The sequence below is a fragment of the Scomber scombrus genome, chromosome 5, assembly GCF_963691925.1.
Source record: "Scomber scombrus chromosome 5, fScoSco1.1, whole genome shotgun sequence".
NCBI classification, from domain to species: domain Eukaryota; kingdom Metazoa; phylum Chordata; class Actinopteri; order Scombriformes; family Scombridae; genus Scomber; species Scomber scombrus.
The window spans coordinates 14,498,537-14,634,880 of NC_084974.1; the positions used below are offsets into that span (position 1 = coordinate 14,498,537).

Below are 136,344 nucleotides of genomic sequence, written 5' to 3' on the forward strand. Positions count from 1 at the left end.
TACATTTCTCCCTCTACTCTGCCACTGCCTGTCACTGTTTTTCTCCACTCTGGACAGTTTTCCTCTGCAGTCTTCTTGTATCTCCCTATCACTCTGTCTCACACTGTCATCTTTCTCCCCACTAATTTCTATTTTGCCCCTTTTCTCTTCACCTTTTTTTCTCATTCAGAACCGTGTGTGCCCCTCACTCCCCCCTAGAAATGATTTTTGTCACTATTGAGAAAACCCAACTGCTCAAACCAGGAGGACCGGTAGTGATTCATGAAGTGGTGTAGTGTATCATGATGCTGGCAGGTGTATGTGCTTAAAGCTTAGAAGTTTTTAAGCAGCAGATAATACAGGAATTAAATAGATATGCATACTTCCAAACATAAACATAAGCATTTTGTGCAGTTTATTTACTAATATCTCTTTTCACTTGTACAGACACTATACACTGGTGAAACATGCTTGCACTGACTCTGCTTAAGCATTTTGTTTTGTTATTAATCACTTGATTAAAATTTAATTCATTATAGAATGTGGGGATTTATGTGAATTTAAATTTAAATACTGTTGAGCCAGATGGGTGTAAACACAGCCGTTCAGGTCAGAGTCACGGGATGGCAAACTCCCTGTTTGTTGCCATGGTGATTTTAATAAACACAAGCCTTGACCATTCCATGCATGCAGATACATAAAAAGGCAATCCAGTATCATGTTCATTTTCAATTATTCGTTGAATGTATTAGATGTTATTTTTGCATGAATTATTCAATGTAATTCCTGCTGTAAATTAGAAGGAAAACGGATGAGTGCAGCAAAACCAAAACATTAAATTCCATCTCCTTCTCTTGGACCATACGATGGTCTGAGGAAAAAAAGTGCTGCTCATTTACTAAAATTGCTTAATTTCAAAAGATGACAGCAAGTGGACAAATGTAGGCCCACAGTGAAGTCTATAAGTAGAAGCACACTTGTTATGAAATCAGAGCTTGTAGCTTTCTAGCTTTTAGCAAGCTAAGAATATTCAATTTTATACTTTAGTAAACAGAGGTGAATGATCTTTTTTGTGGTGGGGTGGAATATTTTTAATTTGTCACGTCAGTCACTTGACTTTAATCCAACTATGTGCACTTGATTCCCTTGCTGAAGACCAGATTGACAGTAGTAAGCCCCCTGCAGTAGTCTATAGGCTAGGATGAGCATCATCAGAGAAGATAACAAGTGTCTGCTGATGTCTGTGGGATGTTGACTTGAGACAGTTATTGACCACTAAGGATTACACATCAGCTATAATGATATGATGATTTAATAATGTGAATATGATTATTTGATTTTCATTTATGTTAATCTGTGCCATAAATACACTTATGTTACACTGTTCATTGATATAAATGTAAACATTTGAATGAGAGCTGAAAGTAGTGGTTAGTAACTGATAGAAATTGTTTCATTTGCTAGATTTAAGTAACTTTAACAGCGCCTTTCAAATACAGACAATGTGCTATAAAAGACAGACGCAACAGACACAGAATTCCGATAACAATGAAGAAAATAAATAAAAAGTACAAAGTCAAAACAACAAAAATGTGTCAGAGTCTCACTACAGACTGCAGTGTTTGCACAGGTGTGTGCATCCATTTGACTTGAGTGCTTTTCAACTTGTCAAAATCCACTTGTCTGTCTTCTCTGCCATGAAAGAAGCAAACATTTACAGAATTCAGCTTTTGTCAGCATTTTCTGCTTGCATGCGCCAGAGTTGATGCCTTGTGAAATCCAGCACAGTTTACTGTCGTTCTCTTCATGACAACAATGCACATTTGGTTTACCATCAACTGCACACTGCCACAAAGCAAAACATGTGCAAAAACACCCAAAACACCTTAATGAAAACATTCAATCACGACAGAAACAAATCACCATATCAGTATGATGCCATAATACTTTCATGATTACTCTGCTTTATCAAATTTAATTAGATTATGAGGGCTTAGCTTGGAAATAGCTGTGGGTAAGTAAATCACATGCTGCTCAGGAGCTGAGCTAAAGCAGAGCCTTTTCTGTACTGTAGGCACAGAGACAAAATGCATTCAAACAAATTAATAGTCCATTAAATAAAAGCAAAACTCCGCCAGCTAATAGTGCCTTAAAAGCATATTAGCATTAGAACAGGATAGACACTCATTTGTCTCGTAAGAAAGGGTTTAGCACCGAGAAACTCAGGGATGAGTTAGCAGCCTAGTGTTTCTTTCTTACTTCCTTTACATACACGTGATGTCTGGTGGAGGTCTTTATCCCTGCACCGCTCTGAATGATGGTTCGACGAGACCCTGACATGATCAATTCTTTCTTTTTTTTCTCCGTTTCTTTCTTCTTTCTACATTGTCACTGAAACTCATCCTTCTCATTTAAAAGGTACTGTATCTCCCTTGTCTCAATTAATCTCACTCTCTCCCTCTGTTTGCCCTTCCGCTTTTCCTTTCTCCGCATCCCTGCATCCATCTTGTTCCTGCCCCACCTCCCCCACCCCCTTCCCTCAGGCCCAGCCACCACTCTGGTATTCCCAAAGTCATCTGCAATCAGACATCTTCAATGGATTAATTACACTGTCCTCACACAGCTTGATTGAGCATCTAACATCTACACCCCACCTCCTCAGACCCCGATGCTCCCTCCTCACCTCCACCCACTTGCAGACCTCGGATGTTTTCTTCTCGCCCTCTTTTCATCTCTCCTTCATGTATCCTCTCCTTCCTCCCTTCCTTCTTTTATACCCTCTACCTTCAACTCCGGACCCCACCCCAACCTCCTGTTCGTTAAAATGACCACAGCAACCGTCCCCCTTTCCTCTGGGCCAGGGAGCCTCGCTAATTGGACATCGATTGGCGGGGCCCTCACCATGATCTCTCCTGAATATCGGGATCATGCTAATTGAAGAATTTACTTGGGTGAGACTTGGACTTGGAAAAAAAAAAGAGAGAGAAAGACAAAGACGGACAAAATGCTTCAGCTTAAAGGGATACAATAACGTACACACAAGGGTGCATCCAGGCACGCTGCTCGATATTGCCATGCACGGGCGATAATGCACAAAATTTGGAGGAGATCAAGAAAAATTGCTATAGACATTTTGCAACGTAGTAGAATTCACAAAATGTTAAATTGATCTCTATTATCTCATTTAGAGCAAATTTAATCAGTGGAGCTCCTATTAACAACACAAAAAGAGCAGAGGGGAAATTAAACAAACTCCAGAGGAACCATCTAAGTACTGGCTTATCTTTACTTATCTTTACCACACACACACACACACACTCAAAATAGACTGTCTTTTTCACCCCTCCCTCCAACATGCACACATCCACTTCACATCAATCATAGATCCCAGACCATAACCCCAAAAGCAGAGTGCTGCTTTGAGTCATTCTAAAATCATGATGGATGATAACTTCCCAAAGCAATCCCTCTGTGTGCCAGCATCATTTAACTAAAGGCATCAACCTGCCGTAGCCAATACTACTATTCTCTTTCCCTGGCCTGAGAGTGCCGGACTGAGCCATTCAAACCCCTGACATGGGGTTCTGGAAAAAAATCCTCCTGAGGAGACATATGAAGCCTGCCAAGGAAGAATGAGCTTCATCCAAGTTTTTCTGATCAAGAATCTGTATTATTTGCCCCCCCCCCCTCTCGCGAGCGGTAAAGATGGAATTGCGAGGAGGTTAAGCTGACCTCAGGCTCATGCTTTGGAGCGGGCTTACCCTGGAGTGTGAGATGACAAAACATTTAGCCCGATCTTACTTGCAGCTCACTGACAGGCTGAAACAAAAGAACAGCCTCGGAGGAATATAAAATCATTGAATGAATGTCAATTAATTTCACAGGACGGAGTTGAATTGATTAGAATATAAAACAATCTTTCTTGAAAGCAAAAGGGAATTGACGTCCAAGGCCTTCAAACAGCAAGAGTGGGAAGACAGAAAAACGACAAAATGAAAGAAAGACGGCTGATTTTGTGTGTGCTAAGGTGCGTGTGAGTGTGTGTGTGTAAGCTCAGCAGTTGTGTTGCACGCTTGGCTGGCGGGGTGTGTGTAAAGTAATTAACATGATAGCCTCCCTCTCAGCCTGATAGCCTGTTCCCTGCAGCGAGGTCGTTCAACAGACACCAACAGACACCTGAGCTGCGTCTCAGACACAACCCCGGAACGCATCTCTAATGCAAACGCACACACATCAACACGTTCAACCCACATATGCCTGGTACCAACAAATACTGAGAACATACATTACAGCTATCAGCAGAAATGACATGGCACATGTATACCCGTCAGCAGTATGGCCGACCGCGTGATAGCTGACAAACAGTTTGTTTAAAATAAACTGACATTTATTAATTCACCTTGACAATCATACAGACAAAATGCAAAATATGTATTTAAGAGGCAGTGCGGAAGCAAGAAATATATTCGGCACAGCTGCATAATGCTCTAAATATTTCATTTTATTAACAGAAAATGTTAAGATGTTTTTAGTTTCTATGTGGATGTGCACACATGGATTTTTTTTAAATTATTGATTTGTGGGCATTACTTAAATGATGTATAGGAATATTAGGCCTTAATTGCACAAGGATGAATTATGCCATGTCTATCTCATGACCGGTGAGTTAAGGCCATGTAAATTTGGCATTTTCTGTAGCGCCACCTGTAGGTGATATGCCATCAATTGTCATGTTCATTTGTTATCTAAATGTGGTTGCAATTGCACAATGTTATGACAATTTAGGGAATGTGTAGGTAGGAGTGACAACCAAAAATATTGGATAAAATGTATTTTCAATTCAGGCAAAAGGCTTAAACTGAAATGTTTTTCTTCAATTCAGAAACCTATAGGCATTTTGCTTGTTCACCACATAGTTTTGTAGTTATGAGTAAAAAGTTAAAGTGTGAATATACAGTATAATCGTGGGAATATGGGAATATTTTTTGCTAAATCTGTGAGATTTTGATCATGCTAACTAAAAAGTAAAAAAAACATGAGGGCACCAAAAAATACGACCTCCTTGGCGGACGTAATGAGACATCCCATATGACCACTGTCAGCCAACACAATGCTGACAATATCCTTCCCTTTTCCTCCAGTATACTCTATTGTTTCCCTCCTCTTCATCCCTTATAACCCTGAGACCTTCACACTGGTCCTTTAATCCTAAAACTATGACTTGGTCCATACCCCCAAACACCCCTTTCAGCCCCACTCAGCCCTCATTTGCTAAAGGATTACAGTGGGGGCACCAGGGTCAAAGTGAGGCCATCACCAGAGACCCTAAAAAAGAAGAAACACACGCACACACTGGGGACCACAGAGCCAGCAATACACACACATTAGCATTGTGTGAACTATGCACACATGAGACTGCTTTAAAGTGCACAGTCTGAGGAGCATAACAGCATTATGTATTCACATACTGTAGGTGTGTAGGTAGGACCCTCATCCCCAGACACGCACTGAAACAGAGACTAATTTGCATGAGCATGTGCAGAACTAAACAAATTGACCTTAACTCTGTGACTCAAAAAATACTAATACATATCTGTGCAACTAAAAACCAGGGTCAAATAACAACTTCAGAGGGAGAGGGAGGCTGCTGATAAATCTTAGCAGCTCTAAAGTAGCAGGAAGCACACCTTCGAAAGAAGTCTAAGTGAGAGAGGAGGGAGAGTTAGCGAGAGAAGAAAAGTGATTGTCAGGGAAAGAAGAAACATCACTCTGAAAACTTCTAAAGAAGGCCCTGCTCTGGGTTTTAAATGCTCTCCTCCCTCTATCACTCCCTCTCTCTTCCTACTTTCCTCTCATCCCTTTCATGAATTAAAAGCACGGCCGGTCTGTGGGGAGAAGCATAGTTAATTCCGATCAGATCTCCTCCTCCCCCCTCTCCACCTCCCCCAACCCTCCTCCTCTCCTCCCTGGGCGACGGTTGCCGCGCAATCTGACAGACGGAGATGGGATCTGACAGTAAACAGGCGTGTGGATGCCCGGTGCGTGATTGACACGTAGGCAGGTCGGCGGGGGCCCGCCCCCCCTCCTAATCCTGCCCTGTCAGCTCTAATTGGGGAGGTGGGGCTCTATGTCACCAAGGTGACTGATTGACAGGACCTCAGCTTTGCATAGATATGAGGGAAAGGTGGGGAGGTTCACGCATGGCATAACACTGTTAACACTACTATACTGCTAATAGAGATATGTGTGTGTGTGTGTGTGTGTGTGTGTGTGTGTGTGTGTGTGTGTGTGTGTGTGTGTGTGTGTGTGTGTGTGTGTGTGTGTGTGGTTGCCGTGCACTCATGCACATTCACAGACACCCAGATGCAGGTGAACAGACTCATGAACATGGCTGAGCACACAAATAAACCCACAACAATAACCATGAACAAAAATCAACATGCATGCATGATGTCTGAGCGCAGTGTATCTACAAACACACACACACACACACACACACACACACACACACACACACACACACACACACACACACACACACACACACACACACACACATAGACAGACAGAGAGAGAGAGAGAGAAAGAGAGAGAGAGAGAGAGAGAGAGAGAGAGGAGAGAGAGAGAGAGAGAGAGAGAGAGAGAGAAGAGAGAGAGAGAGAGAGAGAGAGAGAGAGAGAGAGAGAGAGAGAGAGAGAGAGAGAGAGAGAGAGAGAGAGAGAGCAATCACTCCAATATCTTGATGTGCTGTGATGAAGAGCAGAGGTTGTAAATGCTACAAGTGTAGAGATAGAAGAGCAGGGAGGAGCATATCTCAGAGGTCTTCACCATGTACAGTAGAGGCCACTGAATGGTGGGGCAGGGGTGAAACACTTTGCCATAATACTCAGATATGCACATGCATGGGCTAATGTGCTAAATGAAGAAATGTCTGTGAGTATATCTGTATGCATATATGCTGCCCTTTGGATACATGAGACATACTAGGCAGCTTGGAAGTCAGGACCTTTAAATGTGTCGCAAGATGATTAAGAAGATAAAAAAGATTTTAAAAAAGAAGAAACAAGTCTTCAGGCGCACTAACAGCTCTGTGTGGCTGTACATGGGAACAACAGAGCTTTGAGCAAAATGCTAATGTCAGCATGCTAACATACTGACAATGACAATGCTCACCTGCTGATGTTCAGCAGGTATAATGTTTACCATGTTAGCCATCTTAGTTTAGCATGTTAGAATGCTAACACTTTATAATTAGCATTAAACAAAAAGTACAGCTGGGGCTGAAGGCATTTCCATTAGTAATGCATAAATCAAAGTATTGGACAAATCAAAAATTTGACCTGTTGGTAGACGGAATGTGCAGCTGATCATAGTTAATCAAAATTCATCCAGAGAGGGACTTCAACGTGTGAACTGATAGTTGTTGAGATATTTTGAGTGGCAGTTGAGCCAAAGTCAGAGGATCACCAAAGTCAGACCATGAATGTTTTCAACTGGTAGAGGCAGAGCTATTTCACTGGATAAGTGTAGAGCTGCAAAGATCAGTTGATTAATAGATTTTCTGATTGATGGAAAATCAATTGTCAATTATTTTGATGATTTTTATTCATTTTTAGTGTCCGAAATATGAATATTCAGGTTTCTTTAGTCTTCATTGATGGTAAATACCTTTGAGAATTTTATAGCCCAAACGACTAATTAGTTAATTGAGAAAATAATTAACAAAATAAACAATAATAAAATAATAATTTGTTGCAGCCATAGATAAGTGAAAATTGGATTGGACACTAGATTAAAAGTAATGCGATTACCAAAGCATTACGGTTAAAATCTACTGGGCACTATGGATATCTGTATCAAATTGACAATCCATCCAGCAGGTTCAATAAAACTCACGTATGTCAACCTAATGGTGGTGCTATTGGAAACTTCAGGGGACCACTGAAGTCAGCGGGATTCATCCTCTAAGGAACATGAATGTTGTACAAAATTTCATGGCAATCCATCCAATAGTTGATGAGATATTTCAGTCTGGACCAAAGTGGTGCCACGTAGCGCCATGCAGTGCCACGCTGCTGGCTAAAAACATACATTTGGTTGCCAATTTATTTGTTAGCACTAGTGCAGTCTAATACAATAGTCCTATTTTAGAGACATGTTGATTTAACAAAGGTTGATTTGTATTGTGTGTTTCAAATGTAAAACTAACAGTCTGTAGCAAGGTGTACTTAATAAATTGGCAACTGATTGTATCTACACAAAATTCTGTTTATTTTTCAGACTTTGCCTTTCTCTTGTGAAATGCTGGATAGTTTTACATCCTCGGGCCTCTAAAAATGATTAAAAAGAAACTATCAACTACAGTTGATCAGCTCATTGCTTTTTTTTTAAAGGGTCATAAACCAAAAAGGTAAGAAGCACTGAAAAGACTCAAATTATGTGCTCCAAAGCATCTGAATTTGTATGGTTAATTATAAATTGGTAATTGTCACAAAACGTGTCTGTTATCTTTGTGAATTAAATTATTTTAGTGGTGGTGTGTGTGCATGTGTGCATGTGCACGTGCACATGTGTATGTGAGTGTGTGTTTTGATTGACAGCTGCCACTGACCTGTGCCAGTCAGAGTGCCATGCTGCAGGGCGGTGGGGTCGATCGCTACGGAGACGACCTTCGCCCTCATCTGCATCCTGCCTTCATTAGCAGAGCCAGGCAAGGAGAATAACAACCCAATAAATTAATAAAGAGAAAGCGAGAGAGAGGAGAGAAGGAGGGGAAGGAGGGGAGGGAGCGGACAAGAGGAGAGAAGGGAGAGCAAGGGTAAAATGGGAAGAGAGTAAGGGAAGGAAGCGGGGGGAGAGAAAGGGCAGGGAAGGAAGGAAGGCGAGTGTGAGAGGTAAGAGTGACGCACTGAAGTATAGAGAGCTGGGAGAGAGGAGATGGAGGGAAAAGCTGCTAAAATAGAGGTTGTGTGTGTGTGTGTGTGTGTGTGTGTGTGTGTGTGTGTGTGTGTGTGTGTGTGTGTGTGTGTGTGTTTGTGTGTGTCTGTGTGTGTCTGTGTGTGTGTGTCTGTGTAAAGGCTGAGGGTGTGTGGTCAGCTCAGGTAGAAAAAAGCTAATAAATGAGAAGTACAAAGAGGTCGAGGATGACGGACAGAGGGAGTTAAGGATACAGGACTGAATTTATAATGCAGATAAAAGATGCATCTGCAGTATATTGTGTTGACGCAATGAACCACAAGCCAAAACCAAATTGGTAAATTTACCCAAGAATGACTGGAAACAGATTTCGCCAAAAATATCTCTGGGGCTGATTTATAAATGTGGCTCCAAGCCCTGTTTAAACGGAGTATTGATACATTACCATCTGTACTGGCTCTTAAATGCCAGTATAGACAGAGATGCTCTAACTGGTCCACAGAGCAATATTTTGACAGGGCCAAATGTTCCAGATTTCCCCCTCTCGTTCATGATCGGGGATGAACTCTGAAAGCAACTTAGCATGCCAACCACACAGCGAATGTGTTAATAAAGTATGAGGTTTAATCATACACTATTGTACTGAATGCATAGTCTTGCTGCTCTCATTCACGAGAAGAGATATAGAGGAAAATACCTCTCAAATACCTCCACACTTGCAGTAAAACATACAGCAGAGTCCAGGGGAAGCTTGCCTTGTAAATAAATTATGAACAAGTATGTTACGCAGGATAGACTGTTGGTTGGGAGCCTTCCCACGAGGACTCTAGTAATGATGATTTCTCATCTTTCCAGCAGAGTTGTATAGCTGTATAGCGTGTACCACCATCCATTACTCCATCTTCATCAGCATGATGGATGGAAATAGGGCCTATCCTTATGCCAAGAGATCTGTTCTTCAAATTTCTCAGAACAATGAATGTACAATGAACTGTATATTTACAAGTCACCTAGCCCACTACGTTCAGTAGGAATTTGGTCGCGAGCTCAGGCTGCAACTTTTGTTAAAAAAAACTGTATAGATAACACAGTTTGAAAAATTGAAAGGTGTTCATCGAACCAATCACAGCCAAGTCTAACTGAAGTGAAGAAACAACAACAACAGCACTCTCAGGAGCAGCCTGCTACTGTATGACCACCTAATAACACACATTGCTGAGAAGACACGGGTAATGTGCCTGGACTGAGAAGTGCTGGCGGTTCAGGGTCGAGGAGTGTGAGTGCCGGGGATCGGGGCCTGCTGTGCTGGGTAGGAAATTCTCAGGGCGATCGATGCGGAGGATTAGGGCCGGCTTTGGGGCTCAGAGGCCTGGATCTGAGCAGTATTCTCAGTGGGGCCCCTGGGAGAGCTGGAGAGGAAAGCTGGGGGGGGGGGGGGGGGCTAACCTGGAACTGTCAGGAGGCTGAGAGAGGGTAGGCCTGGCTGGGAATAGAAGAGCAGTCAGGGTCCCAGTTGACATCATGAATGGCACTGAAACTCTGCCACCCACTCAGATAAACACACACCGGCCGATCTGATTGGACAAACTGCGGACCAAGGAGGAGAGAAGAGGATAATTATTGTAAAACAGATCGACAAAAGCAAATGAAGATGGTTATTTTGTCTACTTACACTCCATCTTTTAATTTTCTTCCGGCCAAATCGGTAGTTGTCTTCTAACTTGATGAGTGCGGCGTATAACAAAAGGCTCCCTTCGTCTGTGTGTCTGTCTGTGATGCTCATGATTGGTCAGCCCGTTCGCCAGCTCGCTGCTTTCCCCCGGGTGCAGACGGTTGGATCCATGATTCATTTTGCAATGAGGAAAAAAAAGGAAGAGCGCATGTGAGAGAAGAAACAGCCAAGACCACTGGGAAATTATACGGTGGAGCGGCGTGGTGGATCTGGAATTAAACGGCATAATTAATCAAGCAAAAAAACAAGCACGTTGCTCATACATTTATTATTTGCATTTTTTCCACTTCAGGAGATGTAATCAGCAGATATATACATCCAGGCCCCTGATCCGTGTCACAGGGACCTGGAGGCCGGGCGCCCATTTCGACCACTGACCCTAAAAGCGTAAAGTGGGATCAGTTCTGCTCAACACTTTATTTTTTCTCTCACTGACTATCACACAATGCCCTCTGCCTCTAAAGTAATCTCCACAACAAGCAGAACAAGTCCCATAGAATCATGTTGTTGTCACCCTGTCCTTTAAATTAGGGTGTCTGCAAAATTGGGTTCACAACTCTAGGCTCTCTGCGGAGTTGTTCTGCATTATGCATTGTGTGCACTTGACCCTGTAAAGAAAAACTAGCCGCTTTTTGAAAGATACCATGGATACATTACAGCAATATGATCACATAGCAGTAAAGAGGCTGACAACACTACATAAACACCTCACCGAAAAACTCTGAAATAACTAAATCACCACGGCAAACACGGCAGCAAAAGTCACATACCAATTAGTAAGTCTTGTCAAACCCATATACACCACTGTGTGTCCATCATACTGTACTCTTGTGACAGCCGCTTTCTTTAACGATGCATCTGCAGTTTGGGCAGAGCTCTGTTAGCTTTCTCACATTACTTTAGAAACGTATTCATCACAGTGTTGATTGACAGGACTTTTTTGCTGACAAATGCTGCGTATTTGGATACAGCCTGACATGATACTTGCAGTAAGTCATTTTTCACAAGGTGATTCTGCTTTCTTTAGAGTCATTATACTGTGATATTTTATCTATGAAAAGTGGTTAGTTATTTTGAACAGTGCAACTCCATTAAGGAAACATAGTTGTGACCCCAGTTTTGCAACCTAAGGCACTGGTTCTAAAAATTCCAAACAGCCTCTCATCACAGGTCTCAGATATAAGCTATGAAACGTTCAACTAAAGGTGGTGAGGTTTCCTTTGCTGATTTGATTCTTTTTCATAGCTTTTGGAGTTGGGAAGATGTTAAACAAGTACCCAGCATATATTTTAAAAAAGCAACAATGTGAGAAAACACTAACCTAAAGAACATGGAAGCATTTTACATGAGTATTTCCAGTCTGTAGTTTTGTCCAATGCATATACAATACATGTATGCACACTGCTCTAGAGTAATAGTATATATTTTATACAAATCATACTTATCTATATCTTGTTTCTACCTTCCTCACTGATCTTTTTCATGGCACTGTTTTGAGGCTCTATTAAGCTGTATTCTATCTTGTAGTAATAATATATGAAATGTTGAAAGATGTCATGTAGCACACTAATATAAGAGGATTAATATCAATTTGCCAATTAGCACTGGTTCCCAACATTTTTGGCTTGTGACCCTTTAAAGTCAAGCAATGCCCACTGGCAACCTCTTATCGCAGGTTGCAGATGTCTGTCAACTGTGAGAAGTTCAATCAAAGTGAGGTTTCCTTTTCAAATTTGATTCCTTTTAAAGGTTTTTGACATTCTGAACATGTAAAACTCTCTTGCAAGAATAAAAAGCCTGTGTGTTATGTCTACTTCTATTTGGATAATCTCACAACCCCTCAAGTTTACACCTGGTGGGTGGTGGGGGCAACCAAACAGAAATTTTGGTGCAATGCATTTCCATTAGGTAATCTACATTGTACACTGCAAATATTTATACACAATGGTGTGTAGAGCTGCCATGCTTAGTCAATTAATTTATTAGCTGCTAACTATTGTGATAATCGCCAACTATTTTTTATAACCAATCAATAATTTTGAGTCATTTATTCCCAACTTCTATGATTCCCAACTTCTCAAATGTGAATATTTTCTGGTGTATATAGTCTTCTATGGTAGTAAACTGAATATCTTTGGGTTGAGGACTGTTGGACAAGACAAAATAAGACATTTGACGACATCAATTTTCACTATTTTCTGGACCAAACAGCTAATCAATTAATCCAGAAGTGACAGATGAATTAATAATGAAAACAAATGATAGTTGCAGCCTTAATGTTTAGTAATGTACTGTATATTATAACTTTGATTTGTTTTAAATATTTACTTTAATGTAAATAATACTTCTCTATAGCTGTTTTCAACCTCCTTGCCTCTATATATATATATATATATATATATATATATATATATATATATATCATGGCACTGTCTCCAGGATCAATTAAGGTTTATGGCAATAATGTAGGAAATAGCCTCATTTAAAATGCCATGCAGAACAGTAATATCTCATACAGTACGGTCACACTGTTTGTTGCCCAGGTTATATGTTATTAATAATATCCAAGTAGCAGATGTGGTTGTAATTAGTTGCTGCTATTGTAGCAACATTGTGATCATTTTCATCGCTAAACGTCTGATCAACTGCACATTCAATCAGATGTATCTAACTCCCCATTATGACCATCAAATACATCAACCAAACAGTTTGAAACGTATCCCTTTCCAGCTGGTCAATACGGCTTGTTGCTGGAGCGCCGTCATCAATCGAGGTATCAATATGGAAATACCAGTGTGACCCAGACATTAATCAATGGGCTCCTCCGGGAGGAGAGGGAGGGCAGGTGCACCTGAAATCATCAATGAGACTGATCGGCCGGCAGTCAGACTCGGACAGTCCGTATTGATAAGAGCATTTCCACCTGTAACGGCCGGAGAGGAGAGACAGGCCCGCATCTGAATTCAATACCCGCCGCTGCAGCTGCGAGCTCGAAGCCCAGAAAGACATGGTTGAGCGGAGATACGTGCCTCGACTCATCATAAGACCAGTTTCTTTCTCCATATATGACTCCCTCCTCCCCTGTGTCTACCTCCGAACTTTTTTTAGTCATGCTTCGACTAAAAAAGCACATCACGCCTCCAAAAACGGAGCAACAATGACTCCAAATTAACTTCTTTGTCTTTATTCTCTGGCTTACTTAGCCGAGCACCCTTTCCTCCTTCTCCTCGTCCTCCTCCTCCTCCCCACTCCCCACTATCTCTGGAGTTTAGTCAAACCTATTTCCTCTTCAACTTCAAACTGTAAGAGGGAGAAGTGGCAGCTCGACATCAATGAGAAAAAAGCCTTCAGATTCTCTCACTCAGCTCACTGTGAGCGCAGGATTAAAACGTCGTCTCACTCCTGACATCCAAATCTTGACCCAATCAATTAGGTCCATGCTCTACGTTTGCCTCCTTCACCTAGATACAGCATGCCAGGGTGTGACGGGTAGTGTGGGACAAGTGAGCCTCCTAGCGGCTAAAATGTGTACGTACCATGCAAAACAGCAACATGCCTTTATAGACAAAAGTATTATAATAAATCAGAAGAAAAACAAAAGAAAGTTTAGATAATTGTGTATTTAATTAAATTAATTATAGATAAACAAAGTCCCCAAATTAACCTCATAAATGCATTTCTGTAACTGGTTTCATCCCCACTGTGGCCAGTCAAGCAATGTTGACAATCCCCATATTTGACTTCCAATCAAATCCCACTGCCCTCTCCCTCATGACACTTCTTAAAGGTTCAAGTTCAAGGGTCGTGTGTCCTGTGTGCACACGGGTCTGCCCTTTTCATTCCCAATCAGCCACTCTTTTTTTTTTTTTTTTCCTGTGCCAGAATGAAGAGAGATGCACCACAAAGGTCATGGACATGGATTTCCTTTGGTTTGACTCTATGAAAAGGTCAGATGAGGGCATCATGAAATGGCAGTGAGGCCTTCACATCGCTCTCACAGGGACCAGAGTCCTTACATCACCCTGAAATGGCACAGACTGAGCCCTTCTCCCGGCCCGGTCTCCCAGGAACCAGGAGGGTCCCGTGGGCTGCCGTGACCTCGTCTGGTCTCCCCCCTCCACCTCCCCTGTGCGGCTTTACTGTCCCATAACAAACATAGTGCAGAACAGTGAAACAAACTGTGGTCCAATGAGAATAAACTATGACATATTGTATCAATCAATCAATCAATCAATCTTTATTTGTATAGCGCCAAATCACAACAAAGTTATCTCAAGGCACTTTACACATAGAGCAGGTTCTAAACCGTACTCTTCAAGTTTTAATTTATAAAGAGACCCAACATTCCCACATGAGCAAGCATTTAGCGACAATGGCAAGAAAAAACTCCCTTTTAACAGGAAGAAACCTCAGGCAGAACCAGGCTCAAAGTGGGCGGCCATCTGCCTCGACCGGTTGGGGTAGAGAGGAGAGAGAGAGAAGAATAGGAGAGAGAGAGAGTAGCACATTGAAAATAAACATTGAAGCTAGAAGGTCCGGGACTGGAATCTGTCATCCGGACGTCTACAGGCCCAGATTGCCTGTGAGATGAGAAAGCACAGACAACTCCGGGGAAGAAGTGTAGGTTACTGAATGCATTAATAGTACATGAATGTTATTGGATATAGATGGATGGATAGAGAGAGAGAGAGGAGGAGAGAGGAGCTCAGTGCATCATGGAGGTAGGAGTCCCCCGGCAGTCTAAGCCTATAGCAGCATAAACTAGGAGCTTGCTAACTATAAGCTCTATCAAAAAGGAAAGTTTTAAGCCTACTCTTAAAAGTAGAGAGGGTGTCTGCCCTCCGGACCGAATCTGGGAGATGGTTCCACAGGAGAGGAGCCTGATAGCTGAAGGCTCTGCCTCCCATTCTACTTTTAGAGATACTAGGTACCACAAGTAGGCCTGCGTTCTGGGAGCGCAGTGTTCTGGTAGGTACATAAGGTACTATGAGCTCTTTAAGGTATAATGGAGCCTGACCAGTAAGAGCTTTAAAAGTGAGGAGAAGGATTTTAAATTCTATGAAAGCAAACTTTTAAAATGGTACCACAGTGTGGAAAAAGTTAATTGAAGCACATCTTCCTATGACTGTTATTTAAAGCTGCAATAATCAATAGAAAGCTAATTGCTAACTAGCTAACTAATCGATCAATTGTTTTGAAACATTTTTATGGTTTCAGCTTCTTAAATGTTAATATTTTCTGGTTTCTTTAGTGCTTCTGGTTTCTCTGTAGTAGTAACTGAATATCTTTTATTTGTGGACTGTTACTCAGGACAAAACAAAACATTTTAGGTTGCATTTGGACTTTTTACTAATGTAATTACTTCCATTACAGTTTATACTTTACAAATAGTGTTATACACCCTGTATTGCAAAGCTCCACTGTCAGCGTAGTGATAGACTGAGACAACAGCAATAATGGGGGTTGCTCTTTTCATACTTTTCTTGTGTCAATATGTGTTGATGTCTTTGTCAGTAGGGCCTGTCTGTGTAGAGGTGGATCAGGGTTGCAGTATCTGGGGTGACTAGAGCTCTGTTGGCAGGACAAGTTGGCCATTAATAATAGGGTTTGTTTCCTCTAGTGGAGTGTTGAAGTTCAAATTTATTTTGAGTGATGTTTATGGTATTTCTTATGTACTTGTCTACTTCCAGTTGTTTCCTACTTTAATAACTATTAATAAAGTACTCTTTCTCATTGCACTTGTACCTGGTCAGTTACAGTACTTGACAACTTGTACCACAACTCTTCTTCTTGGGTCTTCTTACGCTTGGCTGTCTTGACTCACTTGTAAGTTGCTTTGGATAAAAGCATCTACAAAATGGCAACATGTAAATGTAAAATGTAGCATAGCTAGCTTGGACAAAACCATCTGCCAAATTACTGTAATGTATTGCAATAGATGACTCAGCAAGAAGTTTTGGTGAATATTTTATGGGTTTACAGTTGTTGATGTTCCTCTTATCAGACTGCATTGTTGCATATTGCAATATGAATAGCTGGTCTGCAGCCTCGTACTTGTCTGTTGTGTTCAGGGTCAGATTTCTGAGTTGAAACTAGTTCATGCTAGTTTGTGTAATTATGCTTTTCTGCAACTTTCAGTGCTCTTATAATGTGTCTATAAATAGCAAGTTAGAGGTTAATTCTTGACCTTATAGTTTGACCTCTTAACTCAAGGTCCACAAATTAGCTCTTTCCAAAGCTTTGATGAGGTTGAAAGTGTTTTTTTGATCCATATTAAAGGATTTTGTTCTCTCTAGTAACTGTAAAATACATCCTGGTACGTTTATCTTTCTCCTCAATGTTAATCAAGATTTCCTCATCTGCACCATTTGCCAACAGGTCGTTGTGTAACAAAGAGACAAGAAACAGGAGTTTTACAAGATTTGATTTATTAACTATGATACAGATCACATAAGGCCTTGCTGTATACACCATTCCCATTGAGACAAATTACCATACTCAGCAAATAATGACAGTTGTTTTTTTTTTGATGTTATCTTTTCAGTTTACAGTACTTCATTATTTTTTTATTATCCCCCCGCCCCATTATTTCTTTATTTTTATTGTTTTTTATCATCTCTTAAATAGTGAGAGTGGTGGAGCCCTCTTCCTTGGTCGGGAAGTAATCATGCACTATACTGGGCTGGTCTCTCAATCGTTCACAAAGAAATTGTTAAAAAAAAAAAAAAAAAGCTTTGTATTTTTTTTTTAATTATTAAAATAAAACATAAAAAGAAACTTTTTTTTTCTATCACCACTGACTAAAGGGCAAAGTGTTAGAACCCCTAACATACAAATAAACAACCATTTGAATATAGTTTTGCTTGTTTCTCATTTTAACTTAACAGACATCTGTCACCATTGTTGCAAAAAAAAAGAAAAAAAAGAAAAGCAATGCAGCCACATATTATCGCTGAACCAAAGTCACATTTTTAAATTCAATTGTTCTTCTAAACTGTCATCTTGCTTCCCATCTCTCCCTCGACCCTTTTTTCCACAGTCTTTGGCTGCCTCACAGTCAGTTCAGTATTAACACATTGATATACACAGGGAACGCCACTGGCCGGCGTTCACACACAAGTACCAGTGGTCACCCCCTCCTTCCTCCCTCCATCTCCCAAATAATGATCCCATTCACCCGCTCGCTGTCCACCCCCCACCCCCGTCCCTCTCTCCCCATCGTTCCCTCATCTCTCTCACACTTTCTCTGAGGATCAGTGTGTGTAATCTGGACGAGCTAACAGGGTTACACAGCGGGGTAATGACCGCGAGGAAAACTGCATTCCTCTTCTTCACGTTTGTTTGGATCACGCTGGTGTCTGGCCATCTGCCAAGCACAGCATGCTAGCATGTTAGCTCAAACCCATCCACCCAAACACACACTTAATTCCCCCTCATCTACCATCACACACACACACACACACACAAACACCCACGCACAAGGTAAATAGGTAGTGTAGACTGATAAAAGCTCCTTTAAGAGTTCAGTGATTGGTTAAAAGGTTTTTTTCCCTTTTGGGCAGAGAAGAAGACAGTCTGGGGAGACATGCAGAGATGCAATTCAGTGTCAAACAGAATAAGTGACCTTGGTGAGCATCTGCTTAACATTAAAACACATAAGTTCACATGCACTCTCCTTCTCAAGCTCACACAAACACAGAAATGCACTCACACACACGCATTTCAAAAGCTGCTTCGATCAGGGCTCAGCAATTCTCCTCGAGCCCCATCTCGCTCGTTTCTACGGTAACAGCAAGCTGGGCCCAGGAATTTTGTGATGCTCCATTCCAGTCATGCAGTCGGATGAATGGCCTGTCTGTTCTGTCTGCTGTCTCTCCCAGACCCAACTGTCTTTCTTGGACAGGGAATGACAAGGGGATGTGGTGGCATAACAATGCCAGCGGGGGCAGTCTGGTGTAGTGGTTACACTCTTGTGAATTATATTTCCAGTTCACCAAAAGCAGGTTTTGAGTCTTCCTTCCAGCGGCATAACGCTGTGTCCTACGAGGTCAACGTGCTGAGGCCAGGAGCAGTGGTTACCAATTATTTTGGTCGATGAAAAGCCTCCCACCTGTCAACGCTTGGGTCTCGCTTCAAGCTCTTACTTTCTGGCCTGTAATGCTACATTGTGCCAATCTATCCTAAGTCTTCATTTCCTTTACTCGAATATGGGAAGTGGTGTGCAATCCTTTAAAAACGGCTGAGTGCCTCAGTGTCTACAAGGGAGTGGAAACTCACAGTAGAAAACAGCAAACTATTTCATTCACTGCATGTCTATTCAACTGCAATCTGGCCACATGCTTTGAGGCTACATAGCCTGGATCTACAGTCCCAATCAAAAGTTTGGACACACTCTCTGATTCAACAGAATGAGAAGATGTGTCCAAAATTTTAACTGGTACTATATGAAATCTCAATTGATTTGTACCAAATTTAAAAACTGTTTTATTTGCTGTGTTTTGCTGTTTTATCTACAGTTCATAAGCTCTCAAGATATTTTTACCAGACATAGAATGAAGATAAATCTTGACAATTGCACCTATAAGCTAACGCTACAAAAACCACAGTAGGAAAATGGTGCTACGCCCATGCAGTGGTTGAAGCGAGGTTATGGCTGTCATGCCCATTACTTCCTCTAGATGTCAGTGGTGTGCTCCCAGAAAGAGAGCGAGAGAGAGAGTAGGGAGGACTGACAATAAAGTGAACGGTGGCTGTCATGTCATGGCAGCTCCAATTTAAAATGTGCCTTCAAAGTGCTCAGAAAAGTGCTTGATGAACAAGGTCCTTACTATGAAAACTGCAGTGCTGGGTTGCTTGTAAAACCACCACAGCGTGAAAGAAGCAACATGACAGGTGAAAGTCCAACACTGGAATTATTCCACTATCTGCCTAATACAGGGAAATGCAGGTAAAACAAAACGCCATGGATACATGCGCACACAGACAAGATAGCCAGCCACGCAGACACTTACACACAAGGTCACTCACTGACTGACAGGCCAGGTTTCTCTGTGTATAAGAGGATGACAGAATTTTTAAAAACACATTGGGAAAGTGAAACTGTGGATCTGAGTGTAGAATCATGATTTAAAAGTCCACTTTTTAAGCAGTTTCTTCATGTGTTTACAACGACAGGGCATGTGGTTGAAGTTCATACTGAGAGAGCGAGGGAGAGCCAACAGGAGACTGGGAGGTGCCTTCCCAGAATGCCAAGGGTGTGAGAGCACCCATAATCCTTTGCCCCAATCTGCTGCCCAGCAGATCCAGTTGGTTGGGTTTTTTTTCATCCTGTGCTAGGCATACTGCTTCGACTGAAACTGTTTTTGTTTGCATGTATGTGTGTAGCTGCGTGAGGGGTTGATAGACAGGAATGTGTGAGTCGCAGAGGACAGAACATCCTGTCAGGTGAGTAGTAACACCTGTTTCTTGCTTAACTCCTCTGGCATGGTGGTGAAATAAACAAACACGTGTTCAGGATTCTGCCCCACTTTACTCCAGCCGTAGTCTCCAGGTAGGTACAGTTAGGTAGGTCAGTTTGTGAAGAACGTGTGCCACCCCACCAAAATTCCCAGCAGTTAGAGAGGCTGAGGGATTGAGGAGAATGGTTGTTGGAGGCACACTGGCCACTGGGTGTTTGTGTCAAGTGTGTGTCTGTTTGCGTAAATCCCCCTGCACTTCACTTCTGAGTCCCTCCCTGAGTCCCTTTAACAGTTACTGGCAACATTTCACTCTTCATTTGTGTGTGTGTGTGTGTGTGTAGGTTCTCTATAAGGCAAGGAGGACAGGTCTAGATTAAGTGAGACAATGGGATAAAGTGGCGAGGAGGGAGAAAGATCATACTGACAGTTCAAAGGCTCTTCAATGTTCCCCTTTTCTGCCTTGTGTGTGTCCGTTTTTTGACATGCCCCCCTTCTCCCAAACATGTAGATTTCTCCCTGTACATACTGCATCTCACTCAATATCTCCCAACTTCTCTTCCTACCTCCTGTTCTTGTTTCAATTTATCTGCTTCAGTTCCTTCCAAAACTTCAAAATCTCTTTTTCTGAACTACTTAAGTCTTCTTTGTTTTTTTTTGTTGTTTTTTTTTTTCCTTCTCTTTCCCTTGATCCCTGCTTCACAGCGTGTGTTGTTCCGTGGGAGGGTGATGGGGGTGCAGGGAGGGCGGCAACAGGGCAGGGATTGGTGACTGGGGAGTAGGAGGTGGGGAGTGGGGTGGGGACTGATGTTGATGTTGGTGTTGGTGTTGATGGTGATGGTGGTGATGGTGGTGGTGGATAGGAGGGCCATAGTGCGGAATGACAGGGGGGGTGGCAGGGAGAACATAGGGAGTGGGGGACGGAGTCGGTGAGGATGAGTAGCCTCCAGCCATGCAGGAGTAGGCTGAAGTTCCTCCGCCAGAGGACAGCGAGGAGGTGGGGGAACCGGGGAGGCCGTCAGCCAGTGGCTGATTGTAGAAGAAGTATGCGCACTGGTGGATGAAGCTCTCGATGATTGTCTGGTAGGTGCGGGTAGCAGTTAGGGCATCCATCGTGGTGAAGTCTGGTCTCATCAATGTGGGCCAGAAACAGATGGACAGATTCTCGCTGGTCATCAGGTTGAGCTTGTTGTTCTGACTCACCCTGTGCAAGTAGGGAAACACAAAGACACCAAAATGAGACATACAGCAATGACAGAAAACTCCAGCTAATACATTAGCAAACTTTTTTTGCTCTTAACATAGTTGATCAAAACACAGGTTTCTTTTCTTAAATAAGCCAGTGATTTTCATTCCTTGTTTCTCAGTTTACTACTAAAAACACACAATTGAGCTGCACCATCATTGAGATGAATTCTGGAACAGTAGTTTATTTTGAATCATTCCCACATACCCCATCCAGCTGCTGTAAATACGCACTAGGACCAAAAGAGTATTAATTTGTGGCTGAAACTACTCCTCTATGAGTAATGTTTGAAAAACATTACAGTGGCCTACAGTTTGAGAAAACAACTTTGAATTTGATTTCTGTAAGAGTGAAACGATATATTTGTAACCAGTTTTTAGGAAAAAAATTAGAATGAACGAATGGGATTGAGTGCCACTTACAAGGTAGGTACGAAGGGTAGGAATGTATTGAGAGACAGACTAACACATTGTTGGTTTCAGTCAATTAACAGGATTTCTTGACAATAAGAAAAATATCAAATTAAATATATAATCAACGATTATAGAATGATCCTTTCAGACAAGAGACACCTTTAGAAGTGGTTGGCAAGTTTGAATCAGAATCTGAACACCCTTTGATGTACTTGATATCTACCTTCTAGAGAATGTCTGTTTCAATTTTGGTACCATGTGAATGAAGACTTGAGGAGATACAGATGGTAATTGATTTTTAGTGATGGACTTCTGAATTGACCGCAGGTTGCAGTGAGGCAAACTTTAGTCACAATTCAGTGGATGTACTGAAAAAATTCTCTAGAATCAACAGTAAACATTTTTTTGCATTTGTGGCATCCCCTAGTGGCAAAACATACCAGGACTGTGCAGCGAAGCTCAGACCTAGCATCTGGACACGTGCACAAAGTTTGGTTTTAAGTTAGGGTTTATGTAAAACTTGACTTAAAGATACAGGTTTTTTAAAAAGTATCATTTCAAAATGGTATGGAATATCAAAAATCTAAAAAATTACTTTTTTCCAGCTTGGTCCAGATATTCTGTGTACTAAATTTGATAACGATTGCTGAACATTTGCAGGAGTAGCAATAAACTGATTTTGACTTTGCGAAAAATCACTTAAGGTGCAAATGGACATGGCTTATATTGATAGATTCACAAGACCCAGGAAAAAACGGGGAAAAAAAGTTTCTCAAACTTAATGGTCAAAAGTCATAGGCCAAAACGTAATGTTCATTGTTATATCGCCACCATCAGGCCAATCTGGATGGAGATTTCCAGCCTATCTACCAGCTTTGGGAACTGTAGCTGTTACGATTTTTGAGATCCAGACATTTTTAGAGCACAAGAATAATAATCCTAACAAATACAATATGGTTGCAGTAGTTTTGCTGCTTGGATGCCTAACTATGCAATAGTTTGAACATGGACTATTAAGTTTTCCTGCTTTTTTGTAGCACAGTTGTCAATTTGTCAAGTGTCCCTTAATTCTTATATTTTTAGCTGTCACAGTACCAACTAACAGCACAGCAAATACCTTAATACCCAGTAACACCTGATGATGTAGAGCTAATAATAAACAAATCTATTATCTGTCATTCACATACAAATAGAGATTAAAATGGCCACTGCGTTAACACAGATCATGACTCAACCCGAGTTAAACCCCTATTCTGTCAGTGAGCTGGTTTTGGTAATGTCACCGCTGGGTCACTTGACTGGGTGACCAGCAATGTAGTCAGCACGGCTGTCACAGGCCGTTTCTGAAACCGTCACTCACTCACTTGTTCAAGTGGCTGATGACATATTTGAAGACCTCATAATTCTCCTTGGGAAAGCGGCGCAGAATGTCCTTCATCGTCTGGAAGCGCTGCTCCCTATCGTTGATTTCTGTACAGAGGCAGAGAGAGACGAGAGATTAGAAGAAAGTGGCTGAAAGAAAATATGCCAGGAGAGTGAGAGCAGCAAGTAAAAGGAGAATAGGAAGGGATTGTGGGAGTGCAATGGAGCAAAAGAGAGTTTGAAAAGCATAGTGAAAACAATTGGATACAGCTCTCAAAAAAACTCCCATCTGTGCAGGACACAGTGATTTCATCCTATAACAGCACAAGTTTCATACGATTCACAAGGATGCCAAACTAGTTCTCAGAAGAAAAAAAAAATAAGACAAAGACCACACACATTCCAGAGGAGAAACATACCACGCATACACCCATCACAGTGTCCCGCACATTACAGCAACTCACAGTTACACACACACATACATACACACACAGGGTGTGTTAAGCCTGATGGCAGCGAGGAGTGAGTCAGAAAACCTGACGTCACCAGCTAACACAGTCCGTCCAGTGTGTATGTGAACGAGGCAGAGAGCAGCAGATGTTCTCCTCCACATCGCAAACATGATTTACAATCAGAGAATTTGAGCATGTATTCCCACAATGAGGTCAGTGTGGATCAAAAACAGATTTGAGGCGGAATCACTTTACACAGTCCCAGTTCCTCCTGCTGCACATCCATCATCAATGATCAAAACTTCACTTCCTACATCTTATTTAAAGTAATGTCACTAAAATCCATCCACCCAGCTTTTTCTAAATCTCCCTCTTTCAAACTGCATGCCCTTGTCTCTAACTCAACCTCAATTTTCTCTCTCACTCTCTCTTCTTTTCCTCAATTGTGGCACAGACTGCAGGAGCTTTATCAGGTCTCTTTCACAGCTGAAGGGTCTCGCTGGGGTCGTTAAGACACACACACACACACACACACACACACACACACACACACACACACACACACACACACACACACACAGCTTGGTGAGTGACAGCAGCCTTGCGGCCTGTGGGTAAATCTCTCTGGCACGATGCAAGACTAAGCTATGCCTTAAATCTCTATTTCGTAAGTTTACAGAACACAACGAGAAAAAGGGAGGCAGTAGAGAGCAGGGGAGCTCCCTCGTTTATCTAACATATGACTGTTTTCTCATGACTTCATCCATATCCTGCTGTCCACAGTGCTCCTGCACCCCTCCATCATCTGCAATCACCACCACATTCCCTCTCCTCCATCCCTTTCTCTTCAGTACCCTCACCGAGTGACAAATCCAATTCTCCCCATGGATGGATTTGGATTGCACGAATTTTGCTTGTTAGTTGAAGAAAAGTTACAATGAAGGAGGAAAAGGATTTCAAGCTAAATCCAATACACCTCAGGTTTTAGTGAACCCTCCCCACATCCTCTCACAACGGAGCCCCAGGACTTACTGAAGGCCTCCACCAGGTCTCCCTGCATGCTGTAGGGTACCAGAGGCTCAGGTAGCTCAGAGAAGAAGGCCTTCATAGCTCCTGCTACTGTGTTAATGGTGAAGTCTTTCTCCACCAGGTCCAGGTTGTAATCTGGTGAAAGGATAGAGAGGGAAAAATACATTAGCCTTAGTTCATGAAGTACAAAGACCACATATATACAACAGAAATATCTTACAATCTTGTGCACTCCAAAACAATGACACACACTAACTTTGTGAAGCTCATAATGTTGATTCAATCAGAGATTTTGCTAAAACTTTTTCTACCAAGGTACTGTAGCTAAGCCTTTAATATCTCAGGTTATATCGGATAATTGTGGGCAATGTTACAAATTAAAAGGCAATTTTGGATATTTATTACAATATTGGACTTTTCCAAGATTTTTTCAGCAATGTGATTAAGTACCTCAATTTGTTAACTATTCAATTTGCGGGATTAGATAAAAGACACAAATTCTGGTTTGGTTATTTTATCATTATTATAATCATTTAATAATACAAACTATATATAGACTATTACTCTCGTTATTTCTGTCTGTAAATACTGCATGTCTCTCCTGGAAGAGGGATCTCTTCTTTGTTGCCCTTCCTGATGTGTATGGACAGAGGGAATCATATGCTCTGCAGAGTTTGTAAAGCCTTGTCTGATTTTTGATTTCAAGGAATATAAATAAATCTGACTTGACTCCACTCACAAATACAAAATGAATATCAATCTTTGATGATTCACCGCCTGAGCATTTTGGATAACATATTATACTTAATACATAAAAGCACTATGAACAATAGAGTATTGATTTGATTTGAGCAGAGAGACTGTCCAGAGAGACAGTCCAGAAAGCAGAGTCACTAGACCACCATCCTAGCAGAGAGAGCAAGAAACTTAATTTAAAAAGCCATTTTCTTTTTTCTTTATAACTTTACAGAGGTAGTATGTGTAGGAAGAAAAGAGTCAAAAAGAGGATCACAGATACTTCTCAGACTGTTCAGAGTTCTTGAACAGTCTGGGATGTGCTCTTGTTTTGAGAGTGCAGTGCTCCTGAATTTGCTTTCTCCTGTAATGAGTTATCGGGATCCTGTGAGAGCCAATGAAGTGCCATCTTCATTGTGGCTATGAAACACGTGTGCTGTAGTTTCACCTGTAACGGTCTTGTCCCATTGTGTCGAGGCTCAGAATGATTCAATGCAAGGCTTCGACTCTGATTACCTGAGTAGGATTTAACCTCAACCAAGCGTGGACACATGCTTATACACGCATGCATTCGAAGGCCATCTTGCTCTGCGATCTATCTCACCAGTGACATGCTTCATTAACCAAACCAATCTGGAGGTAATTAACTGCCCACAGCTGACAGACATACGCATGGGCACACACAGTGAGAGCACTTGTACATGCACATGTGTGAACATGCGCACGCACACAATAGCAGGTAGAAGATTGAGGGGGCAGCTCTACAGTCTAAAAGGAAGCGAAGGCCAATTCCCTCAGCAGAATTAGTGCTTCCTGGTTAATTAAGGGAATCCATGCTTGTTATAGAGTCAGACATACACACACCCACACACATCTTCATGGCCTTTTTCTTAATGCAAAGCAAGTAAGCGTACAGCTGGAACAAGAATGTGAGTACTGCATATGAGAGGTAACACACCTTGGTCAAATTGCCGCTGCATGCTCTCCATCTCTGCCTTGTTCCCGCTGACCCTGTAGATGCCCTCTGTGCTCAAACCTGGTGGGGAGAGAAAATAATGTTATTAGCACAGTGTTCCTTTTCATGCATTTCATTTGCAACAAGTATCATGTATTTATAATAGCTGGTCATTCACCTGCAAGAACCCTTTGATATATCATTATGTGGTGTGTAGATGCACTCTGAAGGGCTGAAAAAGTAGAGTTACTCCAGGCTGCTCTAATAGCCTCTCCCCATGTTCTCTTCCATCTAAACACACTATTAGCACTATTTATTAAACCCATAAAGCACTCCTGCAGGCCTGCTAAGAGCCTGCTGGTGCACAGTGACAAGCTGAGGCCGTGTTACTGCCACCATGTGCCTTTCCCCTCTCAAAATCATTCTCAAGGGGCTGTTTACAAAGGATTAAAAAAAAAAAAATCATATTTATTAAAGAGCTGCACAGAGGTGTTCTGCTGGAAAATGAAGGAAAAGCAGCATGGCTAAAAGGTGAATGTTTGTGCTCTTAAAAGAAATATTTTAAGGCATTCCAGGTGCTCACTGACCAGTAGGAATACCAGGTGTAATACCAGAGATGAATGACAACTTTGGTCAATATTCAGTAATAGATGAGACAGAAATCATTACATTGACAACAGTTCAGCTCCACAAAAACACAAGACTAAACACCAGCAAAGCAACAGACTTATTTTCCACTTAATTTTACCTCTGTTACCCTTGCCTTCTGCTTGAATATGTTTGTTTCCTGACTTTTAATGGCTCACAGCAGGTGCAGTCTAGTGTGGTGTGTTTGAAGCACCCAATCAAATACTTACTAAGGAGGTCTGCTGGATTTTATTACCTCTTTACAGCAATAATCTACTCTATAATAGTGTAATAATCTTATGCACTCTAAAGTTTTAAAGTATAAGAACAAATCTCCCACATTGAACTTTTATAACTCCAAGAAGCCTTTAATTAAATAGATTATACCTTTTCTGAGCTGACAAATACTAACTAAACTATAACATTTCCTCACATGCTGTATAACTTTTCTCTGGTGGGGAAAAAGTTGTTGTGTTGCAATATTTCAAGTTCAGCAGCAGGAAACTTTTTCAGTTCCACAGCTTTCCAGATATGTACACAAAATGTCTTTGACAGCCTAGCATCGGTACTTATGTATTGTAGCGTATAAGATGAACTGCTGTTTGGCCCCCATTTTGAAAAAGTGGGGTGATGCAAAACTTAACACCATAAATATATACTAAGCAGCAGGCTTAGTAAATATCCTCTGTATCCTCCTTGTATTTTAGAAATACAGCCATGTACTCAGAAAACACAAGCAGCTGAGTCAAAGCTGCATACAGACAGTATAAAAAAGGCACGTAGATTGCCGGTGTGAGTAAAGGGTCACTTCATTTTGAATCATTCATTATTTTTACAATTTAAAAAACAGATAAGGTCCAACCATCCAACCCTGAAATTCGCTCTACGTCCACACCTTAGTGGTGATTCAGGGAGACAAAGAGCAGTCCAGAGGGAATGAGAGAGATAGGGAGTGGCAGAAAAAGAGGGCGAGATAGAGAGAGGCAGGGAGGAAATGAGAGAGCTCTCAGTCAAGGCATACAGCATCGATCTCCTCCTTCTACCAATCAATTATCCACAAAAGCTTTTCTAGCCAGACACTAGGAAAACAGGGATGGGAGGAGAGATAGGGAAAGGGGAGTAATGCAGCAGTGGTGGTGGTGGTGGTGGCAGGGGGGATATAGGGGGAAAATGGGACAAGCATCCAAGGATGAGATAAATAGTGGGAGAGTGTGAGGATGAATAGTGACTGAGGGTCAAACTGATGAAAGATAGAATGAGAAAAAAATAAAAGGATTAAGAAAATGAGGGATACATAGAAGGATAGGAAACATGCTTTAAACAGCAAGACACATAAAAAAATGGAGATTACAGGAGAATAAATAGAATAGAAGAAAGCGATGTAGCAATGGGAGAGAAAGAAAAGTCTGTGGATAAAGAATACGAATAAAAGAGTTTTTACAGTAAAGAGCTCTCCAAAACAGATAGCCACACTCCTTTTCCTTTGAGGTCAAACAAAACACGAGCACTTCCTGGGGTCAACGTAAATATGAGCACTTCCTGCGACAAACATGTTTTATCTGTATCCTCTAACTATGTTTCCTTTAACTTTTACAAATAACTCTTGATTCTCTTAGGTAATCATTCATCCTTACTAGAGTGCATATTAAGAAAAATAAATACCTTTTTTTTAGCTGATGAGCCGCTACACACACGACCAGAGTATAGACAGAAAAATACACCCATCTATGGTGACTTCACAGCTTCCAGCAGCACTCAAGTGACCGAAAACACACTTGTTAACTCGAAATCAAACAAACTCTGAGAGTGTGCGATAAATGCTCCTGCAGTTAGCTGCTGCGGACCTGCAGCATGTTTCTGTCTGACAACACGCCAGCGTCTCTCTGGGTTCAGCAGCTCAGAGGCTGATTTCATGGTTCACCATGGAGACAGCCAGTCGCTGGGTGCTGCCCTTTACGTCGCTATGGAGGCTCCTACGGCCAGCAGATATGCCCGCACACGCTAACACACATTCATCACCTCGGCACCCAAGAGCAAAACACACTGCGGCTACTGCGCTGAGGGAAAGCTAGAGCTGAATAGAGATAACAGACTCATTTTATATAGCTGCTTTTCTATGAGCTCAGTGTGCATGAAAATAATACAAAATGCCAAATCCACTCCCATTATTGTCAAGGACAAAGGGAGTGAGCTATGAAGTACGAATAAGAGAGACTTCTGAATCTAAAATATGAAACCAGAAAATATTACTATCATGCATACTGCCAAACATAGGCTTCTGACATGTATAAAATAACTCAATTTGTTAGTTGTAGTCATACCTTCAAAATGTAATGACAGGTATTTACGCAGGGGTGCAAAAATATTTAACATCACATTGACAAATGTCATCCTTCTTAAAGCTATAATATGTAACTTTTCTTCATTAAAATGTCATTTCAGTTGTGTATTTACGTTACCCAAAATGTTTTTCAACAATTTTCAAACCTACAGAAATGTTTAATTGTAATCAAGGAAGCAGTCTGTTTTATTTGGTCACCTGTCAATGGCAGTTTACACGTTCAAGATAATACATTGGTGTTGTGGTTGTCCACCATAAAAAGACTTTTATTCAGTTTTAAGCCACATTTGTATAATAACTATTAGTTAATTAAGTATATATTTCAACTGGATGAAGGATCTTAAGTTAAAAGAGAAACACGCCAACATTAAAAGCAGATTGGCACATATACACACGGATTTCCTCTGTTGGAAAAAAGATAGTTTTACCATGAAACTGCTTTATTGAGTGTTTTACTGGTTGTAATCCCATGTTTGTTTATTCTAGGGAGAAGGAGACCTATGTGAATAATTCTGTAGATAATTCAGCTACTGGTAAAAATCTGCTGAATGATGAACAAAGAAGTGACCCTTCAATAAAGATGACTGTAATGATGGCATTGGTGGTTGTTTAACAATGAGGACAAAAACTCCCATAATCCCATGCTACTTGATGATGTCATCCATCTCCGTCTTGCGCTATTGTTCTGACTAAAAGATCCATAGCAACAGAAATGTCATATTGTGCGTTTCAGAAAGTCAAGGTTTTTTTTTTTTAAATATATGAACACAAGCCTGTGAGAAGATTATCAGTGGCATTTAAAAAGATATGAATGAAAGCAGTGATGCTGCATTTTAATTAGCTGTAGGTAGATTTGAGTAAAAGGGAGAAGGAATGGACGTGGGTCAAAGCTGCAGGTTCAGGGCCAGCTTCACAACATCACTCATTATCAGCAACACTACAGTGACAAACATAGTATCAGCGCTATACGGTAATTTCCTGTAAGTGCCATTATACGCACAGATTGTAGACGTAGATACAGGAGAAGTAAAGTCTGATTTAGAGCAACTACAATTGAAATTTCATAACACATTGTTATTCATTTCCCCTTCCAGTCGTCCCAGTGTGTGGGAGTACCATTCAGCGCAGCATGTGTTAGTATGTAAATAAAGTATTCAGTGCACATACTGTTATTGGATTTGACTGTCAGATATGTGTGAGGCAGTATTCCTCACACTCATGCAAATAACACAGGAGTAATATATACACATAGAAAAGAGCTGAGACTAAACAATCATCCAATTTTCTAGCTCATGATAGTATTGATCGAACAGAGGGAGCTATGGGGTAGAACATTACCAGGCAACCTTCTGGCTATGAAATACCGGACACACACACACACACACAAAAGAAAAAGAGATGGAGGTATACAAGGAGGAAAAAATTGTGAATTGAGAGAGGTGATGATAGGATGGGGGGAGTCGGCAGAAATATGGGTTAGGAAGAAGATGAAAGAAATCAAATCTGACAGGTAAAGGTACACAAAGAGACATAGGGAGAAGGATGAATGAATCAGGAGCAAGAGGAAGAGAAACAAGGACACAGGAGGATACAAAGGGTAGGGGTAGTGAAGGAGTGAGTGAGGCTAAAAGGTGGAAAACACCTATGCAGGAGGAGCAATCATCCTCATGTGCACAAGTTTGTGCACGTACGTGAACACATATTGAACCAGTTTATCTCTCTCATCCAGAACTAAATACTGTAACTGCTCCAGTTAACATCTGAGCAGGGTGAGGTAAAATCTAACGTGATGCCTTGTTATCTAGAGCCATGCCCCCGCACTCCAACACGTAGGAAGACGGTCAATGTTTTGTAAGGCCCCAGTAATCCACAAATACAGAGTCTTTAATCAGGACAGAGATTACAGTGGAATGCACTGGCATGTCAGTAAGCAACAGCAATGTTTTGACAAACTCACTTGCTCAAATGTAACTCACTTCATGGAGCGTAACGAATAGAGAATTTTATATGTTTAAGCATTTTTTAAGCATTACTAAAATGTATAATGACGTTTTCTAAACCACATTTTAGTGAATACAGAATTGTATTTAGGTATGTTAAGACGTGAGGAAATGTCTAGAAATCGCATCAACCCTTGACTAAGACGCCTCTAGTTTAGTGTAACAGCTGGTGGCTGAGTGCAAGGCAAGCTGGCAGTCCTAGGGCAGCGGGGCACCAGAGCAGCCTGGCAGGGGGTTTTAGCATCTGGGAAATGGGATAGCAAGGTTAAGAGAGGCTATCCAACCACATCTGTACTCCCATTACTCTCTACAGAGGAGAGAAAAGGAAAGGGAGAGGAGAGGAGGTGTGGATTGTTGGGGGCAACAGACTGAAATCTGTTATCTAAACACAATTATGCACACATACACACTGATCCACACCAATGTTTATCTAAGCAGATGAGAGAATTTTAGTTAAAATACACAGAAACTATTTTAACATTAGATTCCGTAATAAACTTTCTTACTTTAAAAGTTCCTACTTGGCTTCTTTGCATCATCACACTGTTGTGAATGTGGCTCTGATGACTGATTCTAAAGTTAGCACCTAAAATAGGGCTGTAACCACTAGAAATAGAGGCCACCATGATCATAGTTTGGGAGTTGCCACAAAATCCCTTCAACAAAAACCGCAGGGAATTTAAATATCACTGCAGTATGCATTTGTAAATAAGGAACCTACTGGGTTTATGAAAAAGTAAGTTGACACGCCAACGTGGTTCATATCCCTGGAGGTACCCACCTACAAAAACCCACCACTCAGCCAAGCACTAAATTTATCAAACCTGCACAAAGCACAGATGCATATGCACATAGATACAAAGGCTGTGTGTGATTTAAAGGGGACTACAAAATTACTCTCTCAGCGGTGAACACCAGAGTAGGTAACAATCCCACCAGGGAGGAGGATTAAGATAAGACAAATATGCAGAGAAAAGAAAAAGGATAAATCAAGAGAAGCAGGTATAGAACATGCAGAGGCAGAATGGATCCTTTGCAATACAATTAATATTGAAATGACTGAAAACAAATCCTTGCACTGTATCGTGCTGGGTAATAACCATCTGTGGTTACGAGGTCAACATTACCTTCATTCTTACCTGTCGTCTCAATGAAACGGATGCACTTCTCAATAAAGACAGGGATTGGCCTGTCAGGAGTGACCACGTTGACCAGCGGCATACCAAAGTAGTTGCTTTCAATGGGTTTAGAGATGGAATGTCTGGGTTTGGGTCGTGGTTTCTGAAAAGAAAAAAGAAAACAGAAGACAGGCAAGATTGGTGGGAGGAATCAGAGCAAACAGACTGTTTTCATGACTTCATATTACATCATCCTGATTAACACAGACACACATTTCCAAAATGACATCAGAGCCATTTTACTTAAAATGACTTGATTTAGATGGAAAAGGCTGTGACCTTATTTAAAAGTGTCTTTATGTTAGCATCTTCTTGTGCAAATGCACGCACGCACACATCCCGCACATTCCTTCAAACCTTAACTGATAAGTGATCACACATTCCTGTCTTGAGCCCTGTTCTGTGCATCCATAAGATATACATCAGTTCTTTCATCGCTCTGATCTCTTCAGCTCTTCTTGCCCTCTTTCCATTGGCATTGACTGTTTTTCTTTCTCTCTCTCTATTGCACCACAACTCTCAGATAATCATTCGCTTTTTGATTGTGTAATTACTTTCCACCTCCTGATAAGAGACCTCTGGTACACTCCTTCAAAATGCTCTGCCTGCCTCCGTATGGCTGAGGCATCAGCCGTAATTGTACTGCACAATAATGGTGTTCATAGGGAATGTTTTGAAGGCCCCTGAGGCCTGGATCTGTAGTAAGTCTGTCAGCCCCCCGAGGCACTGCCCTGGCAGGCTGGGTGGTGAGGCAGGGATGCATGGTTGGGTGGGCAGATAGACTGTGGGAGCAGTGCAAGCCTGACAGACAGACACAGAAAAAGGAGCAGAGGAGTGCTCATTAGAGAGAAGGAGCCCAGAGTGTCCTCTGCTTCAGATACTGACCTCACTTCACTTCAACAAACATTTTCAATGCTGCATATATACACAAGAAAACAAGCAAGGAAACAGTAATTAAGACTGAGGAGATCAACAAAGGTTCATCTAGGTATTTTCCTGCACTGCCTGTAGTCTAAACATTTAGTGAATTTATTTGTCTGTTTATCTATGTGTTCCTTCAACTAGCTTAATAGTGCCAAGTTATTGTCTTTTATTGGGCTTCTACCTAAAACTTCCAGATTGTTACATCTCCAGGCCAACATAATTGGCCGATACGAAGTTCATTATCCGAGCACATGTTGGCCGACACCAAAAAGAGACGTCAGGTGCCTAACAGAAATGTGTGTTTCATGGGCAGCAATAACCATTTTTTTCTCAAGGCAAGTTTAACAGTTTTCTTTTATGTGTTTTTGTTCGTAGTGATTACTCAAAGTTATTCCAGTTTTTATACTGTTTACTGTTCTCAAAGTACTTTAAATATGTACAGTAACTGTCATCTTTCACTGTAAAGTAGCACAAAGCTGTTGTAGAATATCAGACCTTGTTGTTGTTTTCTTTAATATTCCAGTAAAAGTTTCAAAAAGGCAACTGTCAGTCATGATCTTCTAGCTCAGGTGGCTATAATAATCTAAGTAAGTCTCTGCTTCAGGTGCTCAAGTGACAAAAAAGCAAAATGTCAACGATAACTCTGCATCAGTGACTGACTGACTGGAAGAGGCCCTATGTTGAAACATGAGAGTTAAAGAATTGCAGACTTTCCCAGCATGTTAGCCACTATTGCACAGTTATCTTCCTGCTACAACTGCACATGAGTATATCCTCTTAAAACTCAAACTGTCCTGACTGGAATTCCTTCATTTATCATTCCCAGTTACCTCCCCCACTGCCTTGTTACAAAACTCCTTACACGTGTGGCCATTAGCTGCACATTTGTACACATGTAAAGTGTGTGTTTATGCATTCACATGCGCACAAAAAACACCTTGTTTAATTGAACTGAATTAAAAGGGAAGTGATAATAGACGTGACGCTACAAGACAACAGCTTTTGTGGTAGCACAGAGCTTTGTTGTCATTGCTCACTGGCAGCTTGGTTTGTAGCTCCAAATAGCAGCTCATAATTTATTTGTGTCCTATCACAGTAACTGTTGTATATCTGTGCCCTATCTCAGTTTAGCAGACTGTCTCTATACTCCCCCCTACCCCCACCTTCTCTCCCCTCCCTTCTCCTCTCCCACTGTGTTCTCCCCCTACAGTTCTGCCTTCTGGCCACTCCTTTTAGTTGCTGACTGAGACAGGATATGTTGCCAGCACTGAGAAGACAAAACAGACCTCTACCACAAAAGACAAACAAAACACATCCTTAATAATAACATACAGACACCATGCTGAGCGTTTACATACACCGCACGCCTTAGGACACTGAAACACAAAGCCGCAATGCAAAAAAAGAATCAGCTCTATCATAACTCTTATTTCTGTCTGGCTCCATTCTCTTTCCGTGGTTTGTGTTTTTCTCCTTTTCTTTGATTGTCTGCCTCCCTCCTGTTTCTTGCATGAGGACACTAGACTGGAACTAGGTGACTGAGGAATTTGAAACATTCCACTTGCTGGCTGAGGAGGTTTGAAAAAAGCTGCAGGAGAGAGAGGAAACGTTTCCGGCCTCTTGCTGAGGGAGGGCGGGCAGGACGGAGACACAGTTGGTCATTGCCCGAAGTAAAGGGTTGTTTTTTGTTTTTTCTATTAAATGATTCTAGTTTCAATTATTTCTTCCTACCCGTCATGACTCAAGAGTAGACAGTACCCTAAGGCTAAAACCAGGAAAAGTGTTTACACTGCATAAACCCAACCTTCACCCTAAAACAAACTGAAAATCAGACTTTGTGTTAACCCTGACAAGCCACGAACAGGAAAGGCATTTTAATCCAACCCTGGGTCACTGCTACGATACATCACCCTGAGATGACCAAATAACTCAATAACATATCCTGATGAGATTTCAGGCTGTAGCAGATTGAAAATGGACTTTTATACTTGAGACAGCTGCTTAGGAAACAGGTGATGGAACCTGATCACTTTGTTAGAGCCACAGTTAAGCCATAATGGCCAGTAATATGGATACCCAGACCCCCAGACCTGCTGTAGGGCTCAAATCAGAGACACTAATTAGAATAATGATGATCTAAATTCTGCTGGCTTCAATTTTCTTGGGAATTTGTTTTGAAACATGTGGGTATAAAATGTGTCATGTGATACTTTATTGATCCATCTTCCCACTTGCCCCACCCCAAATGATAGGGTTAGGTAAAAGCCAGAGCCACTGGAGCTTGTTGCTTACTAGTGTGGGGCTTGAACTGGACTGTCCACTTCATTGATAGTGTATTTAACCAATAAACTACCCCACTGTCCTTGCACGCTTTTTACAGAAGATACCACAGAGGTGAAAATGGCATTGTGTACACTTGGAGCTCTATCAGTTTGTGTAAGTAGTGAGCATAGTTTAAAGTTATGCAAGAAGAGAGCCTTCAGGACAGGTACCTGACATCTCAGCTGAATGTGTGAAAACATTAATCATCTGCCTTCTGTTCCACCCTACTGACAGCCATGGTAATTATCACAGACGCACAAGCACAGCATACACAGTTATACCTCTTATTCAGCTGGCACTTCTGTGCCACGCCATGTGTGTGAATGAACAGCATACTGGGCTGATAAGCCAAACAGTGTAAGGTCAAAAGTATCATTGCAACACGTGTGAGAGACAAGCATTCAAATGAAAAGGAGATGACTAGACAGAGAGCAAGGGAACAAGAAGAAGGGGAAATACCTGTGTGCACAAGAGAAAAAAACTCCAGCAGAAAATAGAGGAAGGAGAGATATGAGGTGAACATAATGGGGAGAGAGAGACAAGGAGTGTGACGGGAATGTGAGAAGCAGAAAGTATGAATCAGCAAGAAGAGCAGACAAACACTGAAAATGAGAGAATGAAAGGAAGGAAGCAAAGAAAGTCAAGCTGACAGGAAAGAATTGGAGTCTTGGGAACAAGTTTTCTGAATTATGTTTGTTAGAGACAGTTACAATAGAAACATAATTGTAAATAATTTAGATCTTGCAGTATTTAAATTGCTATGGATAATAAGCAGTGCCATATTTTCATGGCAGTATGCTTAATTAAGACCAATAATAACTGCAGTCAGCTCTGGTTTCTGATTGGTTAAAATGTATAACATGCTGTATGTGCATGTTAGATAGTTCAGTTGAAGCTATGGAGCCTTGAGAAACGGAAATGCTTATTGTTCTTGCTGTGTTAACTACACTTATCACTTTCTTGTACTTAAAGAATAAATTGTTCAGTAAAGGATTGAAATGAAAAACATGTGACAAGGAAGAGCCAGAAACAATGTGACAGCACAATCAGGTTTTGTAAATTACAATTATTTTTAGACAAAAGAACACTGCTGAGATTCTCCCTATTTTTTTTAGCTTGTTAGTATGATAATTTCCTGGACAGCAGGGATGATCAGAGTTAATATCCTGAAAGTTACAATTAGTTTTACTTCATTGTCATGCCCCAATATAGTAAGTGTAAAATGGATGTTGCTGCTTTTAAAATCTGCTTGAAATAGATATCAAACATTATTATTCCAGTTTTCATATAATGGGAAACTTGATGCAACCAAGCAGACATACACATGTGCACACAAAATAAAATAGTTTAGTGTATACTGTGGCTCTGTCCCTATTCATTACGAGTTTCTGCCTTCTAGTATAGATGTTCAGTGACTAGAGTTTGTCTCTTTCATCTGATGATCAGGCTTGTTTGGAAGGCTCCTGCAGAGTGGTCAGGGAAAATGTGGCAGACATGCTTTTAGAGGAACTCCTAAAGTGTGAGATGTTTTCACTCAGCTAAGCTTCAGAAAGCAGAGAGATTATACTGAACTCAGTTATTTTTCTGTGATGATAAACATAGTTATCAACTAAGACAAACAGGTGTTGAATCTCAGCCAAGAACTAACCATAATTTGTTGATTCTACTCTTAAATAAATATACAGTATGTGCACATATACAAATGCACAACATCCTGCATTGCTGAATTAGTCATTAGATACTGTTTTCAGTCAGTGTTTTGCTGAAAATTTTGATTTCCACAATGGAAACAAGTGACACTTAAAGTGCCAAAACACTTACTAGGAAACTATACTTTTCAGTTTGGAGGTTATTTTAAGTTTTGGTTGAGACTCAGTATTCAATACTCAATATTTTAAAAGCACTTAGTACTTGGGCAATAGATGTTTTTCTTATAAATATACAACATTTTGGACTAACATTTGTTAAGTGAACATCTTAAACAACCAATTAAATTTAAATGCTCTCAATTCAAGATTTAACCCTTTTTGAGTCACTTTACATAGCTATTTTCCATATTTAGCCCATATGTCACTCATATTAAACTCATACAGATTAATGCACAAACACTAACCTTTGCATTTCTGCGCAGGCTCTTGAGGATGTTTCTCCTTTTGGGGTCTTCACTCTCCTCAATGGAGTTGTCCTTTTGGGCTCCTCCCTCCTCCTGGATAACCTTGGGTGGACCTCCCATCTCATCATCACTGCCTATTGAGAAGCTCGTCCTAAAACTGCTGAACTTGCCGAGACGTTTGGATCTGTCTCTGTAAAGCTTCGGCTTTACCCCAATGGCTGACAGCTTTCTCCTGCGCTCCAGTGAGCTGCTATCAGCCTCACTGTCGGACCCATTCCCCCCAGCACTCCCATTGGAGTGACCTTTGTTAGCGTTGCGGATGGTGATGATCTTGCCCTGTGTGCTGTCATGAGGGACCGAGTAAATATTCTCCTCTTCTGTAGGTCGAGGTTTGCTCACAGCATCCATGGGCTCCGCATAGTCTGAGGGGTCATAGCCACCATCGCTACCTGGAGCCCAGGTGACAGCTTGGGGCAAGGAGCGGCGGTTGGTGCCACCCTGCTGGTCCATGTAGGGACCAAGGTTGACCTTACGGACAGGCTTGGGCTTCACTTGTGGAGGAACCTTGTTGTTCAGTTTGCTCTCAAAAGTGCTGAGTTCAGAAATGACAGAGAAGGTATCACTTGAATCCAGATCTGTCAGCTTTATGCTTCCCAGGTGGGAGCTGAGACTACCATCCTCTCTCATGGTTGGATAAGGTGGTGATGGGTCAATATCATCTTCTGAGTCCATAAGAATGTTAACTGGACTGGGAGAGCCACAGCGAGGGCTGATGCTCTCATTGGTACATGCTTCAGCCGCATTGTCATACATGTGTGTAGCCTCAACAATAGTACGCTTCTCTACAACCTCTTTGAGAAAGTTTTGGAAAAGATCTATCTTATGAAGCCCCCCTACTACCCCACCATGTCCACATATTACTGTGTTAAATCTGGCCTCTATTTCATGGGCCAGTTCCTCTCCCTGACTAATCTGCTCCTTAGATGACTCAGAGTCTGACAGCTCCATCTGGCTCTCCCCTACTGCTAGCAACTGGACAGGGATGATGTCTTGGACCTCACACAGGAAAGCACACAATGTCTCCATAGAGGCCTTGCGGCGAGCAGAGTAAACTGCCATATAGCCATGAACCAGCCTGGTCTTGCGAAGGGAGAATGTGGAATGGAAGGAGAGCAAGGACAACTCAATATTCTGCTTCTGACCTCCTATATTGAGATCCAGCAGAACGGAGGTGCCACTGCTGAGGCTTGAAGCTGGACGACAATGCTGAGGAAACAGGAAGGGAGCAAGAAGCTGATCTAGGTCGTACGTGTCTCCACACATCAGGCACATTACTATCCTCAGGTCTGCCTCAAGCATTGGCTGTGACTGAGAGTCTCTGAAGGTAGAGGATGGAGGGGGTAAGGGAGGGGAGCTGCTCCCTATGCTTCTCCTTGATTCTAAGAGGCCCTTCAACATCTGGTTGATCTGCTTCTCATTGACATTGCGTCCATAGCCCATACCCGGTGAAGCAGGGTCTAGGTAGGCACACTGCAGCTTTCCAGCCACCTGCTGCCCTTGTTGGATAAGAGTCTGAGCAGTCTCTCCCCCAATATCCCCTATGGATCCCACCCCCCTCTTGGTGACCAGAAGGAGGGACAGTGGGAGTTGGGCTAAGCTGTTTTCCCTTTCCCTTCTACTTATGGTTGACTCCCTAAGCTTCTCTAGGCTCTCAACAACATAGGAGAGGGATTCCTTTGAGTTGTACAAACACAGGCAACCATGAGGTGTAAAGGTTGGCGTGTGGAAGGAATTTACTGGCAGGCGTACGTTGCCCTCGATGGGACGCAGGGCTAACTCATACATCTTGCCATCTAACACGTACCGGTCATCACTGCTGCACAGGGCCCTTATCTCATTTGCCATCTCTCTTGCGAGCCCATCTTTCCCCAAAATGACAAGATTTATCCGTTCAGCCCTCCCCCCATCCAGTCTTGAACTGTCTGATGACGGGTAGCGGGTAGGGAATCTGGAGGCCAGTATCTGCTCTATCTTACTGTCCACACAGTGGGGGCTGTTGGGACAGGTGTCCTTCGTAGGGTGGTAGACAAAGTGGATATGTTTCAATACCAGAGCATCCCTTTCTGCCTGCAGCTTCTGCAGAGCTTTAAACCTTTGCTCCTCACCTAACACCTCCTGAATGGCTCCCATTTTCTCTTTACTTGGCTTTGCATCCACTTCCAGCTCATAAAAGAGCTCAGAGTATTCAAGAAGCAGTTCCTGAAAGTCCTCTTTGGCTCGGTCAATGATTTCCTTCTGATGTTTGTTGTAGATATCTAGATATTCAGATTCATCCAGCCACTGGTAGAAGTCTTCATTCATGATGAAGCTTCGGGCCTCCTCCCAGGGTTTCCCTGGTGTGATGAATGGAGAGACACTTAGCTTCTCCTTGAACTCCCATCTCATCTCAGCCCGTTTACGCTCAGTCCTTAGCTGCTCCAAGTGGGTCTCATAGATATTTTCAGCTGCTGGGGTCTCCAGGAGGTCCTGGGGGATTCGATCATCCTCCATGTTATCAATGTGTGGTGTGGTCTCCCAAGGGGTGTCATCTAACACTACAAACCACTGGATGAAATCTCTCTTTGTCTCCAGGACTTTCTGAACTCCAGACCAGCTAAGGTGGTCTATCTCATCCAACTCTGGTATCAGCACAGACAGGGCCTGTGGCAGAGTACCTAGATAAGCCTTTCTACGTTTCTCTATATGATCTTGCTTGAGTCTATGCACATGTTGCTGGAAGAGCTTCTTGGCTTTAGCAGTCCCCTCAAGGAAAACATAGTCCCTGTACTCAGGGGCCGACTGCATGCGGCGATTGACAGTGGGCCATGTCTCATTGTGGCTCTTCACAATTCGGTTGACCAACCACTCGTAGCGGTCTTTGGCTGAGGCAATCTGTTGACTCTGCTGTTTCAGTGCCTCAAAGTAAGGAATGATTTTGGGCTTTCCCCTACCCTTATCTATTAGCTGAACCAGTGTAAGAAAGGCTAGGTCAACATTGACATTTGAGCGTGCTGATGTTTCAACCACCTGTAGGTTCTTCTTGGCTAGGGCAAAGGTGTGTGAGTCTTTAATATAGCGCTCAACTCCTTCATCACATTTGGTGAGAACCAGTACCACAGGTTTCTTCGTTTTGGCAAGCTGGTTGTACAGATTGGTGACAAACTTCATCTGGTCCTCAAAGCTACGGTTCATACCCCTGCTAACATCCACACAGAGTAAGAAGCCATCCACCAGAAGCTTGCCCTCAGGCATCTGTTTCTGCTCAAAGTCCTGCTCCAGCCCCAACTGATCTGTGCAAAAGTACATTAGCTTCTCAGCCGACGCTAACTTGTTGGAAGCTGCCCTCTTGATGTAAGGCTGTAGTGCCGTGCTTCGGTGTGGCTGGAACGTCTGGTCATCAATGAATTCTGTCTGCTCCACCACATTCATACGGCTCTCGGGCCCCTCCTCCATCGTCCGCCCAGCCTCTCCCCAGAACAGGAAGTGGTCATTGTTCACCACACGGCCTCCAAAGTCACTGGTGCTGAGAACAGAGGTGTGGTCTAGGTAGAAGTCATCTGCACTTGGCCGGACAAAGCGGTTACACAGGCAGGACTTTCCCACACCACACTGACCCTTCTCCTTCTCCGTGCCGGACAGCCCAACCACGACCAGGTTGTAGGTGGGTGCCCGGACATCTTGCTTTTTGGCCATCATGATCGCTGGCAGAGGCTCATCCTGCCATGCTGGCCACAAGCTCTAGGGAGAGGAGAAGGCTGCCAAAGAAGGAGGCTTTCCATGCAAGGGGGGCTCACTGGACTGGGGTCTGGTCCTGCATGATATAGAAAGAGAGAAAGAGAGAAAATGGGGAGACATAATTAATCTAGAGAAATACAGACAAAAAAACATTCCAATGACAGGCTTTATTATTAGAGAGCTATTGTGTCTCTCATCTCAATTCCTACTGTGTGCCAATGTGCTCTTAATAATGTTTAATCTGTGATCCTATTTCTTCACTGAATGTTTTCTGAAAAGATTGAGGTCAGTGGCAAAGCTGTTGGAATGCTGCACATTACTTAACCTAGCTGTAGCTCAGTAAAAGGCAATTTTCCCCCATTTAACTCATTTAGGTTTCATACTGCCAGAACGGTACCGCTCAATAGTGGTGCCTTCCACATTTCATCCCTATGTTCGTTGAGACTAGATATGTGTTTTGGCTTATTATATGACATCTTACAGCATGGTTGGTAGTCTCCCTGCCAGCAGCAGTCGAATAAAGTTATGTGGGGTTTTCAATATCGCAGAAAACAGACACATATATGTGCACACAAACACATACACACATAGACAACACCACACACTTGTGAAAACCGGCACACTAAGCTTCTTGCACCCCAAATGAAAGACACACACAAGAAGATGAAAGCAGATAAGTGTTCCAGAGCTAAAGTTACTAATTGGCCAACTAGGGAAAGCCATCTGCATTTTAAAAGCCTGCATTGCCTGTTGGCTGACTCATCTCCATCAAAAACATGTTTTCCTATTTTTCTCACCAAACAGCACTCTGCAAACAGATCAGAGTTGGCTGATGTGCCATCACTGTTGTCTCAACATATTTTTCTACAGTAAATACAACAAATTGGTGTTATGCTGTCAAGATATATAGCACATACACCTAGGCACATACAGAGGCTTTGTTAACTGGCCAGTCTCAATATAAATTACTCTATTATCAGTAGATCAGATCTAAAAATAAATTAACGCAAGAGAGAGCGAGTACCAGGGATTGGGGATGCTCTTTATGAAATGGCCCTCTTTGGCAGCACAATTTGTAAGGAACAAAAATCTTCTAAAGCTGTAAGACAGCCAACACAGACACTAGCAGTATGAGACCACCCTCTCCATGTCATAACTGAACAGCTAATGTAGTAAAACAGACGTTAAAACCACTATTAATCATGAATAGCTCTTTTGACAAAGAGCACAAAAGCAGACAAAGCCTTCATTGCTTCTGAATTGAGTTTGTCAGACAACAGAGAACTGTGGATGCGCAAAGATGAACTTCAAAGTCCAGCACTGCTATACCAGAGGGGTAGGCAATGAAAAGGAAAAGGTGGGAGGAGTAAGAAACTCACTATAGTGGAACATACTGCAGATAAAATACAACCTCATACACCTGCCATGTATCGACTACTGCATGTACTGCCATATTTCTGAGTTTCATTTGAAAAGCTGAGTGCCACTAATCGAAGTTGAAAACTAACATTTATGGCAAACCCTTGAAAGCCAGAGTTTCTATAAAGTGAATTCCAGGCTGTGAATTACCATTACAGAGGCAAGACCTCCCCAGTGCTTTACCAGATGTATAACCAAGTTCCAGAAGAAAAAGGAGTCAATATCAAAAAGAATGTCTTGTGTTTTGATATTTGTAGAGGAAACATGCATGAAAAATGTATCAAGGCATCCTGAGATAGACCCGGTCGATATAATAATAATAATAAGGTGTGGCGTGTGTTGTGATCAATCTGACCTGCTCGTGGATACATATGAAATTGGTATAGAACCTGGGAATCATGGTCAATTCATGGTCTTTTTCTTTCCAGACCTTCTTTGTAAGTATGTATGCGGCACATGTATGTATTTGCTTGTCTGTCATCCGCATTTGTGTGTGTCTGTCTGTATATAGTTTATGTGTGTTATGTGTGTTTGTGTTGTGTGCACTTTCATGTCTGTGTTAAGTCTGTGATATGGGAACATGTTGGAATAAAACAGTACAGTGTACACAGCCTTGGCTAGATGAGAAGAACTGCAGGTGTGGTATCTATGGAGGTAGAGTCAGCAGGTTAAAGGTGTCCTGAACTAATCATGTTCACATTACAGAGTAGACAACCTTGACTACAATCAGCCACAAAAAACATGACCTACTGCCCTGTGGTCTACTGGCTAAACAGAACATGTAACTAGCCTGCTAATCATCATATTTCATATACTGTATCTTATCCCCTACTGTTGGGGTTCACAGACATAAAAATGAAAGGCTGCATGTGGCATCAATAAATAGCTGACATGGGGAAGACCAACTCTGTACATTTATGTCAGCCAAGAATTTACTGTATTTTAAATTGTGGGTGTCTATTTGAAGCCTAACCAAAAGGGACTTCAGGTAGGTTTGTGCACGTGTAGACAATGCTTTGAACTGTGTCTCTACACAGACTGAACCGTTATGACATGCTTGACATAGCCGCCTACTGAGCTGACAGAGGGTGTTACATTAACAGATAGCCTTAGTGCAGACCCACTTTAGCACAAGTGACCTATATGAGTTTACACACACACACACACACACACACACACACACACACACACACACACACAAACACACAAACACACACACACACACACACACACACACACACACACACACACACACACACACACACACACACACACACACACCTCAGATCTCATCTCATATAACATGCTGGTGGTGAATATCGTGTCATGTGTGAAATAGGTTATGTCTGTGACCAGTTGTGAGAGTGTCTGGATTAAATTAAGTCAAGCACTCCTAAAGTTCCTGTGGACCTGGAGGCTAGTCAAGGCTCAACATTCTAACAGATGCATAGCTAACATCTGCTTCACTGACCCCACCTATCTTTTTCTAAGAATGTTCACATGTGTGCTTTGTGTATGTGAATCTGCAAGTTCATACACATTTTGTGACAACTACTACTGCAGTGAGGTGATTTGAATGCAAGTAAGATGTATGCATGTGACAAAGCCCTGTGGTACTTTTTTAATAACCCTAAAAGGAGTACCAAACAAAGAAAACCTACTGCAGTGTTTTTTGTTGTCTGGTCTGTCCGAGTGACAAGTCCCTGAGAGAAGCAGACAGTTTACAATTCAGTTTTAAGTCATGTGAGGATGCAATGGTTTACAACACAGCAGCAGCAGATAATGGAAGGAAATAAAATGCCTCACGAGACTGACAGAAACAGCGAATATATATATGACATTACAACTACACAATTCAGTTTGTTTCAACAGCCCGTCTGGCAGACTAAGTGCAACATTTCATACACAATAGATCGAGTATTGTATTTAGGGATTACACTTCCTCTTTCTGTAGACCTATAAAAACACCACTGCCTGAGCTCAACTAGCTTTAGTGTAGCAGTCCAGTTGTAGAGCAGTCAGGCAGCCAGTCACCCAGTTCACCCTGAGGCCTGGTGTATGGTGCGCATGTCCGGCCACATACCACTGTCTCGAGGCCCAGGGCTGTTTAAGGCTGAGGCAGAGATAGGTTAGGGCCTGTGTTGCATCTGCCTCTGCCCCTGCAACAGGAGCAGAAAAAGGAGAGAGAACAACAGTAGAAGGAGGTGGAGGTGGAAGAGGTGCAGGAAGGAGTGGAGAGCATTGGGGGAGGGGACAGAGGGTGGGAAGTTAGCGCACATGGGGAGAGAGGTCAGTGGCCTGGGTCATGTGAGCTGCACACTGGAATCCCCTCAGGGAAGAGGGGCAGGGTGTGGTGAGGCCTGGATGAGTTAGGGGTCAGGGTCTGACCCGTCACATCACTCTCTCTAGCCTAATCACAAACAGCGTTACAACTAGAGCTTACCCAAATACCAAATCTCCATCTCCCTGTTCCTTTTTCCTCTTACCTTTCTCTAACAAGCGTTTACTAACCTATTGGTTTAAAATGGGCGAAATGCACACATGACAGCAATCTCGCTTCGACTGAACCAAGCCTTTCTAGGTCACAGACTGTCTCAAGGACGAGAAGAGCCAGTAAAGATAGGATGCATCTGTAGGGTACTGGAGTGCAGCCTGAGCTAATGCCCGGGCGGCAGGGCGTGAAGTTCATGAAAACACGTGCTACAAGGGGCAGCAGGGAAGAGGCTGTGTTCACTGCCCATGAGGAAGGACCGTGCAGCCTTCACAGGGTGGCTGCATTCCTCTCATTGCAGAGCTAAGAAGACTTAGTGAGGAAGCATTTGCGTTTGAAGGGAGTCTTGATCAGTCAGGTCTGTTTTGATATAACAAACTCATTATCACTATGACATGTTGAGAGAGCACATGAACTGGATGAATACATTTGAGAAAAATCAAGAAATGTAAATGTTGTAAAACTGTGTGTTGTGCATGAAAGTAAAGTATTCAATAGATGATATGAATATTATGTGCTGTCAATATTAAGGAACATTTTTCTAATCTTTATACAAATGAGGAAACTAATATAATTTTAATATTGGTGAGTGCAACTCAGAGATATCTTAGAGTGTTCCTAATGGTATCCTGCACCACAACAACAAAACTATCAGATATTACCTGCTGACTACAACAGTTTATACTGAGAACTGCTAAACGAGGAATCTTGCTTGCATGGTCTCCCAGCCAGCCCTCTGGTTGTAGAGTATTATACACTCAGGAAGGCTGGGAGTTGACAGAAACAAAGGTCATGAAATAGTCATGAAGCAGTGTGATGGTGATGATGATGACAGAGAGGCAGCAGGGAAAAACTCCTACACTCCCTTATTCTCTGAGATACCCGGCTGGCCAGCTCTCCCAGCCAAAAAAATGTTTTCCCTCTCTTTTCCACTCCTTCTTCATGATGCAAGTCTGCATCCAGTTGTACTTCCGCTCTCCTCTCCCTTATTATTATCTGCCTCTCACCCACATTATCTTCATCATATGGATTTCCCATTCCCAACTGTCAAGATTTTTTTCTTCCTGACTCTTCTCTCTCTCGCTGTCTAATTCACTCCCACACTCCCCCCCACCCCCTCCCCCCTTTGGAGACTTGTTGTCCATTAGTAGAAGCTGGGGTTGAGGGCAGGGGTTCAGGGCTGTGAGTGGGTGGGAGCAGCCCTCCTTACACTGATACCACTTCCTGTTCATGTTTTGCTCTAACTTGACATGACTTTAGACTCACAGATGAATGTACACAATGTTGTGGAGGATTAAAAATATGATACGAATGCTGATGACAACAGGTTCAACATTCATATTAAATTACAGCACCTAAGCAATGCTGCACACACATATTAACAATTACTCAACAAACTGTGCCTCAGAACTACACCTTCACTGCACTTAGCATGAGGTGCTCTGTGACACAGAGTACTCAGTGTATCCATCACTAAAACTTAAGTCATTTGTCTATTCAACAAATGCAGCATATCCATCTCTCACCAAACAGGAAATACAATTTTCGTCACTCTTTCCATCTACTCTATCAATACACACACACTGGCAAAAACATAAACACCGCAATTGTACTGCTGCTAATGCATTTCACATGTGGGCAGACACACAAACCAAACCACACAAGCATATCAAGCAATAATAAATTACTCGGATAAGAATGAAACACTTGCACTGAATCAACCTATATTTCTAGTGCAGAAAAATGTTGAAAATATAATCTCTATAACATACAAAATGCATTCACAGAAAAATGAATGCAGCAATCCAAACAACCATCACATCCTAATCCAGCAGAGCTGGTCAGTTGTGACTGGGATTATGGACACTCTGTGGATTAGCTACGGCTATTTGCATCTTTCCATTTGCAGGGTGCTGTCTGTGCATTAGCATGATCCGATGGCATGGTGATATAACCACATGAAAAAAGGGCCTGAGACACAGTTAACAAATTCCCCCTTCGTCTGCACTATCACACTGCACATTTGCATGGCAAACACACAGGCAAACAGGCCAGTTACTGATAGACCCCCCTGAGGAGAGAGGTAGACGGACAGACAGAAGGAGGAAGGATGCAGGCTAAGGGCAGAAAAAAGGATAAGAGGAACAAAGACTACAAACAAACACACTTAACAATTGATAATGAAAGGATACTAGGAATAAGAAGGGAGGAAGAGGGCATAGAAGACCATTTCTCCACCCTAATCTGAAATTCAACACTGTAACTGAACAGTTCAAGGAGGGAAGACATAGGAAAGAGCAAGGTTTAAGTCAGATAAAAAAAAAGGATCTTGAAAAAAAGACAGCCTATTTAGAGAGTGGAAGGATGAGAACGAGAAGTGAGTGTGTCGCTGTGGTTTAACCTCTTCAACTGCACCAGAAGGCCTCACTGATAGCACGGCTAAATATAATGTGCCAGAAACATGGACAGTGATAGCTATAAATTCAATCTACCACCGCATAAATCCACCCTTAGAAAAATACACATACACACACACGTGGAAATACATGCACAAGTACACACTGTACTTTTGTCAATGATAAGGTCATTTCTCTCCATGCTGACGGCAAGCAAGTGAAAAGTGAGAGGCGGCAGTGTTTCTCAGCCACGATTTCAACACCAAGTTTAATTTTAATCTCTAAAATTTAGAAGTAATTTACCATTTATTGCACTTCATTAATTCAAGAGATAATAATGCTGTAAGAGCTGAACATTTTTTTTTAATTTTTCTCTGTCAATCAACAGAATATTAATCAACAACAGAAAATTCATTTACTAACTTAAAATTCAACAAAATACTCTCCATCTTCTCAAAATGTGAAAAAGTTCTTCCTTTTTTTGTTTCATATGATTGTAAACTGAATATATTTGGATTTTGGATTGCTAGTCAGAGAAAACAAGTCACTTATATGTGTCACTCTGGGCTCTAGGAACTTATGATTGACATTTTCACTATTATTTTCACAGTTAATAGAAAAGGTATTATTGAAGATAACATGCAGATCTGCAACTAAAACCGATGAAAAAAAGATTAAGGGACTGGAATTGCGAGCTGTGTACTGCGATACATGGAAATATTAGCTCCTGAAATTCTGTGTTCAACAGGTTATACAAGATAAACAACAACAACAACTGTTGCTTTACATGCAAGGTCAGAAGGACAGACAAGCCTGTGTTTTCCTTTGGCACAAAGACTCATCTATGGGGCCTCTCTCCTCCCTCCCTCTTACTTCCCTCTGCCAGGCATGAACTGACTTACTCCCCTTGGCTGTTGTCTCATTCTCTCTACCCCCCCATCTCTCTCTCTCTCTCTCTCTGCTGTGTTCTTACCCTCACTACCTCAGCTATGTCTTCCTCTGCAGCAGTAACCTGGCGGCCCAGCCCCTGTCAGACCAGCAGACTGTCTGCTGGTAATATTAGCATACATCTGATCCCTGCTTCCCTGCTAGAAGGCTTGTCAGCATCAGCACAACTGTGTACACACACATCCAGACACCCAATACAGCTGTCCTGTCCTCCCAGCCACACTCGATGCAACAGCACAAACAAACAGCTACAACCCAGACAAATATAGACCGTACACAACTATGTTAAACAGACTCAATAGGAGGGGGTGTTAAACACAGACATGGGCCAATGCTTGCATCCTACACACACCAGTCTTGTGGTCTAATATGACAGCACTACTTTGTAAAGGGTCATTAGGAAGTGGGTCTTTAAAGCCAGCTGCTAATCTTCAACCTGAACGAGCCTCCAATTCTACCTACTAGTGTAACTTGTCTGACAGCAATGTTCTGTGTATTGTATATGTGTGTTTGTCTCTTTGTAGAATTGGGGATGCCTTTCATATTTCAATACCTGGGGCTGGATATCATTTCGAGATTTTCATACCTAAACACAGCATGGAGAAAAATTGACATCTCTCCATGTTAATATATACGTCTTGGTGCATTAGTGTGAATTGAAAATTGCTTCCAGCACATACAGCCTCTCTGTTTACAAATAAAATTAGACCGTGCATAATAGATTTCCTCAATAAAAAGAGCCCATAAACCAGAAAAAAGAGTTCTCATACTGTTAAAAGAATGACTGAACAGTAGCTGAACAGAACTTCATCCCCTTTATCCCTTAAATAACTACAGAAACCGACTCTGCACTCTGACCTGGAGTGCAAGGCCATCATGTAGTAAGAGGATGTCTTGATAAAACAAATATGATTTTCAATAACTGGACTCAGTGACCCCCACTTATTCAAAACCACAATTCCACTCTCGGGAAGAGAAAACCATCCTCATAAAATACTATGATTTGTGAGTGACAGATCAGCTACTGACATTACCTTCAATTTAATTGTCATTATTAACCCATTTTCAGTGGAGCGCTCATCCTTAGCTGGAGCGGGAGCCTAATAGATGTGCTGGGTGTGTTTTCCAGATGGTGAACGACATGGGAAAGCTGTGCACACTTGCAGAGCGATGCTGCTGCCACCGGAGTTTAATTTGTATCACTTTATCTACTGCAGAGACAATTGTGACGGCCAGACTAAACTCACAGCGCAGTCTTGATTGCAAAAATTACTTGATTGCAGCCACGCAGCTTCCATTGTTTTGCCTTACTATGCTAGTATTGTAGTTTCCTTAGGGCAGCATATGGGCTGCATTCACCTGTGTCTCCTGCATCACCTGCATCCTGCTATGGACGGGCTGTGGAGGGATAGAGAGAGCAAAATGGCTGCTGCTGGGAGATCTCACTTCAAAAATCCCTTGCGAAAACGATACAGAATCATATTTCATTTACATTAATTTAGATGTGATGATATACCATTAGCTAGATAAGTCTAAAGTCATTGAATTTCAATATTTAGCCTTTTAACTCTCCATTCAAGCAAAATAAAAAGAAATGAAATCCCAATTAAGCACAATTAGCTGTAGCCTTTATCATAGGCGTATATTACTTTCAAAAAGTCATGAATTAACTGCTGCACCAGCTGAAAATCAGAAACTAAAATGACCCTCAAACCCAGAAATATAATACTAAAAACAGATACAGGATTCATTGGGAACACCGGTGCCAAGTTTCACATATGAACATTTCTCACAACACGATAAATATCCTTTTGATCAGCTCTCAGAATATAAGTATAATGCTTCTAAAGTCATTCCATCTGGACATGTAACCTGCAGGCTTTGTATATAATCAGGTGTTATGATCCCTACAGGGGGATCTTACATCAACCAGAGATCACCCAAACTGTTACTAGGTGACAGATGGTCTTCACACACACACAAACACTAACACGCACACACACACACACAAAAACAGCCGCCCTACACCTACACCATATGCTCCAATGTAGATTGCACACATTCACATTTCGCACATACACATGCCCTTCAACTTGCCTGATCTCTGCTTAAATAGCAAGAGTTTAAATAAATTAGTGTTTTGTTTTGTTTGTTTGTTTGTTTGTTTGTTTTTTTTGGGGGGGGGGGGTTCTTCTCTTTTCTCCACCAAGGGGAATGTTCACGCGCTGCTGAATCTTGAGGCCAATTAAAGCTGAAAATGACAGACATGAAAGAAACCAGGATGGGCCAAAAGGGAAATGAAAGATAATATAAACCAATTTCTACAGAACGCAGTAAAAGTATATGCTCAGAAACGTAAAGTGTCGTCTGTGAATACGGCGTATGCCAGCAGCTATGGTGCATAACTACGAGGCTGTGAATGCAACACTGCATGTGGCCTGTTCTTGCCATGTTCTCATGTGTGAAGCCTAGGTGCTAATGGGCTGGCCCGAGCAGCAGTATCCTTATAGCATCACCGCACCCTGCCAGTAGCACAAGGAGACAAACTAGTCAATAGGTGCCACTTCCACTCACATCTCCAGTCAATCCTCACAATCCTTCCCTACTCTGCGGAAGGCTAATAAAGCAGCCAGCAGTAATAAAAAGGTACGCCTGGACACTGCAATGCCAACTGGTTTTGACAGCCTCTGCGACAGTTGAAGGCGCAGCCCAGATTCAAACAATAGTTGTAGACAGAGCATCCAAATACTGCTTTGTTTGTGTAATTATTTTTTCATTTAATTGGACACATTTTGTACCCACAAACTGATCGACCGAGCTAGTGGCGGCGGCGAGAAATGGCTCATTATACCAAAATTAATTTGAAAACTACAGATAGTTTTTGAATGCTTGTATTGTTTGTCGACATCATAGCAAAATTGTATTTCTCATTCTGAGTGACTCAAAGTTGCAAGAAAAAATAATTATTTTCACTCTTTTGAGAGCCTGGGTGTGTCACACTATACAAGAGAAGAGATGAAATGAACCAAAGAAAAATAAGGGGAGATTGTTAGATGTGGATGTATTGCAAAGGGCAGAGGAGGGTCTGAGATCATAAAAGAGGCAATGAAAAATATTATGGGAGCAAGAAGAGTTTTCGAGCAAATTGAGGTGAGATGGGGAGTAAAAGAGAGTTGGCCATGTAATGTGGTGTAGGGCTAGGGGAGGAGAGGAGGAGGTTAACACAGGCAGCTTCTGGTAAGTGCTTAGCACTTGCGGTTGGCTAATGGTACACAGACTGGGCTACTTTATGATCGTTCATCTGCACTTCTCGCTGCTGCCGGCCTGACAAGCCTCAACGTGAAAGAAAGAAGATCCTGCTAAAAACAGATAGACGACTACTTTCTCCACTTCTTTGCCATCCACCTACTGGACTGTCATCTCTGCTGCCACTCAATTTTTATGTTCCTGTCTTTTTTTTCCAGTTCATTTTTTAAATTGTTCTCTCATCACTTTTTGCTCTCTGTCATTGTGTCATCCATCTATACTTCTCACCATCTGAAATAGCACAGTAGCACCATACTGCATGACCGGGGAACAGGATAACCTTACAGAGGAGACAAGTGCTTGAGACACACACACCTTAAATCACCCACTGAAGCGGCTAAAAGAAAGGTACACATCCCACTAAAAGAAAGGATGACACGGGGGGAAAAAAATAAAGCCCCATAATGAAGTGGAGGACGCTGCCAAAGACGGGTGAGTCACCGCAGGGAGAAAAAAAAGCTAATGATACAATTGAAAACACCTGAACCTGCCACAGTGTCAATTAAAGATAATGACTTTTTACTGGTTGCCACAGTAACCAACTGTTGGCACAAAGGCAGATGGCTGCAGAGGCTTTTTCCCCCTTAGCATTGCCTGCCCCCCCTCCTTCCCCTCTTCCTCTATCACTTTCTTTTTTTCCAATAGCTTCACTCTCTCTTTCTGCCCTCCTGCAAGCTCCACCAAAGTGTAATTCATGCAGGGGCAACAGAAAGCCAAACAAATAAAGCATTTCCATGCTTTAATAACCCCTAACTAAAGTAGCCTCTGTCTTGTCTCTTAAGTGACAAGAAATGAACCAAATTCAGCATGATGATGAATGAATGGGAATAAAAAGTGGTGAATAGACCTTACTACAGCATATCTACTGCAGTGTAATGAAGCTTGCAAGCTCCAACAGACTATGCAAATGTAACCACGTCACCTTTTAACACTTAAAGCAGCGCATGTGTGCGTACATGTGGGACTGTCACCTCTGAGGTCCTTCTGCAGTCTGAGTGGAGGAAGCTGACAGGCTCTGGGGCAGATACTCCAGAGGTTACAGGGGTTATTGCTTGGTCATCCATTTTAAATGAGTCTCTAGACAGACACTGGAGCGCCATTACAGCTCAAGACTGCTCTGATCTGCCTGCAGCTGCAGCAGTATTAGGGCCCAAGGCCGAGCTCTGCCTGCCGAAGCTCACTTAGCTGTGTCCACTGCCCAGTTGGTCCTGTCTACATCACAGTCTGAAGAATGCAGCCTTTCAGGGTTAGCTTTTACAACATGAAAATAAAACTATGCAGTGTGCCGGATATTTTGTAAGTTTGTCCATGTGCATGTACAACCATAATTATTTAATATCCTCATACTGAGGATACTAGGAGGAGTACTGCAGCTATTAGTTACTCATTGCTTCTAGTTTTGGTGCTATGGGAAATAGAAGTGGGGAAATACAACTCAATAAAACTTTGGTCATAACCACCAGCATTTGATTTATGTTATTGCAACAACTGTCTTTTATTGCACCAACATGTGGCCATGAAGGGAGTGGAAGGCGGCAATACTGAGGAAATAGAGAGACTGGACATTGTATTGAGACATCAGTACACCACCTTTTATCATTTGTGTTGACTTTTATTCTTTTTTTAATAAAAAAAAATCTTGATTTCTGAAAGTACATGTTCCTTATATGATCTTTTTTGTTTTAAAGCCAGACAAATTTGAATAAAGAACAACACATGCAATATATATTTACAATATACACAGCACATCAAGTCTTCGTACAGTAACTTGCTAACAAATTACTGGAATCCAGAAGCTCATTTATAACATAATATATGGGTTAGAGGGGGTCTGCCCCCTCCAAAACCCTTTCCCTGTGGCAGCTGGAGGCCACCAGCGGTCACCACAGTAATCTGAACCAGAAGCCTGCATCTGTCAAGACAGGCTGTGGATCAGATTAGTGCTACAGAGGCTGCAGACTACAAGAGAAGTCAAAGCTATTCTCTTACTATATGTTATACATACCTACAATATGTTTGACATGGTAAACATAATAGCAGAAACCAGCACAGATGCAGCCATACAGGGGGAAAAAATCAATACGGACCTCAGTCTATTGACCTCATCCTCCCCCTCACTTCTGAAAGTTACATGTGCACTATATTATTTATTCTTCACACTAGTTTCTATGCCTGCCCTGTTCCCTCTCCAGACCCAGAGGAGGAAAGTCTCAGGAAAAAGGCAGGGGGTGAAAATTAGACCATTCTCTCTGCTGAAACAGGAAAGGAACCAGGTTGGATTTTACAGCAGCTCTCCTGCCCGTACAGTACCTCCCACTCCATGAAAACACACACAATTACATTCCTGTACTTGGTGATGATGCCAAGACTTCCTTCCACCATTCCCTTTCTCTCTCTCCACCCATCCCTTCTTTTCCCTCCGATTGGCACTGTTGTGCCCCACTACCTCATGTGCCAGGGTTCTCGTATGAGCAAACTGGCCAATCACGCTGGTAGCTATAACAGTTCCTAATTCTCACTGACGTCACAGGGCTGAAGAAGGAAAAACAAGGTTCTCTGTCTTAGGCCAAATTCACAGCAAATCCTGCAATGCAGGGGTATGCAGAGGTGTGGACATGTTTATTTGTGCTTTATAACGTAACCGTCATGAAACATTCAGGAAAATAATGTTTTGAGCTTTATTTCTCTGATTCTCTGGTTTGTTCTCACTAATGCCGCTCCTCTCTTCATTCACTCTCTAGTTCTATTGCTCTCAGCTTACTCATGCTCTCTTTCTCTCTCTCTTCTTCTCTCATCTCTTTAAAAATGAGTCAGGAAGCTGACAACAAAATCTAATATTACTTTTAACATTATCAAACGAAGAGAAATGTCCTCTGGTTGTCTTAGTAAGGTCTTCATACTCCCTCATGGCTTTCCAGAGCTGTATATATATTCATCATATCTAAATATAATTATTAAGGATGCAACTAACGATTTGTTGATTATGTCCTTCTTTAATAGATCAGTTGTTATATAAAATGTCAGAAAATTATGAAAATTGTTGATTACTGTTGAAGAAGCAACTTCATATCAGATGTCTTGTTTTATCCCAAAAAAACTGTCAATAACCAAAGATACTGTTTTCTATCACAGAGGACATAAAACACCAGAAAAATATTCAAATTTAAAGAAGCTGCAACCAGAGAATTTGACGTTTTCTTTTTAAACCAAGACAGTTGCCATTTTAAAATCTGTGTGTGGGGAATTTATCTGGAATACATGTTGTATAAGGATTTCTTCTCATGTATAATTATATCATTAATTGATTGATTAAATTAAAGCCCTGTTATTTTGTGCTATCAAACAATCACTAACTGTTGATGCACCAGTACAAATGCATTGTAGGGGAAGTTGTAATTGTTGACAAATACTAGATACTATTATTTTAATAAGCAGTTAAAAATGTCCTTATAAGTGATGTGCTTGGTCGTTCTCAATTTGGTAGATTTCATTGAGAATAGGGACACAAATTACAGTTAAAAGTTACAATGACATCACAATCTATCATGACTTGCAAAAATTAAACCAAAGGAATATCCATGCCTTTGCAACATCCCATTCACAACATTAGTGGGGCAGTTATTCCTGCAGCCTCGGCACTCGAGTGTTTCAAATGCAACACCATTCCTTTTCAGTGCTGACGTCATCTTAGATAACGCTCACCTCACAAAGACACAGAAATGCACACACCCGGCTAGGCGTACCATCCTTAAGCCTCTCTAATCCTTGATCTCAGACAAAGGAGGGGGCCACTCACACTCACACACACACACACACACACACACACACACACACACACACACACACACACACACACACACACACACTGCACCTGTCCCTCCCTGAAGATGCAAGTCTGTCTACTGATGAGTCCTAAGGCTAAGGTCATTATCGTGATTGTCGTGTGAAAGTACAATGGGCTTATTTTGCCAGCATTCACTCAACACGCATCAGGGTTTCTCTCTATCGCTCTCTTTCTCAATCTCTCCAGCCCACTTTACTTCTTTTTCTTTCCTACTGTCTCCATGGGGATTTGCGCAGAGAGAGAGGAAGGGGAGGAGGGGAGGAGGTGGGAGCTAGTCAACAAGTTTCAGGGTTTTTTGTGGGTTTTTTTTAAATATGAAAAGATAAAGGAAATATGTGTGAGCTGTGTGTGCATAGCGTCAACAGGCACAGTGACCAAATGACCTTGAGTGGGCTCATTCATAAAGTCAACCTACATAAGCAAATAGGGGAACAACCAAACATTCAAATGAGATAAAATCTGCTGGAAAGGGAGGAGGGAAGGGGGGGACCGGAAAGAAAGGAATAAACGAATTAAGCCAGATAAAGCCTTGTTCCTATTGCACTCTGGAGACTTTCTACCATGGCAGTAGAGAGGAGAAGTAGGAAAAGTGTGCAAAAGAGGGCCCTTGGAAAGTGAAAGAAAGGGAAAGTGGTAAGCCGAGTCACAAACTGAAACCAACAGCTACAACAGCTACTCACAACTTAATCACAGGTGAACAATTCATTTACTGAATTCACTTAAGTCCGTTCAGTAGCTAGAAGCTTCTTCAGTTTATCAGCTACACAGATTTGAAAGAATGTACCAACAGTGAGGATCTAAAATTACTACGCAAGCGCCAAATGCGGGTAGAGTTTCGGTTTGGCAAGTACATCTCAAGGGGCTACCTGCCACACCGGTGGGTAAATGTTTGTTCCAAAATAGCTATGTAATAAAATATATGTCATGATGACTCAGAGAAAATTACTGATGTCTGACTCCATACGGTGTAGAAACGCTGTTTTTTTTATATATGTGTCTAAATACTGCCACAAAACTGTAGGAGCAGAGGCAAAGGAGATGAGAAGATGAGGCAAAGAAGAACCAGCCACAGACACAGAATGTCTATGTGACCCAAAAAGGCCATTTATTATTTTGGCCAGTAAAAAATATGCTTGACCGGGGGATTTTTTCATCTAATGGTCCCCTTGGCAGGTGAGTCAAAAAGTTAATTTCGGACACTGCCTACAATATTAGTTCCCAGTGTCAAATAACTTTTAATATCCTTCAGTGTCACAGGGAGGTAGCAGCAGACTGCTCCTGGCTCCCATCCCCTAACCCACTCTGATGTTTAGGTTTTTAAGTGAGGCTCTTGCCTCAGTAGAAACAACCTATGATAGAAGCTAAATCAAACTCTTGGCACAATCAGGGGGGAGTATAATAATGAATAGGCAGGATTAAATAATACGAATTTAAAGACAAACGACACCGTGAAGAACAGCGAGGCCAATTTAAACACAATCTGACACTGTCCAGACTGGTAAATATTGCTCTGTTTAAATAAATCTACTATTCTTTCTCTGCTGCCTATTAAACCCTATCCCTTCATCTTCCCATTAACTGGCCTGTCAGGCTGTCTGTTTGCCAGGCTGCTCTACACAATGACATGTTTACTTCCAGTCAGATTCCCATTTAGATTCCTCTAGAAGCAGAGGTAGGTGAGAGCATACGCATGTCCAAAAATAACATGAAGTCCTGCCGTAATTTTGTATTATCACCTGTGTCGCTAAATGCTTTCGAATATAAACATTGGAATCAGTTAGTTTAGTCTGACTCCTGTCTTGCTCCTGTCCTCATAAATAAAAGAAGCTTAAATTAACAAGGTAACACAAATGACAGACGTTTAGCTGATTAAGATGACAACTTTGTATTTTAAACTGTTGGGAAGGTGTGGACCATAAATGAGGGCTACATTCAAACCAAAGGCAAAACCTCTGGATAACTAGGCTGCACCTGTATCAAGCAATCCTCCACCTGTCCCAGTTACACAAATAAATTTAATTCCAAAGGCATTACCGTTGACGGTGAGGTTGGTGAAGATGTTACAGCATTATGAGTGCACCAAATGTTGGGATTTGGTTGCGTAAGATGGCAGTGGTGCTCTGCAAAGCCAGCACGTCCTCTCTATTCCCTCTTTAGTCATGCTTGATAGGCTTGCAGTATGTTTGCTCTACAACATCAGCAAGGTAAATCTGAAGTAAAAAAAACTGACATACAAGTGTAACACCAGCTAGATATCAAGAAAACAGATCAGACTCAGAACAGGCACTGAAGACTTTGTGCACTCATATTTCCATCACAAGAGATGAATTGGATGTTTTACAGGATGTGGCTTGTAAATTCTGTAAGGCCTCTTTATATATGGCATGAATCTACAGTTATGAGCTGGGAGTCTGACTGAACTGGATGACACTGTTCACAATTGCTCCTAGACAGTCAAAATGAGGCTTCCAATCATAAACTTGCCTATTTATGCAAAGTCAGGCTATAATCTCATTGACTCCTCTAGGAAGGACCTAGGACCAAAGCACATTATCCGACAAGTTTTACAAATTAAACAACAACATATAATTGTTTGTCCACGCCCCTCAGGGCGACACACAGAAGTGCTATCTGATCTGGGTTGTTGTCATGGTTACAATAATAGCTAAGTGTTTAGGGGATGATTGTGGTCATGTTTGGTTTTTTTAAATGAATGAAACAGATCACAACACCTTATTGCTGAGACAAAGAAAGCATGATGCAGATGACATTGGTGACATTTATCTGGTCCAAACTGAATCCCTTGTAAAAACCCGACCACTCCCACTGCCGCCAAGTTATATATCTGTAAGCCATGGGTTTTATGTCTCACTATTGCAGCTACGAATGCCTCATTAATTACTAGCAATAGATGGAGGTTGTTGTGCAGTTTTGGGATCCACAGGTTTAAAATACAAATACAACATTACTTTTTCTTGAGTTCAAACATCACATATTGGCATATCGCATAGTCAAGGACTAAAATTTACATCTGGCTTGTATTAAGTATCCTTGTTTTTGTAAAAGCACTTGTAGTATGTGTAAAACTGACTTAAATGTTAGATGAATACATCTAAAATGTGAAAAAATGAGAGCAAATCTCTACATTATTGATCTCCAGTACACTCAGAACAGAAAACTCTTCATGTAAAAGTGTCTAATGTGGTATCTGTAGTGCACTTACTGTCCTTCTCTTCTCAGAGAGATCCCAGTGGGATCAATATTCACATACAGTGCAAAACCACAGGAAGCAATACCACAACACAGAACTATGAGTTTTCTGATATCACACCATACGGCAGGTCTATTGGAAGACAAATTTATGCACACACGTCACCGTATCATGAATGTGTCTGTAGGCAAATTATTCAGCTTCTGCTTTGACAGCATTTTCTTCTAGAGCCCACTGCTCACACACTGACATCTAGATGCTGGCACAAGAGACACACACACACACACACACACACACACACACACACACACACACACACACACACACACACACACACACACACACACACACACACACACACACACACACACACACACACACACACACACACACACACACACACACACACACACACATCACACAGACACACCAAATGTGCAACACTCGTGGTATAATAGGAGAACATGCAGCATAAAGACAGCACAAAGGCAGCTGGACCTGACTAGTGACAACACTCCCATTCATCACCATGCCCCTGGAGTCTCCACGTCCCTACACAGTGACAGCAGTCAGCAGAGCACACACACACGTACGCACTTGCCTTACAAAAAGCGCTCGAGTACAACGGCCCATGTCAGCATCAACACCAATCGAATAGGGTTACTAGTGTGTTCTGTGTGTGTGCGCACTTGTGTCCACATATATTATTCATCTGCATGCGAGCACATGAACGAAGTGTCTCTGGTAGGAGAGATAAGGGCTTCTTTATTTATCCATTCACACACTTCTTTCGCTTGTGTGTGAATGGATGTGTGTTGTATGTGTGTGTTCTTCCAAATCGCCTATTAAACAGTTGATTTGTAAAAAGGGAGGACTGGAAACATACAGAGATACCAAAAAGGAAGCAAAGAGGGTTTATAGGACGAGAAAAAAAAATAGGCAGAAAAGAGGAATCACTTATTGGACAGAGGAATAAGAGAGAGTGAGAACAGAAAAGCAATGAACGGAAAGAGGAAGTAAGTCTCAGAGATAGCAATGAAGGAACTCGAGGGGGCTTATCATTGCCATATTTTCATTTTAGTGTACAACCTTGACTTTATCATGAGAGATTTGCAGAACTCAGACACATGCAGCGTACAAGAAAACACTGTAGATCTGCCTTTCCATTCTAGCCCACAGTGCTCAGCGTTCATCCACCCCATCAACGCTAACAAGCCAATGCTGTCAACACTCACAGTGGGCTTTATTCCATCTACAACACAGTCTGCTTCCACAAAACCAAACATACACGCTGGCACTGGCATAGAGAATTCACACACAAAAAATTTCAGGAAGAAAGGCTTGGGTAGCACAAAAATCATTATTTTTCATGCTGAAATGAAAACATAACCCAAATTATCTGGGCTCTTTCGTCATCCTCCATCTGTCTACGCCCAGATAAACAGTCATCAGAGTAGCAGCAGACAGAGGATTGGATGAGCTAGGATAAAAGAGCAGGTGAGGATTTGAGGGCTGACGGTGCTGAAGAGCGTTCAGGGTCCACTACTAATGAGAAACTGTATGTATCTACATGAGGTGATGTCTAAAGCCTGTCATCTGAGGTTTAATCTAGAGACATAGCCTACAGTGACATTATGGTAGAGCTGAATGATTAATAGTTTTTAGATAGAACAACAAGCAACTGGAGAGAAAGTGCAATTTCCAAATCGCTAGTACTGCCATTTTAATTACAACTAATTAACAGTGTCTTAATAAGATGTAGTAAGTTTAATGACAATTACCACCACGAAATTTACTCAGCTGTAGCTAATAAAGTTAGCTGTGTGAGTTGGTGAAATACAGGGTACAATAAAGTATATTTTATCTTATAAAAAGTCAATATTAGGCTGTTGTCTATTGTTCATACAAAGAACAAACATCTCTCTGTATAATTAAGATGTTGGGGCACTTTTTTGTGGTGATTGATAAGATTATCATCGCAAAAGCTCTCCAGGACTCAAAGCTGTGAACCAGCTCGTCCCACCAGTCTATGAAGCCAACCCCAACTTGCGCAGCTGCAATGCAGAGCTATTAACGGTAATGTGAAGTGTCCTCTGTCCAACACCAGTCCCTGTCTGTCACTACCGTAACATAATTATAATACCACTTTTTATTTGATTTGATTCCATTCATGTACAAAACATGAATGTTTGTGATAATGAAAGGTATAACTAAACTTGTTCTGTAATATGTAGGCCACAAATTCAGACCTGTAGTTTAGTTTATAAATAGCTGTGTTGGTTTTGGTTAGAAAAATTAGATATTTAGAGAGATATTTCTCTCAAATTATTCTGCCCCAAAATATGGTCACTGTTCTCAATTATTCTGCCTTGTCAGTGACCACACCCTCGAACAACTGTACCTGCAGTGTGACTATAAGAGCAGTCAATCTGACTTCTAAAAGAACTGCTGGCCCCACAGGTTCACTGAAAAGCTGTATCTTATATACAATTGTGATATTGTATGTAAGACACTAAGGAAGAAACAAATTACTCAACAGACCTCCTCCCATATTTTACAAGAAAATCTATTAAAGCCCATCATGCCTGTATTAAAGTGGTGCAGTGCAGGGACTCTCGGATTTGTCGCTTCTGTGATTGTATTAACATGTTTTGAGCACAAAATCACATGCTGCTATCTTATAGACTGAAACAAAAATATATACCCAGCGTATGCATAATAATGTGTATCCACATATACACACCGAAAGACACACAGGCGCACAAACATCCACAATAGAAAGTCGGTCAATGAATGGGAGGGGGCAGGCAAGACTAGCAGGTGCTGTGTTGGTAGAAGATACAGCTTCTGTCCACCTCAGCATTTCTAAACACTCACAGTTATCTTCCCTCTCCACAGGGGGAGAGGTAATTTCTTTTTTTCCTTTCTCCCCACCATCACCGTACTCTCCTCTCTTCGTTTCTGCTTTCCCCCTTCTGCTCCAGCCTTTTCTCCAGTCTCATTTTATCTACTCCCCACCTCTCCTTTTATATCCTTCCCCCGTTCGCTTTTATCTTTTTCCCCCAGCTTTCTCCTGCTTTTCCTTTTCCCACTCCACCCTTCTCTTCTCCATCCCCTCCTCGTCGTCTCCTATGCTCTCAGTGGAACAGCCCATTCAGCAACAAAACAAAGCTGCCTACAGCATCACACGCTGGCTAATCAAGCAAGACCAGAATGCAGCAGCCCTCAGATCCACTCAACAGCACCATGATACCAGGCAGCACTGGGACCCAGGCAGCGGGGAAGGGGGAGAGGTTTGTCAAATAAGGAGTAGAGGCCACAGGAGAGAGAGAAGGTAGAATTTAATGAGGCTGAGGAGAATAAATATGCTCAGGAAAATATTACCTGTAAAATTCTTGCAGCCGATATGAGCTAAAGGTTATTTTAACTCCAAAGGTTCAGCCAGTGTTTACATTTGCCTCATCTGAATGAGGACTTAGCGAAGAGAATGAGTCTGGCAGTACAAAAGGCCATAACCACTACAGGAGACAAGAAGGATGGCTTAAGGAGGGCATGAAGGAGAAGCAAAAAGATAATGGGGTGAAGAAAATTCTCTGACAGGCCATCACCAGCGAGGCACTGCAATTACAGTGATGATGAAACTCAACAATGGTCAGCTGCAATCTCCTCCTGGTCAGACGATGAGCATTTACAGCTAGCGTGTCAGCCGCTCCTGTATGAGGAAAATAACTGTTTTTTCTGCTTCAGGGAAAACTCAAAGCACAACAAAGAAGCTGGTCCGGCAAGATGCAGAGATAGGGAAGATATGTAAACATGTCACAGCAACAACATGAGGGCTCATCAAGAGCTGGTGTATGAACACAGTGTATTGTAAGCTCACCGACAGATAAATATTCTTACGTTTTGCCAGGACACCGATTTGCCTCATGGTGAGATTAGGGAAAGGGAAGTATGTTAGTGGCATCCTTTTCGTACTGCAGGAGGGACAGGGGAAAGCTTAAGAACAAGGGCAGAGACGAGTGTGGAAGCAGAACTGCAGCAGAGATGGAAATGTGCTAAAAGACGGCCAAATCTGCCACTTCCCCCCGATTTCTCAGCCTGGCTTCAACTTTTGGAATTTTGATCATTGCAACCATTAGTGCCTAACCTCAGAAAGCCCTCATTATATTGTTTTCTTTGTTTTGTGTGTGCAGGACTCCTTTTCTGTCAAGATAACACTGGATATCCAGCATTGACCTAAATAATAATTGTATAAGCCCTGAACAAAACTACCTTCAACATCCAGCCTCTCTCATTATTTGCATGATGACCATATCATATACCCATATCATGGGTACTGTACTAAGGTCTTTAACTTTCAAGCTCCAGTTCAAATAAACTCACAAACTGCATTTTTCTCATCTTGAGTTCTCTTTTCCAACAGGAGCTTGTACTACACAGGTAAATCGAAGGCGGGCCAACAGTTACATAAAGAGAAACAGATCAGGCCAGAGTGCTGATGCAGACGTCCAAAGTTCGAGGGCAGGATCAATCCATTCTCTAAAGACGACAAGCAGTGGTTAGATTCAGTGTGGTTTGTCAAATGTTGGTCATTGTCCTTATGATTATGTCTACTTCTAGAGGTCAACCTATATATTTTCCCATACTGGTAATAATCTGAAAATGTTTCACTAGTCCAAAAGATCAAACATATCAGAAGTGTAGAAATTGTCAGCTGAGGATAATATATATTTTTGGGCAGGACAGAAGGTCTGGGTGTGAGGGAAGTCATTAATAGTGTTGAAAGGAAGGATGTAGGGAGGAAGAAGAGCGGGCAGAGCGTGCAGCGAGCAGGAGAGTGTGTGATGGTAGACAGCAGACAGGAGGAGTGCAGTTATGAGACAGAGAGGCACGAGTGATGGTGTGGCGGAGAGGAGAGTGTGATGGTAGGATGGGATTTGAGTCTTTTAACTTCATTAGTTCCGCCTCAGTCTGGGGTCTGTAGATTATGTCTAATTAAGCAGCTTAACATGGCTTAAAAAGCACCACACAGAAAGCACAAGAGCCTTATCTGTCAACCTGCTCAAACGATTCTCCGCTTCTCCCTTTCTTCCCGTGGCAGGCTAACATAAATTCCCTTTGCATGGCCTTTATGCTAGAGAGATTAGAGGCTCTGACATCGCGAGCTGGATAGCTAGAAGCCGCGGCGATAGCAGTGTGGGCTGTGGAGAGAGAGGGAGAGAGCATGTGTGGCGAGCGGTGGGGAGGCAGAGGGGCAGGCAGATGCTTCCTTTCAGACTGCAGGGAAAGGGAGTCGATAAAGAAGGGTGAGGCTCACCAAACACAAACACCCCTGTTATTCTAATGAGTGGTGGTACACCAGCCAGAATTAGGCCATACAGCTTGATCACGATGAGAATCTGTATCAACAGATTCAGTGCACTTATATGCACCTAAGTAATCAGGTTACAGTTGGCTTTCTCCACTAAGCTGATTTCTTAAAACAGCATGTAAACAAGAAACCTGGTTTCTATAAATTGTGGTAGGGGCTTAAAGAAACCGGATTTCCACAGCTAGATTTTTCTACCATGTACAAGAATAACTGTAACTGGGTTTGTAACTGCAGAAAGAGAAAGTAGCAGCAGGTCAGCTGGATGAAAGGAGAAGTTTTTTTAATGGAGTAAAAAGTCAGACTAAAACTAAAATTAAAGAAGTGGGTAGAAGTCTAAGTAAGTGTTCCCGCCACTGACTATCAGACTATTTGTTAAATCAGGTTCTGTACAGTGATTAAATGGGTTTAACATGTGTAACGTTTTACATGTTAACGTCATATCATGGTTTCAGAAACAGGCTCTTGTCCTGGTTTTGAAAAATCCTGATTACTAGCTGACATACTCCAATAGAAACCAGGATACTGTGGCATGTATGTGGTCATGTGTGCAGGCGTGTCCTCAACTCCAATTATACTTGTAATTAAATATAACGAAAAAATAATGATGATCTACACGCTGAAATGAAAGTCAGGCATCTGTAATGTGGAGGGTAATCTGTTTTGGTGCTCTCATCTTCCATGTAACTGGTGATCCAGTAGAGCGGTAAATGTAGCAGCAGTCTCATGACAGTTTTAAACCACACTGGGTTCATCCTCAACTGCTGAGATGACCCTGTTGGTATAGAAATGTCTCACATAAAATGGAGTCGATGACAAACCTGCACTGAAGCACATGAGTAGATACCTTGATAGTGTTAAAGTCACATACAGGCTTATAAGGTTTCTCGTGGTCCTTGTAAACTCAATGTCCCAAAATGGATCAAAAACAGGATAAAGCTAAAACTCAATATTGTAAAAGTCCTCATAAAACTGTGACAACAGCAGCAACCAACTTAACCAGATATTTCTGTTGGGTTGGGTTACAATAAATCATGTTTGATGAAACACCCTGCCACAAACAGCTCACCAATAAAACACACTTTAAATGAAAAGTGTGTGTGTGCATGTGTGGCCTCTCCACCTCTTTCTATACACCAGCTGTTAACTTTCCTGAAGTTAGGACCTGGAGTTTCATGCGGCATCAGTGTTGTTGTGCCGTATGTCAGCACAACACTGACTGATATTGACCATTTTAATGTGATTATCTCTTGTGTGGTTTCAAACTGGGCAAGGCAAGATGGACGCCCTCAAAACTGGTCCATCTTGTTAACATGCACCAGGGGATAAGGGGAACTGTTCACACACAGCTTGTTAAGCAGCAATGTCAATGAGTAGCCTTAGAGCAAAATCCACAGAAGGCCTCGTTCTGACACTCATCTCATTCACTAAACTAAACTAAAGACACACAAATAGGTGTGCAGCAAATCTGGGCATTTAAATAACAAAAAAAGACAGAACAAAAGAAAAAGAAAGAGAAGTAGAGGCCAACAGCTACAGAGAAGAGAAAAGCAGAGCAAGGTAGCGATAAAGAGATAAAGTCAAAGCCTGACTGATGTAGTGAAGAGAAAGAGAGTGTGGGACTTGGAAAGGAGGGAGAGATGAAGAAAGCGCTGCTATCTGATAGAAGGGATTTGCCCTTCCCTGGAACAGTAATTTACCAAAGCCATTCTACAGAGACCCATCAGTGGCGATCTGCTGGCAGATTAGACGACAAAACCTCATCCCTCGCTTTTCCCCCAGCCAATCAGCGCAAGGCAGCGAGCACACGGGCAGAGGATGAAGGGAGGACAGCGGGGCAACATTTCCTGTCTCTGTCTGTCTGAATTTCGGGAGGCCGAATACACAAATGCAGTCACACACATGCGCAGAATACATACACAAGATTGGATTGGAGTCTGAGCTATTACTGTTGCATTTTCCCACCCTCAGGATACAGCAGCTAACACTGTTTGGTTGTGAGAGCTGGGGCTTTGTCATTTATAATCAGTTTTCTGCTCTTGTTTCTCCTGCATTCGCTTGTGCTTTTTGCAGTTTGCATCCCGCCCAGAAGGCCCTCGCAGCATTCCTGTGTTTTATCGGTCCAGTCACTTTCCCCGTCTCCTTCCTATCTCTCTTTCTATGTGTGTCTCCCCCCTCCCCATCCGTCTCTCCATCTTCCTCTGTACACTGCAGAGGTCCATCAAGTGTGCCCCAGCTGTGCAAGCGGTGGGAGCTGTTTACCATGGTACATCATCAGGGAGCCCCGGGAGCACCGCCCAACACGCTCACAGAGCTCTCACAACCGTTGCACAAGTGTTTAGCACAAGATGTTGAACATTATAGATCCTCTGAACAAGTCAACGATCCAATGTGGATGAAAGACAACCTATGCTTGACAAGTGGCAAACACAAATTTTAACTGGTCTGGAAGATGCAGCAAAAACAAATAATTATTAGAGAAAGATGAGACAAATTTAAAGCTGAATCATAATTTAAATTCAAATCTGGCAACCTTATGGTTTACCAAATGCCTTCTCTAGCAGATTTATCATGAATGAGCTGTTCTTTGCTATGAAGCCCTAACCATCAGCATCCTGTGTCTCTCTCTCACTGACATGTGAAAAAACAAACAAAGTAGAAAAACCGCAGGCTGTTCCTTTCCCCTCTCTGCCATCACTGCTTCCCATCCTCCCTTTGGCGCTGGTGGCTAACCTCAAAGGACCACCCCCGATCCCTAAGGAGAGGCCTGACATCACCCACCCATGTCTCCTGTCAACTATGACCTCTGGAGGAACAGGCGGATGAAAGGAGGAGAGGAAAATGCACAGCCCTTGATGTAAGCTCTGCTCCGTAGTCTAAAAGCTGCACGTGAATACTCTGAGAGTTGCACAATTTTCTAGAATCTGATCCGCTATGGCCAAACAAAAAGAGACTGTGGGACATAGAGGGGGTATATTTACATAGTTGTGAAGCAGAAACTGAAATATTGTGGATGGGAGTCTGTGTAATATATCAGTATGTTGAAACTAAGTTTGCTTAAAGGTCACATATTATGCAAATTTCACTTTTTCACATCTTTTCAACAAAAATAATTGTCCCTGGTGTGTCTACATAAAAGAAAAGACCATATTCTCTTTTTGTCCTGGTCCATCTTTCAGTAAATGTGTCAGCAAAAACACTGTTTAATTTTGGGTTCCTTTATGACATCATTGAACATAGGCCTCAGTCTTTATGTCCTCCCATGGTCTGAGGAAGTGAGGACCCACTGGAGTCACTATATTATGCCCCTCAGTGGGAAACTGTTTTGTGTGTGTGGAGGATCAATACCAGCTGTCTGTGACCTGACCTGAAACTTGGAAGCTGGAAGTTTTGTCATGTTTTACTGTTTGTTTTGCAGGTTAGTCTGATAAACTTTGCATTAGCATGTCGCACAGTTGATTTGGTTAGCCATGTTGGACTAATGTTATAATGCTGAGATCAGTCAAGAGAAACTGTGTGAATGTTAAGCCTCATTTGAATTAAATTACATAACAACAGCAGTAGGTTGTTCGGTGGTAACTGTTTATAAACTTTTTGTTGAACTTTGAACTGCAGTGCTAACTCAGCTAGCTTTGTTGTTACACGTTAGCCCCTTCTGGGTGTGTTGCTGCTGTAACATTATGTAAATGTACTTGATTAACATTCCATGAAGGTAACAGTACATGTGAAAAAGAAACTGTCAAAATGCAGGAATTCCTTTGCTTAGCAGCGTTGTGTAACTTTGATTAGCACCCAGCAGCTAACTTGCTCAGACCATAAAGCTGAAATGGCCCGCTGGGCAGTGTGTGTAGAGTCAAGCTGAGGCTAATACATCCATTCTGGTCCACAGATACTCTTAGCATTACTGTAATATTAGTATCAGTGGAGCTACTGCAGCTCCGTTGTGGTTCCAGTGTGAATACTGTCAACAGCCCTCAGTCTCTCCTGTTGTGGTCATATAATCTCACATTATATCACAGCCAGAAAGCCACAACCAGTTTTAGAGTGAGGTGTGGGGAGCAGCAACTCATTTGCATAGACACAGAAACAGCCCATCAAGAAAAAGACTGAAACAGAGGAGCATAAGAGGCATGCCAGAATATATTATCTCAGTGGTATTTTTTTTTAGCAAGACCTTCCAAAACGTGGTTTGGGGAACTCAGAGAACTATATTAGCTTGTTGAAAAGGAGTATAAGTCACCTTTGAGGTCTGACAGTAAGTGCGCTCATGTGTAATACCTTGAGCTGTGGTTCAAGGACAGGTTGAACTAGTCTCAGGCAGTTGTTTGGTTCGTTCAACCAAATAGAACAAACAAGAAGCGCCCTGCAATCAAGACAGCATGACTCAAATGATGTGACATGTTTGTGTCAGTGCCGGAGCTGATGGCTCTGATATACTTTCAGATCTTTTTTCTCTTCGAATTCTTCTTTTTTGTGAGGTCTTGCTATTCTAAATCACTTTTTTTCTTACTCTTGATCTCACTCTAACCCTCTCTCTCTCTCTCACACACACACACACACATACATAGCAGGTGGAAATAATGGAAACGTCAACATCCCTATGACGATAGTTTTTTGTGTCATTTCTGGCAGAGGTTTGACAGGAAACTCATAAAGGCAATGTAATTGCCAATTACTGTGATCACAGTCATTCTGAGTTCATTCTGGGTCTTGCAAGATTACAATGACACATAATTCCAAAAACGTGCCCAGTCATGACCAGAAATCATGCCTGAGTTTGTTTAAAATCATCATTTAAAAAAGGAACTGTTTGTTAAATTGTGTTTTTTACTAAATTAAGATATTTCACATAAATTCTGTTGCTTTCTGTCAAAGATGTTTTCTCCTCTTAATCACTGTCTGTATTTGTTGTGTATTGCAGCATGAGGAATGATCCCTTGATATCAATCAATATGCATTCAGAAAATGTAAGCTCAAACTATGCGGTTAGAGCTGAGCAGGACTGGAGCTGTGCATCTTTTAGAGAGAGAAAAAACATCCCATTTAGTGCTGCAAATACATTTTTCTTTTTGTCATTTATCAATCATATATAAGATATGAAAAAGCTGTTTAGCACAGAATATAAATGGCTTTGAGGAATCTGTTAGATGCCGGTAACCTCTTGATGATGGTTGTGTTTGTTTACAATAATCATAGTAATGTCTCAAAAGTGATGTTCTACTGATGCTACAATGCTACGAGCAGCAAATCCAATACTTACGGATAAAATAAATACCACCAGTACCCCCAAACTGCACTTAAGTAGAGGAGCAGAATGGATTTCTACTTACCAGCACTTAATCTTCTAATCATTTTGTATTTGGCTGTGTTTTAGATACTTCAAATGGATATTCTTTGAGGCAGTAGTTTAACTCAGAACACAATAGTCTCTAATTGAAGCAAAAATTGAAGTTGTTTTTCAAATTTTGAATAAATTCTTCTTTTGTTCAGTCTGTGACTATAGCTGGTGTTGCAGAAGACTTATTCAGGCCGACGATTCATGTATTACTTGTGTAAAAGCACACCCGATCCCTAATAAATTCCTTTTAAATAATATGCTTTAAATTTGATGTCAGGAATGGCAAACATTTCATTACCAGACCAAATGTATGATACTGTACGCACAGTCAGAGTGAAAATGACCCATTAGAAATATGGTTCAAATCAGCTCGATCTAGGTGGGAACAAATTGCAATCACAATAACACAATGTCTCTGGGGTTGTTTAATGTCTTTCTTGATTGGCGAAAGATATTAATGATTTCATTTCTTCTCAATGAACAGATATGATCAACAACAGAGAACAAAAGAAATTCTCAAACCACCTTTACCACAATCACTGTGGCATGAATACCCCATTAGTCATTTAGAGTCATTAGTGATTAACTACTTGCCGTTTTTAAGTAACTGCATGATTGAAAACATCACAGCCTACCATGAAAGCAGACTAGTTTTATTTAAGATTATTCCTTGTTGCTGAGAATCAAAAGGTCAAGTGTAATGCCAACAAACCAGATATTAATAAACATTTCAGAACAATTATCTCTGTCCCTCACAAGATTAGCTGATGCTACATGTTTTTTTTAATGGATAGTTTCAAACTCAGCTGAAATCAGTACATTTTAAGTGTTAATGTTTAGCAATAATCATTAAAATAATAAAAAATATATTTGAAGAGGTGTTGAATACACCCACAAGAGTAATAATAGATATGTATCACTTTCTAATGAGTAGAAAACGTAAATCATTTCACATTTAATTTCAAACCTTATAAATAGCAAAATTCAAATGTTAATCCAATTGTAAAGAGTGAAATGCCGCCTACCAATTTTGCAATTTAGACCTCGTCCTCCTCACTATGCTCACCAAAGAAAACCTCTCTCTAGAATAATGATAGGATCTCTGTGGGAATGTAAAACCGCTTTGACACTTAATAAACTGTAACCAAAACCATGTACCTGCAAATACATTTCTTGCACAGCACCAATATCTAGGATGATAATCAATAAACTGCACACTCAAGTGATCTGCCAATGCATTTTTCGCCCAAAATGAGCCCAGCTGTGGTTCATTTCTTGAGATGCACCAATAACAGTTTGATACTGACTCAAATAGCTAGATCAGGTATCAGTGACAATGGGCCGATCTGGTATCAGATACCATTATTTTAATAAAGAACAATTAAGTAAATATATCTTTATATTACTTGTTACAATTTGTTTTACAAAATTAGGCAAGCAATGTTAAGTGAAGCTTGATTTGTTCTTAGACTTAAAAGAATGATGCCAGTCTCTTCAACACAGTGATTAATTAAACACCGGTAACAGATCAGTACCTGATATTTGCTGATACCCAAAGCCCTGTGCACCTCTATTCACCTCTCTCCCTGTCTCTTCTTCTTTCTAGTAGTCACATAGACTTAAGCTGCAACAGGCCCGGCTCGTCCTGACCTGACAAACTGCATTCTCAGCGACCTTTTCCCTCATTGGGCAAAAAGGTCTGCATTCTCTTCTCTCCGACGACTGTGACTAATACGAGTTGTGGTGTGGCGAGGCTGTCCTCTCCTTGAACAATCCTTGAACCGAAAACAACTCCTAGAAACGTTTACATTCTTCACCCATGTTTCCCTTACTTTTATCTCCACAACTTATGACATACATGGAAGTCAGCATAGCAACAAAGGAAAAGGCAGAGCAAGTGCAGACTCAAGTTTGTGGCAGATTTAAAACCAAAGATGATGCATTAGCAGTATTATTACAAAGAGAAAAATAAGCAAAAACTGTTGTGAGACTGTCTTAATGATGTCACATTTAACTTTCCAACTTGAATATGCCAATTTGATTGTGGATACACAGCTTCATACTTCTATATTAGGCTTAGTGTGACCTCAGCTCCACTTACAGTTTATTCACAGTAAAGCTGACTGTAACATGATGACTTTTCAAATCTTTAGATTATTTGTGAGAAATTCTCTCAAGCTTTGGTGAAATGGCAACACATCAGTAATTAGTCAATAGTCAATGTAAACTATGAAATACATTTTTAGAGGGAAAGATCCACACTTGCAAGCACATTTCTCCAGTCCTCATCAGGAAAGTTACAAAATGGTGGATCTTCAGGAGCTGCTGAAGCACTGCAACAGGAAATGAACTTTGACATAAGAGCTGTGGACCTCGGGGCCCCTACTGCATCCTGGGAAATTATGGCACTGAGAAGAGAAATGACCCGACTTGAAGCAAAATCCATTTACAATCCTCTAAAATGGCACAGTGGATATATATCTTTACAGCATTCATGGCAGCCTTTGCTAATTGCCTCTAGATTCTAGCCATTCAAGGTGATTCATCACTGCGAGTATTTATTTGGCTCAAACAAATGTGCTGTTTGCCCAACAACAGTTACATTCACAGTTAACAAGGTCAAAACCAGGCCAATGCAGAGACTGGCAGACTGTCAGAAACTGTAGTCTGTCTTTTTCTAACATGCAGATGGACCAACCAGCATCAAATGAAGGCAGCCAACAACAGAAAGAAAAGAGGGGGGCAGAGATGAAGAGAGCACAAGCAATACTAAGAATGACAGTGTTACTATCCTAAGATAGTATGACCACTTGGCTCAGGCTTGCTTTGGTTGCGGCTCCTCTATCAGTGAAATCCATCTCTCCCTTAGACATTAGTTGCCGCTCTCTGTTTTATGGCCGTTTTCCCAACCGTGAGACAATAGTATGGACATCATTAGCTAAGTGGTGGCTGGATGACAGGCGGTGGCGCTGCGATCGATAATGGCAGGCCCAGCCATCCACAGGCTGAGCAGTGCTTACTCATCAGCCCAGGGCTTGCATGATCCTCAGCTTGGCCAGAAACTGGGACTGGGCCAGATAAGGGATGTGGAGGTGTCAGGGGCTCGCAGCCTGTGATAACAAATAGCTATGAACAGCCACCTTATCTTCTCACCTTAAAGAGGATATGATGTCCGCTGTCACACAGCTGCCTAACGGCCAGAAACACTCTAGCAGTTATGTTATGAGGGTGGGAAGGGGTCAGCCCCTGCTGGTCACGTTGTGTCTATGTGTATAAACCATTGGACATATTTTGCAGGACGTTTTTGAGCCCTTTTGACTGAAAACAACAGATTTCCATTTACTTTTCCAAAGTTTCAGAGTTGAGTTGCATCAACCATGAATATTAAAAAAATAAAATAAAACAGCCAGGTAATGATTTCCAAATGTTAAAATGCCTGGAGTATGCTCCAAGTTAAGAATACCTAATCACGGCACAGTAAAAAATTTGTTTTTCTCCCAAACATCAAGTTTTTTGTGTGCCCTTGTATGTGTGGGAGAGAGACAGTGTCAGCACATGTTCACTAGGGAGTTGCCAAAGGCCACCACAGTGGTGACCAGATCCCCCTGAAGTGGCATCTGAAACAAACATCTAGTGACAAGGTGCTACCCTTCCTGCGTCCTTAATACTATGCAGAATTTGTCAGTTGGTGTTTGTAAACACACACTGTTCAAAGTTGGCCCCTCCTCCTGGCGCCAAAGTAACAAGAGAGAGAGACGGCGGTGGTGGAGCGAGCTAGAGAGTGAATGGAGAGAGCATGCAGCACTGGCGAGAACAAAGCCATGATTCAGATAAATAAAATGTTATCATTTCTGATTGTTTCACGGCAGTTACGTTCTAAAGCATAAATAAACACGCCCGCACCTCCGCTAAACCCTGTGGGAAGGTGCTGCATTGCCAGATTTTGTGTGAATGCAGAGCTTCATCCTGTCCACTGTGGCCTCTCTGCTCTGCCTGTGTGTAGCTCAGCCCTGCCCTCGGTCAAGCAGACACACAGACCTGCAGCGCTTTATAAATCCATGACACAGAGACAGAGCAGAACGGAGCAAAGGAGGGAGACAGAGACAGAGATGTAACCTGATCACTATGCTACGAGTCCTGACCTCTCACCCTGCGTGCTGTTATTGACTGGGGGCTACACACACACACACTGCCCAATGGTTGATGCTTAGATGTTTCCTAAACACAGCAAAATAATAAGAAAATACAGGCAGAGGGCAGGGTCTATGCAGATAAATAGACTGCCACACACTTCTAGTGATGATTGAGACAGATTATTTTTGTGATTCTATACATTGTTGGGTTTTGGTTTTTTTTGGAACATTGGGAACAGAAATAAACAATGTGGGAAAGTGAAGAAAGAGAAAAAGAAGCAGAGTGCAATCAATAGAGCTTAGGAGCTTGAGAAAAGTGAGAAAAACCTCGGGTCAAGTGAGGTACTTTCAAAAGGCCTCTGCTTGTCCATGTCTGCTGGCCCCTTTTCCCCTTCTGTCCCTCTCTTTCTACTGTGATGCTTATCAGTCTGTGATTAAACCTGCCAGCTTTAACTAGAATATATTAGAGGTAGAACCACCTCTCAGCATTCTTCTCTCCATTTCTCTTCTCTGCCTGAGCGAAGCAGGTGTATGAAGACACTTATAATAAAGTTGTCAGAACATTGGACAGGAGCAGCATGTAACAGACATCGTGATAAACAGACGGGTTTACACACCACTAAACATCTTGTTCCAGCAGTGTCAATATGCATTAACCACAAGCATCCACATACATATACCTAAAGCAGTTATATTTTGACAAGGTACAAATCCAATCACAAAGAGAAAGATAACTTACTACTTACTAAAAATCAGGCCTGTACCAAGTTTAACTATTCTGTACCATATATGACTATACTAACCTAACCTCATTATGACTAATGTTTAAAAATGCAATGAAAGAAGAAAATAGCTTTCAAGTTACAATGTTTGCAGAACATGTTGAGTAGAGACGAGGAGCTGGGGTGAGAAAGTTGTATATTATACAGCTTTTTAGTAAACATTGACATTTGACATTTAAAAGCAGCGCCTTCTTTAGCGCTGCTTTTAAATGTCATCGACTCAAAAAAATCGCATCATCAGCTGAAGACACATCTTCAAGCAGGTAGCCCTGTTGTAATGGAGATGCGCCGAGTCAAACCAAGTCAAGCCAAGCCAACACGTATATGAAAAATGACAATTTATGTTACAGGAGCCTTTCCTTTTTTTCCTCTTTCTGAATAAAATTAATCCCACTGATGCTACCAGAGGAAGTATAACTCCTGCACTAAATAAGATGGCTGCACAAGGTGCTCTGACATGTTGACATGCTCCAGAGTAGGTAATCAGAGAGGTGTTCTCACCTACAATGTGCTACATCATGCACTCCACTGCTCTTTACTTTTGAAAGGATAGGAAATGATGAACATGCATTGAGTGCTTGGCACTATTATTTCCTGACTGCTCTCCTGAACCAACAAGTTATATCAGAATAAGCAGAACTATTCCTGCAGCTTATAAATGGAAGTAGAAGAAGCAGTGCCAACCACAGCACCTACCATGATTCAAAGCGGTACGCATGAGCAGAAAGTATCTGAAAATAGCAAATAATTAGAAACAACATTTACATGACAAACTATGAAAGAAAATGTTTCAATCAGAACTGGCTGGTTATGTTAGGCATTTTAGTAAAGTTAAACTCTCTGACCCTCTGACTCATTTATTCACCACTGACCCTCAGTTCTCTTCTCCTCCTCCACCCTGTCCACTTCTCCTGGACTCCCCCCCGACACACACACACAAAACCAGGCATCATAGGTGGACATCCTACAGGAAACCGTGGGGCGCCGCGAGGGAGAATCTCTAGTTAAACAATGACACACAGGGACTTCTCCTGACTCCAGCCCAATTTAGGCAATGAAGTCTGACGGCTTTACAAATGTAATGAAGGGTAGGTCAGCATGACAGGTTAACACAAAAATGAAAACTAAGTGTTGGGTTAGTGTGGGGGATGTGTGAGCGTGTGTCCGCAGACATGCCCAAAGTTATCCTTTAATACTTGTGTAGGTGGATTTCAGTGCAGTCGCTTTGTTTCTGAGGGTGAGAGCTTTCCAGTGTCTACAGCCTTACAAAATCACCCAAGTACACTCAGTATAAACACTGACTCACTGAAAAACAATCACAGGCAATTACCCTCTTAGCGTATTAATATACACGTAACAAATGTCTCTTTTAAAGGCCAAAAACTTGAAGGGTTAAGAACAGCGTTGGCACTTTCTGTAGGTGGAACAAACTTTTGTGCGATTGCAGCGGCAGAAGTCCAACCTATTGAACTCTGGGCAGTGGCCTCATTTCATTGGCAACAACTCAATCATAACATCTTATCTGCGGACATGCTGAGTCATGGAATTCAGCTGTGGCCAATAGCCAAGCAGCAGGGTTACTTATGGCTGTCATTGATTGGTTGATCCCTGAGCACAAAGCTGAAAGGGCACATACCAGGAACACAGCCTGAAGCAGAAACTGGCAGCACAGTTTGCTCGCGCTTTTACTCTCTCATTCCTGCAGCTCTTTTCCTCCAACTGACTACCTACTTTGTTGTGTCACTCTTTCTCTCTCTCTCACTCTTCCTAGTTTCTCCCCTCATGTTCCTTCTCTGCAGCTCTTCCAAATTACCATAGCCCATTACCCTTGTCCCTTTGTTGTGTAATTGTATCTAGAATAGCAAAGCAGAGTCGCTCACATCCAGAGGTCACCATTCCTCTGTGGCTTACATCCTGGTCCTTCATCTCCATGGTCACCGTGCTTCCAAACACTGTCGCTGTCTTTTTTTCTTTTTTTTCACAAAGAAATATGGAAGCTAGTTAAAAGTAATTCAGCAGAACCCTATAGCCACCATTTAGACCATTAATCTATCTTAAGAGATTAATTTCCAGGAGAATTATCCATTAATAATGCATTTGTATTGGAAAAGCAATACAATATTAAGGTGGGCTTGGAATATAAGAGAGAGAGCAATCTTTGTTAATGATTGATTCCATGGAGAATTATTTTTCAAAGTTCTTGGGTGAGCTATTTGGTATAAAAGGCGTATGTACAGTATGTGTGGAAAAATACTGCTGATCTCTCTAATTATTTTGTTCCCTTGAAAGATAAACTAAGCAATGTCAGCATAGCTGATTTGGGGTCAGTTCCCTTGTACATAATTCAGCCATTCAGGATACAGAGTTAAACTGGCTCTGAAACAGAACAGGGGCACACTACAGAGGCCTTTATCAAACTGCCCCCATCTGCAAATCTGTAATGAGCAAGGGAGCTGAAACAGTGGGGAGAGAAGAGAACCTCAGTTCAGCCAAGGCAGGCACACTTTCTAATGGAAATTCAGATACAATCATCCCAGAATGCACTTCTCCCTGCCTAATAATCGGCCACCAGAACAAGGCAGCCATTGAGGAGAGTGACTGTAATCTGGTCCACCAAACTCCAAAGCTGCCCGCTATAATTAGCTCCTTTCTCCATCAAACACAGGCTCACACTGACTCGCAAGCAAACCTCTCCTGTAATACAAGAGAGAGTGAGTGAAAGAGAGATGTTAGTGAAAAGGCATGATTTTAGATGAGTAGGGAGAATTTTTCCATCCTTGGCATATACAGAGTCACCCTGCGTTGACAGGTATGCTAACGGCAAAATCTGAAAATGAGCAGGTGAGAGGCCGCCGTTTTATTCAACATCACAGTGGTTTTGTGGAAATAAATGCCTGGGTTGACATGAAAATAATATGGTATGGGGCACATTTTCAAATTGAGTGGTACAGCAAGCCAGAAACACATCGTTCCTTATTAAAATAACCTGCACACATCTGGTCCAACTGATTTGGGGCATGTTTGGCGCTAAAAGGCTCAAGTACTTTCCAATTACCCTTCTTATTTGATTACTGGTCCAACGTTGAGAAGTCAAGTGAAGGCGTAGAATTAGATGTGGAGATGCAGAGTAGATATCCCTTCACTTTCTCTGTCACCAAGCATGCCAAACCCTGTGTTTATCTGTGCCTGCAATATGGGACAGAATCTCACTCCCAGTGTCCTAATCAAAGGATGTATCCACATCTCTGGCCTACATCCTGACGAGCAAAGTCTGCCCTCCTCTAATCCCAGGAACATGTTCTAGTCCAGGGACTCACAACACGATCTGCAGCCCAGAGGCAGAGACAGACAGGGGTGAGTGGGTACGCCGGTAGCTAGCCTGCTGCCTGGGCAAATGGCACGGCTATTAGAGGAAGAAGAGGCTTCCTGGAGAGGTGTGACTGCACTGCAAAGGGCCCAATCAAGCAGAGAACAGAAGTGCTGACAGCTGCTAATGCATTCACCTGAGAGAAAGATACTGTCTTTTACAGAGGAACCTGTGTGTGTACGTAAGTGTGTATGTGTTTACTTCCTTCTTGGCGCTGCCCTCCCAATTTGGTTGATTATGATCAAAGAGAGAGAAAGTCACCAAAAAGCACTCACTCAAAGTGCTGCCGAGCAATACGAGGTTATGAGTCTTGGTATATGCTTGAAAAGGATGTAAAAAGCACAACGTAATACCAAATATCCATTATCAGATGACAAAGTTCCTGTTTTGAAAATGCCCGTTCTATCTGACAGTGACACAGCACTACAGAGCCCATGAGGCCATATCTCAATGACATTCACTCACTTATCTCACTCTTTAAAATCCTTAACCTTAAAACAATATTCCACACGCAGTACACACCATAGTACTGAAGTCCAATGGAACACTCTGACAGCAAGGGAGTGGCTAGCAGGGCAATGACCACTTTGCAGTGGCAAGAGAGATTAAGCTATGACACATTAGTGACTAATTCCTGCATAAAACGAGACCAATGGCTGAGTTAACATAAACGTTATCATCAGGTAACGCCAATCAATCTGCACATGATCTTCAAACCTATAAGGGAAGACAACACGTGCAGCATCCAGTAAGTCAACTGCGATATTTAACTGGTGGAATAATAAGTAGAACTACGTCCTGTCTAAACAGATCTGAGTCATTTGTGTGACAGGTACAGCTAAATGAAACAGGGAACTTGGCAGGGCGTACACACATTGGAGCCCAGTCGGTAGAGGCAGGTTTTGATGTTTGCATAGTTATTGGAACTTAATAAGGGAGAAAATGATTACTCATAAAAGAAATATCCTATGTGCCTGGCCTCCCTGATCACATAAAAACCCTCAAGATCAAGATTTGTGGCTACAAAAAAAGGCAAAACAGGCCCGATAATTCCCCCTTTTAGACAATTTAAGGCTAAACCAGACCTCATTAAGAATTCGGCTCATTTAATCTTAAAACAAGTATCAAGTAGTTGCTCAACAGTCCAATTCAAACATCCTAATTTCCCCTTCTCCCAATTTAAAGTCCTTATTGCTCCTTAGATCTAAGGTATACTGGGGAGTTTCTCCAGGCCTGACAAGACCAATGCATTCCAGGTGTTGTTGTACAAACAATGTTAATGTTTGGACAAGATCCATGTTTTTATGACCCCCCCCCTTTCTCCTCTGTAAACTTCACATTTAATCATGCACTAGGGCAACTGTAACCTACTACATTTTATCCACAAGCATCATCATCATCATTATAATAATAGTAATTACTATTAGTGGCTTCATATCACACTAGGTTGACTCCCAGTTTTTTGTTATTCACTTCCAAAAAAAAAGACCCAAGCTACAATGTAGGGAGAAGAGATGGAGGGAAAAACGCCTCTAAATAGATTTTAAACATTGTTTAGCTCAGTAAAATGGCCAGTTGTCATGTATAATTTGGTGCAAAGGAAGAGTATAGTCTACATACCATAGCATTCATCCCTCTCCAAACCTCGTCCACTCCTTTCTGTCTCTGGTGCTCTGCGACTCTGCCGGTGAGACTTTTTAAAAAAACAGACACAAAAAAAAAGAAAGAAAACACTCCCTGCGAGCACTCACATTGACTATTTTCCGCTTCTTTCTTTTTTATTTCTAAGCAAACAGCCTATCTGTATTGCTTCCCATGTTAACTGCTGATTTTTATCAGTCTGAAGTTTTCAGAAACGAGATCCATATCTCTCTCGCTCACTGTGTCTGAAAAGGGTAAAACAAACCCAAAAAAAACAACTCAAATCTCCTCAGGAAAACAGAAAATGCTGTTCAAACTCTCTTCTCTCTTCTTCTCACCACGACTGGAAACGTCTTGCGAGGAGAAAAAAAGGGGGAGGCGTTGGGAAAGCTCTGTTTCGGTGTGTTTTTCCTTTCTTGGTTCACCACCACGTTGTTTTTGACCAATTATTATTTCCTTTGTTGTGTCAAGAAATTAAAAAAAAAAAAAAAAAAAAAAAAAAGGAGTCCGCAGCAAACGCCACCGCAAAGCTCTGCCTTCATTCACCAAAGAGATGTTTTCAGTGTACAAACAGCTCGACCGAAAGCGTTGTATTTTCCTTTCTAATGTTAAGCCCCATGCAGGCTAAATGTGTGACGGTGTGTTTAAGTCTATTTTTTTTTCAGCTTCCCAATAATGGCGGACCTTCTCCTGAATCCCGCATCTCCCCTCCTATTCACAGAGAACAGGGAGAGAGAGAGAGATAGAGAGAGAGTCTCGCCCAGCGGTTCATACACACAATTACAACACACACGCACTGTTTATATGACTGCTTAGTCTTGTATTTAAATGGTCATACACTCTTAAATTATAACTTTAAAAAAAATCTGCTATCCAGTATACTTTATGTTCAACACCCTATCCTGAACATTACAAAGTAAGAGAAGATATTCCTTTTATTAGTCCCACAATGGGGACATTTGCATTGTTACAGCAAATTAGAATATAAGAGCAGCAATAAGAAAAGAATAAAGAACAATAAATAATAAGTACAAAAACAATAAGAACACTAATAGTAAAAATATGTAATAGAAAATAATCGTGACATTATTTACAAAGAGTAATATTGGTATTGAGTGGTAATATACTAGAGGTGATATTCTTATTGCACAGATTAAAGTAAAATCATCATAAAATGTAACACTATAGCCTTAAAATGGTAAAGTAATTTTACTATGTTTAGTTAGTTAGTGAGTAGTAGCATGTATACGTTTATAGTTATACAGTCTTTTAATTGTAGATATAGAAGCTTTTTTTTAATGCATATTAACAATAAAAAGATTGAAAAAATGTAGCCGGATCGAGTGGATCAAATTCTGATAGTGAAACAAGTCATTTCACTGGGGTTGCATGACGCTCAAATCAATTTATCCACCGTTTTACAGTTGCAACAGTAGTGATGGAGTAGACTACAGCTGAGTCTATGACGTAAGCCCATCAACAGTATTAAGAATAAATGTAAAGCATATGAAAAACTATTTCAATTTGTAAATTGAGTAAATGTCTTCAGGCACTCACTAAAAATCACTGGGTTCAAATTTGAACTAGTTTGGGTCAATATCAGTAAGAAAACATAGGGTTAACTTGACCCAGTAGCACTCTGCTAGTATGACCCAGTGTAACACACAACAAGCTTTAGCTATAAACTTTATTTTCAGAATCAGAAACAGTTTTATTGCCAAGTAGGTTTGCACTAAGAAGGAATTGACCTTGATGTTGTGGTGCATAACAATCAAAAATTAGAAGGTAAGAGAACCACACACAATGCAACATTCACACACACACAGGAGAAGAGACAAGAAAACGAATTATTAATTATTCACACAGGAGAGAGAGAAGGATAAGACATCATTCAGAGAGAGAGACATGAGATCAGGACTCTTGTAGGACCGGGAACTAAATCCAAACCCTGATGTCCTGCAAGAGTTTCCTGAGAGACAAGGAGAGGACAGTAGGAGAAAATGTGGAGAGAGAAGGAGAAAAGAGAGAGGCACACAGCTCAGTACCTTGTGCTCATGAAGCAAACAAACAGAAGTTTAGAGAGATGCTATGGCTATCAGAACAGTTATACAGTTATAATAATCAATATTCTTGTTGGCAGCACTATCCATTGAGACAAAAACCAACCCACCATGCAGTACAAGATAATGAAGTAATTAATTAAAGGCAACTAATTGTATTTCACTTTTCATTATTGTTTTGTGTTTTTTTTAAATGTTTTATTATAATTTGAAAACATTAGTCACTTTTAAAACACCATTTTACACACAAAGCACCTGATCAGCTCATAAAACATGATTCATTTTCACACATTTACATTTCATTAAGTATCCTCATAAATAATCAACACAAACAACATTGTTCATCACAATAATTGAAAAGTAGGAACTGTTTTTTAAATTTTATTTATGTGATCATTGATGTCAGATTACTGCACTGTATTCCAGTCTGCTCTATTGCAACACTGTTTCTGGGCTACAGAAAAGGAATGTGTTCATGTCATGGTGGTTGTAATTAATTGACTTTATTTTTGTCTATTTGCCCTCTTGACCCCATGTATTACACACCACTTCCTTTCACAACCGATCCCTACTTCCCTATACAAACTCATGTCATACCGTAACAGATTTTTATGTTCCACGGTTTTATGATGTGTAATAGATTTGTTGGGTTTTCACCAGAGAACTCCTATCTAAAACCTTATCAAGTAGAACTGAGTGAAAATATTTCCTGAGAAAATTAATCTTCTTAAAAGTTGCTCCCAATTATATGTGTTGTGTACTGAGTCGTTCCACTTGGTAAAACAGTTCTATTTCAAAAACTTAACATACCACAGACAGAGAGGCCATGTTTTGACATTTTTGTCAGATAAACACATATGACATACTAAATGATAAAAATAAGATTCTAAGGAAGATTTCAGGCGTTCAGCCGGAGATGTGTCAGCAATGGTGCGCCTGTGCTCACAGCTCAAACAGATGTTTAGTGTCTTGCATTGGGACTTTCTCCTGGAATTCTTGTTTCTCTGCCTCTGTTAGTCCTTCCTTGAACTTCCTAAACATGCAATTCCAATCTGGTAATGTAAACTCTGTGTGATATGAAAACAAATACTCCATAGGGTTGTAAAACTGACTTTACTGATTTTTAAATAGAATTTGACACTTGAGGAAATATTTAAAACTGAGACGTTGCACTCTGAAAATGCTAATTTACAGTCAAGGTTTTGGGTTTTTTTTAAAGTTATTGCATGAGAAACATATTAGAAATATTAATTTGTGTGTTCTATTTTCCCCACAAGATTTGTAAAACTAAAGTATAAAGTGATACACTATATGTGGTCTGAAAGTTTGAACAGTGACCCTCCATTAAAAACACAGCCAGGCAGAGTTCAAGGTGCACTGCCCTCCGTTTGAATAAGTCCACAAGCTTCTGTCCAATCACATTAGTTACTGTGTTCCCAGCAATATTTGCACGACATCAATCACACAGAGCAAGATTAGCACGGGTCAAAGTTTCTGTTGAATAATCTGCCTCTGTTTTACATCCCTTTCTCTTAGCTCAGTTTTTTCAATGTGTGCAGGGCCTATCATAGAAATCTTGTTCATTTAACTATTAAATTATGACACACAAGTCTATTTGCGCTATTTAATTCTTATCTAAACATTAGCACATTTGCAGTCCTTTTATTACCCTGGACAAACTTTTAGATTCTAGTTAGTGTGTGTGTGTGTGTGTGTGTGTGTGTGTGTGTGTGTGTGTGTGTGTGTGTGTGTGTGTGTGTGTGTGTGTGTGTGTGTGTGTGTGTGTGTGTGTGTGTGTTTCATTATTTAATGCTTTATCCTCTTATACATGCTTTGATCTAGTCTTCTTTTGGCATGTTTCTTTCAATGTATAACATCAACATTCCCAGGGACTGGAGATGAAAATGAGCCTTTTGGCTAAATCTAAAACATTTACATCACATTGGTATTCATTAATGTATATTGTCCTTGATAAATAAATGAATAAAGTCAAGCAAAGCTGCAAATGTTACATGGGAGAAAAACTCTATGGTTTTCATTTACCCACTGGTTAGTTTTCGCCTTCATTTTATTTTTTTCCCAATCCTACCTCAACCCTCTCTGTATTTGCAGCTGAAATATTTCTGGGTCCCAAGGGCAAGCACATTCCTTCACTCACAGTTGTGCAATCCCTGACAATCATGGTTCCCCCATCCCCCTCTGACTCCCTAAATGCCCAGAACACACAAGCTGTCCAAGCTGTCTGGGCAATGTTCTGCGGTGAAAAGGCTGCCCAACCAGACCAGTAAACAAACTCAGAACCCTGACTTTGCAGAAAACAGCCACAATTTTCATGTAACCGCAAGAGGGTGGAACTATATATTGCTATCTTTTGGCACAAATGTGGTAGGTTACACATAAACACACACTTAAACACAGTTAGGCCTATTAAGAAGGCTAAAATACGACTTTTGAATTTTCTAAATGAAGATGGCTCTTTTTTTTTGTTTGTTGTTGAAAATACTCCAGCTTGTTTCATATAATAAGTATTGATGACCCAGAGCAAGACAATCATGTAGGATACTCAATTCAATTTCAGTAAAAGATTTTTCTTTTCATTAAAAAGTCTGATTGAGTGACAGAAAATGTTTTTAGTATTTGTCATCTGCATCTATCTTCACAGTTTGTTTTAATTACTAGGCTATTTAGTAACTATACATCAAAATAGTAGTAGCGACCCCCTTTTTCAAACTAAAACTTTATATATCATAACACATTTCATCGCAGTTCAAATGTTTACCATTGTGAATTGAAATTATTATTAAGTCCTCTGATAGGAAATACAAAATAGACAATTACAATAAAATAAAATAATAATAATAATAATAATAAAAGTACAGTAAATAAGAAAAAGATAAAATAAGATGTATCTTTAATAATCCCTCTTCGGAGACACACAAACAAACATAAAAATCTGCAATATATAAATGTGCAATAGGCAGAAATTCCTGAGATTGAATAGATGTGTGCAATATTCCTGGGATTAACATAGTAAGGACAGTATCAGTCCTTTTTAGTGGGAGGTACTGGGAGCTGTGGTGTAAAATTAATAATGGCTATTCTGTCTGTTTTCGAAAATGTAATTATAATTATAGATTATACATATTCTGTATATATATAATGGTTGAGGCCCTTTTCCTTCTCATGTGATCCAAAACGTGACACAATCGCAGATGCATGCTGGTACTTGTAGTAACGCAGTAAAATCCATTGGTTTTAAACAGAGCCAAAGACACTACATTTCCCATCATGCATCACCAATCAGCGTAACTTGTACTTCCTGTTAGCCGGGTGAAGATAGCGGACAAGCGGTCGAAAAAAAATACTGATGCATTTATGTAAAAAAGTGTAGCATAATTATTTAGGAACGTGTTATCCTGGAGTATATAAGGTCCATATTTAGGAGTCGAAAATGGTAAATATGAATACAGCATTATTTTTTCTTCTCATAGTATCATTTAAAGGCTTAGCTTGCTACCATTTAGCCAGATAACCTCTTCATTCGTTAGCATGCTAAGACCATAGATTTGATCTCACGATGTTTTTAACCACAGAAACCAAAAAAATATTTCTAGCAAATAAATAGCAAGACAATAACAAGTTAATGCTTACTTTTGCCACGAGGCTTGTGCTAGCATAGTGCCGAAATTAAAGGGTGTGGTTCAGCTAATGCTAACCTTGCTAGTATCTAATCAGCTTCTTAGACGCCCATCTATTAGTTTGCTGCATATTAAAACACATTTCATGTTAAATTATAAAACAAGTGATAGTAAGGAACCACTAATGTAATGTTAGATAATCTTGTCATGCCTTATGAATCGTCTGTATACCAAAATGACTTAACCTAAACTGTTAGGATGATCATTGTATTTACACTATCCCTGATGTAATCTAATTTTTTCTTTCTTTCTTGTTATTTCTTAATTTAATTTTTTAACTGGTCCCAGCCTTCACTCTTTTTTTTAAATCTAGATTGTATTGTATTAACTGTTTCTGCTTTAAGTATCCTACTATCATGATTGTATTTATTTAATTTTGTTCTGCTTTTATTACTTATTGTTAAATTATATGCACTACTTTTATTATTTATTTGGTCAACATATATATATTTCCTTATATTGGCACTTTAGCACTTTTCTGTTGAACTCTTCTTCTTTTGGTGAAAAGGATGACAAATTGCCCTTTAGCTGAGTGTGCAATACATGGGACAAGTGCAATACTGTGTAGATCAGGAGTGACTGCGTACACTTTCCTTTGTTGTTGTATTTTCTGTTCACGTTCTTTGTTGGTGTTTTATGTGTCTGTATTTGCAGCCCTGTAGTGCTGCTGTCTACAACAAATGTCCTGCAAGGCATTATAAAGTTTAACCTTATCCTCATCCTTATCACTTTAGATCCGTTTCATCCTGATCCAGAACCGAGCTGGAAAGACGCGACTGGCCAAATGGTATATGCAGTTTGATGATGATGAGAAACAGAAGTTGATAGAGGAAGTGCATGCTGTGGTAACTGTCAGGGATGCCAAGCACACCAACTTTGTGGAGGTATGTCATTTTGTCAGTGGCATGTAGTGCGTATGTTTGTTTGGTTTTTGACATGCCTCAATTCGTTACTTTGATCAGTTGGACCAGATTTCTTTTGGTGCTAAATCGTATAAAGGACTGCAGTAAACCATGTAAACTGATGTGGCAATTTTTTAGGGAAATCATTGGTTGACTCATGTGTGTCCGACAAGTATTGGTTCACCAGCTACTTAAAAAATGATAAGTCAGCATTCACATTTCAAAAACATTTTTTTTTAAAAGTCCATGAAGCCAGTGTGTAGCATTTTATCAGTGTAGTATCTATAGAAACCAAATCCTGGTGTATCAATTAGTATTGTAATGAAATTTGTTTCAAGGTTATTAGAAATATTTTGGGTGTGTTTCACATCAAAGCTGGGAAACTCAAACACAAGCAAAGCCACTGTTACTGTCATAACATGAGAGACAAAGTTGTTAAAGCAGCTTTATTTGTTTTGTTCTCACAGTTCAGGAACTTCAAGATAATTTACCGGCGTTACGCTGGTCTCTACTTCTGCATTTGTGTGGATGTGACTGATAACAACCTGGCATACCTCGAGGGGATCCACAACTTTGTAGAGGTAACTAACACAACACGTGATGCATAGAGCTACTCAGTAAGCTGAGTATGATGATTTGGTTTTCATGGTCTGATTGTTTTCAGGAATGTCTGTTAATGATTTCCTTCAAAATGTCCCCTCCTCTACTGTCTTGCAGCTCCTTAATATCAGACCTGCATTCTTGTGAGAATTATACTGTAAACTAGTAAACTAAACACATTACTTATAGCTGAGGAAATTAATTGTAGTTTATTGAATAGTCAAGTTTATGGGTGATATGCCTCACATTAAGCATCATACAAGGTGTCTCTACACTAACTACACAATGGTATCGAAATCACTATGATACATATCCAACGTTTCGTCTTCAACGGAATATAAATGATAAGATCATTGTAAGGACAATCAAATTGCCTTTATGTTTTGGGTGTGTCATTGGAATCACTGTTAGATAACGCAAGGTCAAGTGATGCTGGAAATAAGCCTTCAGCAATGAAGTCGCAAATTGATCACCAATCACAAACAGCAACTGACTGCACAGACACTGAAATGCCCAATACCATCACACCCACAAGGCAGATAATTATAAAAAAAAAAATATAAACTGGAAGCATTGTAGTAGTTCATTTCAGATGTTTCTTGATAGCAGATAAACCATATATATTTATACATAATATAATCTGATTCGGGGTGTTTCTTTTTATTCAGTTTTATAACTGGAAGATATTACATTGTAATTTCAGTTTTCCAAAACTCTGTTCATCAGTGCATGTGGATAGAGTTCAGTTAAGTGAATCGATCAAGCAATTCATATGAGGAGAAAATGATTTAGTAATTTGTTTTCTTGAATTTCACCTTTATTACAAGGGAATACATAAATGTTATATGACATCTGACAAATGTTTTGGCCCATAAGTTGAACCCATGACATTTTCCCCCCATGATTTTCTAAGTGAACTCAGTCACAAGACCTTAATATGTTTGATGAAGATCAGTAGAGACAATGTCATTTTACTGGAAAAACAAGACTCCATTCAGGAACTGTGTGACCTGGAAGGTTTGAGAACAACAACCTGCATTGATCTTTGCTCTTTTCATGAATTGTTCCTCATCTAACTGTTGTGTAATATTACCTTACACCATGGTACATACATGATGTTGTCATTTTAGCAATTGTGTCTGAGCTATAGTTACAGCCTAACAGCCTAATCCCCATAGAAACTTACACAACAGGTTTCCCTTATCTATGATGATTTGACAAATGTGTACCGCTCAGGTGTTGCTTGAAGAAATATATTTGGTGACACAGAAACATTTGAAGGAATTCATTATAAAAATGCAGAGTCTACATTTCAGATTTATTATTTTTGTTAGCCAGTATATCATAATTATAGCATTATCATTCTGATACCCAATATTCTTCTTGTTTATTCTTTTTTTTAATTTTTTATTCCCATTTGTCTCCTATTGTTGATATTGCTCTTTTGCATACTTATTATTTATTGTTCTTTTATTTTCTCTTTCTATTTTTGCTATCCACCTTGCTGCTATAATGCTGTAAATTTCCCCACCATGGGACTAAAAATGATGATGATAATGGTCCATATGGGATAGTTGGTGTCATTTTTTTTGGAATGATGGATATCTCATACATTTGGAATAAACCTTTAATTTCATAATAGATGTATCATTTGGTTTAACTGATGACTTAGTCAGTATAACTGGCTTTGTTTATTATAAGTCTTGGTGATTATAAGGCAGCATTAGGCAGCTCGCTTGCACTTGGTAAGCTATATTTTTATTTAAACAGCGCTAACTAAAATTGTGTGCTCGAAGTACAATCTGCTGTTTGTTTTTGGTTAAAACAAACAGACTATTTTCTATCCAGAGTCCAGGAGTGAAGGTCATTTGATGTAATGTTTGACTATGAAGGAATGCATATTAAGTTCATTTTACAGTCTTATGTAGTACTTTTACAGCTAGCCAAAGATTTAGAGACAAATCATCACTTGAAAATCAATAAAGTGACCTGAAAATTGTTAAAATATCCGGTTGAGATAAACTGAGTTTAACTACACAGTTCACAGTAGGACGTCATGGTACTTCAATACTACTCACATTAGCAAATTCTTAACAAGGGGTCAGTAATTGTGAATGACACTATTATCAATTTAAAAATCATCATGAGACGAGAACCGCATTAATTTTAATTTGACATATTTTAGATGGATGTCCTCGTAGTTAAAATCAGCCTATTACATGGTTGTTAAGTGGATTCTGCTGCTACTAAAGTCTCATTGTATTTCTGCACTAATGCATCACATTAAACCAATTACCATATATATTTATGCCTCTCTCTCATAGAATGTTTGGTTATCTGCTGGCTGTTATCTGGTTAGATTAAAACTGTTCCTGTCTTTCCTGCCAGGTGCTGAATGAGTATTTTCACAACGTGTGTGAATTGGACCTTGTGTTCAACTTCTACAAGGTAAGGACATTGAGAGATTATTTTTGCTATGCGAGATATTCATGTTACTTTATGAACACATTGATCAGACAAGAGGTGCACAGTAGGACAAAAAAAAAAGAGAGATACGAAAATCTTCTTTTCTTATAATGCCATGGCAACTGATGTGTGCTGTAATTCACAACTGCAGTAGTCATTCAGTGAAATTAAACTTAATCAGTTTGGCAGGGACTGGACTAAATACATATATAAAAATGCTAAGCAACAAACACATCTGAGCATCCCCCACCTGCTGCTAGTGTTCTTGCTAATTACCCAACGTGTCTGTACATCCGCCTACAAGCTTAACTTAAGCAAAGCACCACCCACGTTTGTCACAGTGCTGTGTGACGTGTTGGAACCAGACAAAAAAAAAGAGAGACATCAACATTTCTGGACAATGTATCTGAACTACCATTGCTCCTAGGCCAAAACTATTTGGCAGTCTCAGTCACCCACTCCTTTCAGATGTGGGATTTCATGTTCTCCATGTTTATTTGTCTGTGCTAATGTTAGCCACTCAGAGTGATTAGTCATTCACTTGTTATTTTCAGGCTTTGATGACATAAAGTTGAGCAATTATGACAACAGGCTAGATGATGACTGGACATTGTATTGGGCAATTTCACAGGAAACACAACCCTTTCAAATTTAGGGGAAAAGATGTCACTTTGCTTTCAGTCAAAGCTATGTTATATGTGGTATGTCATATTTAGACTTTTTTTCTTTCTGTTCCTCTCATCACAATGTTGAAGCACTTCTGCCCTCTAATGCACCGCCTGTCTTTGCCTCCAGGTGTACACGGTGGTGGATGAGATGTTCCTAGCGGGAGAAATCAGGGAGACCAGTCAGACCAAGGTCCTCAAGCAGCTGCTCATGCTCCAGTCGCTTGAGTAGGAAACAGACAACCATGCTTCTTACCTGCCCATTAATCTGCTGCCCTGGCACCTAAACTAACCCAACCATTTATTCTTGTCACTCTGGAAAGGATTCCCCTCTTACCATTTCCTGCTTCTACAGAGCAGACACCACCCCTTACAGAACTTCAGGAGGGGAACGATTAGAAATAGAAATGCATAGTATTGTTTACAAATGGATATATGTAATATGGAAGTTAAAGTAACCAGTTTGTCATAGCAGTCAATGTGTTGCAATATTCTGTATCTGGACGGCTAATGAATTCGCCTCGTATAAAGGCAGTACATTTCAACATGTTGCAGATATGACCATGTCACATTTCATTTACCGCTCCGAGTTCAAATTAACTTTATATCCTCTGTTTACTTTTCCCAAAGGTAGGGACTGCAGGAATTAGTCATTTCATACAATAACCTGTTTGCATTTATTCATCTGCAGTGTAGAAGCACTGATAAAGATCCAACAGTGTGGCGCTGCCTTCCCCTGCCCTCCTCCTCTCCACCCTTCATTAACCTCAACATTCATTTAATGGCACTACTATAACAAACAAGCACCATATATGAGGAGAAACTGCCTATAATGATCCATGTGCCTCCAGCACTTCAACTTACAGCAATCTTGCCTGTATAAAAACATGTAAAGATGAGATCTTGCCAGTGATGTCGTATTAGACTCGTCATGGCAACTGTGCATTTTATATCTAAATCACAGTGCAAGCAAACTACAACTAGAAAGCCCTTTAGAGCAATTGACCCACTACTTCAAGTTCATAATTAAATGGAGTGTACTTAGGATGAGTGCCATTTTGACGGTGTGTTATGGGAACCTGTGCGGTGTCAGACATCCTCATGGCTGACGATGGTAATAAACAGTGTAGGTTATGTTATCTCAGATGGCTGCACTCTGGGTGTTGTAATCATTACGATGGCATCTCAAGTAATGCGGATCATTTGATGCAACTCTACATTAAATGGTGCTTGTTGGTCACATTTATAACACTTAATACAAGCTCAGACGGAAAACGACCTGGAAATACAAATTATATTTTACATAAAGCAGTACTGTGAAGTGTGCTTCATATGGTCTGTACATACAGTGTCTCTTGCGTATGTTGAATATTGTGAAATGATGACATTCATTCCAGAAAGAGTGATTCCTGCTCACTATATGTATGATTTGAACAGTATTTACTTGTCGGAGATCCATGAAATTCCTTTGGCATAACATCAAATGAACAGGCTTTAAAATTTCTCTAACAAGCCTTATGACAAAGAAAAACTTTTATGTTGTTGAGACTGCCTGTCATACTCTAGTTTTAATCATATCCAGTCACAAGGGTATCAAAGGTGGTTTCAAATGTTACTGTTGTTGAATTTTGAATTTTTTTAATGATTAGGCAATAGTGAAATATGTACTGCTTCCCTTCTTGTCCACCTGTGTGAATTTGTTGATTGAAGATGTGTGTTTGTATGTATTTCTCAACTACCCACTTCAATATGTCCCATTATATGTAAATAAAATAAAAGATGAAGAGATACATGAACATGGACTGGTCTTTTCCTCTCATTCATGATTAATGTTATATTAAAAAGGAATTGTATTTAAATTAAAAATTAAAAATTGACCTTTTAGACCTTATCGCCTGAAAATTTAGAGTTAATGTCCTTACAATTCAGGTAATAAGTATTCTTTTTTGACGTATTTGTACGCTTAGCAACAGTATGCATAAGCTATTAACAAGACATAAAGAAAAAGTAAATTGACTAGACCTTATAAATGAACCTGTAAGAATAATAATCTTTAAACACAAGAACCTAATGTTTTAAATCCAAAGCATTAGCACCATCTAGTGGCACATCAAATCAGCTTGTCCACAGTAAATTATGCTATTTGGTTATGAGGTCATACTGACAGCCTGTCTAGGATCAATAAATCAGTCAATATATCCACATCAGCTACATTAAACAACTCTAGCTGTTGCTCTATCGACCCAAGAGCATAAATCCAGACAATTGGACACGGAGGGCATTTACTCTTGAGTCCTCTGATATCCTAACCCCACCCTGACTGCCTCAGAGAAATGATTTGACTGAAGAATGGAGGATGAGCCAAATAAATCATGAAAATGGATCCTATTGTTAAATTTCAGGGCTTACCTATTCAGCTGGATACATACTCAAAAATGGAGGTACAAGACAAGACCAGCTCTGTACTTACTTACACTTTTGAAGAACGTTCCATCAAAAATACAATATAAGTATTTAAGAGGCAATCATTCAACCTTTGACAAACAAAGGGAACAATATGACTTAACACAAAATAAAGAACACATTTGTACAATTTCAACCCTAAGGGTACCTGCAGCATTGCATATACATGTGTCGCTCATATAATAAGTTATTAGGAGTAGTAGTGTAGTTATAGTTACGGTATATTGTTGTTGTTGTTGTCGTTATTATTATTAATTTATACCAAGCCTGTTTTTATGCTGTCTTCGCTCAATGTGAAACACAAGACTGCTTTATTCTGGAAAGCTGTTGAATTGTCTGCTCAGTTTTGGATAAACATAGCCTCATCTGGTCCTCGGTCTGTTTGTAAAAGCGTGCCTGGCACAAATATTTCAAAGCGAAAGGGAGAAGTTTCAAGGCCAAGCAAAAATAGTCTCCAAGACAGCAAATGGTGGCCAAGCAACAGCGGCGCATAAATAAGTGACTAATGGCTAACTGCGCTGGTCAGACATTAGTGATGGGCAGGATAAGAGTTGAGGACATCTAGACTAGTTCTAGACTTCTAGACTACGGTCATTCTGCTACAAATTAATGAATAAATAAGTAAAAACAACTAAATAAAACAAAATTAATATGAGTTATTATATATAAAATGATGCATGTTTGTCATGACCAGCTGCAGCCCAGTGTCTCGGACCGACCGGCGGAAAATGACATATTTGCAGTTTAACTTGTGGTCTTAAGCATTTTGATGACATAAATGTGATTATGTAAATGGACCAAATGCTGTATCATTATACTGAATGATGCATGGTTAACGATTATACTGCAATAATTCTTACATATTGATGTGAACTGAAACTCCCCATCTCCAGTGAGTTCTGGTGGGAGTAGTGACCTGTGGGAGAGAAGGCTTGGTAATGTCCCCAACATCAAAATATGAAAAAAGCAAAGACAAGGCAGCTGGTATGGGTCTACAGGGACCCTGGAAAAAGTGGGAGCAAAGTTTCATGGACAGATCTCTTCCAGGCTGAGACACAGCACATCACCTTACTGATTCAGGCCGTGTACAATGTGTTGCCAAGCCCAGCAAACCTGTTCAGCTGGGGCAAAGTGGAGACTTCAAACTGACCACTTTGCTCAGGTAAAGGGACATTGGAGCACATATTGACCTCCTGGCTATAGGCACTCGACCAGGGCTGATACACGTGGCGGCATAACCAGGTGCAATAACATGTTGCAGAAGCCATCAGCAGCCAAGCATGGACCATCACTTGTGCTATGATATTTGTTTGGGCAGGAGAGTAGTCATGGACAGGAAGTAGGAGGGCAGCAGGGATCTTGGTGACCGCCCAGGACTGGCAGCTCTCTGTGGACCCCAGCAAATTTCCAGTATCACACTGAGGCCAGTTATCCTTCCTCCTGACCTCAGAGACCACCAAGAACATCATTATCATCGAGCTGACAGTGCCGTGGGAGGAATGTATGGAGAAGGCTCACCAGAAGAAGGGGACCAATTACAAACAGCTAATCGGATGTTGTACACAGGGCTGGAAGGCTAGATGCATGCCCATCGAGGCAGGCTGATGAGGATTTGTGGGGCACTAACGCCACAAAACCTTTAGTGCACTGGGCATCACAGGAGAAGCAAGGACAGAGCCATCAAGAACACCACCGAAGCAGCTGAGAAAGCCTCGAGGTGGCTCTGGATCTGGAGAGGAGATTCATGGGGACAAGCGAATGCCACCTGAACACAAGCCGTAGCCTGATCAGTCATGGCTCGATTGCCTGGGATAAGATGTTTGACGTTGAACGACCCAAAACACGATTATGTGTTCAGGTGCATCAGAAGATGTATTTTCAAGAATCAGTTGTGAGTAATTTTATAGGTTTAATTTCAAAATTACAGCCTTGTAAAATGGCATGTCTAAGCCATTATTATCACTCAGAATATCCACACTGGTACTTCTATTTTTGAGTGTGTATAAACTGAATGTGTACTAACTTATTGCCCATGTTTGAGAACACAGGAGAGGTGGCTCAATATGATTCACTAATATTCAGAATCAGATGTGCTAAAAGTCTTGTGGGCTACAACCTGAGTACTTTAGACAGATTCATTAACATCCAAGAGACAGTTGAAAGGTTTTAACTGAAAAAACAAGCAAGTTTACTGGGAATTGCATAATCATTACAATCAATGAGCAACACTAACCTTCAATGGACAATAGACAAATCTTATTTACAGCATGGGTTACTTGAGATGTACAGTAGTATTTAGATTGATTATATAACATAGTTACTAAGAAACAACTGAGTTGGACTGTGTTCATGACATAGATTTAACCCAAGCAGGTTAAAGTAATAAAATAATGTTTATCACATGGCCATTTTAATAAGTTCTTATTAGGAACTGCACAATAAATATGTACAGATCAACAGTAAAGCTATAGAGGCTGTACTGTGTCTGCAACAACTTGTGAATATGAGTGATCAGAGTTCCTACTGATGGCCTCCTACAGCTCAGGAAGTCAACATCCTTTCATCATTACCTCCACGTCAGCAGCATGCAATAAACAAATCAAACCTCCGACAGCAGGAGTTCTCACTTCTACAACAAATCGTGCCTTGTAACAGCACAAACAAGGGAATCACATTAAGATCTCAGTTGTTATTTAGTAAAAATGATGATAACGTCTACAATTAAAATCTTTATTACAGTATAGTTCAAGTAAAATAAAATGTACAATTCTATAGTTACAGCATATAAACAGAACAAAAAAATTAAAAGTGCACTTGCAGAAGGAGACAAACTATCACACATTGCCAAGATTTTTGTGAAAACACATTTGTTGACCATCTGTCTCTTGGTATCTTGTACTATCTCCTGTTTGCACAATTCACCTTCCTCCTGTATAAGTGTGCTGGCTCACTTGAGCTTAAACGCATATGGTTTGTCTGGGAGCACATATGCTAACACTTGAGGAGAAGACATGAGAAATAGGTTTTTGCAGGCAGTTTGTGTTTGATCTCCTCTCACTGGGTCACTGTGACCTGCTCTCAGTGGTTCAGACAGAAGCAGTGCATTTGACTCAACAGTAGGGTGAGAGTTTGGGATGTTTTTGCGTTGTTAACTCGCATTCTCTTAGCAGCACCACAAGCCCTACAGTCTGTGTTGCGTGGAAAGAGGAAACCATGTTTCAGTGGAAATTCCCTTCTCTCTGGGGCAATGCAGGGTCTGTTCTAAGGAGAAAACATCTGGGTCAGCTCTGCAAACCCACTGTGTCGCAGAGCAGACAGCTGTTTCTGTGCTCGACAAGGAGAAGTAAAAACTACTTGCAAGGTTAAAAACAGAATCCTGACTTTACTCAAGGCTGGTGTACAACCTTGCATGATTAAACTGGGTTAAGCCTCTACAAGGGAACTAGGTGGGCGGCAGGAAAGTTTCCCCAAACATGGCACTGAGGCAAAACCAACTGTGGTTTCCTGTGACGTCCCTTGTACAGTATGTGCATGAAGAGCAACATGAATTAAAGGGAGGTCAAGAAAATGGAGAAAAAATCCCAGCAGGAGGAGTCAAAGACATTGTTAGTTTTGCAAAAAATTGATGATCCTTTCTTAATCTTCTATTATAATCGGATCAGAGAAACAAGGACTTCAACATGGGCTAAATCTGATCATGATAAGATACAGACATTGGGACCATTGGAGTAAAATAAAGAGCAAAATCTCCTTTTTTGTGCTTTTAACCTAACCCCAAGCTTGTCTATGTAGAAAATGGAGTGACTGGACCATTCCCCTTAGAAAGACAGTGACTGGGAATACTAAAAATCCACAATATCGAGTATTTCACTAAGGCCAATACTCTACAGCATAATAGTGCATTTTAACGCAAAGCAAAAATTCAACAGAGTCAATGTAACACACACTTCAGAATTAGTAAAAGCCTTGAGCTCTACTTTTGGATCTGTATTACTTCAAAAATACACTTTATGCCACCAGTTAGGTGCTTCCATTTGGATCAGGTCTGAGAAAAACTACTGGTCAACAAATGCAGAAACCCTTTAAAAGATTTGCAATGTATCGGAATCATAATTATATACAGTAATAATAAACCAAAATCTGTGCATGTTGACTTCACTTTACTTATCAGAGGACACGTTTAGATGGTTTATCACTTTGTCACTATCGATGACAGGCTGAAGTTATAAAGAGTAAAACTGAGTGCAAATAAGGAGTCAAATGGTAAATAAAAAGCAAAATATCAATGTTCCAATTAAAAAAATGCTGACCAAGCTAATCATGAGTCATATCTGGATAGGTTGAGTTATGAATATATGCAAAACAGTTAAATAATTTACAACCAAAGATGTGCAAATGTAGAAAGCATGTTACTAAAACCAGAAAGAAAAGCACAGAGATAAAAACAACAGTGCAGCCCATACACACAACCCTTGACATGTCCTTGTCTGGTAAGCAACTGAGAAACCTGTTTTTCAGCTTCTTTATGATCCCAATGTGTTGACACCGAGGGGTTTCCCTGTCCAGACGCGGGGGCAATGCTGATCTCCTCCGGCAAGAAGTAGAGACTTTTGCCAGAGGTCAGGGGTCAGGGGTTGCAGTGATCTCCATGACCACTCATCCAGGTGATCTGAGGTGTGTGAGACTGCAGAAAAAAAGGGTACCACACACCAAAAAACACCTGGAGCTGAGATGTGGAAGGAGACAAGAAGTAGTATTATAACAAATGAAAAAATAAAAAATAAAAATAAATAAATAAATAAATATATATTGTGAGAGTCCAGATAAAGACGAGTTGATACCATGCCACTGACCTATAGGGGACGTCCTCTCTGTGTGGGCCTGTAAGTTGAGGTGAGGGTGGGGCCCCCGATCCCTAGCAATTACACTGCTGCTTATTCTGTGTGGTGTTGCCTCTTGGCTGTCGCAGCTGCCTCAACGAAGCATCTCCGTACTGGATACCTGAACCCATCCTCTCTGGGTCCAGCTCTCCTTTGAAATGAAACAAAGTGACAAATGTCAACGATGAAGACAAATACGCTACGCACTGTTGCACAGCTTCACAGGAAGATCCACAGGGCTTTGTGCACAGAAATAAAAACATAAATAAAAAAATATTTGCATTCACTCACAGAAACACCCACGTCAGACACACCTCTTCAACAAACAAAGTTTACCTGAATCGATCTTGTTGAGGATGATGCGAGCGCACTTCAGGAAACCCTCCTCGACATTCTCCCCTGTCAGAGCACTGGTCTCCAGGAACATCAGCTCTGCATAAGCAGGGAAAAAAACACATTTAAGGTAGAAGAAAAAAAAGAGTGAAAAAGACAAAAGAAGAAGAAAAAGATAAGATAGGGAAAAATAAATAATGACAAGCCAGTGGAAGAAATAAGAGGTAGAGATGCACACTTGACATGTGAGATAATGCAGATTTAACATCAGTTACCGTTCTCTTGAGCGAAGCGTGACGCCTCCAGGAAGGTCACCTCTCTGTCTGCATCCAGGTCCTTCTTGTTGCCACACAGGATAATAACAATGTTTGGGCTTGCCAGTGTTCGAGCATCTGTCAGCCAGTTAGTCAGGGCGTTATAGGTCTCCCGGCTATAAGACAGGATGGGATGAGAGGAGTATGAGGATGGATGAGTTCAAATGTTAATAATGTCAACAAAGTCGTCAGGGTTCACATGGCATTGACTACGCCTGTAAACATGCATGTCATTTTTTTCTCATTTTTTAGTAACCCTACCCCAACACTGACACAGCATTGCAGCAAATAAAACTGTGTGTTTTGAAACTTTAACTCAACCCTACTTTAACAACCCAGCTGGTCTAAAGTTTAAAACTCTGGATCAGTCTTTAAACAGATAGAGACTGAGTCACAAAGAGGACTTCCATGGAACCTTTTTTGGGTTGAAGCCACCGGTCACCATGGAGACAAGACATTGGTGTCTATGGTAATACAAAGGTGGGTCAGCACAAATATGATGTTTAACAGCTGTATTCACAAACAGCTAAAGGATGACATCATTCCTTATTCACATGCTGATGAGACTGGACTGCTCAGTCACCCCCTAAATCACATACTCTTTTCCTGTCCATCTTCCTGCTGTTTTACCTGTAAAAAGTGATAAAATGCCTACATCTCTCTCTGATTGTCTTGTTTTCCATCTCCTACATCCACAATCCCGCCCCCTGCATTTTTCTGCCTTCACTCTCCCTGTTTTTTCCTCAAGTGACACTTTCTGTGATGGACTTTTGGTTTCCCCAGACTGCTGTCTGCCAAAGGATGCCACTATATTACAGCTCCTGCCAGTCTGCGCTCCACAAAAACCCCATACATTCTCACAAACACAAACTGTATTACATTCCTGTCACTCTGCATTACAGCATTCACTCCATCTTGATTTCACAAGCTCTCTACTATAACCCATAGCTTATGGAATACAAGCCTGTGAATATGGGTCCCAGTACATAGTCATTCAATTGCACAGTTTCTGTGGTACTACAACTTATCATTATTATTAATATTTTTACACTGCTCAAAAAAATAAAGTGTGTAAATTAAAGTAAAAAAATACTCATAGAGAGGAGAAAAACAATCACAAGCTACATTTATGTAAACATTTGTTGAGGCTGCTAAGTTTAGTCAGTGTGCTCACTCCTTAGGCAGGTACCAGATTTTCCACAGCTCCTGGTATTCTGTTTCTGGTAGGGATGCACGGGTCCAGTATTCATATTTCACATCCGGTCCAATACTGAATCAAATAGCTGGATTGGCTATCAGTGACAAAGGAAGACACATTGGCAGGGCCTGTGGTGCTTTTACACGTTTTTGTCCTACCAGAGCCAAGTTGCTGCTGTTGTTTCAGCATTGTGACGCACAAGGCTTAATAAACCATACAAAGTGTACACTAATTTATAACACTCTGTGAAGTTGTTTTGAACGATATCTTTAGTAAATAGCAGCTGCCCCGAGATGCCTGTGGAAAAATTAAAGCTCCCCTCCAGTCAAAAATGTGTTTTTCTTCTTCTTCACTCTTTTTTTTAGCTTCACTGTGCAGAATGATGTATGTGCAGAGTTTGACTCCAGAAGGTTGTTTTCACATTCATCTACTGAAGAAGGAACGTTTCTTTGACCTCACCTAAAACCTGAGTTTAAGGCATGTACCAAGAGCATAATTTGTGACATCACAGTTAGTTTGTGTCTAGAGAGGATCATTAAGCACTGGTCAAGTCTGGGATTTACCTGAGGCATCTAAAGAACATTAAACCTTGCCTACATTGGCAGAAAATGCCAATAGTATGCCACAATAGGAAGTACATAAAACTAGAAGAAATGCAGTGATTGTTTTACCTAGTAATATCATAGACAAGGAGCGCTCCTGCTGCTCCTCGATAGTAGCTCCGTGTCACGGAACTGTGAAGGGAAAACAGACATATAAGTTAAAATATTGAATTCACTATTACTAACCATTATCATCATCACCTTTTATTTTCAAAAAGTTTGCCTCTAAGGAAGAAATATTGGAGGATGTTACCGGAATCGCTCCTGCCCAGCAGTGTCCCAGATCTGCAGTTTGACTGTCTTCCCACCAACATTGACCACTCTGGAGCCAAACTCCACACCTATGGTGTGGTTGGAGTCCTGTTTGACTATAGCAAGAGCACAGAGAAAAGAGAGTGAATTTGGAGAGGAAGTGAGCTAGAAGCAGAGCAGAACAGTAACTTTGGCGCTGTTCTTGTATTAATGCAATTATGTATTCTTTCTTTGCAAAACCATGAACAAAAGTGGTGCTAAAAGTGAAGTCTTTCCATTTAATCAACATATGTGCGCTGGTATAAGGAACACAACACTTTCAACTCTGCTCTAAGAATATCAGTTAAGATCTATAATATGCTGGTTATGTTTGTTAAATAGGCATGAGCTGTTATCATCAAACAGCTCATATCCACATTAGAGGACTAGAGGGAATCCAGACGAGATTAACATTGTCAACCTGCCCTCCCTTTCTCTCTCTGCTGACAGCACAGGGACCTAACACATCTTTAATTAAATTAATATAAGCATGTGTGAGTGTGTGTGTATATCTGAGTTTAAATACATTGTTGGTGGATTTCTGGACTGCTACTTGCATATATCACACTAATAGACTTCACTTAGACTACCTCCAGGTACAAAATGAAGAGTTTTACTTAAATGCCACCCACAATTCTATCTTGTACAGCACTCCAAATTTCAAATGTTGTGTGTATAATTTAATACAATCCACGACAACAGCTCTGCTGCAAATTCTACCTCTTTTACACTTACAATGATTATTGACATGGTTTTGAAGAGATGTTGATTCAACTCAAGAAAGTAAGTTGTTGGATTGTACTGATGCACTTCATTGCTCATACTGAAACTTGTATGCATACATGGGCGTGGACAGAAAATACAAACCACTGTAGCGAATTAACTGTGCAGCTTGGTGAATTTTTATCTCTACACCCTGCAAAGTATTTTATTTTTAGGTCTTGCTTAACCTGAGCAGTCTAGTGAAAAATGGTGTCATTCCTTATATGTGTCTGTTAACGTTATGAATCTGAAAAGACAAACTTATTCTGTCCCTTTGTCACCGAATGACTTTTACAAGAGGAACTGTGAGTGCTACACAGCAGATAGAGAGAGCAATTGTTTTGCGACCTGTCTGTCACGTCCTGACTGTGTGCCGCATGAAATGACACATGAAATGACAGCGCTAATTACGTGGCCAAGTCAATTTCTGTGTTTGTGTGACAATACACTTACAAATTACCTGTAATGTATCCCTGATGTGACTAATGGGCTTTAATGAGGGAAAACTTACACTTGTTCTCGATGAACTGGTGGAGGAGACAGGATTTCCCCGTCCCAGCGCTGCCAATCACGAGGAACTTAAACAGGAAGTCTGAAAGCAGAAGAGAGTAGGTAGCGATCAATGCAACGCCAACGTCAATAAGGAATCAGAACCTGCTGCTCTGTGCTCTTCCATCCTCAGAGACAATCCTTTTAATCCCATTGAGCTATTACTTTCAGTGTCCAACAACCCCAAATTAGCCTACTAATCACCAGGCTGTGCATGTAATCTGTATAACGTGCCAGTTATGATTCTAATTTAATTGCTTGTTTGTCTGAGGTGAAGAATGACTGTGTTTGAAGCCTTGAAGAAGCACTTAATAACACATATCATTAGAGCAAAGCCAAGGTATTAGAGTTATTAAACATGGCTTAGGGGTAACTGACTTGCACAGGGATTCAATGACCGCAGCCAGCTGGTTGTACAGATGTTGTTGTTGTTGTTGTTGTGGAGAGTGGGCTCTGACTCCGGAGAGTATAACCTATCGCACACAGATGATCCATAGCCCAAATGATTCAAGCCCCTGACATGCAAGGCTGACATGCAAGGCCATCCTCAGAGAGACAGTCTTTGTGTGCCATGACTAAAGATAGGGCAAGAAGCAATTACATCCATAGGCTATGCTGAGCTTCCAACGCGATCCATGATATATTAAACAATAAAATGGTTGAGGAGATGAAAAGTATGTATGTGAAACTCATAAGGGAGTCTGTGTTAGTGAGTCATGCACAGAGGGGCAGTAAAAGAATAACAGGAAATCCGAGAGTAACGGTGTGTTTGACAAAACACTGATTGCAAACTACACCTTTCCTCTTGAGAGTCTGCTTCAGTTAGAATTTGAGGACAGTAAGCAATTTCTGGTTTAAGCTTAAGCGCTGGCTCTGCAGACTGAGGTGCTGGCCTAGCAAATGATTAGTGACTACTGTTGAGATTAGCAGCCAGGTGAACATCCTGTGAATATTCAGCTCCACACAAGGTCAACAGAAGCAGCAGTTGTTTAGGAAAAAAAGGGAGAGCGGATGAGATTGATCTTTTGTTCCTGTGTGACATTTAAATTTATTATTCTAGTGCTCTTGAGGCCACCTTCATCGGCCATCACACACACACACACAAACACACAAACACACAAACACACAGACACACACACCGACTGGCAGCTCAGTTTATGGTGCACCTTTGTTTGTTGAAGCGGGTGTTTTCTAAAGCAACACGAGCTAGAGGTCAAATATATGGTATGAGAGTGGACACAGTAAAGCGAAGGTGCCAACACAAACTTTGAGTTTTCTTCTCAAACAGCAGTCAGCGTAACATCTCAACCAATGGCGGTGACAGCAAAAGTGACAGGATCAAAAGCTAACAGCTCTGTTTTAAAAGCTTGCCTCAGCTATTCAGCGTCTTCCCAGGCATCGCATATTCCCCTGCGAGATCTGCATACAACAATCAAGCTGTCAATATGTCAAAGCAATATGGAGAGAAGAGTGCAGCGCTGCCCTCCTCAGCAGCAGCTTTTCAAGCTATTGTGTTCTTTACACATCAATATTAAATAAGCCCTGAGGGAGACAGACTGTAAGTGTTATGTGCATTCACTTACACTGTGACAACGTTTAACACAATCAGGCCCAAATCTATTTAAGGTTTATATCTGGTGCACAGGGCACTTGATTGCATATGCCTCTCTTTCATCCATGAATGCAGCTTAAGACATAAGGCAAATATGGAAATTGGAGATATTAGATTTAATTTCACGAGTAATCAAATATGATACAAAATGTCACATGTACCAATGGCTAAAGTCAACACAAAGCAACACAACTACCTTTTTTTTTTCATATGCATGATCATTTGAGGTGATGTTCACAGAGCTGAAATTATCCATTACCAACAATTGATATTGATGATAATCAAGTAATTGTTTCAGTCATTTATGAAGCAAAAAGGCAAAACATCTTATGGTTTCAGCTTCTCAAAATGGGAGGATTTTCTTACTTTCTCTGTTTTATGTTACAATAAATCTAACATTCATGGTTTTGGACTGTTGGTCAACACAAAAGGTAATTTGAAGACATCAGCTTGGTCTCTGAGAACTTTTGATCATTGACATAGACTCAAAAATAACACCAAACAAATGCTCAAATACGTTTTATTTTATCAAGATAATATCCTTGTAGGGCTTTATTTCAGAATCACTCTGAAAAATGAGTACCAATCCATCTGATCATAATATTTGAGTTTTAAAAACACATTCTGTATGTTAAACTAATGCAAGAGTGCAAAACTAGACAAAAATATTGAGAATGAAAAATTTAATGAATTTCTGGAATAATTCATCCTGACTATGTACTTATTGTACTCTTAAAATATATATATATATATATATATTTTTTTTTTTGCCGGTTCCACTACTGGCCCTCCAGGAGAGGAGACAGCACAGGAGACTGAGATAGAAATCAATAAAAAGCTATTACAGCTACCATTAGCGCTGGCACTTTTACATAAATACTGCACACTGGGATGAAGTATCATACAAAGAAGGGAGACAGAGAACAAGCAGAAACAGATGGAGATGGAGAGAGAGAGAGAGAGAGAGAGAGAGAGAGAGAGAGAGAGAGAGAGAGAGAGAGAGAGAGAGAGAAGAGACTGATGGTGTGCTATTTCAAAACAACTCAGGCTAAGGTGTCTGGCCTATTGTGCAACTCCTACTATCAGGTAGAGTCATGTTAAATGAATTATATAGAATAGAAATACCTATCTCTCAGTGGTACTAGTGGTTGCTCATATAATGCCAATTCTTACAGATAAGTGCAACTATGTCATCTGCCAACATTACTTTAGACTGAGTAGGGTGGTGAAACTACAAGGATTCAGGATGTGGTGGACACCACTGACACGCCTCTCCGCTACTGTTACGCTCGACAGGTAACTGAGGGATGATCAGCCACAGCTACCCAACTTCCTTCTTTGGGCCTTGAAAGCTAAATAGCTAAACGATACCTCTGTTAAAATACACAGCACCTACAACATTACTGTAGCTTGCAAGGTCACCCAAACTGCTTCAATTTCAGCAAGCTCGGGTTACCTCTGCGTCTGTGGACACGTCCTTCACGTATCGACATGCTGCCGAAGCTCTGTGTCTGAAGTTTGTCCAAACTTTTTTTTGTTTTTACCTGGAAATGAATCACCATCTGTTTGCTCGTGTTACTATGACTGCTTAAGAAAGCAATGTAACTATTACTGACGCCATCGTAGGATAAAGGTGCCAGTTAATACACAAGAAGCACATCAATTACAGTAGTTTTTTTAGATGAAGTGACAGTAATCAAACAGCAGTTACCACTATTAGAAACCTCAGATATGATGAGGTGGCAGGCTAGCCAGTAGCTAACCTATGCTACTCATGTAGCTCGGTATCACATCAGACTACAGAGCTCAGTGTATGTAACAGCTAGCAAGCGTGAAATTACAGCACAAACATACCGTATGTCTCAGACATGTTGACTCTCGCTGTGTTAAGGACAGTCCTTTTTTTATTACTGTTGTCTCGGTGTTGTGACAGCTGTGCTCGTCTGGTTCACACCTCTTCAGTGTGTTTATCTCCGATGCTAGAGGTTTCCTTGATCCCTTTCTAGCTACCTTCTCTCCGACCACAACCAAACACAGCGGCTGCGTGCTTACGTCATTCGTCTTGTCCGTGTTGCCTTCACCGGTCGTCGGTCATAATGGAACTTTTCACATAAGCATAAGCACCTGACAAAATGGATCGAAAATAAGTTGGAATCTCGTTGGAATAACATGAATTTTATAACGTTTAGTTTGTACACAACTCATATTCAGATTTTATGTCATATACCTCATTAATACTCCGTTAGATCAACGAGAAAAAAAAGACAGAATTAGGAAATTGATCATTACATTTGGCGTTTGTTTCCTTCAGTTTGTCAAAAGTGTGTCCACATTTAAAACAAAGCAAATTATGACAGAAGACTGTTTTACATAGTTTCCATTAGTTTTATTGTTAATTACCTTAAATTCAGGCAAAGTTGGATTTAGTAATACAAAGAAAGAGAACATGAAGGCATCTTTACCTAACATGTCCATTCCTCATTCTCGACTTACGCAGTTTTTATTCAGAAAACAAAATCTTACTCTAGTCATAATGATTTGATTCTGTTATTAATATTACAGTCTTATTATAGTCTAAAATGAACCATACTGATTCAGTATCACATGTCCGTAATGTATGTGCAACAGCAAGCCACAAGATGGCAGGCAAACATAAAGTGATCTGAGGACTGTATTTTCTAGAGACTGCAAGGTGTAGTAGTCTAACCTAGATATGCGGTCTACAAGTCCTGAAGCCTCAACGTGACATAACATGAAATGATATACATTTTTGAGTCATTTGTATTCATCATTGTATTTCTTTTCCTTTTATATTTTGCACCGGTATACTCAAGATATGTGCTATGGACATGATATATCATATATTGGCCACACTGCTTGTACTGCTCCATATTTTACAATAAATGGAAATAAATGAAATGTTTTCTTTCAAGTGTAACTTAATGAGAACACATGTGTACTGACAATATCTGTGGCAAAGAGAGTTATGCATAAATGTGGTGTCTTTGGCAAGAAGATGACTATTTCCCTGAAGATAATTACTCAAAGCAATGTCTTTTGAGGTTTTAGAGGAATGAGGAATGTCTGTTTTCTTGCTCTTTGCTTATTCATTCATCACCTTTCCATACTTGCGTATACATACACATACAGACACACTCTTACAGAGCCCAGGGTGTGGAGTGCAGGGCCGCCCAGGGGCAACAGGTGATAAATTACAGAGCTCTTCCACTCTGCTACTATCTCTCCCAGTTCCTCCCTGCCTTTGTTCTGCTTTGGCAGATCCCCTCATCCTCCCCAGTCTTGTTAAAAGCTCTTTTCACTAAGATTAAAGTCAGAAGGAAACACGAGGCTCAGCGTCGTGTGGGGGCACGGATGTTTTCCTAAGGTGGGCTGCAAGAAAGGATGACCTCAAAGGTGTGCGGCAGGCAGAAAGAAAAGAGGGAGCTAACTGCTTCCGTTAGTTACTCTGCTTACCTTTGTGGTTGTCTCACTGCTCATTGTTACTCCTCTCTTTCTTGTCCTCTTGCCGTTGCAGGTGTCATCATTAGTACAGATATTTGTTCGGGCTTGTGTGTGGGTTTTTTGGGGGGATTTTGACCTTGGACTATTGTGTCTCTAACAGCCAGTTCAGACTAAAAGCAAAGAGACCTGTTGGACTCATGCATACTTCCAGAGAATCATGTCAGGAATTAACTACATGTGAAGAGAAGAGGAAATCAGACCCTTTTAATGTCCAATGTTGACAGTTTCAAACCAAGATCAAAAGAAATTCTCTTCCTGATGATCATGTAGGGGAAGCCCCACATGAATCTAGCGACATTCACAGTGTTTATGACAAACAATGAGTCATTTTCCAGAGAATAATTTGAGTGGTTCACTTCTTGAGACAGGTGAGCTCTGCAGTTGGCTGGTATCACAGTAAACATGAAGGTGTTTGTCACATTATGACTCATTGGCCGTACAGTAAAACAGAGGGATTTGTGACGGCCTGCTGTTTTATATACAGAAACAAAGGGATTCTATGAAGTAATGGCTATTAAGGCACACAGCGCTATAAACATAGGCATGAGGTGTGAATGAGTTGAATTCTGTAAAGGTTTTTTGGCAGAAGAGTTTTATTAGCACTAACAGGCATCAGCAACAGAGGCGCTGTGACTGCAGAAACAGAAAAACTGAAAAATCATAAAACCTACCATCATGAACTGAAAGGGGGCACTCTCACTTGTGTGTTAGAGTTGAGAACAAACTGTATAACTCTGATTTAGACTGCAGGGGTGAATGCATCTGCATGCCTTACACAGTAGCTCTTGTGCAACTGTTTGTTTGCAAGGCAGGGCATCCACTTCAGTTTGTACCCCACCGTACTGAACTGCACTATACACTAATACCAGTAAACCTCTAGTACAGTTCTGCACATTAGCACAGACACCCCAGGCTATTTGATTTACTGTAAGTAAAGGAGTGGGAGCCACATGTCAACAAAGGAGGACAGCAGTCATTGAAATCAAGAAATGAGGGAGAATATTTAAAATTAAGTAATTTTAAAGTAATACCGATTGTCACACATAAGAAAAAAAGAAGGAAAAAAAAGAACAGTCTGGTATATCAGGTTCCTTTTAGCTATTCATAGTTCAGGTCTCTTTCATCTTTATCAAGAGAGATGTAATGCTGTGGATCCCCTACAGTCAGCTATAAATAGACAACATCTTACTGTACAATTATTTTTTAAATCTATGAAAATAAGCCCATAAAAAGATGGTTATGTTGTCATGCCTGTATCATACGTTCAATTTAATTTTATTGTGTCATGTTTTCATTTTTTATATTTTGTCTGACTAATGTTCAAATCATTTTCTTAATATTCTGAACAGATTAAACACCTGTCTGTTCTGGCACTGCTGAAAGAGGGTAAAAAAGGGACATGAAACAATTTCTGTTGACAGACAAGTCCAGACATGTTTGTTTCAGTTTGGTTTAGGGAAAGGCTAGCGGTGGTCACAGAAGTCTACCATTCTCCTCAAGAGAAGTCTTTCTGACGTGAAGGTTACTAAAAAACAACTTCTTTTAAGGCCCCCAGCAGACAGGTCCAAAATAGAAAGAGTCATCACCCAGAGACTTACAGACATATTGGTTTTCACCAGGCAGGGAAAGATATGAGTCTTGTGCTTTTACAAACCAGAAGACAGTTACTGCTTATGTCACCTAAAAGTTCTCAGTTAGACAATTTGCAAAATAAAGTCACAGCTTTCAGATCTCTTAAAGGACCAGTGTGTAAAATTTAGTGGCATCCAGCTGAACAGACTTAGCAGAAATGGAATATTTGAATTGCAAGAATTGTTGTGTTTTCGCTAACTTACAATGAGACATTTATATCTATATAGGTTCTCTTTCACAGAGGCCATCATGTTTCTACAGTAGCCCACAACAGACAAACCAAACACTGGCTCTAGAGAGGGCCTTTTGTGTTTTTGAGTTTCACGGCCACTGTAGGTTTTCAAACACGCCTGGAAGAGGAGGATGAGGGTAAGGGTAATCATTTAGTTGCAATCTGCAACCTCACTGCTAGATACCATTAAATCTTACACACTGGTCAGTTAAATACTGAACGCAGCACACGTCCACTCAGTGACTGTGTGTAAGATAATTGACATTACAGCATTGGTGACATTGTTGGTGTAGATTTCAACTACAGATTGTGCATCAAGATGTATTTGTTTACTGTTGCTTGGTTTATTTGACAGGGAAAGTGCACATTAAAAAAACATTACTGTAAATGTGCCAAAGTTAGCCAAGAGGCTATTTTTCATCTGTAGTCCCATGACAGATGTTACAGAGTTATGTTTGTACTGTGAAATCATCAGTCTCTGTAGGAGACATGACGAGACAGTGAGGTGAGACCAAGTTCCAAATAAACCAAATGTCAACGAGTTCAAGGGTTGATGCAAACCCAAAACAGCTACAATGCAGGCATCTCATATCAATGCTGCTTCCAAAAATGATTTGAGGGGTTGACCCTCACATCAAAGTGGTGCTAAGGGGCTGACCATGTCACTTTAGGATGGCGTTTAAGAGGAATAATTGTTGCAATTCACGATGAAAGCAGTTTTCCCCCTTCTGTGTTGTTGGCAGCTTGTGTCTGTGTTAACTTGCTGCTGAGATGCCGGGGGTCACTACTTCACTTCAACAAGCTCAGTATTTGTTGCTCGGCTAACACGGATACCATGAGTAAGATGTCTTGGCTCTGCTTAGTTGATGTTTGTTTGCTTGGTGATTTCAATAATTATCGTCACCCCCCCATCTCCTTCGTGCTGAGCTTGTTGTTGCTTCCAGGAAGTGACAAGGTGATAGCTTAGACACCAAATATCAACTCTGTACTTAGTGTTCACATATCCACATGTCTTGTCTGAATGAATTTAGGATTTATGACCCATTTAGTCAGAGTTAAATAGAGTTTGTTCACATTTACCACACCAAGGCGTTTCTCTGACAATGTGACAGTAAAGCCTATCAGATAAAAGTCTATCAAAGAGGAACTAAAGTTCAGTTTTTGATTTAATTGTTTTAAAGAGGTGTTGATTCAACTTTATAGTCATCTTAGAGGCTTTATATTGAGAGATGTTATATTGTATCCATCCTATGTATATCAAGGGTTGATTAAGTATATTTATTTGGTTCTTTAATCAATTTTGTTTTCTGTGATGAAGAGTTAGTTTAAGTAGAGATGTTGTTAGTGGAGGTCAAGGGTTAAGAGCATGAACAGGACCAGCTGTGTTAGTGGAAAGAATCCTGCTGACCTCTCCAGAGACAGATCACTATCTAAACCCCAGCAGCATCAACCATACTCTCCACAATCAATCGTCTTTTGCTATCAGTGCACCAACTCACCTCTCCTCACCTCCACAGCACTAACTCTGGTCTCTTTTCCACTTTTCACACTGTCAGGCCTCAGCCTGGAGGCAGGGAGGTCAGTGAAATGCTGCTTGTTGTCCAGCGTTAGGAGCAGGCAAGAAGCTTTCACAGTGTTTGTTTTTGAGCTACAACTGATTTGTTTTTTTCACTGGGAAGTAAAATGAGCAAAAGAAACATATTCAAATCTACCAACAGCCATCATTTCTACATCTGGCTGTGGGTGTAAACACATAATGCCAGTTTCCCAAACAATAAGACTTTTTAAAAGAATACATTTTGATGCGTCATTGTAGGAGAAGCACAGGTGTAAATAATAAAACTAGTAATGGCTGAATTACATTTAGCTCCTACAGTTTCATGGTTCTAGTATTGCGCATGTAGGTTCACTGTAATACTGTCATGACTTAATGGGATACTTGACACAGATGGCATCTTTAATGTTATTACTTACCCTGTTCTTTCTATGACAAGTCAAACATGTCTGTTGTTTGAAACTAGACTTAATACTTGTCCAGAAAACTGGCTGTCATTGTTTTTTATTTGCTCTTCAACATTTCCGTAACCTTTTATTTAGAAAACTAAATTGTGCTAAAATTCAGATATAAAAAGTACCAGTCAAAAGTTTGGACACATTGTCTCATTCGAGTGAAAGGTAAATTTGTTTTCCACATATTCCAGATTACAGAAATATGCAGATAGCCACACTGCAACATAACCATATAGACAAACACATAATCTTCATTCCCCCATCTGTATCTCAACACATACACATGTACCTGCACATGACTCACAGATCTAGATCAAGTCTGGATCTATACACAGCAGGGCCGTTTGTTCATGGCTGCTATGGCAGAAGGGACGAAACTTCTGCTAAAGAGAGTTCTTCTCCATTTTAGGGTCCTCTATCTACAGCCTGATGGCAGTAGTGTGAAGTTTGCTAACGTTTTACTCTATACCTAGAGACAACTCATGTTTTCATGTAAAACTAAGGGCTGAAAGTAAAACAAGAGCCCTATAAAAATAACTTTTATTTTAAAGAAGAAGCATAATCCTTGTCCTACATACCATGTAGCCATGTAGTAATAAAGGTCCCTGATGTGCATTCCCCTAAGAGGTTCAATCAAATTTCAACTAAAATATTGTTATTTCCATATATTTCATGAGTCATAGTTGCGTAATCACTATATAGTTTGGAATCACTATTGCTGAAATCATGAGGAAATAAACATTACCACATTATATTTCAATTAGCAACATGCCCTGATCTGTTCCTATGTTCTATTGGCCCAATTAAAATAATCAATCACATATTTTGCTTGTTATGACACATATTGACATATGGAAGGTCTTATCATCTGATCGGAGTGTATCCCTGCTGGATGTAACTTGTTAAGGAATCTGTACATGATGTCATTCACAGTGTGTGGAATTCATACCGCTGTGAAGATCATCTTGCAGGTCCCTAGGGATAAAAAGAGGGTAGCCAAAGGCGCCACATCTCCCATTTTCTGTAGCTGACTGTCAGTGCTTGTTCTCTCTCCTGCTCCGGCACAGCAAATCAGAGAAACTCATATTTCTTCATTCAGGGGTATTCTGCAAATGTGATTGTCAGTTCATCTTTCAACACGTACTTAACTGAAAAGACCCCTCCAGAAAACATCAAGCCTTTCAGGAACATGCCAGACTGCACATACACAAAGGTTAATGCTTGCCGGGAAGAAAAGGTCTTTACATTGCATCTATTTGTGTGTGTGCAGAGGAGAGAGGAAATCCCTGCTGCACACACATTCTCATTACCTACCTTCTCTGATTCCTGAATATATTATCTATGCAGAGCAAAAACAAACTTAAAAACATCACAATTATTGGTTACTCAACTTGTCTTTGATCTTATCTTTACCTTCCCTGAATTACCTTCTTTGCCACTAACTCCTATCTCCAAGATTATCTCTCACAGATAGCTCATATGCCTCCCCCAGGCACACATATATACCCAACACCTCTCTATATCTGTGTCCGTCTTCTCATACCTGTCAGAAAGCCTGAGAATGTGTCCTTTTCATACATAATCCCATAATTATTTGATTCTCTCAGTTTATGTTTTTGAAAAAAAGTGTGTATTTTTGCTGTATCATTCCATATTTGATGTCAGACGTGAATGCAAATGTTACACAAATCCCTGCCTGCAGGGATAATTATCAAGTTAATTCATTAACAGGTATACACTGAACCAGAAACTGAAGTTGAAATATCCCCAGTAATCCCAGAACAATGGCCACAATCTAGGTCTAGGTTCCATTGCAGTGGAACTTGTCTATAATGAAATCCAAACGTAAGTATGTGAACAGGAGCCCCTGTCCAAGTGCTGGGGTTCATTTTTGTGCTCACACAAGTTTATGCATGCCCTTGGCCGGCCCTGCAGAAATATGTCAAGTGAGAGAAAACAGTCGCCCCCTGAGGATGATGTCAGTGATGGATGACATCACTGACCACAAATCAACAGATGTCAGTGTACATCCTCTTTGTGTTTCAAAAAGTTGGAATAATTTCACTGGAATTACTCACCATGGAAATGTTCTCTATTTAGTTTTTGACTCTCTTTCTATTGTAAACAAACAAACGTGCTCAGTGAGGTTTAATTCATTAAAGATTTGACACTCATGCTGAAAAATCTAGTCTAGTTTGATTCGTCAATTGATGGAAAACAAATCTGTTTTTCAAGATTTTGCTTATCAAATAATTCTTTAAGTTATTCAGATTTCCAAAATGGAAAACATATGCTGATCCCAACTTCTCAAATGTGAGTATTTGATGCTTTCCTCTGTTTTATATGACTGTAAATTGAATACATTTAGGTTTTGGACTGTTGGTATAAAACAGGCAATGTGAAGACATCAACCTGAGATTTTTGATTAATGAGTAAATAAGTAATCATAAGTTGCAGCCCCTGATGTAATAACTGTAACTTTTAAGTTAAAAGGAGACACTTGTTAATGTGTCCTAATTCCACCTCACAAAATCCCCTCTCTATTTGTAACAGGAGAGAGGGTCATTGACCTCAGTGAGGCAGGTTAATCTATGGCTAATGGGAACACCAAAAGCCCCAGGTGTGCAACACCTGTGCTTTGGTCGGACCGCTCGTGCAGGTGAGTGTACAGCTCACCCTCCTCCCCTTCCCTCCCTACTGCTCTGCTCCCCCCGCCGCTCTCCTTTAAGCTCCTCTAATTGTGTTCTTATCCCACATCCCCTCCAAAAGCTCCAAACACAAACTCAGCCCCGCCTCATGCTGCCATTCCCTTGTATTCTACCCTTCTCATTTCTTCTCACGCAGAGGAATGTGTGCTGTTTCAATATGTAATGGACTTGTTGCCAATCCAAGGACAATAGAGTATCCCTCTATGTATTCTTAATCATCAAACTGAAAGAACAAGAAGAGAATTCATTGTCACTCACATAGGAAAGAAATGGTTATGTTTTTATGATTTTTGGTTTGGAATCATCATAAACTTTATTTATTGAGCACAGTTTGAAATACAGCAATGGTAAAGCAGAGATATAAAACAATAAAAACAACCACAAAAAATAGGACCAATCTAAATATAAAAAGAGCTTCATGTTATAAAAAGTGATTTATAAAGTCTCACTGCAGAGGCTCAAATTTTTGTCTCTCTTTAAATGTATCATTCTGCTTGGCAGTTTCAGGTAACAATTACACATGACTTGAAAAGTATTTTTTCAATAATCAATAAATTAAATCAACTAAGAAACAGTCCATTGAGACAAAACTTTTAGCAGTATGCTTGGGACTTTAGTTTGATTTAGCGCTGATGTGGGTGAGCTTTCTGACTGAGACAGTCTTCTTATAGAAATAAAACAGTCTAAACTAAATTATATCACTTTTCCATGGTCAGTTGAGGATAAAACAAAAACACCTTATTGTGGTGTAGTGGTGATGAGGAGTTTGTCTTCTGAGTTTGAGGGAGTCCAGCTGCAGCCCTGTCCTTACTTCCTCTCACTCACAGTTACTCTTCACCTCAAATGACAGGGTCAACACAAACAAAGCAGCATTTCCAGCAGAAGTGTGTCTCTCTGTGTTTACTGAACCTCCTCTCTTTTCATGGTCATTCTCAGTCTTGTGTCCCTGCCGCAAAAAATAGGCCACACACTTGTCATCTTGGCTTAATTAAACAGCTCAACTTGTCCACCCTCGCCTTTCACTCTCTTTAGCCTCTCTGTCACCATTTTCTGAGTTATTTCACAAAGGCTCATTTCCTTGAAGGGTCAGGACTGACTTGTCTGCCTCAAAGGACCCTCAGTTAATAAAGTTAAACCCTAGCCCAACAGCAGGCCTTTAGAAGCCCAGCTTTACATTAGCTGGTCTCACCACTTTGAGTTGCCCACCTCCAGAGGCCTGAATGGTGGGTGAACAGGACACAATGGAGCAAAGCCATTATTTTTTGTGGAAGTGACAAGTTTTGAGGCAGAGTAAGGGGGGTCAGAAGGCCTTTAGAACTCACCTGGGAAAGTGGCAATTTAGCTGATCCCTTGTTTAGTTACTATGACAACAACATCTCTCTCTCTCCCTCTTTCTTTTCTCTCTCTCTGTCTCTCTCTGTGTCTCTCTCTCTCACTCTCTCTCCTCTCTCTCTCTCTCTCTCTCTCTCTCTCTCTCTCTCTCTCTCTCTCTCTCTCTCTCTCTGTCACACACACACACACACACACACACACACACACACACACACACACACACACACACACACACACACACACACACACACACACACACACACACACACACACACACACACACACACACACAAATTGTAAACATGCATCACTTTATAATCCACCATGATTTCACCACTCTGCTCTACTTTCGTCCACTTTTTTCCACAATGAACTCCCCCCAGTCTCACATTCTTAATTTCTAATTAATCTGCTCATCATTTAAGACAAAAGCAGACCTTCAGGCTGTGACAGCTTCTCTACAGGGACCTTCCCCACCAGAACACCCACCCCCCTTTCCTCAGTCCCCCCTAAAGGCAGAAACAAATAACCTCCCCAGGGACTCAGCAGGAGGCTTCAGTGGTGCAGAGCTGCTGATCACGTTCCCGTGTCCATCAGCTGAAACTAGCGTGGAGAAGACTTGAGAATCTTTTGGCACTGAGTCTTAAGCATATAGTAAACAATATAACAACATATGTACAACATGTGGAGTGTATACCTCACAAGACGCCTGCTTCTTCACCTTACGTGTAAAGTTTTCAACAAGAGCACAATTAGTTTCTCGTGTAAATGTGGTATTGATTAGATGCCAAGCCAAATATTGCCCCGATGCTGTGATTGCAGTGGAAACTGTGTAAGCTCCTTTGATCACCACACATGTAACTAAATAGCAACAGAGTATACACAGCATGTGAAGCTGCAGAACAAAGTTGCTCAGGTGGAAAATGTCAGATCTGGGTGGTTCTCTTGTGAAAGATGAAATGTAATTGCCAAGAATGAAAAATAAAAATTAAAGTCTTAGTAGGATCAGGTGGAGACAGCACCTTTCTTGATGTGTGTGTGTGTTAATGAGTATGAATAGATGAAGGAGAAGACCTATTTGGGGTTTGTTTTCCTGTAGTCATGCTGAATCACCTCCCTCTACTCTTGAGTCAGAGTTGAGAGTGGCTGCCGGCCAGGACAGGCAACCCTGATGACCTAACTTCCTTTACCTTCTAGACATACTCTGATTCACACACAAACACACACACACGCTCACAACTTCAAGTGCTTTCCTGACTTCCAGGTTAGTTATTGCATCTGTACATAGGTATGCATGTGTGTGTGTGTGTGTGTGTGTTTGTGCGCGCGCGTGCAAAGGTCTTTCATTTCCTCTTTAATCTCTTAATCATAGAGCCCACCTGGGGGCTGCAGCCTCTGTTTGTACAGCAATCACTTTCCATGATGTCACTTCCCCTCTCTGAATCCCCTCACACACACACACACACACACACACAAACACACACACACACACACACACACACACACACACACACACACACACCACACACACACACACACACACACACACACACACACACACACACACACACACATACACACATACACACACAAAACTATCATATCAAAGTCTGTACTGAAAAAAGCTCCACTCCACTATTACTTCATAATGTCATAATGCTGATTAAAGATGTGTGATGGCACTCAAGAGTGACGATGTAATGGAGAGAGTTGGTGGTCAAAATACACAATACTAGTGCTGACTGATCAAAGTTCAATCCTACAAAACAACACCACACATGTGACTAACATCTTGCTATTTTTATGTGTTTATTTTTGTGGATTTCAGTAGAGACGTAGGGGAATGTTAGTGAAACCCAGGAAGTGTGCTCCTGGCTTCCACAGATTATGTTTGTCTTCAAGGATTTGTATTGATTCAGCTCAATAGGACAATGGATTGTAAAAACTCAGTATAAAGGGCCTAAACTGTGGTGCAAATGTTTTGAAAGCCGTTTATTAATTTATATTTAATTGGAAATTGGTTATAATCTGAGCCTGTTATCTGACTAAACTTTCAACATGTACAAATAAATCACAGATCTCAGAGTACAGCATAAATAATAATTGATGGTTAAGGAAAATCAAAATTCAAACTGCAAAAATTCCCTTTGTAATTTCCTTTTTTTTAAAATAATTTTGTCAAACTGTTTTGTTTTACAAATTCCACCATTTATTTAAGCATTCATTTATCCAGTTTAATTAATCTATTTGTTATTTTTACGTTCTTACACCTCAATCAAAATGAGTCACATCTATAATCACATTAGTGAAGACTATAATACTTTTCAATATGAAACCTTGTGGGTTTGAAATTGTACAAATTCATTTTAGGGAGCACTTTGGTAGCTGAGTGGTTACCTCGCATGCCATGTAATTGCAATGTCCCTGGGTTGACTCCAGCAAGGAACCTTTGTTGCATGTAGTTTCCCTCTCTCTCTCCCTGTTTCCTATCAGCCTGTAAGCCAGATACTTTTAAATAAAGTATTTAAATGGGTCGCCCCTCATATATTAAGCTCACTGGTAAAATAATAGTTAGCATCACTCATCTGTTTTACTTTTCTAGTATACTATACAATACTATACTATACTATACTATACTATACTATACTATACTATACTATACTATACTATACTATACTATACTATACTTTTCTAGTATAGTATACTATACTATACTTTTCTAGTATAGTATAGTTTACTATAGTATAATTTCTACTGTGATTTCTCAGAATCAAAAAATTTGATAATTTTATTCTAACAACACATAAGCTAAAAACATCACAAATGTGCTTATCTTTGTGATCCATTACCAAATTATACTGGACTCTTGCTTACTCAATGCATATTTTTTACATGTTTGGAAAAAGTGATGAAATCACCGGAGGGCTCCTGTAAACAAAGGTGCAGAAGTGGAGAGGCAGAGCTTCGCGGTCATAAATGATCCCTTTTGTACAAGTGACTGTGTGGAATGACAGATCTGTCAGCACATATGGATTTTGAATGAGGAAGTTTTCTGTAATAATAAGTATGTTTATAGGTACACTTGTACACACACACACACACACACACACACACACACACACACACACACACACACACACACACACACACACACACACACACACACACACACACACACACACACACACACACACACACACACACTCACACCTGCATAAAGAGACAGTATTTATTCCGAAGTTTTATTAACAGCTGGAGGGCAGAAAGGAGACTTACAAACAAACACAGTAGTGTTCTTAGACTACAGCAGCCTATCAAGTTTTTGCAGTCTGATATTCACTCTGGTAAACCTACTCCTAAGAAAAATATCTGAATCTTTTTGTCTAGCTTGAAATTGGGCAGTTGGCTAGGAGAGGCAGTGAAAATGTCCTTGAGCAGAAGTCCTCTATGCAGAGAGCTGCTTCTTCTAGTTTTATATGTTTTGAATTTACTTTTCATGGTTGAGATCTTTGAGAGCTAAAATAATTCACCTGTATGGACCAGAAAACCAAAAACAATGAGCTAAAAGAGGCTGAAAGCAGAGCTGCATACATTTTTATTTTTCATTGGGATCAATGGTACCAGAAAGTCTATAACATTAGTAGTTATGCAACTCATACATACATACACATATTCATATATAAACATCACTAATAGGCTGCCAGCCTTAAAACATTTTGATCTGACAAAGAATCAACTTCGATCGAAATGTTATCATTTTGAAGAAATGTGTGGCTTTGGAACATGTGTGCAGATGTTACTCTATACCTATTGATGTATTGGTTTTTTAATAGCCTTGCACCTTCTACACCTGATGTATGTATAATTACACCCCACTGGTTTAAAATTATTGTTTCTATCCTTACACGCATGGATTTGCATGTTGGCATGTGTGTGTATTACATAAACCTCACAGTTATTCCTCCACCTCTAGTCTGTATATTTGTGTTTTTTAGAAATATTTTAAAGGTGGCCTCATATTATCTCAGTTATCCATCCGAAACTGTTATTATCACAGATTTTCCAGCTCAGCACAGGTTCTGCCTGCCAGCTAGGCTTGTTATCCTCCGCTGGACAGCACGAAGGCCATCATTTATAAAATACACAGCAATTTGCCAGTTAAATAACCAGCTTCTACTAGCTATTCAAATAAATCACTGTAGACTGCTTTGACACAGCGCTGGCTAGACAGTCCCTAATAAATGCTTCAAGTTAACGCACACTCAGCAAAGGGATCTTGGTTGCCACACACATATACAAATTTATACACATAAGCACATGAACAGAGACAAGTACACACACAATCTACCCTCATCATCCTGCACGGCGTCTCTGTTGATCCCCTCAGCCTAAGCCAGTCTGCTCTGCCTCCCTCTCAACCCAAACAAACTCACGTTTGGAGAAGAAATTGGTCCAATAAATCAAAACTGTAACTGACACCAGCACCACGCCTGTGTTTCTCTGTCCCACTGACCCCAGGAGCCCCATTAAACAGCTCTTGTAGGGTTCAGGGAGGAAACGGGGCAGCCTTAACTCTTTCCTCTTTTCCTTGCCTGGCTCAGCACAGCACACGGTGCAACGCGTTTCCCACACACTGTCTGGGTTCACCTCTGACTTCTGACCCTGAAGAGGGGGGTTGGATTGGGCTAGGGGGGAGGGACCACCCAGTTAGGCTCTTAGGGGGCCCCCTGGGGATAAGATGGCTGAGGGGTGTGGGGTTATGACTTCAGGGTACAGCATTATGGCAGGTTAGAGAAGGCGAAGAAGATCAGAGACATGTATTTGGTGGTGGTGGGGTTTAGAGATGAGCGGAGGATGGGAAAAAACCGAGAGGAGGGGTGAAAGGGGCTTTAAACATTGTGAATGAGTGTCGGGGTCACTTAGTGCCTCATGACCACAGGACAGAAAGAGAAACACTGAACACTGACATCTGGGAATATGCTCGTCCTGAGACTGGTATCTCTCTTATCCTCACCTGAGGGAGTGGTCTCACTTGATTTGTGTGATTTTTCTCCTCACTATCAGAGAGATGAAGAACCTCATTGATTGAAGTACAGTTGGTGCTACAGGGTGAAGTGATAACATTAATGCAGGATTGAGGAGGACTGATGGAGTGAAGATAGACTGATTCTATACCTGAGTCGTAAATCTCTCTTTATCACTTTGAAATAATGGTCCCAGGGCATTTACCAGGCAGGAAGGCGCCCCCAATAAAGCTGCCAGATAGTGCTGCCACATCATCAGGCGGTAAAGCTGAAATTAGTGTTTCTGAATGGTTACTGTAGGAACTGTAGGTCATTTACCTTTCACCATTATTTTTTTGTTAAAGTTACATTATTGTTGTCTGGATTGCAAGAAACTACAACTTCAACTTTACAGTATCTCTTTCTTGACATTAATGTTTTGTTTTGGATTTGACATTTTGACAACATCGCACATCACTGTGGTGCTTTTAACAGCTGACTAATAATTCTAATAAGGTGTGTTTTTAAAATTTACTTGAGACAGAGCATTCACACATTTTCAAAAAATATTGTTAAATGTTTATAAATTTAGTTAGTGGCTGATTTTAGATGTTCTGCCATCAATTTACAACTGCATTTTATAAAAAAAAAAAAATCTTTCTAAAAAAATGAAGTCAACACTTGTTATTCTACAGCATGATTGGGTTTTTTTTTTTTTTTTTACAAGAAAAAACAAATTGGGCAAATGCCAGTGATCATACAATATGAATGTATTTTTAAAAGGTTGTGTTATGGAAGAACGGACACTGCCAGATATGATGAATCATTTCTTCCCAGTAAAGTGTTCATATTTGATCAGAGTCTGTGTACACCCACTGTCATGTTGTCCTGACAGTGTGTCATGTTGTGTTTGGTGGAGTGTGTTTGGTTAGCGGTGGACAGAGCATAACAGATAACACACATGCAGAAAAGAGGAACAGGCAAAGAGGGTCATAAAGAAAGAGTGACAGTGGAAACAGAGCAACAAGGAGCGTGAACACAAAGAGATTTGACACGGTTTGGCAGGAATGTGCCGGCAGGTAGTGCAGGGGCCCAGGAAGCAGGGAGATATGGGAAAGACATATCTGTGTGTGTGTGTGTGTGTGTGTGTGTGTGTGTGCGTGCGTGTGTGTGTGTGTGTGTGTGTGTGTGTGTGTGTGTGTGTGTGTGTGTGTATATGTGGTTGCATGAGGTGGGGTGCTGTAGAGCCCAGGGGTAGATCAGTTTACCCACCACCACTTACCTGCTCAGCACAACACTCACTCTGGGAGCAGGCCTCAAAGGGAGATGCATCAATGGCTGCTATTCATATCAGCGCTGGAATGTGTGTCTGAGTGTCCGCAACAGACATGAGTCGTTGATTAATTGATGCAAAGATAAGGTGGGGAGGAGATCTTTCAGACTTGTGTGAGATGCATTCTAAAATAAACACCAATGTTTGAATTACCTGTGTGGTTTCTATGAACTCTGTGTAAAAGTCTCTTTAAAAAATGCAATAACTCTTTCAAATGAGCTGCTCTGCCTGCTCTTTAATTACACTAAATCACAGACTCTGGATTAACACATTTTCTGGCACAGACACAGAGAGAAGTTCATGTAAGGATGTGTTCTTCATTACACACAAACATCTCATTTGGCCATGCAGATAATGATGATTGTGTGCAAGGCTAATATCACATGAGTCACCTTGACTGAGACATTTGGTTTCAGGAAAGTAAAGGGAGGGTTGTTCTAGGGAATTAAACACAATGGAGATTTTCTTGGAAAAACAAGGGGGATTTTGGTGAACAGCCTGGCAGCAAGAAAGATATCGTGTTTCTGATATTTTCCTTTCTCAAATTTAAGGCAGAGTTGATTTAGATTTTCTGTCATGAGGACAGCTTGCACTATGTAAATACACCAGGTCTCAAAATCCCCCTAAAAAAATGTTTTGGCTCTTTGTGTCGTCTTTGAGTAAACTCTCCAAGGCATAAAGAGCTAAGGTTTCACCCTCACCATCACACTGAGGCCTGAGGTTGAAGGTAACAAACTATGTGTACTCAAATACTTTACTAAAGAACCATTGTAGGTACTTTTTTTGGAGCAGCTGATTAGTCATCATGAATTAGATGTTCAATAATCAATTATAGGTGTAAGATTTGAGTGGCCACATACTTTTGGCAATACCTCTGTAGTTTTGCCTCGAATTCATAACTTTTACCTGTATGTTCAAAAGGTGGAATAGCTACTTATTATGATAAAAAGTGTGTGTGTGTGTGTGTGTGTGAGTGTGTGTGTGTGAGTGTGTGAGAGAGAGCGAGAGAGAGAGAGAGAGAGAGAGAGAGAGAGAGAGAGAGAGAGAGAGAGAGAGACACAGAAAGACAGAAATGGAAAGATGTGCGTCAAACGTGGCAGATGTTTGAGCGTAACCTGAAACTAGATCTGGTTTTCTCCTAAGCGACAGGAGACATGGGTCACAGTGACAAAAACAAGTGACCTACAGCAGCTGGGGATCATGGTATGTGTGTGTTTTTTCATACATGTGCATATGTTATGTGTGTTGCATACATGCGTGACACATGATAGTGTACAGAGGCAGATGTCTAACCCAGAGATAGCAGTTGTCAAGGGATTCCCACGCTAAATATGTGAGGATGATGCGCCTGAGTTTGAGCCTTAACTGCACTCTGTGCTTGAATCAGGTGTGTGTGGTTTCATCATATCTGAGGGACAGTTTCACAAGTGGACAATCAATGCACTTGTGTCCTCAAGAGCATATGTGAAATGTCAAGAATTTGAACTGATGCTTAATAACACTGATAGTAGGAGGTTTACATTCACAGCACTCCAACCACAACAATGCTGCTTCACACTGTCCTGAGCACACGGCTTGAATACAAACATTAAATTACACTCACTGCATCTGTCTCCTATCTCCCTGCATTTGTGTATGAGCCCGTCAACACATCCCGGCATTTGTGTGTTTCCACGAATACAAAGTGTGTGTGTGTGTCCTGTAAGGGGAGGCCACGTTGCAAACAGGAAGGTTGTGATGAAATCTTTATTTTCCAAACAGTCCACTGACTGAGCAAATAATGTGGCCTGTAGAGATTATTTGTTTTGAGGGGATAATGGAGACAGTGGGACAGAGAGTGGGAGAGATCAAACAGGACAATAAGCATTCAAAGATGTTTTCAGGACTAGAAACCTGAAAATCTTTAAGGCTATCTTCTTCTTTTTAAGTACTGAAACAATTTTTTATGTGTCGTAACTCATTTATTGATATGCAGTGAATCCAAAACATATTTGAGCAGTGACTGTGTTTTGGCTCATATCAGGCACGTGTCAGTGTTTATGCCAAACATGAGGCTGAAGGCAATGTAGAGCATAGGGGATATTATGTATTAAACACCAAACACACAATATCCAACTCAGAGCTCTTATCACTTTGGATAAAGGCAATGTGAAAACTTCCAAAGAACCAGAAAGTGTTGATATGACTTGACCTCACAGCCACTCATAGTAAGTAATAAGAGCCAAAAACATTAAAAATGATCTTAGTAATATGTATGCCCTATATAGCCTTAAATCTGATACTTGGCATGAAGACCGATATGTGGTTTAATATCCTGAGCTGGGAGATAAACCCCTGAGATTGGGTTTAAAGGGGCTCTGCTCTCAGCAGTGTGACATGCCCCCTATTTGCCCTCATTGGCCAGGCCGGGGTGTGTAATCTCTCTCTACTCTCCAGCCCTCGTTGTCCACACTCTCCTCTTTTCAAGGGAGTCAGGGGACAAATGTGAGAGAGTGATGTCCATCACATGTTTTGTATCTAGGACTATGTCCACACTAAGCTGACTAAATTAAAAAAAAAAAACATGTTTTTTTTTCTCCTCAGTGGAAAATGGCCACCATATGTTTTACTCAGGACAAAAAAACAGAAGTGAACTTAAGAGGACAATGTTCTTTCTGTAATGTCAATCCCACTCTGTGATCAATTATTTTAGATATCAACAATCACACGATACAGCTGCTGTCATCAACCTGCATTAATGTCACTGCAGGAATTACTGTTAGTCTGGTAAACATGCAGGTAGCATTTATGAGCCTTAATCAAATTGCTATTTCATACGTTTTTTAGTTGTCTGAAAACAGAAAGGGAAAAATATGTCAACGAAAGCCACCAAGTTGTGAATCTGTGGTGGTAGAGAGTAAGAGAGTGCAGGGGGCAAACTGAAGGTTAACTGGGCTGTGTTTGTCTAACTCCACGCCAGATGTTGGTTGTGACGCAGTTTTGTTGTTTGGCAGCTGAAATAGAGTGAAGAAAAGACATTCAACATCAACATTTTTCTTTGTTGTTTGTTGTTTCAGTGTTAACAGAGTTACATTTGTTTAGAGTATGCTTCTAATGAAGTGCTTTCCAGATTATTGAACAAGGAAGGTGAGAAAGTAGGCAGGGTTTGAACTTCTCTCTCAAAACCACCGTTTGTCATTTTTTGTGTGCGCAATGCCAGTAATACTTTCAAGGAGAGGCAGTCTGAAAGTATGTGTCGCTATAGTCCTCAGACCAGCTATAAACATGTTCGCTTTTAGTCGACTGACACGTCCTACAAACCCTGGCCTTAAGTTAGCGGTCACCTCACACCTTAAAATTACTCTTGACACACTCTGGTATGCACACACACACACACAAACACACACACACACACACACACACACACACACACACACACACACACACACACACACACACACACACACACACACACACACACACACACACACACACACACACACACACACACACACACACACACACACAAACTCAATACATATATGGTGAGAGTTGGTTGAGTGCATTAGCCAGGTCAAGTTGAGTTGCATCACCACACCTCTGTTCGCTCAGGTGTGTTGTGTGTGCATGTGGGTCAGTGGACTTAAATAAACACGTGAACATCTACAAGCATTCCTGAGCTGTTTTTATTACATGGTTCCATGATCACACTGACACAGGCCTCTTAAACCTTATCTATACTGCTGGAAGGGGCTCCCTCTGTTCACCAACCCTTCAAAGAGGGGAGAGAGAGAGAGAGAGAGAGAGAGAGAGAGAGAGAGAGAGAGAGAGAGAGAGAGAGAGAGAGAGAGAGAGAGAGAGAGAGAGAGAGAGAGAGGGAGAGAGAGAGAGAGAAAGACAGAGAGAAAGAGAGAGAGAGTTTGTGTGTGTGTGTGTGTGTGTGTGTGTGTGTGTGTGTGTGTGTGTGTGTGTGTGTGTGTGTGTGTGTGTGTGTGTGTGAGTGTGCGCGCTTGACTTCCAGTAAAAGGCCTTACAGCCTTTCACAGCGGCGGCTAAGGTAAGCAGGTGTCCTTTGTTAGACCTAATCCTCACAAACCACTTTCAAAACAGGCCTGATATTTACTGTTCTGCCTCTTATACTGAGAGACTCTGACGTCAGAGATACTGACGAGTGTTTCTGCAGCTCAAGTGTATATTTCACAGCAATTCATTCTGGGGACAGTTTTTATGGCCTATATTTGTTTCACTAACAAAAGATTTATGATAACACCTCTCCCCCACTTCTCTTCTTCGTTTCCAACTTTCCACACTGTTTGTAAAAAAAAACTTTATCTTAACTCCCACCTCCTTATCTGTTCTTTCTGCCCCCCCTGGTCTGCTTCTCTCCCCCTTGTATCCTCCACTATCTCCTTTCTTAAAACACCCCTTTTCTCCCCATGAGCTGACTGTCCTGCCTGGAATTGCACCATTGCTCCTATTACCTTTTTTCTATTTCCCCACGTTATGTCATACCCTTCGTCTGCAGCTCGGGGCTTCTGTCACTCAACAAGCCATAAAACAGCACTCATCTGACCCTGCCCACTTTCCATCAGCTCACAGACAGACTGTCACTCACTATATTGTTGGTCTGACTTCTCTTCTATATTTTCTTTGGTAGTAAGGTGTAAGTTGCCACGGTTGCATGTCTAATTTCAGCTGAAGAGATGAGACAGCGTTTGCATTAGCCACTATGTCTTAAATAGGCTGTCGGCTTTATATAACGCAGCAGCTTCATCCAGCAGCTTGTCGGGTGTGTTTATCTTACTATATTTATGTTACTGGGGTGTTTCTAGTGCATGATTCACTCTACAGTCAGTGGTGTCTGAAGCAGCTGTAAGCACTGGATAAATGTCTGAGTGTAGTCTGTTTAATACATTTAGACTATAAAACACACAGCACATGGAGATTCTAAATCATGTGCAAATTCTGCTCAGTACAGTAAATACGACACGTTTTCTTTTGACTGCAATGGTCTGTGGGTTGTGTCCGTGTGTGCCTATCAGTTAGTCCATTGTTCATTGGAGTGTGAATGTGTGTGCGTGGATGAATAGTACATTACAATACTGAGGCTTGGGCTGGGTTATGTAACATGGGGGTTGATGGAAGGACAGGGTAATGATGAAAGGCGGACATACAGTACAGTGACTTTCCATGCTGTGACATGTTGAGATAGGAGAATGCCGCCTCTTGTTTATCTGCGTCTACGCTCCACAACTCATCAATAAGGCTCTTTGACAGAGACACAGATAGACTTTGTGTCATTCGTCAACCTGTTGCTCACTCCCACTAGCACCCCCCCCCCCCCCCCCCCCAACCTGCACCCCCCAACCCCCCGAACACTCCCATTTGTGTTCCACCTCCATCAAACAAAACAAAAAACTCCATTCAAAAACACAAACATACTGAGTATAATATTTTTATAAATAGCATCCCGCCCATTTTTCTTCAACAACAAGTAGGGGTGTGCAGTTTTTCCTTTGCTTTCTTTTCCACAAACTAACTGTACTGAATGTTCTGTCATCACAGTCAGCTGCTTGCCCAGGGCTTGTATCATTTTAGATAAGATATTATGAGCCAGTTTGGTACAATAAAGACACGTTGTTATTCAGGCAGACCCAGGTGGAAACAGCAGACAGACACCCTGATGACAACACTGTTTAAACAGATGTCAGGTGTCACTCGGACTCAAGTTTTCTATGGCTAACAGTGCTTTGACTCAACCTTAACTCACTCAGAAGCAACATGATACTAATGACTACAGTTAGGTTACTACGGTACTTGATATACATGCCACGTAAAAACTGTTTTTATTCTCCACTTTAAATGTAGAGTTATAGAATATCAAGGGACTCAAGCTGCTTTTTATGTATAGTGTGATATGTCCTGCAGCCTTAAATCTGTCTGGATTTAACTGAAAGCAGCGCTGACAGACTGTGCCACATTTCCCCAGTGTGTGTGTGTGTGTGTGTGTGTGTGTGTGTGTGTGTGTGAGAGAGAGACTACTTAGATGAGCTGATTTCAGCTCAGAGATTGGCCTGCCAGTCTAGAGAGACTCTATCTATAGGCCCACTGAGACATCTGCAGCAGCTGGCCAACGCAGTCACCAGGCAAACATTCATTTTAGGCTACACAGAATGGCAGGATGTTCAAATGAAAGAGGGGGAATAGACAGAATGAGTGTGTGCTTCTTGGTGAATGACAGGGTAGGTATGTGGAGAAGTAAGACCTACTGTTAAGGCAAACAGGGAAATAAGTGTGTAATGGGGTAGAGTATAATTCATTATAATTGAGCAAACAGAGAGGCTGGCCACATTGACTGGAGGAGTGCTCATCATTTAAAAAATGTAGGTCAATAAAGAATACTAATGTTGAAATAAAACAGAGCTGAAGAAGTGGGCAGACATTATAGACTGCTACAGTAAACATGCTTGAACATATATTTTTTTTCAACATTACATTTTGTCCACATATAAAACATTTGTAATTAACATATTTTCCCTACAATATGAGCTCTTTCAAACAATATGCACTCAGAAACTAAAGCATGATTCATGTTTTTTGTGGGTATGTTTAGGCACTCAATGCACCTGGTTATGTAAAGTATATGGCTATGGTGAAGAAAAAAACCCTTTCCGAAGGGGAGGCATATTGGATGTACACCTTAAATACTTCATGGACTGAATGAGGATTTTGACATTAGACCTTTTTTGTAATTATGGCTTTCTTTTATAGAACAGTTGAGGGTCCCAGTTTTTCTAAAAATGGATCTATTTCTTCTGGTGAAATACAGTTATGATTCACATTTACTTGTTATATTCAGATGTCCTTTCTGTAAGTTAATTTGATTATACCATTATGACTTCATGATATGAAGTTGATAGCTTTAGTTTTCAGGTTGTAAATATTGCAGATAGCTTGATGTGTGTCCTGTATGTTGATGAAAATGATTTGCTCAACCTGTGATCTACAGGTGGGTGGAATCAGATGAAGTCAAAATTTCATAATTGTACTCAATATACTGTCTTTTTAGGAGCATCTATTCAGTGTGCAAGTGTTCTTGGTTAAATATTGAAGAATTCAAAAGTGACTTAAAGTATGAGACAATGTATACTTCATAACAGCAACATTTAACCTGAAAAAAAATGCTGCAGGTTCCATCCCTGGAAAAACATTGCTACTCAACATAATACACACAGCAATTATTTTCCCTCGAACCTTATTGAAAACATAAATCATTAACTGTAATTAAGCAAATTAAGCAAATCATGATTAGGAAACATAATTGAGTTTGGAATGATAGATGTACACAAACTGCAAGAACAGACAATTATAGTTTCAATATAGTTAAAGACATCACTTCTTCAAATTTACCACAACTATGTCTATGGTTGAATATGATAGTGGATTAATAGGGAGCAGCTGAAATGACTGAAATTTAAAGACACGAGGGAACAAGGGAGGAGTGAAAAAGAAACTGACACAGTATTGAACAAAAGATGAAAAAGATAGATGGATTTGGTGTTGTGAGTGATGTATGATTACAGAACAGTTGTTCATACTAGGTTCAAGCAGGCTGGGTCGTGTATAGGACAGGAGATCGACTGGCCTGAGGGACTTTTGCCTGCTCTTTGTCACTCAAGCAAGTGACAAGCATCTACTGTGTGCGACAGCAAAGGAAAACATTGTAAAACTATCTCAGTGCTCCTGTTTGAGCTGCAAAAGTAAAAAGATAAGGGAATGTGCAGAGAAAAAAATAGGTAATTTACAAGTTGCAGGTCTAAGCAACACTCATCAGCTTCCATCAATCACTCTCTGACAGACACAAACTGTTGCTCCCGGCTGTCTAATCTAGGGCTCAGACCTCCTTTCATATTCATATTCGGCAGCAGACTGGACATGGAAATAGATTGTGTGTCAGTGTACCAGATTTACGTCAGACGGATCACCAATAACTCCCACACATGCCCCATTCTTTCTTGGGCAAAAGGCAAGAAAGACAATAACACCCATGGGCACACACATCATGTTCATTCACATATTGACACACAGACACGCACACACACACACACTGGTGGACAGAGAGAGTGGTTGTTCCTCCCAGTCCTCCCTCGGCCAGCATCTCTGAGACGCCATGGATCTATATTTCAAAGGCCAAGGTCAGAGCGGCCTGCATTCACCAGGAAGTTACACAGTAATGAGACCAATTAGGAGGCTGCCGCAAGGAGGTATTCAATCTCTCCCCGTCTCCATCCCTCTCAAATCCCTTTGAGAATAAAGCCTCACTTTGTCCTCAGATTTGATCCACATTTTTACAAAAACCTTAAAAACAATAAATACAGCTTCTCCTTGGATTCGGCTGTTGGCTGCAGCTGTTATATGACCCTTTTTCCCACATCCAGCCAACATGGCACCACTTTCATTTTCGTTCACATCACACTCCTTCACTGTCTACTATGCTTCATCTCTCCCTCCCTCTGTTTTTCCGAGACCTTCTGTATCTCTCTGTCCTTACCTCCCTCCCTCCTTTTCTCTGTCTGGTTCACTCCCATCATGCCAGTGTCCCATATGAGAGATCAAACACACACGCAAACACACACACACACACACACACACACACACACACACACACACACACACACACACACACACACACACACACACACACACACACACACACACACACACACACAGTGGCCGGCATGTGTCCTTTAACCCTTTAACATATGTGCTGTTCAACATTGACTGAGACAATGAACAACTGCCCACTTGCTTCATCAACCACAGAAACACAATATATCCTAGTACACGTTTAAGTCCATCCATTAAAACTAAAGAAATGCAAGTGTTATCAGCTGTACTCATTGTGCAGCAGAGTGACCCCTGTGTGTAGCTCATAGAGGTGAAACTAATCTTAATTGTTAAAAATACTGTTGGGTTTTCAACTTGAACAATTCAGGGAGAATTTTGCACACAACATTACTTGGGAACTAACTGTATAAAAACAGATGGCATGTGGAAAAAATGCATGGGAACAATGTTCCAACAATTACAATAACACGAGTAACAATGCAGTACATGTTGAGGGGCTTTCCTACATGCCTATTCCCTGGGATGGTACAATATCTTAATTGATGTCTCCTTGCTCCTCGATGGTCTAAAACGGCATTTTGAAGGACGTCCCAATTTTCTTATTTTGGCTCTGAGGATCGATGAGGGATCTCTGAGGGGCTATGAGTGAGGATACACAAGAGCAACCTCAACAGAAGTCTTTTACCGGCAGACACGGCCCTTTATTGATTGATTGGCCGCTGCAACATAAGGAAGAGTCTGTCTGTCAGCAAGAGACATATTTTAAGCACATTTGTATTTTACATAATTTGTCGTCATTTCCATGTGAGGAAGAAAAATTCCTGAATGTCAGGTTTGATATTGAGTTTACTTAGTTTATTGAGTTACATCATTTCAATTTTTCCTGAAACATTCAGCCTAATAAACACTTTAATGTTTAAAAACACACTGATCATATTCTAGGTTATCAAATAATGCATTCACAATCAGAATATCAACAAATACAGTCGCAAATAATCAATAAAACATAAAAACGCATTCTGGCAGCAGGAATGGTCATGAAATATTATATATAGTAATATATAATATAACAGACTGCAGAGAGAAAACACTGCTGCTCTGTCAGTGATAAGTGTGCACCTTTATTAGTCATAGCACAGTGCATATGTGCAGACGCAATCTCCGTCAAAAGTTGTTAAAGTTGTTAAAGGTGACCGCCATTATCATAGACAGAAGTCGCTTCACATAATGCTTCGAAGGAAAGGACGTCTCATTTCTCCAAAAATCATATCTCCTTGTCTCTTGTCTCCTCGAGTGGACCAGGAAAAGACGCAAGCAAGGGAAACATGGATGCAATTTAAGAGGATTGAGTAGTACCCAAGGTCATTAAAGGCATCATGTGTAGGTTTCGACCACCAGTAGTACTATGGAGCAACGTTCTGGCCGCTGTGGCTTTGAAAATGTAGCAGTCTGCCAACAAGAGCAAAGAGAAATTAAAACTGCAAGCAGTGTCGAAGGGCCCTCGCACCCCCCCGTTTACCCCCCCAATTGTAACGCTGTACGTGCACGTCGGTGCGTGCGGCGGTCGCAGGGCTATCAAAACTGGCATGTAGATGTCTTTGTTCCTGTGCCTTTAATTGAACATTGTGTGATGGGGTTAATGTCTCCACTAGATGGCAAACTAAGACCACAAATGAGTCTGGGTGACTTCTCAGCACAAAGGAATGTGGGTGAAGGGTCAAAAAATCATTAAGATTGAGCATTTTTGCCTGGATGGCAGACTTACTGTTGGACTTAGGCTATGGGTCCAAGAGGCTTTTTTGTGCGTCTTTACACTATACATGTGTTTCCCGAATTTGGTTTATCTACGTCAATCTGAGTGGAGGGGCTTGATTTTTTAAATTTTCTAGGGGGCGCTATTAATCCATTTTTGCGTCGGCCATTTCCGCGATCCTTAAAATATCAAATTTTTCGCCGGATCGGACATGATTGCAAGTTTTGGTGAGTTTTGGGGCATGTTTAGGCTGTCAAAAAGGCGTACAACTATAATAATAATAAAAATCATCCAGATTGAAAATGTTAGCCTGGATGGCCGACTTCCTGTTGGACTTAGGGTATGGGTCCAAGAGGCTTTTTTGTGCGTCTGGACATGATACATAGGCCTTGTGGATTTCATTTTTCTATGTCAATGTGGAAGGCGGGGCTTAAACTTTGAAATCTTCCAGGGGGCGCTGTGGAGTCATCTTCTCACTTAAAAATCCCAAACTTTGTCAGTAGTCAATATGTGTGACTGTTGACGTATGTGTACAATTTGGTGAGTGTAGGAGTATGTGAAAATGTACAAAATGGATAAAGGCATTAGGGGGCGCTATTGAGCTGTTGTGCCACGCCCAGGGGAAGTTATGGTCTCAAATTAAAGTGCTACTAAGTGTGAACCTATGTGGGCAATTTGGTGATTCTGTGAAGACGGGAAAGTCCTCTAAACGCAGTGGGAAAATGGGAAAATTGACGCAGGAAATGCACAATAACCGACTTCCTGTTAGAGCGAAAATTTTGAAAAAAATAATTTGGGGGTTTACCCATGAGTGCTATGAGTCCTGTAAATTTCACGAAGATCAGACAAAGTTTATGGTCACATGACCTGCTGTTAGGGGGCGCTATGGAGACCCCTTGCCACACCCACCCCCAATGATGTTGAAATTGAAACGGCGTCACCAGGTGTGATATTTTACGCACTGCATGTATTAACATCCGACAATGTATGGAGGAGTTATAAGGAGTTGTTTGTTTATACAAACAAACGACTGCCACGCCCACCTGGTATAACGTAGGCAAAATCTGTCGTAAAGTTTATATCATCAACGTCTGAGGATGATACAGTGCGAATCTTCAGTCTCTGGAGTCAAAACTTCAGGAGGAGTTCGTTAAAGTGCGAGGCCTGGAAATGGGGAAAATGGCGGCAAAAATGCACCTGTGATCCAAAATGGCCGACTTCCTGTTGGACTTAGGGTATGGGTCCAAGAGGCTTTTTTGTGCGTCTGGTCATGATACATATGAATCCTAAATTTCGTTCATGTACGTGCATGTAGAAGGCGGGGCTTAAACTTTTAATGTTCTAGGGGGCGCTGTAGAGTCATTTTGCCACTTAAAAGGTTGCGGTTTTACAAAAAAATGGCATTAGGGGGCGCTACTGAGCTGTTGGGGCAAAATGTTGGGAAAATGTGGTATCAGATGAAACAGCTCATGATTTGAAACCTACGTGGCAGGTTTCATGATTCTGTGAACATCATAAAGTCCTCAAAGCGGTGTTCGAAAAATGAAAATCGGTGCACGCCACGCCGCGTGGACGACTTCCTGTTTGGTAAAAAAATTCCACAAAATTAATTTCCCAATTATCCGATGAGACCTATGACATATTTAAATGTCATGCCGATCCGAGAGGATTTGTGGTCACATGACCCGACGTGTGGGGGCGCTAGCGAGTCCCCTTACCACGCTTGTGTCCAATCACGTTAAATTAAATAAATTTTCACCAGCTGCGACGTGTGTGCAGAATTTCATGAGTTTTCATGTATGTTCAGGCCACCAAAAATGCGATTCATTTGGCGGCATAAGAACGTGATTAATAATAATAAGAATCCTGGCAAAAGCAATAGGTCCCTCACTGACTTGTCAGTGCTCGGGCCCTAATAAGACTGCTAGCAGACAAACATGGGTGTAGACACCTTACATTTTAAGTGGAAATTTAAAAAAAATTCACATATGGCTACAAAGTTGTAGGCAGCCTCTGATCTCTCATGAATATGTCTGTGCATGTGTTGAACAAGTAATTTACATGCAGATAATATAAATAGAAAATATAAATACTGAAGAATAATTCAAATACCACACAACAGTACCAGTAGTATTTTAGATCTACTTACCTTTTAACGACTTTCCATAACCCATCTCAGAGGTTCAGCTGGCTAAAATTTAAAATGTGAATGTGCTCAAACCAGTAGAAAACTACTGAACAGTCAACTTTATGGCAATTTTATGATGAGAATTGCAGGGGAAAAAACTAAAGCACCAAACCGGTAATTTTTCATTTAACAGAACAACAAATCACGTTGTTAAACTGCAGGTACTTAGAGTCTGTGAAATACTGCAGCAGGCCTTTGTTCTCATTCTTCTGGTGAAAGCAGCTTTGCTGCTGACACACACCAGACGTCATGACCCCATTCCCAACGCGTCCAAACCCTCTCCCTGTTCTTAACAACTCAGCTCTTCCTGATGTTTTGTTGGCTGATGCGCTGCAGACCAACAAAGAAAAGAATCAACAGTCGAAATTGAAAAGGAGTCGGACAAAAACACCTCAATCAAAAGCATCAAAGCCATTTTCTGAAATGAATAGGGAAGTTTGGTTGGTGGTTTGACTACCTTTCATTGGTGCACTCTGAGAAAAGCCTTAGCTAAACAGAAAGACAAAAGCAAATGGATTCACTTTGCCCAGTGGCATCACAAAGAGAGTTTCTTATAAACTTTACTGGCAGTGACTGGACACATTCATAATGTCAAGGGGAGGTTGGCAGAGGGCACAGAATGGGTAGAAAATGACACTGAAAAGAATAGAAAACAATAATAATTGAAAAGAAGATTATAGTAAAAAGTGGAACCAGGCTAAAAGTAATAAAGTAACCTGGGAAAAAATGTGGGTCATGCACTGTAGGAAATCTATGCCTAATAAATTGTATGGAGTATTCATGATTCAACAAATCAAATACACTTTTCATTTTTTTAAGCAGTGGATGTCTAAATGCTTTTTTTTACTGCATATAATGGAACCATTTTCTTCCATTCATTTCAGCATGTTATGAAAATCAACTAGAGACACTTGAAACTTTCTTGAGATCAGTAATCCATCACAGTTAACATCGTGTCTGCTTGTTGTCAACGATACGTTATCATTGCCTGGTCGTACAGTGTGGAGATTTCCCATCTATCACTCACAACTGCTTAACTACTTAACAATAACATAATGTACTTTGACCAAGATAAAATGATTTTATTTTAAATAGGGACCTAAAAAGGCAGGAAAAAATGTCCAGGAAACTAAATCACCACAAAAAATAACCTGGAAAGTGATCAGCAGTTATTTAAAGTGTACATAATTGATAGTAAATAAGCTGCAACATTAAAAAAAACAGTTCATTGTTCTTTTAACACTTATCTGAACCTCTTACATCTTGCTGTCAGGTTGCTACTCAGTTTGGTCCAGACATTTAGTCTGGACAGTGTCTGGGGTCAAGGCCCTCCTACAGGGCCCTCCTTATAGGTCACATCCTGTCCAAAGGGGGAAAAAGGGGGAGAAGGGGGGATGCTGCTTTTACCGTGGGAGGTGGTAGGCTGAAGGTCAAAGGTCGGTGCTGCTTTCTCAGGTTTCAAAGCTTGCTGGGGGCTGAGGTTGCAGGGTCACTGTGGGTAGTTCATCTCTAGTTAGGTCTGTTGTGTCTTTGTGGAGCACAGTAATGCTTCCGCAATTAAACACTAAAAATGGAAGCATTTATATCCATTGGTGTAAGAGGAGGACAATGATGATTAGCAAGACGACTGATCATGTGATCTGTCTCTTGGGGCTCCTTACCTGCTGTGCAGCGCAGCACATGCTCAAACAGTGATTTTAACGTGTGTTGTTTTGTTACTGTGGAATTACAGAGCAATCAATCATTGAGGTTTCGCTTTTGACTTGAGTGGACAAACACAGTCTCAGTGTGAGCTCACTGTCGGGAATAAGAGACTACTGGTTCCGGCAGATTCAGGAGTGTGTGTTAGTAGTTTTTGGGGTGATGGATGGTGGAAGTTTGGAGAAGAAATTCTATATGGGCTGACTAGGAATTATAGAATAAGGAAAATATCCTGAAAATTGGAGAAACTTGGAGGTGGAGAGTGAAGAAAAGATATAAAAGAAAGGGATAGAGAAGGTAAAGGTCATTCTGCTGACTGGGGCCTGAAGAATAAGTCATTGTTTTTTTGTATTCGATTGGGAGAGTGAATGCAGATATTCAGAAGTGGGATAAAGGGCAACTCTAGAAAGAGAGTGGAGTGGGGGGTGAAAAGAGGGAGTGAGTGAGTGTGGGTGTGGAAGAAACAAAAGGAAACAAGAGAAGACTGCCAAGAGTGAACAAGGATAAAGAGGCAGAGAGACAGTTCATGAGAGCACAAATAAAAGAAGCTGTAACAAAATGTTGAGAAGAAAAAGCAGGGAAGAACTAAAAGTACGTAAAAGGTACAAGTTGTATCCTGCAGATTTCCAAATGGACTGTAAAATTGCTCCGCTGTGCAGGGACAGGGAAGTGGAGCGCTTCTGCAGGTGTTATCTCACTCACTGATAAAGAGCTTTATGCACAGCGTGGCGTGAGGCGAGGAGCCAGGTCTGCATAGGGAGAGAGGGACACGCTTACGTAACTGGCCCTGTAACTGCCAACAGCTGGCTTGGTCTGGGCTTGCAGTGCTAAAGCCTCTATGAGTCCAGATCCAGATATCATATGTCTATTGGAGCAGAGAGGAGGACACAGAGTCCCTGGACATGAGTGGTTCTGTTTCCTGTCAAGATAAATCTCTTCAGCCTGAGCATATGTGTTGAGCCAGTGCCAAAAAACTGAAAAAAGAGACCACAGTTGCTTTAATCGATGATGCACTTATTCATTTCAAACAGTTTGAAGCAAATAATGAGGGAATGTCACGCCACCCAGCTTCAGGCAGTGACCGGTTAAAATATATCAAACTGTATAACTTCTCTGCGTCATTGAAAGATG

At 40.9% G+C, this 136,344-nt stretch overlaps 3 protein-coding genes across 4 annotated transcripts; 1 reads left to right on the forward strand and 2 right to left on the reverse strand.

The window, feature by feature from the left end:
- Positions 1-17,038: 17,038 nt before the first annotated feature.
- arhgap35a (Rho GTPase activating protein 35a) lies at positions 17,039-80,505 on the reverse strand. 2 transcript variants are annotated; one of them, XM_062419514.1, is made up of 7 exons: positions 79,777-80,505; positions 37,780-41,629; positions 32,382-32,523; positions 26,278-26,355; positions 24,588-24,719; positions 23,106-23,211; positions 17,039-21,286 (listed from the first exon to the last, which is right to left on the reverse strand). In XM_062419514.1, the coding sequence occupies exons 2-7, from the start codon at positions 41,512-41,514 to the stop codon at positions 20,782-20,784; spliced, it is 4,698 nt and encodes a 1,565-aa protein (XP_062275498.1). In that variant the 5' UTR covers positions 41,515-41,629; positions 79,777-80,505; the 3' UTR covers positions 17,039-20,781. The 2 variants fall into 2 exon arrangements, with proteins under 2 accessions (XP_062275498.1, XP_062275497.1); XM_062419513.1 differs by having other exon boundaries at positions 32,370-32,523.
- Positions 80,506-85,151: 4,646 nt separating this feature from the next.
- ap2s1 (adaptor related protein complex 2 subunit sigma 1) lies at positions 85,152-91,984 on the forward strand. The gene is made up of 5 exons (XM_062419354.1): positions 85,152-85,311; positions 86,290-86,439; positions 86,925-87,038; positions 89,446-89,505; positions 90,319-91,984. The coding sequence occupies exons 1-5, from the start codon at positions 85,309-85,311 to the stop codon at positions 90,418-90,420; spliced, it is 429 nt and encodes a 142-aa protein (XP_062275338.1). The 5' UTR covers positions 85,152-85,308; the 3' UTR covers positions 90,421-91,984.
- A 2,831-nt stretch (positions 91,985-94,815) lies between these two features.
- Positions 94,816-105,183, reverse strand: rab4b (RAB4B, member RAS oncogene family). Its single transcript, XM_062419562.1, has 8 exons — positions 105,047-105,183; positions 101,543-101,623; positions 100,232-100,346; positions 100,048-100,110; positions 98,140-98,294; positions 97,868-97,963; positions 97,505-97,682; positions 94,816-97,377 (listed from the first exon to the last, which is right to left on the reverse strand). Exons 1-7 carry the CDS (start codon positions 105,060-105,062, stop codon positions 97,567-97,569), a joined length of 642 nt encoding a protein of 213 aa, XP_062275546.1. The 5' UTR covers positions 105,063-105,183; the 3' UTR covers positions 94,816-97,377; positions 97,505-97,566.
- Positions 105,184-136,344: the final 31,161 nt, after the last annotated feature.

Coding starts and splice junctions, on each gene's coding strand:
- rab4b (XM_062419562.1), bottom strand. Junction 100,347..101,542: donor CCAGTTCATCGAGAACAAGT/GTAAGTTTTCCC, acceptor CTCTTGCTATAG/TCAAACAGGACTCCAACCAC. Junction 97,964..98,139: donor ACGCTTCGCTCAAGAGAACG/GTAACTGATGTT, acceptor CTGCTTATGCAG/AGCTGATGTTCCTGGAGACC.
- ap2s1 (XM_062419354.1), top strand. Junction 86,440..86,924: donor AGCACACCAACTTTGTGGAG/GTATGTCATTTT, acceptor TTGTTCTCACAG/TTCAGGAACTTCAAGATAAT. Junction 89,506..90,318: donor TTGTGTTCAACTTCTACAAG/GTAAGGACATTG, acceptor CTTTGCCTCCAG/GTGTACACGGTGGTGGATGA.
- arhgap35a (XM_062419513.1), bottom strand. CDS start 41,514: ATGATGGCCAAAAAGCAAGATGTCCGGGCACCCACCTACAACCTGGTC. Junction 26,356..32,369: donor GACGACAGGTAAGAATGAAG/GTAATGTTGACC, acceptor TCTCCCCACCAG/GTTTGAGCACAGAGGGCATC. Junction 23,212..24,587: donor AGACCTGGTGGAGGCCTTCA/GTAAGTCCTGGG, acceptor GCCTCTGTACAG/AAATCAACGATAGGGAGCAG.